This window comes from Giraffa tippelskirchi, chromosome 7 (assembly GCF_054371585.1).
Source record: "Giraffa tippelskirchi isolate mGirTip1 chromosome 7, T2T-mGirTip1v1.2.pri, whole genome shotgun sequence".
Taxonomy (NCBI): Eukaryota; Metazoa; Chordata; class Mammalia; order Artiodactyla; family Giraffidae; genus Giraffa; species Giraffa tippelskirchi.
Genome location: NC_137281.1, coordinates 86,715,498 through 86,857,394, shown reverse-complemented (window position 1 = coordinate 86,857,394; position 141,897 = coordinate 86,715,498). Strand labels below are relative to the sequence as shown.

Here is a 141,897-nt window from a genome sequence, read left to right as displayed (position 1 = left end):
GATCATTGTCTAATGAGAGCATTCTAATGTTTCTTTGGCCATAGGTTCAGCATGTCTAGTGCAGCTCTGCACAGCCATGCTGCATGCTAAGTCGCTTCAGTCATGTCTGACTCTTTGCAACCCATGGACTGTGGCCCGCCAGGCTCCTCTGTCCATGGGATTCTCCAGGCAAGATACTGGAGTGGGTTGTCATTTCCTCCTCCAGGGGATCTTCCCGACCCAGGGATTGAACGTGCATCTCCTGCATTAGCAGGTGGGTTCTTACCACTAGCACCACCTGGGAAGCTCCCCTGCAAAGCCAGGCTAGGCCTTATGGACTATGAACATCATACATTGCAAAGCCCTATTAAAGTTCTGGAAACCTGTAGAAAATATCAAATAGATTAGACTTAACATTTGGACCCTCCTTATTGGCACATGACATTGTGCTGCCTCAGGGACCACCTAGGGTCTTGGATCAGGGATGGAGAGTCCAACTGCCTCTCCCAGGAGCATATCTCTCAAGTGAGGTCTGAGTTAAGGCATCAATAACTCATTTGTCCTGTTCCCCAGTTAGGAGGGTGAAATGCAATGGCATTCTTCTACTAATAATTAAACGATACCCTCTTTTGATTTTAAATGACTTTTTTCCTTTTCCAGGGCCTTCTGCCTGTGATAAAACCACAAGTGCATATGAGATCCAATGTGCGGATTGATCTTGGTGCTGTTGCCTCGAGGAGAGGAAACCAGTCTGTGGGTCTGCCAAAGCATCCCACGATCTTCAGCTGAACCTCTGTGCCCTTGCAGTGCTGTGGGTGGTTTGGCAGAGTCCCTGTCAGCAGCCAGAGCTGTGCTGGCACAGATGGTCCAGCAGCATTTTCTCCAGGTACGTGGGCGGTTGGGGAGGAGTCCTTACAATTACTTGTGGTCATGTCACATCTCTGTAGGCCTGGGATCCCAGTGACATTTTCTCAACTCACATGCACATTTACCTCCTGCACACACATATATACACCTCCTCTAGGGCGAAGTCGATCATTTCTGCCAGGATTGGCAGACTACACACTACTTTGTTCTCATGCTTCTCAGTCACAAGAGGAGTCCAATCTGGAAGATTGCTGGGAATTCCCAGGGCTTACCATCTCAGGGCCGTTTTTGCTCTTGGCTTTGCACTTTCAGTGCCTACCTCTGTCCTCAGCAGGATGGTCTAGGCAAGAAACCCAACCCTCTTCGGGCTCCCCCAAGGAATGTAGTCATACCTGAGCATTAGTAAGAGATGCAGTGTTTACTAAAGAGTTTATAGGGCAAATAAAGGGGCATCTATATCACACACTTCAGGAACATCAGGACCTATCTCCAGAACCCCTACTTGACTGCCCCCACCAGGGCATTCTCTCTTGGGCCCTCCCCACTCCAGACCCAACCTCTATGTCTCCCCTCTTCTCCTCCAGGGTCTGATCACACCCACCCCCAATTGTATCTTTGGCCCTCTGGGTTCCCACTCCCACATTTGACCCAGCAAAATATCTGGTGGATGGGAAGCCTTCCTGGTTCTCATTGCCAATCCTGGAGGATGATACATGGAGATTCAGAAATTCTGTTCTGCCTGATTCTCCTGGTTGTGACCACAGAATCCTTGCACCTCCCTTAGCCACCCTGCCTTAGCACATCCTCTGGGTTATTTCCTGATTCTTCCCAGCTCCAGTTATGCCCCTGGTTCCAGCAATGCCTCCTCCCATAGACTGGGGTAAAGCCCCTTCCCCTAGCTTGTCCCAAGCCCCAAGACCCGTCATCTGTATGCACCCCTGACCTCTAACAGGATGTGTGCCCCGCTCTTCTTTCCTCCTAGTCTTGCCAGGGGGACTCAGAGCACAGAAGTAGGGAGTAACAGATGGAATGGTTTACACTTGAAGAACCAGGAAACTGTGCTAGTGAAGAAGACAGGAGGGATATGGAATTCAAAGAAAATATTTTGTTAGTGGTGTCAAGGAAGAAAGAAGAGCCACTTGAAGATTTCTGGAGTAGATTAAGACTAGGGCCATGGGCACCTGACCTAGGGTGGCAACCTTGAGAATGGACCCAAGGGGATGGTCTAGGAGAGGTATTTTCTGAGCAAAGTGAAAAATTAGTCGTGGAGTTAGCTGTGGAGCTAACTGGGTGTGAACAGTCGAAGTTGAGGGAGAGAGTAGAAAAAGAAATGAAAAAGGAGGGGGTGGGAGAGATTGACAGCAAGATAACAGGAGTTTCAAGGTCCAGGAAAGAGATGAGAAGAAAGAAGGAAGCAGATATCGAGAGAGAGAGAGGAAAATGGAAAGAGAGCTGGAGGCAGAGAACTGCGCAGAAATCGTGGTGGGGCCACCGGGACCTGCCGCAGGATGGGAGCCTGCGCTTGCAAGAACCTGCAGGGGGACCAGCCATGTGCATTGTTCCTCTGTGCCAGAGCCAGGCTGGCGCAGCCCAGGGAGAGTGTCCATCCTGCTGGGTGTCAGAACAGGGATCTGGGGCCTGCGGGAGGGGGACCTGATTTACTCACGGAAGATCAGCAAGTGCAGGGGTTCACTTTGAGTCCAGACCCCAGCCCGGGAACCTGCTTCTTCACCCCATCCTGCCCCAGCCTGACTCTGAGTTCCCTTTCTAGGCAGCACCCTGTGTGAAGGAGCTGCAGCCTGAGCCCTCCCTGAGGAGAGGAGAGACTGCAGGCCCTGGAAGGGAACCAGGCTGTCAGCTTTGGAGAGAGAAGCAGGGCATGAGCGTGTGGGGAAGTGGGAGCGCATAGCCCGCACCCCCACCAGCTCTGGAAGGCCCCAGGGTGATCCCTCTCTTTGCCTGCAGTGGCAAAGCCTGAGTTCTTGGCCCGTCACTCAAGGTCCTGCATGGCTAGGCTGCCTTGGACTGGGGAGTTTCTTGCTCCCCTAGAATGAAGTTTAGGGAAGCTTCTTGCTCCCCTAGAATGAAGGCCCAGCCGGGGCTCCGTACACACGAGGGCATCCCCACCTCCTCATCCATCCTCAGGCATTTCTCCCTGCCTGGGATACTCCCTGTGACTACCTGCCTCTGCTGACCCTCCTCCTTCTCTCATAAGCTGCTCCACGTTGCCTTCTCCAGGCAACTGCCCAGACTCCTTCAGCCTCCCCCACAAGGAAGGAGGGAAGCTGAGGCAAGAACTGTACTGGGGCGGGGCAACATGACATCTGTCAAAATGGTCGGAAGATAGAATATGTATTGAAACTCCTGGGAGAATGGATACATGTATATGTATGGCTGAATCCCTTTGCTGTCCACCTGAAACTGTCACAACATTGTTGATCAGCTATATGCTGAGTCGCTCAATCATGACTGACTCTTTTCAACCCTATAGACTGTAGCCTGCCAGACTCCTCTGTCCATGGGATTCTCCAGGCAAGAATACTGGAGTGGGTTGCCATTTCCTATTCTATAATCAGCTATACCCCAATACAAAATAAAAAAATTAAAACAAAAACTCTCTATTTTGGCCAGTTTCTCATTTACCAGCTCAACCCTAGACCCAAGATACAAGAGGGTGTCATCCCACAGCCTCCAGGGTGGGCTGCAAGAGGTGAGCTGGACACTGACCTCATGGCTCAAGGCCCACGTGACGCACACCTCCCTGCGACCCCAAGCTGGGAAGGTTCCAAGTCTCCCCCAGCCCTCTGCTCACCCGCAGAGTCCCTGACCTCAGCAGCAGAAGCCACACCCTCCCTCCATGAAGAGAATGTCCTTCCTTTAAAGACAGGAAAGGACTGAGGCTATGACCCATCTCAGGGGCCTGTGTGATAAAGCTGATCAGGGCAGGGTTCAGGATGGGGGCTCTTTGGAGCCAAAGTGGGGAGGGCACTTCAGAAACCCCTCACAACACACTGGCAGCATCCCCAAGCAGATCCTGGGGTCCTGCACCTCCCCTCAGGGCAGCCCTCACACCCTCCTCTATTCTAGGTGCCCCCTGGCTTCTACTGCTGGGACCTTCAGTGACTCAGAGACGGATCAGCTCCGAGATGTTTCCTTTTCATTTAACAAGGAAACCAAAGAAAAGAAAAAAGATGTGGAAGAAAGAGTGTTTAAGATGCCCTTGGCTAAGAACCGTAGCCATTCTTTAATGCAAGATGTTAAAAGTCTGGGCACACACAGGGCCTCCAAATAGCTGCTCCCGAGTAGCTGGCTCTGCCAGGGAGGAGGCAGCATGTTAAGAGGGTAGGCCAGGGTGCAAGCTTGCCCTCACTCAGGCTCAGCTGCCCCTTCCCTGACCTCCAGACCCACAGCCCTGGGCTCCCACTTTGGACCCTGTTCTCATTAGCCCAGCTCATTTCTCCACAGCCCGGGGCACTGGAAGGAGCCCTCCGCTGAGGTCAGAAGGGCATCCCTGCTGTGATGGTCTGAGTGGCCATAGGCAAGTCACTCCCCTCCTGATCTCAACCACCTCCCCTGGCAGAGGGGGTTGTGGATATATTGATCACCAGGGACCTGAGGTTGTTAACTGTTTTCTCTCTTTGTCTCCTTCGTGTGCATCTGCACATGCCTCATGGTGCCTGCCCCCTCAGAACCTCTTCTAAGAAAGGCCTCCCTGCTCCAACCCCTGAAGCAGAGACTGTTTTGTTTTGCTCCCCCTGTACCCCCCTCACCTGGCTGCTGCTCATGGGACAGACATAGGCATGTTGTCCAGTGTTCATGAGCCAGTGACCTGTGTTGATAAGCACATACCAGGGGAAACTGTCCTTGTGAGAGAGCTTCCTTGATAAAGTGGCGTTTAAGCCAAGATCTGAATGGAAAGTAGGATTGGCCAGGTGGAGAGGGAGCACAGTGTGTGCGGAGGCCAGGGATGGGGGAGCTTGGAATGGGAGAGTCAGTGAGGCTGGCACTGCAGATTTGGAGGAGGGGGAAGAGGGGTGAGAGAAGGGAGAGGGACAGGCCTACGGGGTCCTATAGAGTCCACATGGTGTTGGCATTGACCCCTGCCTGCTTCCTTCTGTCCTGCCTCCAACTAGCTGTCTGTTCCCTTATGGCTTCTGCTTCTTTGTAATTTCAGCTGCACAGAACCAACCCAGTCTCTCTGGAGGCCTCTGTCTCCTGACGTTACTACATCAACTTTTGCTGCTAACAAGTACCTGCTGTAAGAATCCCTTCCCCAGCAGCTGCATGGCCACCATTTCCTGGGCACAGCCTCACTGCCCTCCACAATGACCCTGACAGTATGGTCTCCATTTCCTAGATGACAAAACCAAACTCAGAGAGGTGAAATCACTTGCCCAAGCCAACATGGCTGGCAAATGTCAAAGGCTGGATTTGGGCCCATATGAGTCTGATACCACCCCTACCCCTGCTGTTGCTCCTGGTGCTATGAGGCTGCAGGCAGGGTTGTGCGGATGTAAGAGGTCCACTGTGGTAGGCTCTAGTGGGAGCCGAGAGGCCCAGGGCTTCTACAGGCTGATCTGGAAGGTCTGAGAGGTAAGCATCTTCCAGTGGTGAGGGTGGGCAGAGGGCAGAGCCTGGACCGCCTGGGAGCACTGGGGCAGGAGCATGGAGTCTATGGGTGTTCAGAAAGCCTGAGACCATGACACGTGCAGCCAGTCTGCCAGCATGGCCTGGGTTCCATCTATACTGAGCCTGGGGCCCACCGTGGAACCAGGAGCCAGGGGCATCTAAACCCTGCAATGGGAGTGGCCCAGCTGAACCAAAAACCCTCATGGATCTAGACAATCATTTATCCATGGAGCACCTCAACACCAGATGCCTGAGACCAGTTTCGTTGAGTGGCAATGGATTTCACTCCTTGATTGTGCTTGATTTGGCTGAGATTAAATTAATTTGTGTTTCCTTCAGCACACGGTAATTAGAATAGCACAGCAATAGGAATAGGAGGACCCTCACAGGTCACTTTGTCCACTTTTCTGAAGCCTCTTCAGCTCCAGCCTCCCTCTGACAAATATAAAAAGCTCACACTTCGGCTTCCCTTGTGGTCCAGTGGTTAGGAATCTGCCTTGCAATCCAGGGGATACCGGTTCAATCCCTGGTCTGGAAAGACCCCACATGCCGCAGGGCAACTGAGCCTGTGTGCCACAACTCCTGAGCCTGCGCACCCTAGAGCCCATGCTCCACATCAAGAGAAGCCACTGCAATGAGATACCCACACACTGCAACTAGAGAGAGTAGCCTCTGCTCGCTGCAACTAGATAAAGCCCACATAACACGGAAGACCCACTGCAGCCAAAAATAAATATAAATAAATAAATATTAAAAATAAAACCTCACACTTGCCTTTAGTGATAGGTGACATTTCTAAATGGATTCGATGCTGTGGTTGTAGCAGGCTGAATAATAGCCCCCAAAGATATCAGGTTCTGATCCCTGGGGCCTGGAAATGTCACCTTATTTGGAAAAGGGGTCTTTGTAGATGTGATGAGGTTAAAAGTTTAGAGATGGGGAGAGTATATTTTGGAGTATCTGGGTGGACTCTGAATGCTATCCCTGGTGTCCTTAGAAGAGGGAGACAAAGGGAGATTTGGAGGGACATGGCCAGAGGCCGATGAAAGCCACAGCTACCAGAATGTGGAAGAGCAAGGAATGGATGCTCCCCTGGAGCCCCTGGAGGGACTGCAGCTCTGCAGAATCTTTGATTTCAGCTCAATGTAAAAGATTTCAGACTTCTGGCCCCCTAGGTGAGGATGAATCTATGTTGTTTTAAGCTACCCAGCTTGTGGTAATTTGTTATGGCAGCCACAGAAAGTTAATGCAATGATTTGCTAATACAATCAGAGTCACAGTGAACTAAATAAGCTGTTTACAAACCTGAAAAATCACCCTTGGAGGTTCTGATGGTCCCCCAGGCTGAGAGTTTGATATTATTTAATGCACCCAATTTACAGAGAAGACTGAGGTCTAGAGAAAGGCAAGGACTTCCCCAAGGTTACAAAAGTAATTATTGGCAGAGATAGAACTGAAACCCAAGAAAATTGACTCTCAATCCTCCCATGGCCCCAAGCTACATCCTCCCACCTTTTATTCCCTGTCTGGGGAGAAGTTTCTAGAAAGTTCCAGTGAATCAGAAAAATGAGATTGGGGCCAGGTTGGGGAAAACCTGGAACAGCACAGCCCGGAGTTGGAAGCTTATCTGATCGATAAAAGGTGCAGATAGTCCAGTATTTTTCTTACTAAAAAGTAGCTTCCAGAGATTGTGAGAAGTGTCAGATCTGATGTATAAGGCCTTAAGGAAAAGACTGCAGTTATAAACCCCATGACAGATGTCAGACCTGGGTACCTGTCAGTCAAGAAAGGCTTCTGGTGGGGAAGCAGTGCAGAAGGGAAGGACAGAGGGGTGGGCTAAGAAGGGAATGAGAGGTAGGGTGAGGGCCAGAGAGAGTAGTGGAGTCCAGCTACAAAATCCTCAAACATCTCAACTTTGCTGAAGACCAGCCTTTGCCATGAGCAGAAAAGTGAAAAAAGTGAAGTGGAAGTGTTAGTCACTCAGTCGTGTCCGAGTCTTTTCGATCTCATGGACTGTAGCCCACCAGGCTCCTCTGTCCATGGAATTCTCTAGGGAAGAATACTGGAGTGGATTGCCATTTCCTTCTCCAGGGGCTCTTCCGAACCCAGGGATCGAACCCCAGTCTCCTGCATTGGAGGTGGGTTCTTTACCATCTCAGTGACCAGGGAAGCCTCCCATGAGCAGAAGATGTGACCAGTGTGATTACTGGTGTATGTATGTACACTACATGCACACATGTGCTCAGAAGCACACATGAGACCCAGCCATGTACACACACACACACACACACACACACACACATACACACACACACACACACACACACACACACGAGGCCTGGAGCCAAGCCTGTAAGTCCAAAAGTCAAGTGGAGCATGTTGCCACAGTTTGTTCTCCTGGCATCCCAGCTCTAGCCTAGATCCGCAGCATGAGATGCAACGTGACCGGAAATCACACTGCTTCCTCTCTGCTGCCGAGCCGCCCAAGGGCCCCTCTCCCTGGGCCTGACCCCCCCTCCCCTCCCTGATGTCCCCCTGCTGGATCCCCAGCACAGTAAGTGGCAGATCCAAATCCCCATGATCCATTACCAGACTCAAATGCTCCAGGATTTAGGAAACACTGTTTTGTAACTATTTTTAAGGGGAGAGACAAGTTTTCAGCTTAGAGGGGAAGAGAGGGCTCAGGAGAGCAGCTGACCTAGGAAAAGAGCCTCAAGCCCAGAAGTACCTGTCACATGGGTCCAGCATCTATCTCAGAAAGACCATTGTCTTGGGGAACAGGAGAAATATACCCGAGAGAACCAGCCCAGCAACCAGCACCAGAACAGAAGTTACAAAGCACACAGCAGAAAGTGAGGGCACAGCTGAACAGTCAGCCCCCTTGGCTTGGAGCAGGCAGCCATTGACATAGCTCAGACACCTGGAGTACAGGGACCAGAGGGTGACCTGCTGGAACCCTGGGCAGAAAGGAACATCTGTTACCATGATTCTGTGCTGAGGTTTTGCTGTGCTGTTGCTATTTTTTCAAGAACCTCCCTAACCAACCTGGAGGCAGGCCTAACACCAGGGGAAGGCCAGGAAATTGTTTGCTCTGCCGAACCCAGGCTGACACATACCTTCAGAGATGGACCAGGCTCCTCCTTGGGGAAGGGACAGGTATAGGCTCCTGGCAAGCAGGCCAGGCTGGTGGACTCTGGCCTCAGGTCTAGTCTTATCCTCCTTCCTTAAAAGTTTGTATGTAGATAGCTTGGGTCATGGAGAAGGAAATGGCAACCCACTCCAGTACTCTTGCCTGGAAAATCCCATGGACGGAGGAGCCTGGTAGGCTGCAGTCCATGGGGTCGCCAAGAGTCGGACACAACTGAAGCGACTTAGCAGCAGCAGCAGCAGCAGCTTGGGTCAGGGCACGGGGGCTTGGCTCCGGCTTCCATGGCTAGGGGTGGTGTGTCTACACATTATGGTCTCCGTTCTGCTGGGTTAGGTGCTCACTGTCCACAGGTCTGTCTCTCCCTGTCAGGCTGAGACAGTTCTTCCCTGACCCCTGCATCGCCCAGGCCAGACTTGGAGCAGAGCATGCCTAGTGGGCCCGCATCTTGGGAGAGATGAAGGAGTGCCCATCAGGGCCTCCTCAGTTCTTTTTTTTTTATTTTTGGTTGCAGCATATGGGACCTTAGTTCCCTGGCCAGGGATCGAACCCATACCACCTGTTCTGGAAGGCAGTCTTAACCACTGGACCACCAGAGAAGTTGCAGTGGTCCCCAAGTTCTGCATGGAGACTTCAACGTTCCACTTTCCTCCAGAGTCTCGGAGACAATATCTGTTCAGGGCCCTCCAGGTGGCAAATGATGGAAACCCAGTCTGAGCCAGTTAGGCACGAAAGAGATGTTACTGGATCACAAAATCAAATGTTGGGGAAGGCCGGGGAGCTGGATGCCTGGGGGAGACTGGACGTGAGGCTCCTACACCACAGGTCCTCTTGGCCTCTGCTCTCTGCTGGTCAAGGATGCTGGCCTCCTTTTCCCATGCTAGACTTGTCTACAGCTGGAATCTTGCCCACAGGCTGCTCTAGGGTTCCCTCTGCAGAGCGCTCCCTGAAGAAAGAAGAAGGAGCTCTCTTTCTTGGGTTCTCAATTTTCAGATGCCAGGAAAGAATGCTGATTGGCCAGACTTTGGTCATGTACCCGGCCCTTTGGGTGGGAAGTGGTGTTAAAAATGGGAGTTCTGTTGTGTGTGGGGGGGGTGGGGGCGGTTCTGTGATGGCTAGCTCCCTGAGAAGCAGGGAGAGGGCTGGACAGACAAAGCAATGAGGATCTTAGACCACCTACATTTCCTGCTCCTCTGAGCTGGCAGGAGTCAGAAGTAGGGGGTGGCATAGGTGGGGAAGAGGACACACAGAGGCTGTCACTTCTCTTAGTTCCCTGTCACCTGTCAGGCCACCTCTCAAACCTCTCTTTGGCATTTAAGTCCCTTAACAGCTCCTCCGCCACACCCCTACCTCCCCAACTCCTCCTGCCCAAACCCTCCCTCCACTCAGGTAACTTCACACACAGCAGAGCGGTTACGAGCATGGTGTCCAGAACTAGACTGTCTGCATTCAAATCCCAACCTTGCCCCTCACTAACTGTGTGACTTTGGACAAATTATTTAACTTCTCTGTGCCTTATTCGCTGTGAAGGTTCAATAGATTCAGCCATGTGAAACCACTTAGAGCAAAGCCTGACACGCAGTAAATTGTCAGGAGGTGTTAGCTGTTATCCTGGCACCTAAATTCACACCATCCCCCACCTAGGATGCCCCTTCCTCTTGTCCAAATCCTCCCCATCCTAAGGCTTCGCTGACCACGGAACCATTATGGACACTCCTCATCTCAGAATCCCTGCAGCACTCAGAGTTGAGCCTCTGTGGGAAAGACTCATCTTCCTGACTGGTCCAGGCTCCCTCTTGCGCTGCACTCTGCCCCCGGAGCACCCTAGCAGATCTAGGCACACTGGGGTGTCAGGAAATGCTTGGACTCCCCTCTGCCACAGAACAGGCCAGCAGTGGGAAGAAGAAGCTGTTAGCAACCCTGGAGATCAGTGTGGATGGAGGCCATCAGAGCTAAGCAAGCATGGCGTCATCTCCCTGGGAGCCAGGAAGTCCCTGTACCTGTGACATCACACCTTCACCCATAAAAATAGCCAGCACATCTTAGCAGACTGGGCACGGCCTGCTCTGGGAGATGACAGGTTGTGAGGACGAGTCAGCACCTGCTGGATGGATGATACCCCCTCCTTTCTGGCCCCAGAGCTGGAGAGATGTACACCATTGGCGAAATTCTCTAAGACAGAGAGACAGGAGAGGCAGGAAGACAGATTTTCCAAATTTAATTCTGGAAACTGGAGCCTGTCTGGATCCCTGCATCTGAATGCGAGGCCTTGCCCTGGCTCTGAAACTAGGTCTCTGCCCCTGCTCCTCCATGAGTCTGCCTCGGCTGCAAGAGTGTCAAGGGCTGTGGGCAGCTGGGCAGGCAGAGAGCAGCATGACAGAGGTTTTAGGAAGACAAACACAGATTAGTCAAGGACCGTCAGACCCAATTACATCTCCAAGAACCCGACAGTGACATTATTTGGTCTCTGGGCCCTTCTGAGCCAGATACACTGGACTCTACCACCTCCCATGGGGCCTCTTCTGTCCAGTCACAGAGAGGACCTGAGTGCCCCACTTCATGCTTTTTGTTTTTATTTATTTATTTTACTTTTGTCTGCTCCGGGTCTTCGTTGCTGCGTTCTCTAGTTGTGGTGAGTTTGGGCTACTCTTCATTGTAGTGCAAGGGCTTCTCATTGCGGAATCTTCCGAGACCAGGGATTGAACCCATGTCCCCTGCATTGCCAGGTGGATTCTTAACCACTAGGCCACCAAGGAAGTCCCCCACCTGACTCTCTGAGTGAGTCAGGATCAGAGTGGGTGCCCTCCGTGTTCCTCTGGGCTCAGTGAATGGCCTGGGGTGGGGAGGGGCATCCGCCTGCCCTCCCACCCTGAGGGGATACAGACAGTGGCAACTAGCAGGCTGGGGTTGCTCTCGGCCTAGAGCCCTCCAATATTCTGTTTGTCAGCATCTAAAATGTTATGAGATGCAGCAGTGGCTTGGAGAAATACCCTGAGCTGTCCTGTGTGTGTGTGTGTGTGTGTGTGTGTGTGTGTGTGAGCGTGAGTAGAAGCAAAGGCTTGTGGCAACAGTCTGTGAGTCTCATGTGCTCTGAGGTGTGTCTGTGCTTGAGCTTGGAGATGAGTGCTCACAGATGAGTGTGAAATAGCTGGTGACAGTGTGTGGGAGAGTGTCTATGTGATGCCTGTGAGGGTGAAAGCTGGGGAGGCTTCCTGGAAGGGGAGACTATGAAGGAGCCTCATTATACATGTATCTGGGCTAATCCCCTTTATCCTCATATCCTATTTCTATCCCTCCTGGTGAAGAGTGGAGCCACATAATTCCAAACGCCAATGCCAAGTCTGTTCAACTTGGGACCTCATTACAGAATTATTTTTTTCCAGCAGAAAATTCGCTGAAGCAAAATGGTGTTTGGCTTCAGCAAATACTCAGCCAGTTTACTTTCCCAGAGCTCACGCTGGAAGGAGGGTGGTGAGGAGCCCTGGGCAGTGGGAGACCCACTGGGGACCTTTCATTAGCAGGGAGAACCCTCAGTAAGCAACCCTCACTCCTGAGAGGACCTCATCCTTCTCTGTCTTTGCCCGTGCTGTGCCCTTTGACTGACCTCTTTTTCTCTGCCCTTGCCCACCTGATAGACAGGAGCTCTCTGGGGATCAGTGTATCTGCTACATCTGGGAAGCCATCTGATCCCCTTGCCTGCAGCGCCCACATCTTGAACTGCACTGGTTCCTCTGAATCATGAGTCTATCGTCTTCCCCATAAAATTGGGGTTTCCTTGCAGAGAGGATTTTGTTCAATTCTCTAACCCCAGCACAGTAGCTACTTTTTATTTTTATTTTACTTTATTTTTTGATTGGAGTATAACTGCCTTACAATGTTGTGTTATTTTCTGCTGTACAACAATGAATCAGCTATATGTATATATATATTACCTCCCTCTTAAGCCTCCCTCCCACCCACCCCCAATCCCACTCCTCTAGGTCATCACAGAGCACTGAGCTGAGCTCCCTATATTATACAGCAGCTTCCTACCAGCTATCTATTTTACACATGGTAGTGTATATATGTCAATGGTACTCGCTCAACTAATTGCACCCTCTCCTCCCCTCACTCCCTGCATCCACAAGTCTGTTCTCTACACCTGCATCTCTATTCCCAGTAGCCACTTTTTAAAAGTTAACATATCGGCCACCTACTATGCTCCAGGCACTTTACAAAGAGCACCTCTTTTATTCCTCAAAAAGCCTATGAGCTCAGTTCTCTTCCCAGCATAACCTTTTATACAGGACATTGAGACCCACACCATCTGGGAGAGGAGGTGGGCCTTGAAACCATGCCTTTCTGACATCAGAGCCCAAGGCCATCACTGTCAGGTGACGCTGCCTCTCTGTAGGCAGAACTTCTAGAGTTGAGGTCCATGCTGGCCACGCCACTTAGCTCTTGTCACCTGAAGCCTTGGCTTCTCGATCCATACAGTGCAGAGGCAGATGCCCCCAGCTTTAAAGGTCTCTGCCAGTAGCAGGAAAGGCAGTTATTGTGTGTTTGGGTCCACATCTCGTTTTAAAGGTTTTTCTCTCTGCTTTGTTTATTTGGTTACAATCTTCCGCCCATGGCCTCTGAAAGCCGGGCTGAGAGACAGGTGTGTTTCCTCCTGGCAGTTTGGAGCAGGGAACAGAGCCCAGAGCTGAAGCCTCAGAAACTGGGTTTCAACTCCCACTCTGTGTGGTCTGCACTACCCAGCCTCTGGTGACCGAGGCCAACACGTACCCACTGAGCCAGATTGGAGCTGTCACTGGGGCTGTGCTGACTGCAGACAGCTCCTCTTTACTCCTATCTCTGAGGGTCTGTCATCCTGAGTGTCCCCAAAACTCAGGCTGAATCCTGTACAGATCCTCCCCAGGCCAGCCGGAGGAGGCAGAAACCCAAGTCCTCCCGCTGGGCAGGCAGGAAGGGGAGGCAGTGCCCAGGACGCTGGCCGTCTGAGCACCCAGCTGTGCCCACACAGCCCCTGGGCACTCCCAGACGAGCCCGCCCACACCACCCAGGTCCAGGACAAAGGAGCCCGGGAAGAATGAATCAATGGGCCCTGAGCCATGGCATCTGAGCGCTTCCCACAGGGCGAGATCTCTCTCCTCCCCTGCCCGCCCTCCTTCTTGTTCTGTCTCTGTTTCCTCTCTCCTCCCTCGCCTCCTCTTTTCTTCTCCCCCCGTCTCTCTCTCCCACACAGCTGCCTCTTAAGATCTCCAGACGACACTTCACAGCCTTGAAGCAGAGGGAAGGCCACAGGGTCGAAGTTGTGCTATTTGTTCTCAATCAGAGAAAATTCTTGCTGGAGACAGTCAACCCAGCTCAGGGTACCTGAACCCTGACCTGTAGGAATGTGACTTTCTCACCAGCCTTTTGCCTCTGATTAAAGTCTCAGACATAGCTGGGAGTTTTTGTTGAATTGTAAAATCACCCACTATACACACACACGTGCGCACACGTGGGCACATACACACGTCCATGCACAAACACACAGATGCACACAATCACACGTGCCTGCCTGGGCCAGAGGCTAAGTTGACGAATAGTTGGATGCTCAGGAGATGGAAAGGTGGCCGCCATCATGGGTGGGCAAACAAGACTGGCTTGGTAAATGAAGGCATGTTGGGAGGGAGACTAGGGGGTGAATGGGAGAACAGAGAGCTGGTGAACAGAAAGATGAAAACAACTGTTTTGCATTATCCCAGCATGGAGGTGCTGATGAGCCCACTGGAGGCTAGGCTGATATCCTTACTAGGTTGTTATGACATGCTCGTGCGTGCATGGGAGCTAAGAGATTACCTAAAAGTTCATGATTGTTCAACTTGGCAGCTCCCGTGATCCAAAAGGTCTCTAAACAATCTCAGGTCAACAGGAGAGTGACAGCAGCTCAGTAAAAAGACAAAGGCCCATAGAAAGGTGAGGGATTGGTCTAGAGCACAGGTCAAAAATTTCTTCTATTAGTGATCACATAATAAATAGTTAGGCTTTGCAGATTACACAGTCTTAGTGACAACTACTCAACTCTGTGGCTATAACACAGAAGTAGCCATTGAATGGCCCGTGTTTCATTAAAATTTCATTTGTGGGTGTTGAAATTTGAATTTCATATGATTTTCACATTTCACGAAATATCATTCGTCTTTTGTTGTTGTTCAGTTGCTCAGTCATGTCCAACTCTTTGCGACCCCAAGGAATGCAACATGCCAGGCTTCCCTGTCCTTCACTATCTCCTGGAGTTTGCTCAAATTCATGTCCATTGAGCTGATGAGACCATCCAACCATCTCATCCTCTGTCACCTCCTTCTCCTCCTGCCTTCAATCTTTCCCAGCATCAGGGTCTTTTCCAATGAGTCAGTTCTTGACATCAGGTGGCCAAATTATTGGAGCTTCAGCTTCAGCATCAGTCCTTCTAATGAATATTCAGGGTTGATTTCCTTTAGGATTGACTGGTTTGATCTCCTTGCAGTCCAAGTGACTCTTAAGAGTCTTCTCCAGCACCACAGTTCAAAAGCATCAATTCTTTGGTGCTCAGCCTTCTTTATGGTCCAAGTCTCACATCTGTACGTGACTACTGGAAAAACCCACAGCTTTGACTAGACAGACATTTGTCGGCAAAGTGATGTCTCTGTCTTTTAATATGCTGTCTAGGTTTGTTAGATCTAGAAATGTAAAATTCATTCTTCGCTCTTGGGACGTAGAAAACAGGTGATGTTTGGCCTGCTGGCCATAGTTTGCTGACCCCTGGGGTAGAAGGTGCCCAAGACAGATCAGGTGCCAGAGTGGGGCAGAAACCTCAAGCTGTTAAATAGCAAATCACACAGCCAACCTCCCAGCTCTCTAATTCAGATTCACCGAGGGGACTTCTGATCACTTTCTAACTTGCTTTCAGAGACAGAAGACAGATCTGGGAGTTCATGAGTACACAGGTCCCTCAAAAATTTGATTTCTCACTGTGAATTACCAACCCAGAATTTTTTATAATAATCTGACTTCTCCCGTTACTTGCCTGCTGGGAGAAACTCTGTTCTGCCAAGGCAAACATCCGCTCCACTTGAGTAGCGTTTCTTATTATAAATTAATAAGTTGGCATCAGGGTGTGGATATAAATATCAGTCCCTGTGAGCTTGGTAAATGTAAGTCTGTCACAGAGAGATGAATCTCCTTAGCATGCAGCTCACCAAAGCAGATTCCTGTGGCTCCAAGGCTTGCAGTTAGGCCCTCAGAAATGCCACTGAAGAAGTCTCCAGGGTGCCACCCAGGTTGCTGGTGAGGAGCTTCTGTGGTACTCACTGTCTGCCTCTCCATTGTGTAGGTAGCTGGCTAGAATGGGTAGCTGGATATAGGCGGATGGGTGGATGGATGGTGGATAAGTCAGTGAGTGGATGGATGAGTAGGATGAGTGAATGATGTATGGGAGAGTGCTGGGTGGGAGGATGGGTGCATGTGTGGATGAAATCTACAGATTTCTGGGTTCAGGTACCCAGAAGAAGTGGTCCTGTTGGTTGTGGAGGGTGACAAGGCAGCCACTTTTGCCACAAGAGGTAAAGGTGGAGCCAAGAGCAAGCATGTGTTAAGGCCTTCCATGTGCCAGCACTGAGAACAAGGCTGGTTCCCTCACCCTTTCTCTACCCCTTTCTGTGTTCTTCTGACCTTGTATTCCTGAGCTTGATCTTAATATGCCTTACTCAGGCCCTTTCTGGCTCATTCACTAATTAAGAGACTCTTCTCTTATGTTACCAGGGACTTCTGGAGCTAGGGGTCTCCTCCCACACCCTCTGAACTCCAGCCCTTGGTTTATTTATAATGGGTGCGAAGTGTTTTTGCCCTAAACCTTACCTGAGGAACAGAGTCCATCTCAAGAGGATTTTGCAATCATTTAAGCTTCCAAAATGGGTCTCCACTCACTCACTCACTCATCTTTTCCCCCACTTCCTTCTTTCAAAGATTGAGGGCAGGAGGAAAAGGATGAGATGGTTGGATGGCATCATCAACTCAATGGACATGAGTTTGAGCAAACACCAGGAGATAGTGAAGGACAGGTAAGCCTGGTGTGCTACAGTCCATGGGGTTGCAAAGAGTCGGACATGACTGAGCGACTGAACAGCAACAACTTCTTCAAAGCAGTGCTGTATCCATCTCTGTCTGGGGCCCATTAAGGGTCAGACTCAGATTTCCCCCTTCCAATTCTCAGATATTCAGGTCCTTTCCTCTAGGAAGCCCTCCCTGATTGCTCCCAGTTGAGCCCCAACACCCATAGGATATTGAAACTCTGAAATTCAAGTCACACTCAGAGATGTACTGGGCTATGGTTTGTGTGTGTGTGTGTGTGTGTGTGTGTTGGAGGGCTCGCCCCTTGGAGCTAAGCTGGGATGAGCCTCTGTAAGTGCTTAGCAGCAACAGCACAGGCTGATTGCTCCATCTTAAATGAGGAATCATTTCATTTTCCCAGCAAAGCTTCCCTCCGTGGATACACTGAGGATGCGCAAAGGGAGCATGCCTGGCTCACTGGAGGAGGGAACCGCCAGGAAATAAACACTGAGCCCGACTATTATTACTTTTTTGTTGTTAATTTATTCTGTGCTTAGCTTCTAATAGGCTCCAAGATGACTAAATAAACCTGGGAATTGACTCCCTGCTCCCCCAAACCCCATCTTCGGCAAGGGATAGCTTGGTCTGTGGCATAAATTAGCAGAAGCCAGAGTGTAAAAATATGATTCTGTGAACAAACAAAAGCCTCCAGTCATGAGACCAGCAGCAGCCGAGCTGTTCCCACTGCCGTCAGCTCTGTTTCCAAGCAATTAAAAGCAGAGGGAGAAGAGACGGCGGTCCCTCAGCGGGGCCAGGAGGGTGGCTGGCGGCAGGGCAGACCCTAGGGCCCCACTGCAGACCCTCAGAGCTGGTGCTGGGGCTGGCCTGGCAGACAGGAGACCTGGTCTGTCTGACCTCAGGCTCTGGGGGACCCTGGGGCATGGTTTTTGCCTACTGGCCTCAGTTTTTTCATCTTTAAAATGAGCATAATTTTTTTTTAAAGAAGAGGGACTTCCTTGGCAGTCCAGTGGTTAAGACTATGTGCTCCTAGTGCAGGGAACACGGGTTTGATCCCTGGTTGAGGAACTGGGATTCCACAGGCTGCTTGGATAAAGAAAATTTTTAATGAGCATGATAACTCCCGGTGGCTTTCTCACAGATGTGTCATGAGAAACAGACAAAATAAAGGGTGAGAAGGAGGTTGAAGAAAGGTAGAGGTGTGTGATGGGTGATTTCCAGGCCTTCTGGCAAGTCAAGGGGCTGCCAGGGAGGGTGCAGCCCATCAGAGACCTCCCTTTCTGTTCACAGTCTCCACTTATACCCAGACTATAGACCTCAAAAGTGAGATTGAATGGGGTTGAGTTTGGCCCAAGGTCACTTTCTGGAAACCAAGCCATGTCTGACAATCAGACAAGCCTCTGCCTCTCTGCTCCACCTCATAGAACCAGAGCATCAAGTCATGTGCATCGACTCAATGGACATGAGTTTGAGCAAACTCCAGGAGACAGTGAAGGACAGGTAAGCCTGGCATGGGGTCCATGGGGTCCATGTGGTCGCATCAGATTGCCCCATCAGAGACTCCAGAAAGGCTAGAGGACAGAGCCAACCTTCCCCGTGCACAGACTCAGGGCTACGTGTTCGTCCTTCTCTCTCAGGCCTGTCCTCCCGCCCAGCTCCATGGTGCCTCTGCTCTGAGCCGGGCACATGGCAGTGAAGAAATAGGAACCCCTGCCCTTCTGGAGCTTTCATTCAAGTGAGGCCAGACAAGCCTTAAACAGAATGAAGTATAGGATGGTGGTAGGCACACTGGAGAAAAATAAAGCGGGGAAGGGGGTTCGGTTTTCAATCAGGTGGTCTGTTTGAATCCTTAAAATAGGATTTGACAGTTGGGGAAACTGAGACTCTGAAAGGGTAAGTCACTTGCTCAAGGTCAGACAGTGAGGAAGGGAAAGAGCTAGGATTCAAACCAGAATGTTCTGATGGGGGAACTTTGCTCTAAACTACTGGGTGACCATGATTCAAAACAACCCCACAGCAGACAGAAGGCAATCTAGATGGAGGCTCCAACAAGGCAGCTAACAGATCAAGGAGTTCCATTTATCCTGTGCAATCTGGAGGGCTTCTCATAGGAGGTGGAAGCACTTGAGGCTGGAAGGGAGAAGACCTTGCTGCTCCCATTGGAGGCTGCAGTGAGCCAGGGGGAGAGTGCTGGTGCAGGCAGGGACAACCTCTGTTTCCCTGCCTGCCAGCTTCCCCTCTGCCTGGATGGCCTGCCAGATTCTCTAGCCAACTCCTGCCTTCCAGAGCCGACTTGACTTAGGAGGCAGGCCGAGATGAGAACCCCTCCTGCGCCAGTCTAGGGCAGGCCGGCAGCCAGTCTGAGGCTGTCTCTCCTCCCAGTTGCCTGCATGAAGCAGAGGAACCGCCAGGCTTGAGCTCTGGGCAGTAGCCTGTCGGCCCAGGAGAAAGCCTGCTGGGGGAAGTTTGGTTGAAAAAAAATGGAAAGTGAGAGAATTGATTTTTTTTTTTTTTTTCGGCTACACAGTCGTAAACACAAACTGGAAGATACATCTTTTCCTTTATGGGAGACAATCAAAAACACAGTACAAGTTTATAGAGGGAATGTGTCTTACACGGGATATTTTCCCCCAAACACTTGGCAACTTGAAACCACTTCATTCTAGAGGTAAGTAATCCAGTGGAAGAGGAGGGGTGGGGGTAGGAAGACAGAACCCAGGGTTTTCTCATAAAAATGAGCCAGAGGCCCTAGGCAGTTAGGAAGGGGTGGCTCTCCCTCTACGTCTCACTCCCCTGGAGGTCCAATGCCATCTGAGCTGAGCCCAGGGGCTCAGAGTCAACCTTTGGCAGGCAAGAGCATCATCTGGGTCATCACCATACTAATTCTTTCAGTGCAGCTTTCCTGGGCAGCTCTGTGCTGGGAGCTGAGGACAGACAGCTCAGACCTGCTCCTCACTCTTGAGAAAGAAGGGTATGTAGGCAACTGAGGCTGACCACAAACAAAATGAATCAAGAGTGTGTAAATGTCTTGTCCTTTCCCTCCTCCTCTGACTTTTCTTCTTCGCTCTCCGCTGCACTCCAGGGCACCCGGCTGGGCACCTGCCAGGAACTGCTCCATAGAACTCACCCTCTGGATCACTGAGCTGGGGTTTCTATGGCAGCAGTAGTGTCAAGAATTTTGTGGTGCTAAAGCCACGCAACCCTCTCCAGTATTGTTGCCTGGAGAATCCCATGGACAGAGGAGCCTGGTGAGCTACAGTCCATAGGGTCACAAAGTCAGATACAACTAAGTGACTTAGCACACACGCAAACTGAACTCACCTAACTCCCTGTAGCAGAAGCCAATTCTGGCTTAACCGGAGGAGGGAACAGTGCTATGCCAGCTCAGTGTCCACCTCAAGGATTTGCTGCCAATCTTTCCACTTTCTTTCTGGTGCCCTAAGAGACTGCTGGGCTCATGAGCAAGTGCAATCCAGGCGGGCAGAGGAGTGAGCACCCTTCTGGGGCACCCCCCAACCCATGGGCAATGGGAGCCGGTAGATGAGTGTCCAGCCTTCCATCACTGGGCAAACAGTTGGGGAGGTCTTAGGGAGCACAGCCCAGTCCCTACCTTGGCTTCTGCTAATGCTCCTATATATCATCTTTCCTGCCTTCCCTCTCTATCACCCCACCCCCTCCCTCCTGCTTCCTGACACTCCTTCCCAAATACACCACAGGCACCCAAGTCCTGGTCTCAAATTTTGCTTTCAAGGGAACTCAAACTAAGAAGGCCTCTCTTAACTCCCACTTCCTTACTCCCCAACATACAATCTCTCTGGCCTGCCAAGCACCTCTAGAATTGCTCAAGACAGGAACTTCCCTGGTGGTTCGGGGGTTAAGAATCCGCCTTCCAATGCAGGGGATGCAGGTTCAATCCCTGATCAGGGAACTAGATTCCACATGCCATGGGGCAACAAAGCCTGGGCACCACAACTAGAGAGGCTGCATGCCACAAAGTCCAGAACCCATGTACTCTGGACCTTGCACACCACAACTAGAGAGTCTGTGCACCACAAGGAAGATCCCGAGTATCGCAACTGAGACCCGACAGCAGCCAAAAACATATAAATAAATATTAAAAAAAAAAAAAAAGAATTGTTCAAAACAGATAGATCCTCATGGCAAAGGAGCAGAGCCCAGTTTCAGCTGTGGGAAAGAGGACAGTGGCCTCTTGTCCAGCAACTTGTCCCTGTGTCCCCTCCAACCTGACCACATAGTGAGGATGGGGGCCCAATGGATGGACGTGGGCTGAGGTTCAGCTCCACCACCACCACCACCACCCACATGACCTTGGATGAGTCACTTAACCTCCCCAGCCCCGTTCTTCCTGTCTGTCAAGTGAGGATAATAACACCACGCTGAAGAGCTGTGAGAACTAAATGAGATCGTGTGGAAGAAAGAGGCACAATCCAGACTGAAGAACATGAACCACTGTTTGTATGAATTTTGTCTCTCTAAACAGACTGCCAATTCCTTGAAGGCGACGGCCTGCTCTATTTCTTCCTGTCTCCCCCGGAGGCTCCCGCTGACAACTCCCTGGTGGGAGTGGGGGTGGGCCCCGGGCCCTGACTACTCTCAGATCAGCAATGCCCGAGGGGCTGCGGGATGGCACTGGCTCTGAGTGTGCCCTAGATGGCACAGGCTGGCCTGGCCCCCTGCCCCAGGCCATCAGGAGAATCCAAGCTGGCAGTGGAGGAGGCACTGGTCAGAACCCTGGAGATGTAGCGCTAGCTGGCACAACCAATGCCAACCCTTGTAAAAAATCCAGGATGTAAAAACTCCAGGATGACGATATTGGGGGCTTCCATCAGCCCTGGACTCTCTTTGAGTAAAGGGAAAAAATTGGCTTCCACTCTGAGCCCAACTGCATTCGACATCTGGCAGCTCAAAGTGAAGTGACTCATGCAATCCTTAGATACAAGGAAGTGGGGGGAGAAGGAGAAGAAAATCACACAGAGCAAGGAGGGAGGGAGGGCAGACGGGTGATGCGATGCTGTCCAGACAAAAGACTCAACAGCCAGGGTGCAGAGCAAAGGCTGGTCCTCTTTCTATGTGCCAACGATGAGTTGTCCAGCCTTTATTCTTCTCAGCTTTGGACCTGGTGTCAGAATCTCTGGCACAAGGCACTGCTGACTTAAAGGGACACAGATGCTGACCAGCCCAGGTGAGATATGGAGTGATGCTACAGGTAGTGAGCAGCCTGTCACTGGAGGCATGTAAGAGAAACTGGGTGAGCCCTGGTAGGGTTGTGTTACAGACTCTGGCCTAATAGCCACATGTGACTGTCTCACCCTGAAATGACCCATGAAGGGCTGGGGAGGGGGCTGGTCTGGGGAGTGAAAGAAGTGGAGGTTAAAGGGCACCTAATCTCATGCCTCGGAGAAGGCGATGGCACCCCATTCCAGTACCCTTGCCTGGAAAATTCCATGGACGGAGGAGCCTGGTGGGCTGCCGTCTATGGGGTCGCACAGAGTTGGACACGACTGAAGCGACTTAGCAGCAGCAGCAGCAGCAATCTCATGCCTAAAGTCTAGTGGTCCCACTGCAGGAGCAGAAGCCATCTCTCTGCCATGCAGGTGACGAGGGCAGGCAGGATGGAGCCGAGGGGCCCTGCTTTGGCTTTTCCTGCAGACCAAGGCTTGATGGCCTTTTCCTTCCCAGCATGACTGCTCTGGAGAGTTAGGGGAGGAGGAAGATCAGCCTGTGATAAACTCATCACCTTGGGGAGTTCAGGGCATAGCAGGGGAGGAGCGCAGGCCTGTGGAAGGACAGAGGAAGAAATCCTTATTTCACACCGTCCCATTCCTTTCAGCAGAAAGCCACTCAAGGAAGTGAGAGGTTGGCAGGTGGTGGCGATCTTGGAAGAATTCTTGGAGAAAGTAGAGCCTGGGGCTGCGTCCAACCACAGATAAAGGTCCAGCCAATCCAAGGGACATTTGGAGAGACAGAAAGGAACAGGGAGGTCATCCCTGGTGCCAGGGCTGCTGAGCCAAGATGACTGAAAAAAAGAGTCTGGCCTGCAAGGGGCCAAAGCAGGCAGTCAGGGGCCAGGAGGTCTGCCTCTGTCCTTTCTAGGCCTTAGTTCCTGCCTTTCTGCCAAGGCTTTATCTTTTCAGGCTTCCTCCTGGATGGTTGGAAACCTCAGACAGTGTTTCCTGCCTTCTGTTCCCCTAGGACAGCCACACACCAGCAGAAGGAGGTAGAGAGGCCTGCGATCTGCCCTTCCCTCCCCCGGCCTCCTGTTTCCCAGGAGCACAAGATGTGTTGAGCCACCTGATCTGGGAAGGCTCTGTTAGCCCAACTCTTCCCAGATTCTCAAGTCTATGGACTCAAGTCAGGCCAAAGCAGAGGTCGATACTCGGCTGGCTTAGTGGCCTGACTGCCGGCATCTCCCTTGGCCTCAGCTAAACCAGTTCAACTTGACCCTAGTATGTGGGTCTTGAGCACCCCTCCCCACCAAGTCAGGCCTTCTCTTCCTCTCTAGGAAGGCCCCAGCAGTCATCCTCACCTGCAGGCCTTAGCTCATGCTGTTCCCCTTCCTGGTAATGCCCTTGCTCTTCATCTCTGAGCAAACTACACACCCTGGAAGGGCCAGTGGCAGATCCACATTGTGTTCTTTCATTCAGCCTTTGAGAGAGAGCAGAGGCTCTGCAGGGCCCCGCCTGGGAACAGGTCACAGGCAGGGGTCTGCTCAGGGTGTGCCCTAGGAGGATCCTCCCTCCCCTAGGGGCCTTTGCTGAGTACCCTGCCGACAGGAACCCTGCCCTGCCTGAGGAGCTCACGTGCTTTCTTCCCCACCTTGCCCTGTTGCTGCCGACCTGCCTCTCAGGAGAGCACAATGTGGGCCTTAGGAGCGTGGGCTCTGCAGTGAGATCCCTGGGCTTGTGTGCAAGCTCCCCGCCCCTAACCGAAGGATCATGGACAAGTCAGGGAACCTCTCTACACCTCAGTGTCTTCATCTGTTACATGGGGATAGGACAAAACCTACCCCATAGAGTTCTCATGAGCATAAATAGGTCATCTACATAAAGTGTCAATATCGCACTTGGCATATAGTACGTAGGGGGTCTCTGTTACTCAGGTGCAGTGCTCAAATGGTACTGTTGTGAGGATCCCAGTCCCTCCCCCAAATTGTCTCTGGGCTCTTCAAGGGCAGGGCTTTGGAGGCGCAGAAAGGGGCAGCATGCATGGTTGAGGACTCCATCGTGAATGTGTACTTGATTGTTTTGTCAAGCCCTTGAGCCCATGGACTCCCAGGAGCCACCTGAAGGGAAGGGACCAGGACAGGTAAGTTTTGACTGTATGGAGGATGGAGCTTGAGGCATCCCAGAGGGGTTCCTAGATAGTTGGGGTGCCTGGTAAGCTCTGGGGGTTAGGGCTACTGCTGAGGTTGAAGCAGCTTTGGCTATATCGGGGCCTCATTCAGGGCCAGGGAGATGGAAGGCATGACATCCGTGGACAGACAGGCCCTGTCGCCCTCCTCAGGCTTCAAAGCCCCAGCATCTGCCTTACTGCAGACCTGAACTGGAGATGGAGAAGTTAGGGGCGCTGCCAGGGAGGAAGCCTGGCCAAGGGGGTCTGGGAGGGAGACTCTAAGGGAGACTATCACCTCTAAGGGAGACTCTAAGGGAGACTGTCACCTGCTCCAAGGACAGGTATTCTGACTTTGGTCTGTTTCTTTCCTGAGATTCCCCCAGCACCCAGAATGGGGCCTGCACATAGTAGCTGCTCAGTAAACTTCTGTTGAATGAATGAGTGAATGAAGGGGAGGAGGAGTTATCGGGCAGAGCTTGCTTGTCAGACCCTCCCCCAATTCTCCAAAAAAGCCTACGCTCCCCAATACTCTCACCCCTCTAGTCCCCGCCCCTATTCCAGCTGCTACCCCTAGCCCAGCTCCTTCCCAGGCCCTAATGCAGCCAGGGTCAGACCCCTTCCTGCCCAGCCTCCACTCTTGCCCGGCAGCCCCACGCAGGCTTCCAGGCAAACCCAGGGAGGGAAGCCAAGTTGCAGCTTTCTGTTGTCGTTAGCTATCAGGTCTCAGGTAATAGCTCCCGTGGAGAACCAACTTCCTTCTCCGAAGAGTTTGCAAATGCAGCCTGGGAGGGGGCAGCAGGCACACATCACAGCCAGCTCCATCTCTGGACTCCCTGCCCCCATCACTGTCTGGGTGGGGTGGGGGGTCTCTCCCACACGCTGAGAGCTCTTCCCTCTCGACAGGCTTTGAGGCCCAGGCAGTCCATCCCCGGCCTCCAACTGGCCTGGAGCTCCTCTGCCCAGCCACACCCCTACCTGGTCCTGGCCACTCCTGGGCAGGGGGGAAGGCAGATGGGGAAACTGAGGCTCAGCCCAGGCACATGCCTTCTTCCTGATAAATGCTGGGCTGTTTGTGAAGCAGCAGATCCAGAGCTCACGTCTGTCTCCTGCTCTGGGTGGATGAAGTGTAGGCAGTGGGTGAAATGCCCAGGATACTAGTGGCACGGACAGCCCCTGTGGGTCACGGTGTTGGCCGCTACAGGTCAAAGGGCCAGGGTGGGAGAAGGGGCGGCCCCTCCCTCCTATAGTTAGGAGGTCCAGCCACCCAGAAGGAGCCACGGGGCAGCTACTCACTCCCCAAAACTAGTGCTGTCAAAGGCACTAATTGTGTTCAACTAGGGTGACCACTCATCATAGTTTGCCTGAGGCTTTCCTTGTTTTAGCACCAAAAATCCCACATTCCAGGAAACCCCTCAGTTTCAGGTAAACCTGAACAACTGCTCAGCCCACTTCCAAGTTGCCCTGCATCCACTCACCCCGCTGAGTACACTTTGGGCTCTAATCTCTAATCAGTCACCTCCACCACCTCTGCAGGGTCTGGGTCTCCCTGGAAATAGCCTTGGTCTCCTATGGAGCCCTTGAAGGCCTTCCACCCCAGAGAGTTCCTGCTTCTGGGTGCTGCTCTAGTGGAGGCCTCTAACTGGCCTGATGGAACCTGCAGCTCTTTCCTGTTAGGACCCTCGACAGCCATAATGAGATACTGATAAAGGGGACTTTTCAGGTAACCCTCCACTGAGGACAGGCCAAAGTGCCTGCCTCTAGCCGCCGAGGAGGCAGTCCAGGGTGCTAGGGTACTACACTGCCACACCATCCTGCCCTCTGGCCCCCTCCTCTACTGACTCAGTGCCCACTACCCAGTGCAGCAGGGGCCGAGCATCTTTAACTGGGTCACCCCCGCCTCCATCCCCACCATCACGCTTTCACCAGTGATAGCATTTCAGCTGCAATTAAGAATTTCAAGTTGCAATTAAAAATTAATTGGAAACCGTGGGTTGTTTATGTCTCTCTGCCTTCCACCTGGCTGGGGGTGGGGTGCAGAGGAGGGAAGGACAGGTGAGAGGAGAAGGGCTTTTAAGAGGGCTCAGATGGTATAAAGAATCTGCCTGCAATGCAGGAGACCCGAGTTTGATCCCTGGCTCGGAAAGATCCCCTGGAGAAGGGAATGGCCTTCTGCTCGGTTCCCTGTGGACACAGAGGTCAAGGTCTCTTTAGCATTGTTTTCTTAGCCTCTGCCTTCAGGTGGCCTCTGTCCCCTCTCCATCTCTCCTTCTCAAGTCTTGCTGCCTGCAGGTGGCCCTTTCAAGCCCAGGGTTCCCTCTTCCTCCAGGAAATCCCTTTTAATTCCTTCAGGACACTGCCTCCTCTGAGTCACAGAGCACCTCCTGGCTCAATGGCCCTAGATTATATCCCCTCTATACTGGTGATGTAGGACTTCCCTAGCGTCTCAGATGGTAAAGAATCAGCAGTGCAGGAGATCTGGGTTCAATCCCTGGGTGGGGAAGATCCCCTGGAGAAGGGAATGGCAACCCACTCCAGTATTCTTGCCCAGATAATTTCATGGATAGAGGAGCCTGGGAAGCTACAGTCCATGGGGTTGAGTGACTCTTTTACTTTCACTTTTGTACTGGTAATAAACCAGGCTGTGTGAGTCTATTTTCCCTCAGGTCTTGGAAAGGGCAGGTCCTGGGTTCTCTTCTATTTCGTGATACAGAAATTTGATCTAACAGCACTAAAAACAAAAAGGCTGTCAATAAAGCAAATTATAGGTGCCAGATCATGGGTTTGTACCCCCAAGGCCCCATGAGCCACAGTGACTAAAACCTGGGGTTGTGGACTGAGGAGATGGTTGAACTCCTTGCTTAGAGTGTTTGTGACTGCTTCTCCCCCACTAAAATTGTATGTGTGTGTATGTACACATATGTGTCCATGCCTTCTTGCAGATATATGTGCTTGTGGAGTGGGGTCCATTTATCACATTTTCAAAGGAATCAGTGCATTAGTTAGGATTTGCATTCAGCTTCTAATAACAGAAACAGAGGCTTAAGCAAATTAGAGGTTCAGTCTGTTAAGTGAGAAGTCTGAATTAAAGCAGTCCAAGGTGTTATTGTAGGTCCATGATGATTAAGGATCTGTGTTCCTTCTATCTTTTGACCCACTATCCTTAGCAGACAGCATTCATCCTCAAGGGCCCAAAATGGCTACTTGAGCTCCAACCATCACTTCTACATCCCAGGGAAGGAGCAGAAATCAGGAAGATAGTGTAAAGGAGCACATGTCATCTGTCTATCTTCCCCTCAAGGAATATTCCCAAACATCTACACTACTGCTTATATGTCATTGGTGACTTCTAGGTGTAAGGAAGCCTGGGAAATGTAGTCTTTCAGCTGGATATATTGCTACTGGAATAAAACTGAGGTTCTGTTACTAAGAAAAAATGGAGAGAACAGGTATTGGAATGCAATAAGTGGGCCATGTCACATTCAGCAACCCAAACACGCCAAAGAAGTCCCAAGACCTTGAGGCTAGTGTGGGCCAAGATGTTATGTCTTTCTGAAAGTAAAGAGACTCCACATAGTCCCAGGGCCACCCCTGAGTCACCACCTTCCTGTCCGCAGAGAGTAGGAAGCCAAAGTTTCCTTTTGCTGGGCAGAGCTTCCTCTTAGCTGAGTTTATAGCCATGCAGGAGAGAGTGGGAGGAAGATTGGCCAGGTGAGGCCTGGGCCATGACATAGGGAGACAGATCAGGGACTTAATTATTTTATTCTTGAATTTGCTGTTTCATTTTGCATCTAAATTGCAGGCCTCCAAATTACTCTTCTAGGAGGTAGTGGGCACCACGACTGCCCCCCTTCCTCAATTATTTTCCAATGAAACACCTTTGCCTGCCTCTAGCTCCTGCCAGGAGAGGTGAAGGATACTGCCCAGAGCCTGCAATCACCCTGCTGTTTTAATTAGGAAAGAAGTATCTTCTGAGGATGTCCATAGTGAGGCTGGTAATTAGCGAGCAAACTAACTGCCTGCTTTTTCCAAACGGACTTGGATACCTTGCAGGGACTGCCTTGACTGGGGCTGTTTGGAGCCTTATTAACAAACTTGTTTTGAGCACCTAAAATGCGTTAAGCAGGGGCTAGGTGATGGGGAAGACGGACTCTCCCCACCCCATCCCCCATGACAGAAGTAATTATAAATGTGATATAGGGATTTTGAAGGAGAGTGCAGGATGGGTAGGGACCAGTTGTAACTTGATAGGTAGAACATGGGAGAAATGGAGGAGCAGGAGCCCTAAGCCCCTCTTCTGGAGGTCTAGGCCAAGGAGAGACAGGGCTCAGCCTCATGGGACAGTAATAGAGACACATTAATTCAACCAGTGTTAGTGAGCATCTGCTGTGTTGCAGGCTCAGTTCTAGGCCTGGGCAGACCTCAGTGTATAAAGCAAAAACCTGCCCTTGTGGAGCATACACTCTAGCTTGCAAAGAAAGCAAACAATTGAGCAATTCAATACAAGTGCTATAGAGAACGGAGAAGGCAATGGCACCCCACTCCAGTACTCTTGCCTGGAAAATCCCATGGACGGAGGAGCCTGGTAGGCCACAGTCCATGGGGTCGCTAAGAGTCGGACACGACTGAGCGACTTCACTTTCACTTTTCCCTTTCATGCACTGGAGAAGGAAATGGCAACCCACTCCAGTATTCTTGCCTGGAGAATCCCAGGGACGGCGGAGCCTGGTGGGCTGCCGTCTATGGGGTCGCACAGAGTCGGACACGACTGAAGCGACTTAGCAGTAGCAGCAGCAGCAGCTATAGAGAAATAAAGCAGAATAAGGAAGTATGGAAGAATGCGGGAGGGAGCAGGGCAGTTGGTTGGGAGCTGTGCCATTTTCGATGAGATGGAAAAGCAGTCACAGAGTAAGTCTTCAGAGTCATCTAAGCCTAAAGGCTATTAAGCAGGAGAAACCACAAGTGCAAAGGCCCAGAGATGGGGATGTGTATGCCCAGCATTTGCTGAGAAGCAGCAAAGAGGTCAGTGTGGCTGTAACAGAATGAGAGAAGAGGAAAGGAACAGGAGGGGAGGTCAGGTTGGTAAGGGAAAGCAGGTCATCGAGGGCCTTAAAGGCCACAGTGAGGACACGGGGTGTTGAGCCTGCTGCAGTGTGGAGAGTAGGCTGGAGAGGGCAAGGGGAGGAGCAGGGAGATCAGTTGGGAAACTATTACAACAATCACAGGAGGTAGTAAGTGTTTTGGTCAAAACTGTCAGGATATATTTGCGGTGGAGGGCACCGTTTTCTCAATGGTTCCAGCAAGAGTCCCAGAGCAGGATCTCGTTGGCCTAGGATGGATCAAGTGACTACCATTGTGACTCTAATTGGCTCGGCCTGAGTGACGTGCTCATTCTTATAAGGACAGGGATGAGGCAGACCCTACCCACATCTCAGACTGAAATGAAAAGAAGAGATGTTTAACAAAAGGAAAAGATGGTTATGATTTCCAGAAGAAGAGGGAAACTGATGGTAAGAGAGCAGAAACAACAGGTTTACTCTACATGGTATATACAGAACAGCCAGGCTGGGTGCACAGCAGCTATTAGAGGAAAGAAAGGGAAGGAAAGAGGAGAGGGAGGGAGGGAGGGAGGATGATTCAAACCCAGAGGACTTGTTCCAGGGGGTGATTAAGGAGAAAAGGGGTATCAGTGAGGGTGTCTTGGAAGAGTAGAACTGATTCACAGGCAGGAGAAGCCCTTGCATTTGGGCACGAAAGGGCCAGACTGATCCACTGCAGGGGCAGGCAGAGAGCCTGGCAGGCTAACTGCAGCAAGAAGACACAGTAGCAAGGGTGAGCCTGCCTGTGTCTACCCCATGCCCTTGGAATATGTCCCACCAACAGCCTCCCTGGCCACCTTTCTATTTGTGGAGCAGTCATCACGCCCCATGTTAGACAGGGCTGCTGTTCCAAATGGATTATTGCGAATGATTTAATCACCCACATTAGCACTCCCTGGCTCCCACGTGGGGGCCCCGGAGCATCTCTCACATCAGCCCTGGCAGAAGCTTTTCTGAAGGGGCTCCTGCTCAGATCACTGCAATTGACACAGGCTGCTAGTACATGAAGTGGTCTCCAAAGTAATTTCCTGCCCCTGGTAGGGGCACAAAAGGATTCACCAGGGTGTGGGAAGAAGGTTACAGAACCTCTATTTTTGTTTGATTTTTTTTATCTGATCCTGTAAAAATTACTATTTTATATCCATTTTATAACAAATAGAATACATGAGCCCAGAAATACATGCATATAATTTACAAATGAATTAATATCTATATATACTGGTGACATCCTTCAATTTTTTTTTTTCCTGATAGGAGTGAGCTGTCAGAAATGTCTGGGGTCTACTAGTACGGAAAATGGGCTTCCCAGATGGCACTAGAGGTAAAGAACCTGCCTGCCAATAAAGGAGATAAAAGAGATATGGGTTTGATGGAATGGCAACCCATTCTAGTATTCTTGCCTGGAGAATCCCATGGACAGAGGAACCTGGTAGGCTACAGTCCATAGGGTCTCAAAGAGTCAGACATGACTGAAGAGACTGCACACACATGCAGTGCAGATAATAATAGCTAATAATTATGAGAAACTTGCCGTGTTCTAGGTCCTGTGCCCAATGTCATGTACTCTTTCCAGCAGCCCATTTTTACAAATAAGGAAACTGGTGCACAGAGAGGTTAAGTAACTTGCTCAAGGCTACTCAGCCTGGAAGATGCAGGACTGGGATTGTCCCCAGTGGTCTTGCTGGGAATCCATGATGAGTTTCAAATTAGACTGGGATCCTGGGACAGGAAGAGGCAATCTGGGATTATCGAGTATATCTCTTGTTTCTGACAAGATCGTCCCTAAGCCATCCAAAATCAGTGACTCCGGTCCCAGAGGAGACCCCCAGGCCCAGCCCATTCCTGCTTTTCATAGCCCTCTCTTGCCAACCCACCTGTGCCATTCTCATCACCCGCATTGGATTTCAACCCTTTTCTCCTCTTGGAAAATGGAGAGCTCATATTAGTTTTGTTGGCTGGAGCAGGGAGGGCTGGCTGGTGACTGGAGTTCTGTCCTCTTAGAAAACGTCCAAATGGAGGAGAGGGGATGAAAGAAGAAGCCATAAAGTATGAATGAATCATGGAATCATGTGATGGAGGGACTGAGAAGTGAGCCAGGGGGCTGCTGGAAAAGCGAGAAAGAGGATTGTGGAGCCCAGGCTACAAGTGGAAGAGGACATGGGGGAGGGAACCCAGCTAACTGCCATCCAGTAGCCTGGGGTCCTCAGCTCAGATGTGGCAACTGAAGGGGTCAGGGCTGCAGGGCTGATCGTCCCCCCAGAGAGCACAGGGCCACAGCCCAGCAGAGTTCCCGAAGCCTCAGAGAAAAATCGAGGTCAACAAAGGAGTGAGACTCCTGCCCTGAAAACTTCCCTACCCCAAGCCTGCCTCTCACTAGTTAAGATCCCCAGGACTTAGTGGCTCTCTTGACAAGGGCTGAGCAGTCAGTCTGGTCCTTTGACTCTCTGACCCTATTCTGAATCAGGAGGGCAGTGCTAGGGCCAGCCATAAAGTGGTGAACCCAGGAGCCTCCTGTACAATGATGTGGACATATATGTCCAGACACGTGTATCACAGAGGCTAACATTTCCTGACACAGTGTGCCAGGCTCAGCAGCTAAATTATATGCAAGGAAAGGACTATGAAGTCCTTCTCATTTACAGGTGAGCAACTCAAGGTTTAGAAGCCAGGACGTTGTCCAAGTGAAAGTTGGCAAGTGGTGAACTAGGATTTAGACCCAGCCTATCTGATCCACAGCACCCTCTCTTAAGGATGACCTTACATTGCTCCCAGCAGGCAGTCCCAGACCCCCCTCCCCCACCCCACTGGAACCTTGCTCTAAGGAAGTTAAGTCCTAGAAACATTAGCTTCTGATAGCAGCCCCAGGCTGAACTCTGAACATGTTCACACAATGAACCATGGTCACACTGCACCCCACACCTGGTCACCTTCTGAGCCCCAGTGGATGTCCACATTCAGAATAGCAGCCAACACCATCATTTTCCGAGCAGATCATTGCCAGTGGACTTGTGAGATTCCAACCTTGTGAGTGGACTTGCGACAGTCACAACCTTCTCAGGAAGAAGTTAGGATGTTCATGCCCTGTGAGATGCTGATGGGATGTTGGGAGTTTGGCTGGGGACTCAGGATTCAGATGGGGTTCTTCTTGCCATCAGGTTCTGAATCTTGGAAGTCAGGCCCTGGGAGACACACCAGACAGGCGGCTGGCAGGAAGGATAACCAGGCTGGAGGCTTCCGGGATGGCAGTGACTGGCACAGTGGGGACATGGGGGGGGAGAGGGACTGTGTCTGTCCAACTGAGTCCAGCCAACTGGGAGCCTAGCCTATTGATCAGAGAGAGAAGGGTCCCAAGGGCCCCTCCCCAGGAACACTGGGCAGCCCGAGCAGAGAGAGGTGGCCTCCTGTGCTCCCCACAGGGAATGGCCTTCACCCCTCCCGGATAAAAAGAGTGCATTTTCAGGCTTCGGGCTTGCCTGAACCTTCCAAACAGAATCTTAATCACTCTCCAGCATACCCTTCAATACTCTTAGATCCTCCCAGTGGAAGGCGGGAGCAGAGCAAGGATGCCACTTTTTGTTGTCCAGATGAGGCATCTTGGGTCCGGAGAGGGCAAATAGCCCATTCAAGGTCCCACCCTACTTCTCCAGGAAGCCTTTTTGATATCTCTGATCTTCCTCCTTCTTACAGGTCAAGAAACAACAGTTAGAACTGGACATGAAACAAAGACTGGTTCCAAATTGGGAAAGGAGTATGTCAAGGCTGTATACTGTCACCCTGCTTATTTAACTTATATGCAGAGTACATCATGCGAAATGCCGGGCTGGATAAAGCACAAGCTGGAATCAAGATTGCCAGGAGAAATATCAATAACCTCAGATATGCAGATGACACCACCATTATGGCAGAAAGTGAAGAAGAACTAAAGAGCCTCTTGATGAAAGTGAAAGAGGAGAGTGAAAAAGTTGGCTTAAAATTCAACATTCAAAAAATGAAGATCATGGCATCCGGTTCCATCACTTTATGCAAATAGATGGGGAAACAATGGAAACAATGAGAGACTTTATCTTTTTGTACTCCAAAATCACTGCAGATGGTGACTGCAGCCATGAAATTAAAAGATGCTTGCTCCTTGGAAGAAAAGCTATGACCAACCTAGACAGCATATTAAAAAGCAGAGACATTACTTTGCCAACAAAGGTCAGTCTAGTCAAAGCTATGGTTTTTCCAATAGTCATGTATGGATGAGAGCTGGACTGTGAAGAAAGCTGAACACTGAAGAATTGATGCTTTTGAACTGTGATGTTAGAAAAGACTCTTGAGAGTCCCTTGGACTGCAAGGAGATCCAACCAGTCAATCCTAAAGGAAATCAGTCCTGAATATTCATTGGAATGACTGATGCTGAAGCTGAAACTCCAATATTTTGGCCTCCTGATGCAAAGAACTGACTCCTTGGAAAAGACCTTGATGCTGGGAAAGATTGAAGGCGGGAGGAGAAGGGGATGACAGAGGATGAGATGGTTGGATGGCATCACCGACTTGATGGACATGAGTTCGAGCAAGCTCTGCGAGTTGGTAATGGACAGGGAAGCTTGGCGTGCTGCAGTTCATGGGGTCGCAAAGAGTTGTACATGACTGGGTGACTGAACTGAACTGACCTTCCTCCAGCTCTCCATCCTCCTCCCACAAGCACCAAGAGCTCAGGGCTTCTCCTTTCACAAGGTCATGTTCTATCTTTACAACTTCGCAGACCTCAATGTTGGAGTAAGTGATGGAATGAATGAATAAATTTATGTGTTCATTCCTGGTGGCTGGCTTACTGTGTGGATACGATCTGTGTCAACATCACAGATCATCCAAAAGCCTTCTGCATCCCTCACGCTCCACAGGGGTCTGGCCTCTGTTCCCCTCTGCCCCTTTATTACAGAGATCAACTTATCCCCAGCTGTTGGTGGATGGGGTCATCAAACTTTTGTGTGACCCTGGACAAATCACTTGCCTCTCTGTATAGTTCCATCATAGCAAATTAGGATTCCAGTAGTGCCCATCTTACAGATTTGCTGCAAGGGTTACATCTGGCAGTGCATGTAGAGCAGCTTATAATGAGTGAGATCCAGGAAAGCACCTGGTACTTGCCTGGTCTTAGCTGATGGTCGGTTCAGCCAAGTCTCAGTTCCTGCCCTCTGCCTACCACCTTCTCTATACCCTGGCTGATAGGAGGTGGGGTAGGGTGTCCTTGTCTGGCCAAGGGATCCTGAAACCCCAAAACCCTATTCCCACTGAATTCTTAGACCACCCTGCCTGCTAATTCATTCCAGCCATTTTTTCACTTTGTTTGTCCCCACCTTCTGCCTTTGCTCTTGCAGTTGTTGGTTTAATGTGTGCAATGCTGCTGCTGCTGCTAAGTCGCTTCAGTCGTGTCCGACTCTGTGCGACCCCATAGACGGCAGCCCACCAGGCTCCGCCGTCCCTGGGATTCTCCAGGCAAGAATACTGGAGTGGGTTGCCATTTCCTTCTCCAGTGCATGAAAGGGAAAAGTGAAAGTGAAGTCGCTCAGTCGTCCGACTCTTAGCGACCCCATGGACTGTAGCCTACCAGGCTCCTCCGTCCATGGGATTTTCCAGGCAAGAGTACTGGAGTGGGGTGCCATTGCCTTCTCCAATGTGTGCAATACAATTAGGCAAAATGACTTTTCCATCAAACTCCCAACAAATTCCCTACCCCCATCCCACCCCAGCATCACCAGACCCCATTCCCTCCCTCCCTTGGGAACCATGGAGTCTAATTTAAGGAAATCATTCCCTGAATAACTCTCTTCTATGGAGACCCACACACACACACACCCCCAGAGAACCCTTAGAAGCCAAGATGGGATTTTGTTGGAAAGGAAGCCCCAGGAAACAGGGTCAGAGCCCAGTGAGAGAGGGAGTCCACAGGCAAGATGTGTCTACTATGTGGCTCACTGTCTGGAGAAGGGCTTTCTCCAAAATAGAATCTAAAACCAGAACTTGGAGAGCCAACGGGAAAGAGGGACAGGCGACATGAGGAGCATCCTCAAGGTCTCCATGATGGAGAGAAGCCGCCATTCTGCCTCCACCCCTGAGAAGTGCACAGACTGTCCCCAGAACTGTCTGCCTGAAAGGCAGGGCTCTGGAGCAGCTACACATTGGCTCCAATCCCCCCTAGGCTGAGGGCTTTCAGGGGAGGTTAGGCTCCCCTGCACTTTTCAGCCTGTGTTTGTTCACAGGCCAGGCAGGCTTTTCCCTGGCATTGCACAAGGCCCTGAGGCAGAAAGCGAACCTCTCCAGAGTATGCTGTAGTGGGGACAGTGCTGGCAGGGAGCGAGCCAGAGCTCACCCAAAGCATGTGCTGCAGCTGTGGCTGAAATCGGAAATGAGCAGAGAAGATGGCACTGGGCACGGAGAGATCTGCTATGCTGGGCAATGCCTTCCTGCTTCCTTTTGTTGGAGACCCTACAAGAGTGAAGATGACAGCCCTCCTCAACTGGAACCATCCGGCAAGCTCACTCATTCATTCTACAAACATTTCTGGAGGCATGCTGCATGCCTGACCCTGTGCAGGATACTGGAGTCATGGAGATGAATTGGCTATGGATCCTTCCCTTGAGGACATCTCAGGCCAGGGGAGGAGGCAGAGCTAAACTTAAGTGATGCCACAGAGGTTTGAGAAAGTGGGAGCACAGAGGAGGGAGTTAGCTAGGAGGAGTCAGGGAGGGCTTCAGTGAGGAGGTGGTGTTTGAATTGGGCTTTGAAGGAGAAGTAAGAGTTCAGCAAGCTGAGAAGGAGACAAGGATTGTTTAGGTCTAGGGCTGCCCACAGCACACACCATAAACAGTCAGCAGATCACCTTTCTAAAATCCACAACGATCCCCTTAAGAGTTCCAGCCTAGCTCTGTCTGCTCTCCTATCCCAGCATGAACTGGTCTGGGTTCTGATTCAGCACTGGGGGAGGCTCCTCCTGGACCTGAGACATCATCTCTGGTCCATCCTAGGGCCTGGATCTCGGACTGTGCCAACCCTCACATCCATCACCTACCAGACCTCCTTGATGCCACCTTGTGGCTCACAGCCCTGTGAACCCCATAGGGAGGCAAAAGGCCTTGGCGCTAGAATCCTGGGGTACAGATACCTGGATTTGGATCCTGGCACCAGAATTGCCAGAGTGTCTCAGGTGGCTCAGTGGTAAAGCATCTGCCTTCCAATGCAGGAGATGCAAGAAATGAGGATTCAACCCCTGAGTCGGAAGATTCCCTGGAGAAGGAAATGGCAACCCACTTCAGTATTCTTGCCTGGGAGATCCTATGGACAGAGGAGCCTGGTGGGCCACAGTCCATGGGGTCGCAAAGAGTGGGACACGACTGAGTAACTAAGCGTGCACGCACACCCCCAGTTGCCAGATCTGCGGCAAAGTGCCACTTTCTGTGAGCCGATGTCCTTGAGCTGCAGGTGAGGGTTACAGGTGACAACTAGAGGAGGAGGGGGAGGTGGGAAGCACCTCGGGCCCAGGAAGACAAAGTGAAGGCAGGGGTTATCCTTGAATGAATTGTTATTTATTTGCCTGGGGAGATTGGGAAGGGGCACTGTCCCGCTCCTGGGCCCTGAGCTGTAGGACCTACCCAGCTGCCAGGGGACTGGATACTAGGGAACCAGTCTGGAAAGGACCCTAGAGCCCCTGGCCCTGTGCCCAGGGCCCAGGTGTGCGGTGGGTTTCTACTGTGGGCATTTTCCCCTTCAAGCTATTTCCAAACTCTCACATTAGCATGAGAATGGGCGCCGGCTGGGATCTGAGGGTTCAAAGGTATTTGCATTCCAGAGCGTTCCCTCTGTTCCCTCAAAACATCACTATCTGAGTTGGGAAGCTGGGCTGGGATCCAGAGGCCACAGCAGGGCGGGCGAAGGGGGAGAGGCGCCGAAGGGAGAGAGGCGCCCGTCAGAGGGGAGCCGCCCTGGGCTCCAGGCTTTCTGCCACCTTCCCTTCCAAAGCCCTTGCGGGCCCTCTCTCAGCTTGGCCTGAGGGTCTCACAAATGTAGCCTGGGCTGTTCTTACTTCCCCCACCCCCAAAGTGAGCCTGGGTTGTGTGTGTGTGTGTGTGTGTGTGTGTAGCATGGAGGTGATTTTTAGTTTGTAAAAGCATATTTCATATAATGAGTGCTTTGATTTGTTTTTGGCTTCAATCTTTTATTTCTTTGACGTTTTCCATCCTGTACCATCAACAAGAAGGGTTTGAGGTTGCGTGCTTATCATAGGGAAGCCTGGGATTTTTTAAAGTTGAGAAACACTGCCAGTAGGATTAATAATAACAATCATAATAATAGCTAACAGTTGTGAGCATTTGCCCCTTGCCAGGCATTATGCTAAGCCAGTTCACATACATTATCTTTTTTAATCCTCATAACGACTCCATGTGATACTGTTACAATCCCCATTTTATTGATGAGGTTACTAGAGCTCAAGAGTAGAAGTGACTTGCCCAGGACCATCAAACCAGTCAATGGCAGAACCCTGCACCCAAGCAGCCCCCAGCCCCCACTCCTCCAACTGCCTCTCTGGGATGGAGCAGCACCAAGGGCTGGGGGCAGACACTGTTCCAGGCAGAAGTTCTCCCTCAGGCCCCTCTCCACCCACCCTCTTCTGGAGGGGCCCACTGCCAGGAGGACCAGCCGGCCTCAGGCTCATCAACACCCTCCCAACCTTGTGTGCAGCACTGGAGCTCAGGGTCCAGTTAGGTCTCTACTTTGGGCTGAGCTTGGTGGCATGTCCAGGGGGATGGCAGAAGAGTGGCCCCAGCTTAAGGTACGGCATCCTGTGCCACTCACAAGAAAGAATCCAGGATGCTGAGTCTGCCCTGCAAGGATGCTCTCTACTCATAAGCCCAACTCCCTCCCCCTGTCTTCTTGTCATTCTTGTCCAGACGCCCTTGGCACTTTCTGTTCCCCCCTCCTTCACCTCCTCCTTGCCCACTGCAAGCCAAGTGCACAATGAGTGCTGGGGCCACTGGACAGCAGAAAGCTGCAGTCCCCACTGAAGGCATGCCCATGACCCACCCAGACTCCCCCCTGAGAAACCTGTTTCTTGCTTCTTGTTCCAGGATTTAATCATATGAACCAGAAGCCCTCATGTCTGGCTTTGTCACTTCCTCATCCAAAGGGTCCAGGACCTAGGAGATCCTGGCCACTCCTACCATATTGGGTAGGGCACTTGTTGTGACCCCACAGGAAATGCTGATGGGGGATTCCAGGCACCAGGTAGTCCCCATGACCTGGGCATCCCACAAGGACCATGGCTTCCCAGATCCTACTGCAGACTGGGGTACAAGGTCATCACTTGTGTCCAAAGAAGCTGAAGGTGGGGGTGGGGACAGGCTGGGGGCTGAGGCAGGATGGGGGAGGGACTAGGGAGGTACAGCCTTGCCAGGCTTTTCGTCTGCTCATTATCCTCTGCCTGAGAAGGTAATTAAGTCTTCCTCCCATCAAAGGCTGAGGGCTGGCTTCACCCCAAGGCTAGCTTGTATGGAAGGGAGATAATGAGCACTCTCACCAGGGCTGGGGAGGGGGCAGGAGCCCAGCACAGTCCCTGCTCCCACCCCATCTCCCACACACACACATCCAGGAGGCGGGTTTGCTGTCCAGGGCTGGGGAGGAAAGCCCACTCCCAGGGTGTTCTGATGACCAAAGGAGCCCAGCTACATTGTCCTTGGCCTTGGAGTTCAGGACAAGGCGGTGAAGGGAACCAGGAGGTGAGGGAGATGCCCCCAAGTCACTCTTCTAACTCAGCGGAGCACAAGACAGGGGCCAAGGATGCTCTGGGAGCTGGAGAGGAGGAACCAGATTCCCAACCGTAGAACGATGGATGAAGGGGCTGATGCTGCTCCCTCTGCTTGGGCCGGGCATGGTGCTGGGCCCTGAGGAGGCGGGATCTCATTTGATGAAAGCCGCACCACACCCTTTCTGAAGCGGATTTCTGTCATTCCCTCATTTTTTCCCTGAAGGTACAGTCTGGAGCTTGGAGAGGTAAATAACTTGCCCCAATCACAGAGGAATTCTTCCTGGTGAAGGGGCCTTTGAAGGATGGGAAGATGACGAGTAGGCCAAGATGAGCTTGGAGGGGAGGGCGTCAGCACAGGCGCTGAGATGGTGGAGGGGCTGGTCAGGCTGAGCCTAGTGACATGGGGAGGGTGAGCGGAGGGAAGGGTGACAGGGAACCACCAAATGTTTAGGAGCAGAAAATTATCAATAACAGCAATAGGCCTTAGCAACAGTGTCAGGTAGAGAGAACAGGCCAATATGTAGCAGTGCCAAGAGCATAGTCTGACTCCTGACCTCAAAAACCGGCATTCCTGGGCTTTCCCAGGAATTCCCGCATTCCTGTTGGCTCTCCTCCAACAAGGGAGGTGGTTCCCGGGAGCCCAACACAGGGGTCTCTGACCAGCGATAAGGTGGGGAGGGAGTTGCTGTGCCGTGACCTCGGGGAGCCAGCTGCCCTGACACTTGACCTGGTACGATAGGAATCAACCACACCTCTCTGAGCCTCAGTCTCCTTACCTGTGGGATGAGATAATGATGATATTCACCTCAGGAGGCTGGAGAGAATTAAGTGACATAACGTTTGTGTCATCACAGACCTGGTTGGGGTTACCACAGGTTTTTTCCAGACAGAGGAGGGCCTGGATATGCTCACTACCTTGTGAGGGATTTTCAAACCTTGGGGATGTGCACATTTAATGGGAGGGTTTCAGGCCAACCTCCAATTTTCGAGTAGTAAGTGCCTTGCCCAGAATAGCTACTCAGTTACCCTTAATCTTGATGATGAGAAGCTGGGCCATTGCAAGCCCCAAACAAGTCACCAGACAAGTCCCCAAGCCCTGTCCACCAGTCACTCAATCCCCCTCCCCGACCAAGTCTCCTCTTTACAATCCCCAGGTGACTGGCTGCCCATGTGGACTGCTCAGGACAGCTTTTCTCTCCTGCCCAAAACCGCCTCCTTGTGCCAGCGGGTCAGACTGCCAGGCTGGAAGAGAAAATGCTTTGGGCCACAGAGACCTGGTTTGAAACTCCACCATTAGCGCTTGGCTCTGGGCCTAGAAGGCCCTTCTCAACCTGTCAATCCCCTTCGGGCACCCTTATTAGTCACGAACAGCTGCCTCTAGGAGTGATTTTATTAGATCCCTTCTAACCAGGAGATCTCTAGGTAGGAGCAGGTTTTGATGGTGGGAGAGCAGAGCAGAGGGTGTCCGCCTCCGGAGGCTGGAGAGGAAGCCAAGAAGGCTCTGAGCCTGATAACCAGCTGGGCTGGGAACTCATCTCAAAGGCGGAACACAAGAGGTCCTGCTTCACACAGGTTGAAACTATGTTATTACAGGAGCCCCAGGAGGAAGTTCCTTAGGTGCGTGATAACACACACAGCAACTTCTATGCTGAGTGAGACCCCTTTGGCCATCAGAAAAGAGAAAGCAAATGGAAGGCTGAGGCTGGTAACTCAGGCAAGGTCTCACTTGGCTATGGACTCACTTTTTATTTCTGGAAAATGGGGAGATTTTCTGACTTCATGTGAGCAGCCTGTGTCCCCCATCCCCTTGTCCAGACCTGATGAAGGCACCACACAGCACTGAGCTCTGGGACCCATAGCTCCAGATGGAAGGACTGAGCTCCAGTGGCTCCCCTGGAGAAGACGGTTCATTTTATCATGGATGAGATGTTCTGAAAGAGGTGAGACAGGCCTGGGCATGGAGGATAAGAATGATGGGAGGAAAATATGTTTTGTTTTGTTTTTTTTCAATCAGTTACTCTGGTTTCAAGAAGATGCTGCCACAAGGTGTCACTAAAGGCCCAGAGAGGTTGCCCGACATCCCCAAGGCCACACAGGCCTTTGGATGCCCAGTCCTGGGCCTTTCTTGCCAGACCCAGTGTAAATCTCTGCTCTCCCTCTGAGGTTGGGTGATGGAGCCATGCAGAGAACCTGGAGGACCTGGCTGTGCTATCACACTGGAAGTAGCCTCCTGGGCTCAGGGCTCTGAGGGTAAGGATGTGTCAGATCACTGGTGGAAAGAAGAACTCTTGGGTAGGGAAGTGGCCTGGGCCCTCTGACACTGTGGGGGGCTGACATTGCTGAGAGAGCAGTGACCCACTCCTCTTGCCACAACCCCGCTGCTGGTCTGCACACCTTCTCCAACCTCCAACGGAAGCTACTTCACAATTGGTCAGGTGAAGTGGGGTTTTGGACCTGGTGGTATACAGTAGGACCTTATTGTTTACCCTAACCTTTTCATCTTTTCTTCTGCCTGAAAGGTGGACAGAGGTCTGGCACTGCTACAGCCATCTTGCTATTTTGAGGCAAAATCTCTAAGACAAAGGCTTTCACACTAAGGATGGGTGGAGGGGATGATGGAAGGAGCCTGCGGCCTGGACAGCCTAGTGGAGCTTTCACACTGGCCCTGGACTGTCCACCCCTGAACTACGAGTTATATGGAAAAAATACCCTCCTGCCTGCCTTATGTGTTAGGACACTATTAGGTTTTCTTTTCGGAGAAGGCAATGGCACCCCACTCCAGTACTCTTGCCTGAAGAATCCCAGGGACGGCAGAGCCTGGTGGGCTGCCGTCTATGGGGTCACACAGAGTTGGACACGACTGAAGCGACTTAGCAGCAGCAGCAGCAGGTTTTCTTTTACTTCCAGCCATCCTTAATTGTTGGCTTCCCAGGTGGCGCTTGTAGTAAAGAATCCTCCTGCCAAAGCAGGAGATGCAAGAGACATAGGTTCGATCCCTGAGTTGGGAAGATCCCCTGGAAAAGGAAATGGCAATCTACTCCAATATTCTTGCCTGGAGAATCCCATGGACAGAGGAGCCTGGCAGGCTACAGTCCAGGGGGTTGCAAAGAGTTGGATGCAACTGAGCACATCCTTAATTGCTATCCTACCCTCCAATTGAGAAATGCTGAGTCCAGGTAGAAAGGGATCTCTTTCCTCTGAGCTTAGTATTTGCTGAGGAGGTCAGGACCCTGCACTCCCAATGCACTGTGAGTCCAGGACTCTCCTGGAGCAGGAACTGACCTGGAAATAAGACTGAGTGTTGAGTGTCAGTAACTCCACGAATGGACTGAGATCAGGGACCACGTGATCTCTTACTCCCCTGTATAATTGCACGTGCATTTTCTACTCCCTGTACTCTGTCCCAGCTCTGTCAACCTCCTGATAGCTCCTATTTATCTTTCTAAACCCAACCCTTGCTCCCTCTTCCAATTCCTGCCCCCCCTCCCCCCCGCCCACCGCATCTTTACTGCATCCCCAGTTGGATTAGACATTTCCCTTTGTGCCCTCGCAATACCCTGATCCACCCTCAGCACTGCATGTATCACTCAAAGATGTGATGCTACTTGTGTATGTTGGCCTCCCTCACCAGACCAGGTGTCTTTTTACCCTTATATGCGGAGAACATATAGTAGGGGTTCCAGTCATCCAGGGAGCCATGGTTCTTTTGCTCATTCCTCTGTTCAGGGTTTACTGAGCTCTCTTTATGATCTTGATGCCACGTGGAGCAGTTCTGTTGTGCCAAGCTGTCACAGGGCCTAGAACATCCTTGCACAGGGGATCCCTGGGAACAGTCCCCAGAGGGCTGGACTCAGGGATGGGTACTTCCAGCAATAAGCCCAGCTGCTTACAGCTTCACAGAGCAGGGAAGGGATGGAAGCCTGGAGCCAAGAGAGCAAAGTCTGTTATTCTGAGCATTCTGCCCCACCCCCATTCAGCCCTGCTGTTCAGTGGGGAAGGAGAGGGGAGGACAAAGTGTCAAGGGCTGCATGTTGCAGGCCCCCACCTTGCCTAGGTTCTGGAGCTGGAGGGGTGGTCATGGGGTATCTTGCAGGGCCTGTAATTATAATCACTCCTCTAGGATTCAGATTTAGAAGTTAGGGATCAGGGAGGAGGCAGAGGAGGGGTTTGTGATTGTAACCATCTGGCCTTGAAAGCTTGGACAGGGAAGGCCTTAAAACTCACCTCTCACTCTTCTGGACCAAAAACCTTCTGCACCCCTCCCCTATCTCCTTGTTCCTTTTCCCTCTCCCTATATGCATTACCTGAGTACCTGAGCACCATCAGGCACTCAGCATTTCCAAACCAGAGCTGCTGGGCCCATGGATGTGGAGGTCCTGGGGGCTCTGCTTCCCATGGCTCCCTGGGGTGGGGGTGGGGGGTCCGAGGCCTTGGACAGCCCCTCCAGCCTCAAGTGCCAGTCTCTCAGAGCCTTCCTGCCCTCATTCAAGTCTCTCTGGCATTTTAGAAGATTTCAGGTCCCACATCCAATGGGGAGGCACTGGCCCCCATCCTGGTCCTCTTAGGCTCTGATGGAGGGAGTGGTGGACAACAGGATGCCCAAGTGCAACAGGAAACCTAATGTGTTCCAGGCCTAGGTGGGCATGTTGCTCAGTTACTATACACAGGGAGTAAGTAACTCAGTCAATATGCCCAATAATCCTGCCCGATAGGAATTGTTATTATCTTCTTAAGGAGAAGGAAATTTATTAAAACTAATACGAGAAGAAATAGAAAATAGAAATGCTTCTAAAATTCTTAAAGACACTGAATTTGTCTTCAAAAACTCTTCTTACAGAGAAAACTCTAAGCCCAGATGATTTTCCTGGTAATTCTACCTAATATTTAAGTAAAACAAATAAACCTCATTATACAAAATCTTCTGAATAATAGGAAAAGACAGAATTCTTTCCAAGTTCATCGTACAAGGCCAGCCTAACCTTGATACCTCAATTCCCACATCTGTAAATTATGCCTATTTCAGAGGTAGAGAGCAGGCTTAGGATTAAAGGAGCTGTATGTACAGCCCCTGGCATGGTCCAGGACACCCAGCACATGTTCAGTGTATGATAGTTGTTTCTACATGGCCAAACCAGGATTCAGATTAAGGCCTGGGTCTTCTTTGTGCCATGCTGAGACCAGAACAGCATCCCTTTGACAAAGAAAGAGAGAAGAGAGTTGGGGAACCACCATGAAGAGAACCTGTCAGGTGACAGCCACTTAGCAAACTTGATCTCATTCAACCCACAAAAACTTTTCCAAAAAAAAAAAAACTCTTCCAGATAGGTATATCAATCCCATTTTACAGATAGGAAAGCTGAGGCTCAGAGACTCTAGGACGGACTGTGTAAAGTCTAAACCAGGTCTGTCTGAAGACAAAGCTCATGATTCTCTGAGTCTTTCTAACCAACCAACTCATAGCCATGGAGCTCTCTGAACTTGGGCTGACTCTGAACTTCAGGGTTCTGTCTATAAATGGGGGGTAGGGCCACTCTCCGATTTGTTGAAAGACAGATGAAGCACAGGGAGTCCCCTGCGCAGCCATATCTGTTTGAAAAGTTCCAATGAACTAACCCATCTGGGCTGTCAGGCTCACGCCTACTAACCATGGCCTCCCCCGCAGGTCACCCCCTGCCCCAGTCCTCACACCACACCACTCCTGGCATGAGGAGATGGGTCACCAGAGCAGGAGTGTTCCTCCTGTGTACCATGTTTTCACTGTACAAGCAATACACAGAGACACTGTAATAGAAACTGAACCAATTCAGAAATACATTGGATGATGAAGGAACAGGCCCCTGTGCCCCATTCCCCTCCCCCACCCAGGGATGAACACGGTTCAAACAGCAGCAGACATCTCCTCTCAAGCCACTTCTGTGCATTTCCTCTCATATACATGTATACACATCAGCATATGTCATTCCGAGGCTGTTTTGCACACAGCTGCAATCATCCTGTGTGTATGGTTCTGCAACTTGCTGTTTTCACTCCCCAATCCCACGTGCTATTTATATCTTCTCTGCTTCCCAAAGGATTTGAGGAGGTTCACCGGAGTTCCTGAGGGCGGAGTGCAGAGCAGCGAGAGAGCCCGGGCCCTGGAGCGACGCTGACCTGAATTGATGCCCCAGCTCTGCCACCCGCACCTGGGCACCTTGGGCCAGGCCCAGAATTCTCTGGGCCGCAGTATCCTTCTCTGTGAAATGGAGAGAGTGATAGTACTTACCTCCCAGGTCAGTGTGACTTTGCTCCGGGACAACAAATTAGGCTTCTCGGCTCCCCAGCCTCCCTGGGGCTTAAAGAAAAGGACCTAAGGGGTCTGGAGGCCAGAAGTGGACCAGAGAGTCCTTAGAACTCAGCTTCTAGACCTCCAGTCCTCCTGTTTCCCCACAGAGAAAAGACAGAAGTGTGGGGTGAGCAGCAGAGGGGGAAGGTTGGGACTGATTTTGCTGCCCCGTGGCTGCGGGTCCCTGGGGTCCCTCCAGTCATGCTGGATGTTCTGAGGGGAAGGGTGGGGCTCCTGCTCTCCTGGAGCCCACAGGAGTGGCCTCTGTGACATCAGCCTGGCCCTGCTTTCCCTAAGCAAGAGGAGAAACAAGCTGTGCTTATTCAATAACAGCCCATGTCCTTTTAAAAAAAGTATTTGTTTACTTACCTATTCTAGGCTGTGTCGGGTCTTAGTTGCGTCATGTAGGATCCTCTGTTGCAGTTCATGGGTTTCTCTCTAGTTGCAATGCTTGAGGCTCCAGAACACGTGGGTTCAGCAGTTGCGACGTGCTGGCTTAGCTGCCCCATGGCATGTAGGGTCTCAGTTCCCTGACCAGGAATTGAACCCGAGCCCCCTGCATTGGAAGGTGGATTCTTAACCATTGGACCACCAGGGAGGTCCCTATTGATGTCCATTGAATGATTCCATGACCCTTTCTTTTGCTTCTGAGACCTGGTGGCAACTTTGTTCTCCTTTTTTGGAAAACGACGAAAGTAAGGACAGGGAAAACCAGAGCTGTTGGGTCTCTGAACATTACCTAGCCCAGCCTCTTCATCTGACACCAGGAAACAGACCCTGAAAGGAAAAAAGTAACTGGCCCGTGGATTGTTCTGGAATCTAGTTAGTACAATCAATGTTCACTAGATTGGGGCCAGATGCTTTCTTTAATTCTCGTCCAGCACAATGAGGTAGGTGTTGCAGTTTCCCATTTTAGGGGCCAGAGAGCTTAGGTCGCTTTCTCAAAGGGAGGCTACTAATAGGAGTTACAGTCAGAGCTCCATGTGTGAGTCTCACCAACCCACTGGCCAGGGGTGCCCATCTGCACAGAATGTCCTCTCTGCTTCCTGCCAGCACCTCCCCCGTCCGGCCTCATCTTCCTGGCATCACCATGAGCTACAGCTCCCAAAGGAAGCCAAACCAACGGAAGGAAGCCAAGCCAAAGGAAGCTCTCCTCTCTGCCCATCTTCCTGTGCCCCACCTCTCCAACCTGACACTCAGGACCCCTGAGCTCAATGACTTGATGCTGAATCTGCCTTCTCCCCCAAGACCGTGAGCCCTCAAGGAGAAGGGTCTGGTTCTGATTCATCTCAGCACAAGGCCCGGCACAGAGTGAGCAAATGTGGATCTTTGTGGAAGGAAAGGAGGGAGGGGGAGGGGCAAAATTCCAAAGCCCACACTCTTTCCTCTGACCCACAACTTCTTTTGAGAGGGTCAAGGTCAGGAGACAAGTCCCCCAGGTTTTACACCAAATTTGATCTCTTTCCCTGCTCTCAGCATCACTGCCCCTTGGCCTCTCTTCCATACGCTGGTGCTCCCCACTGCCAAGGGCAGCAGCTCCTCCCTGCCACTCTTGCCACACTGCCCACAGCTCTCAGGAACCATCCTGCCACCCCACTCCCATGAGGGCCCAGGTCTCAGTAAGTGGTCTTCCTACCAGGCCACTCGCCTTGAACAGATGATAAAGCCTTGACCACAGACCAGTAGGAGAAGGGCTTGGATGCTTGGTCTTGCCTTGACGTTGAAAGCAACTGAGAAAGTAGCACCTCCTCTGTCAATGGCATCCTCCTGCTCGGTGGGAGCCCTTGTGGTCCACGCTTTTCCTCCAAGGTGGGTGGGGGGCTGGGGAGACTCCCAGTGTTTATCAGCCAGAGTGCTAGAGTGGGGAGGACTGCGTTTCCATGGATACAAGCCATGGGAGCTGCTGGGAGATGGGGCCATGGTGTACACAGACACAGATCCACACGGACCTGCAAGAAAAATAGCAACAGATTTGCTGAGTCATTGGCCCCACATATTTATAGTCTCTGGCAAAGGCAGACCTGCCTATCAGAGGCTAATAATACTGCTGCAGCGTGTTAATTGCAGAGACGGAGTCTTCAAGCCTCCATTCAGACACCCGAAACTGCTCCTTGAATAAAGAGTGGGGCCCTCACAATGAGTGTGAGGGTGTGTTTTCAGGAGTGCGTATGTGTGCAGGTATGTGGAACCAGGCGCTAGCAGATTGAGAAAGTGCAAGTGTCATGACAACTGGTCTCAAACTACCCCACAGCAGTGTCTGTTAAAAAGCACTCTGCAATCCCCTAAGGGAGTCTAGGACTCAGCCCAAGTGGAGGGGTGGACAGGAAGAGGAGAGGAGGCTATTGACTATCTCCCTGGGATGGGGATGGGGGACAGGATGCTGATGTGCAGACCTGAGTCCTTCATCCCACAGCCTGTAGGGATAGCCCTGCTCCCCCCGCTCTGGGCAGTTGGTCAGTTAGAAGAAAGGGAGAAAAAGCCCTTTCAGCCCCAGGGGGCCACTTGACACACTTGAGATCACACAGGGGCTCAAATATGGGAAGCAGAGTCAGGGATGATGGGTGCCCAGGAGCCTGTGCACCGTCTTGAATAAACACCCAAGGGCCAAACTCAACTCGGGAGGAACGTCTTTGCACCATCACCTCTGGGAAATCAACCCACCTAGCTTTGATTCAGACAAATCAAGCCCTTGCCTCCTACAACTTCCATCTGGACCTAATGTTTCTGCCCCTGAAGCCTTACGGTGGTGTGAGTTGTGTTCCCGTCCATCACCTCTGCCTCACTGGCAGCTTCATAGAGACCGGGCCACACGTTCCCAGTGCCTGGCGGAGAAGGGCCTTGCTAAAGATTGTGGGTGAGAAACCAAATCCCTCCTGTTCTTTGAAGGCAGTTCTCAGATCCCCGAGTCTTCTGAACTCCAAGCCAAATAGTCCCCTGGCAAGGGTTCAGGTCTCCTCTCTGGCTCTGTTCCTCTCTGGATGTGCTACTCCTTACACTGCATGCCCCCCCACTGAACAAAGAGGGCAGAGGGTGGGGCCACAAGGGGTCACAGCCTACAGACCCCATACACTCACTCCTGCCCTCAGGACAAGGGGGTCAAGGATTGCGGAGCCCAGCGTTGGTTTGGCTCCAGCTGGGATATAGCCCCCAGCCTCTGTCCTCTGTTTCAGCCTAGGAGGATGGGTGCCATCCATACTCAGGGGTCCGACAGCACGGGGCGTGGGGAGCCTCCAGGGACCCACAGAGGAAAAGCAGAGCAACGCTGTGCAGGGAGGAAGGGTAACTGAGTTCGATATGGGCCCTGATTCCTCCTACTTTAACCCCCCAAACAACTCATTCATTCGTGACGGCATCTGCAGCTTTCTGAGGGAGGGAGGAGGGGAGGAAAGAGAAGGGCCATCCTTTCAGTTCTCAAGTCTCTTCAAGAGAAGGTTGACTCAAGAGCTATTATTAATAGTAAATTAAATAGTGTGATTATTCTGAATAATAAAGAGCTCTCCTGTTCCAAGTTGCCACTGTCCTCTCTCCAGGGAAATACCTGCTGTGGCCTGAGATGTGGTATCTAGTGATGGGCATCTGTAGGTCAGTGCTGAGGCTCTGACTGAACCCAGTCACAGGCAGCCAAGTCGGCCAGGAATGCCTCCGCCAGCCCAGCTTCAGCTGTAGGGGAAGACATTCCAGGTACTCTCGATGAGTCCACCATGGAGCCCAAAGTCTCCTCGTCTATGACACCCCTGCTGGCAGAAAGTTAGCCTTCATGCTTGCTAGCTGGTGACCTTGGGCAAGTCATGAACTGTCAGCTCCCTCATCTATGAAATGGGGATAATAATAGTACTACCTCATGTTGGTTGGAAAAATTAAAGTTAATAATAATATTGCTATCAAATATATAAAGTTAATAGACATAAAGTGCTCATAATTCTGTCGGGCACTCAGTAAGCACAATGTAAATAAATTTGTTTATTTTTTTATATAATTAAGAGCCTGCCAGGATGTTCATGTGGGCTTCTCAGTGGCTCAGATGGTAAAGAATCTGCCTGCAATGCGGGAGACGTGGGTTCAAGCCCTGGGTTGGGAAGATCCCCTGGAGGAGGGCAAGGCCGCCCACTCCAGTATTCTTGACTGGAGAGTCCCACAGACAGAGGAACCTGGCAGGCTACAGTCCTTAGGGTCGCAAAGAGTCGGACACGACTGAGCGACTAAGCTCAGCACACGATATTCATAGCATCGAGGCTGAGACCCAAGACTGCAGGCATCAAGGTCTTTGTGATTGAAATTATTACTCCTTGCAGCGAGTGTGGGTGCTCAGTTGCTCAGTTGTGTCCAGTTCTTTGTAACCCCGTGGACTGCAGTCCACCAGGCTCCTCTTTCCATGGGATTTCCCAGGCAAGAATACTGGACTGGGTTGTCATTTCGTCCTCCAGGGGAGATCTTCCCAACCAGACATTGAACCTGCATCTTCTGAATTGGCAAGGTGAATTCTTTCCCACTGAGCCACCTGGGAAGCCCAATATTCCTTGCAGAGAGCTCCTCAATAGATACAAGTCCAGGCTGAGGAGGGGCTTCAGCAACCTAACATCTTATGCCTCTCTGGGACCTAGTTTCTCTATGCACCAGTGAGTGAGGTCTCAGCTTATTAGGTCACAGCTACACCCAGCCTGCTCTGACCTGTAATGTATTGAGTTGGCCAAAAACTTTCATTCGGGAATTCCCAGATCATCTTACAAAAACCTGAACAGACTTTTTGGCCAACTCAATATAACATCAGCTAACATTAATGGAGCAGGTACCATGTGTCAGACACTGTGCATGAGTGCTTTCCAGTCAGTCGTTTTCATTTCATTTAATCTACACCATAGCCCTGTAGGTGGGTACTCTGTGCCTCAGATGAAGAAACTGAGGCTCAGAGAGATTAAGCAACATGCCCAAGATCACACAGCTAGCAAAGGGTGGAGCTGGAATTGGAACCCCGTCTGCCACCACCGGACCTGACATCCTTTAAGCCATGTCACCTGACTTCTCATTAGATTCTTGTCTAGGACTCTGTTGTGTAACTCAGGACTACTGGGGAGAGGGGTTGGAGGAAGTTGGGTGCAAGAGAGGAGTCAGGTCTGGGCTGTCCCCACCCCACCTGGGGCTTAGTGGCCAATCAGTTCTCCACTTGATATCAGTTTGTCCCAAGGGGTAAAAACTCCAGCTGGCCACCTGGTGGCTGAGGGAAGGAGGAGGGTTGAAAATGGATCCTCTAGAGCAGCGGGCCTCAACCTTTTTGGCACCAGGGACTGGTTTCATGGAAGACAATTTTTTCGTGGACCAGGGTGAAGGATGGTTTCCAGATGATCCCAGAGCATTACATTTATTGTGCATTTTCTTTCTATTATTATTACATCAGCTCCACCTCAGATCATCCAGCATTAGATACTGGAGGCTAGGGACCCCTGCTCTGCAGAATGGGCAGAAGAGACCCCAGGAGGACAAGCCTGAGGCCCAGTGGAGAGAGAGAGGCAGCACTTTTGCAGAGGCCCAGATTATGTGCCAGCATCTAGGCTGCGAGGAAACCCAGGGGAGCACAGCCCATCAAAGGCCCTCCCTCCCATCTATCCCCAGTCATCTGGTCCCTCCTGGGCCCACTTGGCTTCCCCCGCCTGCATCTCCAATGGCAGCAGCTTTGGGTGGGGGCACTCTCCCCTGGGGCCCTGACGCTCCACTAAAAGTGGTTGTTTATGAGGAGGAAACAAGGCTGACTGCATTTTCTAAAGAGGCTCCAGGGAGCTGCTGCCGCCTGTGAGGCTGGCGACCAGGGCCTCTCAATGTTCACCGCTGTTGGAGCTGGGATAGCGAGCCCCAGGACTCACAGGTGGGGTGGGGGGCTCAAGTGGTGTGCATTCCCGAGTGTGAGCATATTGAGTGTGTTCCCAGGTGTGCTCACTCTAGGGCTGATGGAGTAACACGTAGTGGGGCTCGGGTCTGAGAAGTGGGACCCTGGGTGGAGCAGTGGGACCCTTTGGATTCCTGGAGCTGCTGGAGAAAATACCTTCTACCTAGTGAGCACCAAAGAGCCAGTGAGCTTGGGACTGTGGCACTGGGGGTGGGGCTCCTAACCCAGCCCTCTGGGGCAGGGTGGCTCCCTGGAGGAACTGGATGGGTCTGGCCTAGGGAAGGAGGGTGGGAAGGGCACTTCAGGCAAGGGAACAACATGTGAGAAGGCCCAGAGGCCCAGAAAGGCACACGCATTTGCCACCTGCCAGGATTTCTGTGTGATTAGCGGGGAGAAGGTGGGGTTATGGAGGGGTGGTGGGAGAGGAACAGAGGCTAATTGGAAGAGGCCTGAGCAATGTACCTAGAGACCTTGGTTTTCAGCTGAAGGCAACGATGAGCCGCTGAAAGGAGTCATCTGGTCTGACTGATAACCGGTGTGGGGGACCAAAGCCTGAGCAGGCTCATAGCCATGGGGTTCAGTGCATGCATGCTCAGTCGCTTCAGTCATGTCCGACTCTTTGTGACCCCATGGAGTGTCGCCCGCCAGGCTCCTCTGTCCATGGTATTCTCCAGGCAAGAAGACTGGAGTGGGTTGCCATGCCCTCCTCCAAGGGATCGTCCTGAGCCAGGGATCGAACTGGCATCTGCGTCTCTTGCACTGTAGGAGGATTCACAACACCGATCTGCTATTCAACCAGATTTCTCTCAGGCAGTGGATCTCCTCCTCATTCTACAGATGGCTAAGTTAGAAATACAAGGGGGCAAAGATGATTACATATCAGAAAATCAGTCCACATAATTAATCATGTCAATTACCAGAAGGGGATAAGTTATGTGACAATGTTAATAGACACCAAAAATGCATTTGATAAAACTGAGCATCCGTTCTGATGAAAAGCCTTAGGATAATAAAAATAAAAGAACATCTCCTTGACATAATAAAAAATATTCATCTGCAACCAACAGTCAACATGATTCTTAGCAATAAAATACCAGCAAGAGGTATTCATATTTAAGTCAGAGTGGGACAAGAATGCCTGTTATTACCACAATTAGTTTATATTGTTCTGGAAGTTCTAGCCAATGGAATAGTACTTAAAAAATAAAAAGCATAACGTTTAGGAAAGAGGAGAAATTGCTATCATTATTTGTTCATGATATGATTGTTTATCCAGAAAACTCAAGAGAATAAATTGGAAAACTAATAAGAGACTATGAGAGGTCAGTAAGATGGCCAGAATCAAAATAAATACAGCTAGCAAAATCCACGGAGAAGGCAATGGCACCCCACTCCAGTACTCTTGCCTAGAAAATCCCATGGATGGAGGAGCCTGGTAGGCTACAGTCCATGGGGTCGCTACGAGTCGGACACGACTGAGCAACTTCACTTTCACTTTTCCCTTTCATGCACTGGAGAAGGAAATGGCAACCCACTCCAGTATTCTTGCCTGGAGAATCCTAGGGACGGCGGAGCCTGGTGAGCTGCCGTCCATGGGGTCGCACAGAGTCGGACACGACTGAAGTGACTTAGCAGCAGCAGCAGCAGCAAAATCCAGTTAGAAAATGTAAAATAAAACAGAAGTCCTGAACACGAGTTCTTTTGTGACTTCCCATGTCCTGAGAAAATGGAGTGAGGAAGCAGCCCAAGGGCACTCAAAGGGCCCTGGTGGGGTGGAAGGGAAGGTGGCATACAGGGTAGAGCTGGAGAGGTTGGGGAAAGGAGGAGGAGGGAAAGCAACAATTAGGCTTGAGCTGAGAGCTGCCCAGCCCTTGGGCCTGGTTTCCAGCAGCCCTGGGACAATAAGACCTGGCAGTTCCCAATGGATCAGTGAGCCTGGACTCTCTGGGGCGCAGGACCTGCCCACTGGTGGCTCCAGGCTGCACTGGATACAGATGAGGAAGGTGCAGTCCCTGATGGAGAATTTTCATCTACTACAGGGTACAGACTCCCAGCAAGTGAGATTCTAGCTGAAAGAGTGTTTCTGAACATTTGATGGGCTGATTGCAAATTGCTCCTCTGAATTCATTAAAGCAGATTTCTCAGGAAAACCTGTCTGTGGCAAAGAGAGAGACCCAGCCAATGTCCAAGCTCCACTCCAGTGTTGGGGATTCACTCCCAGCTCTCTGCCTCCAGACTCCCAGCCTCATGGCACTGTCTCGGCTGGGGTGGCATGATTGACCTGGAGGCAGCCACCAACCAGGACTGTTGGTGCGAGGGGACTGGCTACTTTGCTCCCAGGGGCCATCTTCAGAAGGTAAAACTTGTTGATTTCTCCTCCTTTTCTATGGTATGAGTATGCCATGATACGCATATGTGGCTTCTCTCAGACGCTGAATAATCTCTGGGTTTTGCATCACTCACCATGAGGGAAACCCTTCAGCCAATGGCATGACAGCTGGCCAGCATTTCAGTGTAACAAACTCTTTTGTCCCCACCCCCTTACTTTTCTGCTTTCACTCCCTTTCTCTTCTGTCCTCACTCGTAGGCTCTACCTGCACTAAAAAATAATCACTGCTCCCACCTCCCAGAACTACCGCCCTCGCCCAGAGATGGGACAGTTATATCCCCAGTGAGATGTTACTATGTAAAAAGAGGTTTGGTGCAAAGCAGTGGTGCTTCCGTGGTAGGATTTTAGGCACTGGGATAATGCACAGTGGCCTTTAAGCCACTAAGGATGTGAGGATAAAATTATTCAGTGCCTGAAAGCAGGAAACTGATGAGGGGCAGTGTGGTGCTTCAAATCCCTTCAGGAAGCTGTGGTGGCCCCGTGGTGTGGGGGAGGGAAGGGCAGAAGTGAGGAAATAAACACTTTTCGAGCACCTACTACAGGCTTTACCCATGAAAGTGAACGCGAAAGTGTTAATTGTTCAGTCATGTCTGACTCTTTGCGACCCCATGGACTGTAGCCTGTCCCTAGAATTCTCTAGGCAAGAATACTTGAGTGGGTAGCCATTCCCTTCTCTAGGATATCTCCCCAACCCAGGGATGAAACCTGGGTCTCCTGCATTGCAGGTAGATTCTTTACCGTCTGAGTCACAGGGGAAGCCCACATGTTTTACCCATGTGTCCCGTGAAATCTACAACCATAGGGCACAGGTGTTATTTACACCTGGATTGAAACCCTGGTCACATGGATTCCACAGCCCATGTTCTCAGGCGCTGGACCCTGGCTGATCCTTAGAACACCAAGCTTTACATGGCAGATAAGCCCCTGATTCCTCACCAGATGATAATCTCCTTCTTCTTGCAATCTCACCCCTCTGCTCTATTGCCCACCTACCTCCGTCTCCTCATCTGCCTTGGTGCCTAGGGTTAGGAGTTTCCTACCCTTAGGATCAGAACATCTCCCTCTGGGTGCTCTGTGACCATTTAGGTCTCCCCGTGAGGGGCCACACTCAGCACCAAGCCCTCCAGTGAAGGGAGCTTTTCAGGCAGGACAAGGGTTGGGGCACAGAAAGGAAAGAGGAGCACAGATTTCTTTTTCAGGCTCCAAAAAGAGCCTGAAAATGAGTCTTCATGCCCCTTTATTTTCTTGGACTCCAAAATAACTGTGGACAGTGACTGCAGCCATGAAATTAAAAGATGCTTGCTCCTTAGAAGAAAAGCAATGACAAACCTAGACAGCATATCAAAAAGCAGAGACATTACTTTGCCTACAAAGGTTCATCTAGTCAAAGCTATGGTTTTTCCAGTAGTCATGTATAGATGTGAGAGCTGGACAATAAAAAAGGCTGAGGACCAAAGAATTGATGCTTTTGAACTGTGGGGCTGGAGAAAACTCCTCAAAGTCCCTTGGACAGCAAGGAGATCAAACCAGTCAATCCTGAAGGAAATCAACCCTAAATATTCATTGGAAGGACTGATGGTGAAGCTCCAATACTTTGGCCACCTGATGGCAAGAGCCAACACATTGGAAAAGACCCTGATGCTGGGAGAGATTGAAGGTGGGAGGAGAAGGGGATGACAGAGGATGAGATGGTTGGATGGCATCACTGACTTAATAGACATGAGTTTGAGCAAGTCCTGGGAAATGGCAGGGAAACCTGGTATGGACAGGGAAACCTGGCATGCTGCAATCCATGGGGTTGCAAAGAGTTGGACATGATTGAGCTACTGAAGAACTGCATGCCCCCAACCCCATCCTTCCCACTTCTGTAAACTCATGGATTATATCCAGCCCCCTCCCCTCTAAGTCCCGAAGATGACTTGGGGGTGGGTTCGTTTGTCGTAATTCACCAAGTCCCCCTGGTTCCTTGGTCTTGTCACCATGGAAACCTTGTGAGGTCACCAGCATCATTAAATAGGGAGAAAAAAATCTCTCTCCTTCTCCCAAAGTGAGTGCCCACTGGGTTCCAGTGGCTTTTGTGCAGTAGTGAGGAAGATGGCAGGGAGTAGGAGGGGAGACCTAGCCCCATCCTCAGGGATAGATTAACCCCTGAGGCCCAGGGTGCTGGCTGCTCAGACATAAGTCTTCTGCCTCCCTGCAGTTTTTCACTTTTTCCCTTACCAGGGAAGAGAGAATCCAGCAGCCTTGAGCACATGCCCAGCGGGCTTCGTGCTACACCCGGAGAAGTGGGAAAGGGCTCTTCGCAGGCAGTGCTACAGAGTAAATGTTCATCTAGCAGACTTGAGGAACTGCTGTTGGGGAATAGAGAGGGAGTCAGAGTTCTGGACCACTGTTCTGGGCCCTTCTCTCCATCAAGGTGAGAGCAGGATTGCCAGTTGGGGCTGACACAGGACCAGAGCGGGTCGGGGTCCGTGGGTTCTGAGGTTGGATCACGCGCCACGCACCCTTCGCACCATCTTCCTCCATGCTCCCCCTGGCCCTCAGATGACTGCTGGCACTGGGGAGAGCCCACTCTGCCTGCTGCTCGCCTTTGAGGCCAGGAGGGGGGCCGACCCCTCAGCTCCTCACACTCGCCTCTGCAGGCACATTCTGTCCTGCCTGTTACTCAGCTGCTGCTCGTCCTCCTCTCAGGATTCAAAAAATCTCTCTGGGCTGCTGTCCTGGAGTCCACAGTCCTCCTGCCACTTTCAAGACCCTTGGCAGCACCCACCATCGCTGATTTGCTCTCTGGCCCTGCAGTGGGCCTCCCTGCCCTTCTAGGCACTAGATTCATGCTGCTTCCTCTATTCACATTTTCTCTCATCCTGAAGACAGTCTGTCTCTCTCTTCATACCCATTTAATCCTATATTACATTCCTCATCATCACTTACACCATTTTCACCTTCATATTTCCATAGCGCCCAGTACTATCATCAAAAACTTGTCCAATACTCCACCATCACTTCCCTCACCACCACCAGTGCCATGGGGCTCACTTCACCACCAACACCCACTCTCAGCACCACCAGACTACCACCACTGCCCCTTCTATCATCCACGCTGCCTCTTACTGCCATGATCACGCCTCATCGCCACCAGCACCGTCCCACTGGCATTGCCACCATCACCATCACCTTCATCAATGCTGTACTCACCAGCATTGCCATTCTCAGCATCATCATAAATCATCACCACCACCAGCTGTTACCACTGCCCCCTGCCATCTCACTGCCAACGCCACCACCCCCATGTCCATCATCACCATGGTACTCACCATCATCACCACTGTTATCTGTCACCACCCTGTCCTCGCCACATGACCACCCATCATTGTCATCACTACCACTGCCCTCATCACCATCACCATCATTTGAAGGGAAATGATGTCTCTCTTCAAAAAAACATCAGTCAATCAATGTCAAATCCTTCAATGGAGGCCTTGGAAGAATCCATATAGGGAGGGGCGGTTGGATCCCATAACCCCATTCTTGCTCCCTGGGAGAGTCTTTATCCTTTGAGGAACCTCTCACCCATTGCCATTGTTGCCACCAAAGCATTCATAGGGGCCCTTTCTTTAATACTTCAGGGCATAACTGAAACAAACTATTTCATTTATAGTAAGTAGGACAATAATACAAGCTGCTGATGAGAGTATAAATTGGCACAAACTTTCTGAAAAGTAGTTAACAATATGAAAAAGCCTTTGGAAAATGCATTTTCAGAAATTTTACTTCTAAGAATCTATCCTAAGAAAATAAGTAGATAAATGTGCATGGATGATGTGTGGGTGTTATAATAGCAAAAATTGGAAACAGCCTAAATGCAAAGCAGAAAAAGAGATGGTTTAAAGAAACCATATAGACTAATATGCAGCCATTAAAACAGAAAATGTAGATATATCCGTTGACATAAAAGTATGCTGACTCTATATCATTAATGAACACAAGCAGGTTTCACATCAGCATTTGTAGAATAACCCTCATTCCTAAAAATATAAATGTGTTCATGAAACAAGGTGAAAATATTTTATCTTAAAAGCTGGCACCAAAATTATTCTTAGATAGGAAACTGTTTGGAAAAAAATACTGGGGGCAACTGTTCTGACAAATGATGACAGCAACCTGCTCAGTGTGAGACAAGGAGAGGAATTCCTTTTGCTCCTGAGGAAGATGACAGAGAGGTGCCTTGATTCGGGAGGAAGGGAGAGAAACAGGGAAGCCAGCCTGAAGGGGAGAAGCCAAGATGGTGGACTCGTGCCAGGAAACTCCCTGTGATGTGGGGGAGTGGAGGAAGGCTTTAAGAGCTAGATCCCTGCCCTTTGCCTTTGGTCTGCAGTATGGGCCATTTCTTCTTCTCCCCAACACCGAATATTTAGTCAAGTCTCCTAAGTGCTCAGAGTTTCTGAATGGACTTGGAGAAGGGGCCGAGTTTGGAGAAGGGTAGATCAAATCTGATAGCATGTTTAAAAGCAGAGACATTACTTTGCCAACAAAAGTCCATCTAGTCAAGGCTGTGGTTTTTCCAGTGGTCATGTATAGATGTGAGAGTTGGACGGTGAAGAAAGCTGAGCGCCGCAGAATTGATGCTTTTGAACTGTGGTGTTGGAGAAGACTCTTGAGAGTCCCTTGGACTGCAAGGAGATCCAATCAATCCATCCTAAAGGAGATCAATCCTGGGTGTTCATTGGAAGGACTGATGTTGAAGCTGAAGCTCCAATACTTGGGCCATCTCAGGCGAAGGGTTGACTCATTGGAAAAGACCCTGATGCTGGGTAGGATTGGGGGCGGGAGGAGAAGGGGACGACAGAGGATGAGATGGTTGGATGGCATCACTGACTCGATGAACATGGGTTTGGGTAGACTCTGGGAGTTGGTGATGGACAGAGAGGCCTGGCGTGCTGCAATTCATGGGGTCGCAGAGAGTCGGACACGACTGAGCGACTGAACTGACTGAACTGAACTGAGATCAAATCTGATCTACCCCAGAGTGATTATAGTGATGATGGTGGTGGCGATGTAGCACCCTGCTAGTGAGTGTATGCATCTTTTGTATGGGTAATTCACTTTACCCAAAGTAAATTATGAGTGGTATATGTAGTTTTTGGTTTTATTTGCATTTTCTGCTTTTCTACAATTAAAAAAAAAAGTAAGTTTCAGAAACCACCCATTGGGAATACACTACAGAATCAGATGGAACTAGCTAAACCAGGTTAAAAAGCATAGCCTATGCCCGCCCACCAGAGACCCCAAGTTTCCTTCACACTGTGGGCATGGTCTTGAGACCCCCCAACTTGGGAGCACCCATCTAGATGTCTCTGCACCTTGAATCTTGGTCCCAAGATTCTCTCCCTGGGGAGACACAGGGAAGCCCCACTCTAATGCCTAAGACCCGTGTTCTCATTCTGGGCTCTGCTTAGAGGAACTTCATTTCCTGCAGGGTTAACAATAGGAATGATCTCTGCTTTGGGGGGATGTCCTGACATTCACAAGGACTTAGACATATGAACTTTCACAAGATAATGTCTTAAGATAGTGTTAGTCGCTCAGTTGTGTCCAGCTCTTTGCGACCCCATGAACAGTAGCCTGTCAGGCTCCTCTGTCCATGGGATTTTCCAGGCAAGAATCCTGAAGTGGGTTGCCATTCCCTTCTCCAGGGAATCTTCCTGACCCAAGGAACAAACCCAGGTTTGCTGCATTGCAAGCAGATTCTTTATCATCTGAGCCACCAGGGAACCCCAGTATCTTAATATCTTAAGATAACACCACAGCAGTTCTAACAATCATACAAAAGATGCACACACACACTAGTAGGGTGGTACACCACCACCACCACCATCATCATCACCTTCACCACCATCACCATGATAACCTCCAGCCTCCTTTCTATCCAAACAGTTTACATTCATCCAGTTCCACCTACATTGAGGGTTAGCTTGAGGTGGACCTGTGAGCACACAAGGAAGAAAGTGGGGAGAGGCCGTTTTGTCTTCATCTCCTGACACATCCCTGATCCTTACAAAATGCTGTGCAGTTTATTCAATGGAATAATGTAGCTGGTAATGAATTTGTTTTGCATTCAGTTGGATAACACTGTTAGTTATGAATTTATAATTTGCACAGGGATAAGGCTTTTTTTTTTTCTTTGAGGCGTCAGAGAAGCTGTTGCTTACAAACTTGTAATTCGCCACTGCAAATCCATCTGTAAATGACACTATTGCAAACTGAAAATCTCCCAGGAACAAGGAATACAGCCTTAGAATTAAATTGTGTGTTTGACAAGAAGCTGCTGTTCTGTCCCGCCCCAGCCTAGTTGGCCCCTCCCTTCCTCCTGGGTTCAGCCTCAGCTTTGCCCCCACAGCCCTCATACCCCAGCAGCCTGGCACCAAGCCCCTGCTCCTCTCCTTGCACATCCAGAACAGGATTAGCGGCCAAGCCAAGTTGCCTGGCTCTCTGGGGGAAATCGCAGAGTGGCTCAGCCAGCACGGTCATCATTTGGGTCTGGGGCATGAACACGGGACCCCACGGTCCACTTCTCCTAACTCTCTCTGGGTCTTTGTTTCCTGTTGTTGTTGGGATCCCAATTCCCTTAGAAGTGTTTTCCCGGATTTATCAGCCTGAGTGTGGATACGCAGTCTGAGTCTGCTCAGGAAAGCAACCTCTTAACCAGGATTGAGTCCAGACCAGGGAGGGGATGTGGGTGGGTGAAGAATTGACCCAAGGCCCCAAAGGGAGAATTGTGGGGGGGCCAGTGATCTGGGATAGCTCAGTCCACAGACTCTATGGGGCCAAACCTCTGCCTCAACTATTTCCAGGCTCTTGTATTTTATACTTTTTGTCTTATTTATTTTTGTGCTTCCCTCAATTATTGGCTCATTTATTCTTTTTTTTTTTTTTTGAGTAAAATTTCTTTTAAACTTTTATTCTTCTTTAATTTAGGATGACAATAAAAAGGAGGCTCAATCCATAGCTGAGCTAAAGAGTGAGACTGGTGCTTGGCAGAAAGGCAGAGCTAGAAAAGAATCTGAGGACCTCATCAACAGAGAGTCAAACCAACAAGGGTACACAGTACTCCAACCCAGCCAAATGTCAGATGCTGACAGAGAAGGCAGGAATATAGGAACACATAAGACAGCATGGCCTCTGCTTCAGAGGCTTAGCAGGGAGAGGGGCCATTGCCCAAACAGCTAGGATAATGTGTCATCTACTGCTTTGATAAAAGGAGTGTGTGTGTATGTGTGTATGTGTGTGTGTGTGTGTGTGTGTGTGTGTGTGTGTTGGGTCCCCTGGCAGAAGCACCAAAACTAGTCTAAAAAGGTTTAAGATGAGACCTGCTACTGATAAGCTGTGTGACCTTAAGCAAGTTGCTTAGCCACCCTGAACTTCCTCAGTTGTCAGTATTTGCTGAGCACTTATATTGTAGTCAATAATAGGGATTTACACTCTAGTAGGGAATGCAGGTATGACATAATTAAAAAAAACAGGGGGCATGGGCTAGTTTGAGGGGAGGTTCTGGGAAGGGCCTTAAGGGTGAGCAGGAGTTAGCTGGGTGAAGAAGGGCTAATACCTCTGGGGCACAGGGAACATAACAGCACGTGTGCAAGTCCAGAGGCACTGAAAGGAGGTCTGTATAACTGAAGGGCAGAGGAGAGGTGAGGAGAGAGGGCAGCTGAGAAATATAGGGCATACCACCCAGGGACTTGCCAATGTGGGGAGAATTTGGACTTTGGGGCAATGTGAAATATGTGAGGGATTTTAAGCAGTAGAATGATATGCCAGACTCAAAGTTTTTAAAAATCCTTTCAGCTGCTGTGCAGTGAATACTTTAGAGAGGACCAGAGGGCAGCACATGGTAGAAGGTAGATTTCATTGTCTGATGGACAGATGATGGTGCTTCAGACAAAGAGGATAGCAGCAGAGAATATCCAGATAGAAAATATTCAAGAGGCAGAATAAGCAAAGGTGGGCTCAACATGGAGAGGGAGGAGAAAATATGAAGGAATATTCCCAGAGTTCCTGTAAGAGCAGCTGAGACAGTGGACACACAGGGAAGAACTGTTTAGGAAATATCCTGAGCTCGGTTTTGAATTTGATGACCAACTAATGGCCCAGGAGTCAGGAGGATCTGCAAGTCTGGAACTTAGAGAGAATTGGGCTGGAGATGCTTATTCAGAATGAGAGCCTTACAGGTGGTAACTGCAACTACAGAGGGGCATACAACAGCAGGAAGAGAGGGGTGAGAATGAAAAGGACATAGAACTGAGCCCTGAGCAACTCCAGCATTCAAAGATGGGCAGAGTGGAAAGCAGTTAAAGCAAGCTGAGGACAGTGGAGAAAATGCAGCCAGCAGAGATCCAGGAAGGCACAGTGTCCCTGCAGCCCAGGGAACAGAGGTGGTTGACAAGAGGTTGTGACTGAACCAAATGCAGTGGGAGGGCAAGTGAGATCAGGATTGTGGATTGAGCATCTTGGAGGTCACTGGTGACCTCAGCATTTAAAGTTTTGTTAGGGGAACAGTGGAGGCGGACCCCTGACTGCAAAGGGAGGAAGAATGAGTGAGAGCTGCAGGAGGACAGGCAGGGAATGGGAATGATTCTTGGGGCCACTCTGCTTGTAGAAAGCAGAAAGATGAGACAGCACTTGGAGAAGGAAGCAGGATTTTACTTTTAAGATTTTTGAGTTTGGAGAGCAGGTTCAAATATTAATGTAAAGGAAGCAGGAGAGAGAGGAAGAGAGAGGGGGAGGGAGGGAAGGAAGGAGGGAGGCAGGGAAAGAGAGTGACCTGACCAGAGAGTGGATAGTAAAGGATAAAGGCCATCATAAGAACCCCCACCTGATGTGAAGAGCCAACTCATTGGCAAAGAGCCTGATGCTGTGAAAGACTGAGGGCAGGAAGAGAAGGGAGTGACAGAGGATGAGGTGGTTGGATAGTATCATTGACTCAGTGGACATGATCTTGAGCAAACTCCTGGAGATAGTGAAGGACAGGGAAGCTTGGATTGCAGTCCATGGGGTCGCAAAGAGTCGGACACGATTGAGCGAGTGAACAGCAACGGCAACAAGAACTCTCAGAAGGCAGGAGGGCTGCTAACGCCACCATTCTCCCATGCTGTTGGCAGACTGATTGAGGATTCTTCGTGTGAAACTACTCTGCAAAATATCATCTTCCTGGAATACTCCAACATCCCATTTTTAGAAGAGGAAGCAGAGGCACAGAGAGGGTATGTGATTGGTCTAAGTCACACATCGGGGTCTTTCTTGAGGAGAGCAGGATTGAGTGTTAGAGGTTCATCGGAGGGGAGTGAAGGCTCAGGTTGTGTGTTGGGGGCGACTCTTGAACTATGTGCCATAGCCCTTCTCTCTAGATTTTCCCATCTCAGGTCACCTTAAAATATTAATATTTTGTTTAATAAAAATATAAAACAACTAAGTACTTTCGAGATTTAAATTAAAAAAACATACCTTGAGAACTGACTATAGCAGACTCTGCTGGACTTTGAGGGCATGAAGCTGCTGCTCTCCAGCAGCTCGTGGTCTGATGGGAGAGAGTCAGGCTCACATGACAACATGAAAATATGACGTGGCAGGTGCTAAGCTTGCACTTGAATGGGGGCTCTATGGTGGCGAAGATGAGGGACCTCACACACTAGAGAATATTTCAGGAGGGTCTGGCAGTTGGCCTGGAGGAGAAAGGTGAGAAGGGGAGCATTCCATACAAAGAGGAATGTAGAAGGAAGGTAGTAAGGCAGAAGCTGCAAGTCGCTCAGCCTGGCAAAGACATCAGGAGCAAGAGGTGAGAGAGAGGAGCTTGGAGAGACAGACGAGGGCAAGCTCATGAAAAGATGTGAATGCAATACTAAGGGGACCGGACTTGCCTTGCAGGGATGGGGGAGCCATGGAGGGTCATGAACAGGTGGATCTGAAAGCCGATACCATCAACAGTGAAGTCTGCAGGGTAAGTCTAAGGATTGGCAGATCCATTAGTTGACCGTGGGTGCCAGAAAGGGCCTGGTCATCAGTAGAGAGACAAAGAAACCTGTATACATGAGGTCAAGAGGGTAGAATCTACAGCATTTAGTGGGAGAATCAGAGTCTAAGGTGATCTCAACTCTCTGGCTTGCATGGAGGGTTGTGTCATTCTCTGAGATGGGGAAGATAAAAGGGGACACATTTGGGGGGAGAAACAACAGGTTCTGATATAAGCACATTGAGTTTGAGGTGCAGGCAGGACCGCCTCATGGAGATGTCCAGTAGGCAGTTGGCAACATGGACATGGTCTGAAGGTTTGGAAAGGTCTCGTTTGAAAATAGCAAACTGAAAGGCAGGAACTGTTGAGGAGTGTGAAAGAGCTCTCTTGGGGAAGGTGCATGGAGTGAGAAGAGAGCCCGAGGAGCCCACGGATCACCCACACTTAAGGGACCAGAGGGAGGAGACACTGAGCCACATAAAAAGCAAGCCTCAGAGAGGCAGGAAGAGAATCAGGAGAAATGAGACATGATGCCACAGAGGAGAGGGTGCCAGGAAGTAGGATGAGCCTCAGCAGGGCTGAGTACCACAAAGCCATCACCTTAGCAAGGGGATGCTAGTCTTAGCAAGATCAGAGTCTTGCTTTGTGAGGGTGATTTCAGCCATGCAGTGCCGACTCAAACAGGTTACAAGGTTTGAGGATGATGAGGAGTGAGGAAGCGGAAGTAGCCAGTATAGAAAACTCTTTTGAGAACCTTGCCTGATCTGAGGAGATTACAGTGGGCAGGACCAAGACAGAAATCCCCAGACATCGCTTCCCCAACGTGAGACCCACCACCGTCCACTCACAGAAGGACATAGGACACCTAGTTGAAATGGCCTTTCCTGGGAGACTCAGATACAGACTCTCCTTGACTTGGGGACATTCTACATGAAAAGTTTGTCTATAGAGTTAGCCACTCAAAAAATTTGTGTTCAAAAAATTTCCCGAAGCCGTAAGTATTCATAATAATAGCTTGGGACTTCCCTGGAGTTCTAGTGGTTAAGACTTCTCCTTCCAACGCAGAGGGTGCAGGTTTGATCCCCGGTAGGGGAACTAAATCCCACATGCCTCATGCCCAAAGAAACGAAAACAGTAAAAAATATATATTGTAACAAATTCAATAAAGACTTATAAAAAATGGTCTACATCATTGAACACTATTAAGCCCTATGCTAAATATGATACATGGACTCCTTTATTTAGTCCTCAGGATGACTCTCAGGAAGGGATTTACAGAGAAGGGAAACTGAGGCTTGGAAAATTTAGTGAATCACATGGATAGTGGAAAAGCTAGATGATGAGCCAGATCCTTCCAACTCCACAGCCTAAGTGCTGGCTGCTCCATTCTCCCTCCCTCTCTCTCACTGTCTGAACGCACTCACTCTGGCCCTGTCACAGCCTCCCTGGTGCCAGGACTCACTCCTTCTGAGAATCCAGTTTGCAGATTGAATCTTCATTCCCTCCTGATCTGCATGCCAGTCTCACGCATGCATGCTCAGTTGCTCAGTGAAATCCGACTGTTTGTGACCCCATGGGCTGTAGCCCGCCAGGCTTCTCTGTCCATGGGATTTCCCAGGCAAGAATACTGGAGTGGATTGCCATTTCCTACTCCAGGGGATCATCCTGCACAATCCACCACAATGGATTGCAGGCTAACAAAAACAGCTACTGGTTTTCTAGGTCCTGTCTCCCCTGCCCTCACTTTGGGCACTAAGTTTGGTGCTTCTTGTTCCTTTTATCATTCCATCCTCAAGGCAATCCTGTGCAGTCACTATCATTTTGTCTACTTCACAGATAAGGAACTTCAAGTCCAGAGAGGGCAAGTAACTTGCTTAAGATCACATAGCTGGTGAATGGCAAAGCTGGGACATGAATCTAAGCCTACCTGATTCTGTGTCCTTCCAAACACCCTCCCTCCCTTCCATAGCCACAGGGCAGCAGTTCTCAACCTTCTAGCTTCAGGAACTTTGGACATCCCGTCCCATCTGGGAATATAGTCATTTAGTCAATCATCTATCCGTTTAGTATTCCCTGACTTTGTCAGGTTCCTATTGGTTTCATGAGACTAGAACTCAACAAAATGAGCTGGAACAATAAAGGAGCACATTGACTCTTTTAGATGGAGAGAATGTTGTTGTAGCTCCCAGGTCTAAAAGAAGGACTGCAAGAACCAAGGCCATGAGAGCCCAAGTTTGGACCCTCAGCAATTCTACTAGCATGCTCTCTAAATTCCCCTTCCCTTTGTTGCATTGCTATCCTACATTTAGTGGGAATGATGACTTGTTCACAGCCTTGGGACTATAGCATCCAACCTTGTGCCTCAGGAGAAAGAAAGCTTCCTCCTCCTGGCATCCACATATCAATCCCAGGGAAAGGGTCTGATTGGCCCTGCTTGGGAATGTGTCCACTCCTTGAACCAATTACTGGTGCTGGAAAATAGGCTTCTATGATTGGTGGAGTCTGGATCACACACCTTTCTGCTGGCAATGGGGTAGGGATGGGTGGGAATAGTGGGCACTTTAACAGACATCTCACCAGGACTATGTGGCAACAGGGAGGAATTTCCCAAAGAAAAGGGATGCCTGAAGTAGGATGATGGAAAACAGGCCAAAGTAAAAGTCACTAGCTGTCAACTCCACTCCACTCCACTGGTCCATGTGAAAGCTAAGGGCAGACAGAGTCTGTGAGTTCACAGCCTCACAAGGAAAGGGGCTTATGGACACAAAGCCATTAATAAGAGCTGATAGCAGCTACAATCTATACAGTACCTACTAGGTCCCAGGCATTGGGCCAAGTGCTTCCATGTGTTCACAATGACCATGAAAAGTAGGTACTATTATCATCTCTATTTTTCTGAGTCAAAGAGACAGTAGAAAATGACCCTCCCCACCCCACTTTTGGCAAGATAGACAAAACAGGAAAAAAAATAAAAATGTTTATGGGCTCCTTATCCCTGTTCAGAGAGGTTAAGTGACTCTCCAAAGGTCACACAGCTAGCACATTAAGTGAATACCCTGGGAAACATTTGGTAAAGGGCCAAAAGAGTACTTCTGCTTCTCCCTATTGACTGAAGGACTAGGGAAGGCTGTCTGGAGGTGGGGGTGTGGGTGGATCTAAGCAGAGATCTGAAGGATGGGATATCTGGGCAGATGGCCAGGGAGGCTGAGGGGAAGAGAGAATGGGTCAGTCTCCAAATACTATGGAAGGTGAGCCTGAGCATCACCTCTTCCTGTGGCAGCCCTATGAAGATTTACATCCAGAGACCGCTGCTCCTGAGACTCCTCCAGCCTTCCCTGACCAGTCTAACTTTTCCTCACAGGACATACACACAAGTCCTTCCCCCTCCCCACACATACATTTTCCATCCTGGTTGCCCTCCTGTGGACATACCCAGTGAATCCAGGTCCTAGACATAGTTAACCCACACAGCGGACAAGAAATGTCACCTTCCTTCTTCCAAACACCACACTTCTACTAATGTGCGTGCATGGTGCTCAGTTGCTTCAGTCGTGTCCGACTCTTTGCGACCCAATGGACTGTAGCCCACCAGACTCCTCTTTCCATGGGATTCTCCAGCCTAGAATACTGGAGGGGGTTGCCATGCCCCCCTCCAGGCTATTAATGTGACCCAACATCAGTTAGATATTAAGTAGTTGCATCCTATCCTTTTATACTGAGTTCACTGTCTCCTAACACACCCAAGTTCAAGTACATCTCCCCCATCCAGGATGTGGGCAGATGGTTCCATGGACCCAAGATAAGAAACTCACTTTATTTTCTCACGCTTAGTCCAGTTTTTACTTTGGCTATCCCTTTGCATCATAGCTTTCATGAAAGGGACTGGTGGGGCTGTACAATTTCACTTACATGAGGTATCTAAAGTAGTCAAACTCAAAGAGACAAAGAGCAGAATAGTAGTAGGTGCCAGGGGCTGGCGGGAGTTGGGTGGAGAGTTAGTTAATGGGTACAGAATTTTGGTTTTGGTTTTGTGAGATGAAGAGAGCTCTGGAGATGGATGGTGGTGATGACTGGATAACAATGTGAATGCACTTAATGCCACTAAACTGTACACTTAAGGATTAAGATGGTACATTTTATGTTATGTGTATTTTACCACGATTTTTAAACAAAAGTAATTTGTGAGCCCTCTAGACCCACCTTCCCAGGAGAACATTTCCCCCATCCCAGGCAGCTGGATTCACACTTCCACAGCTTCTGGAGGACCCAGTGCCTCCAAAGGACCCCTCTGAACACACCTCTGAGAGAACTAGGAGAACAAGTGAAACTGTTAGAACTCACAACACATCACTGTCCCTGGAATTCAAGTCTCCTGTGGGCCAGCCTCAGACCACCACCCAGCTCTACATCCTTGACCCCTCATCTGCCTCTAGTTCAAGACCTCTACTTCCTTGTCATCTGGACTTTTGACAATGTCACCTATATTTACTATCTCCTATTTCTCACCACCCACTCAGCCTTCAGTGCCCGACAATCTGCTTCCTCCCACCTTTTCCCCACCAAACAACAACAACAACAACAAACAGGACTTCCCTGGTTGTCCAGTGGTTGCAAGTCCACCTGCCAATGCAGGGGATATGGGTTCAACCCCTGGTCCGGGAAGATCCCACGTGCTGTGGGGCAACTAAACCCATGCACCACATCTACTGAGCCTGTGCCCTAGAGCCTGTGCTTCACGGTAAGAGAAGCAACTGCAATGAGAACCGCAAGCAGAGGAAGCCCGCGGCCAGCAACAAAGACCCAGCACAGCCAAAAATAAATAAATAGAAATCAGTTTTTTAAAAAAAACCCGTCCCTGCCACACCACCACTGGCTTCCTAAATACCAAGACCCATAGACACTTCTATTCCTTCTCTCATAGTTATGTTCTGCTGTCTGACGCTGTTGAACACTTGCTTCCTCCAAATGCTCTCCTCCTAAGCCCGTATGACACCCACTTTCCTTGTCCTTCTACTTCCCTGACCACTCCAGCTTCATCTTTCTTGGGGACTCTTTTCCAAGGCTCCAGCCTGGACCTACCGCTTTTGTTACTGGTCTACATAGTCTTCCTCATTAATTCTCTCTGATGATTTAAAAGAAATACTCTTGGACTTCCCTGTAGGTCCAGTGGCTAAGACTCTGCACTCTCAGTGCAAGAGGCCTGGATTCGATCCCTGGTCAGGGAACTAGATTCCCACATGCCAAAACCAAGAGTTCGCATGCTGCAACTAAAGATCCCACATGCCACAACAACGATCAAGGATCCCGAGTGCTGCAACTAAGACCTGGGGCAGTCAAAAAAAAACAACAACAAACCCCTCTCAAGCTCAGGCATAGATCATATACTCAACTGTCTTCAGGGTGTCTCCACCTGTCCCAAATCAGACTCCTCATCTTTATCCCAGATCTGTTCTTATAACTCAGTGGGTAGCACAACCATCTACCTAGTCTCTCAAGCTATAAGCAGAGGTATCCTTGACCACCACTCCTTTTCCAAGTTCAACCATCTTCCAAGTCCTCCCATATTTTCCTGAATGATTTCTCAAAGCATTGCCTCCTCTCCATCCCTACTGCCATGTAGACCCCCTCCTCTCTCAGCCTCCTAACTGGTTTCCTGTCAGGGGCCTAGCTTTCAGATCCACTATCCACAACGGCCTGGAGGGATCTCCTGAGAGGTGAAAAGGACCAGGTTCCTCACTAAGACCACAGCCTCCCACTTTGTTCTTGTCACATCTGACTCTTTGCGACCCCATGGACTGCAGCACGCCAGGCCTACCTGTCCCTCACCATCTCCCAAAGTTTGCCCAAGTTCATGTCCATTGCATTGGTGATGCCATCCAACCATCTCATCCTCCGACATCCTCTTCTCCTTCTGCCCTCAATCTTTCCCAGCATCAGGGACTTTTCCAATGAGTCTTCCCTCTACCTCAGTATAAAATCCAAGCTTCAAACCATGGCCTCCGACTGAGTCTCTCAGGATCTGGGTCTTCCTCTAATCCGCTTTCCACAGAGCTGTCAAAATGATATCTCTAAAAGGCCACAGTTGGTTCAAACTCCTCCTCCCCTCACTTCTGCTTTTGAGCCTCTGCTCTCACCCTCCTCCCTGCCTGGAAGGCTCACCCCAACCTCCTCCACACTATCACCTGGGTAACTCCTACTTCTCCTTTGAGATTCAGCTCAGGGGTTGCCTCAGGGACAGCCTGCCAGCCGCTGGCCTGGGTTGCTCCCACCCCCATTATCATTGCTTCTAGAACTTGCCTTTGCTCTGCATTTACCACCTGTGAGTTTACTCAGGAATGTCCCCACAAGCTTTGAGCTTCCTGAAATGCTGCTTTACCTTCCTGGACCCGAGTCTAGCGTGGGGTCTGGTACAGAGAAGGTGCTGAATAAATGTTGAGTAAATGGATAAGGAACTGAACAAAATGACTTGTGTCTAATGTATCTCTTTCATCCATCTGCGGAATCTCCAACTCCAGCCTCATGCAGCACAGATAGAACCTCGCATACAGTAGGTGCTCAGCAAATGTCGTTGGTATTCCATTTTCTTAATTAATCTGATCTAAGGCCATGTCTGGGAGTAGTTTGAGGTATGACAGGGGGAAGGAGGAAGGTCTGATGCGGGAAATTTAGCCGAAAGGGAAGCCCAGAGCGCACCGCAGTGGGGGCAGGGGTAATGGGGGCTTACGGAAAGGTAGGAACTGAATAAGCCCCTATCCCGCTGCCCCTCCGCACTCCGAGGTCAATAGGAGTGCGCTCGGGAGAGTCCGCCTCCAGCCCCGTCAGCGCTGGACGCTTTCTCGTCCCCCGGGTGGCGAGACCCCCCGGCTCGCGCTCTCGCTGCTCGGCGCTGGGAGGCGTGTGTGTCGCTTTAAAAGCTCCCTCCCGGCGCGCCGGGCCGGCCCCTTCCCTTACAGCGCCGAGGCGAGCGGAGCCGAGCCAGCCCGGCGGCCTTTGAGGGAGCCAGCGCCCGCCCGGGCGGCCAGTCCGGCGGGGGGCGGCGGGGCGCGCCGGGGGCGGCTGGGGCGCGAGCGGCGCGGCGCTCTGGGAGCGGGCCCAGGCCCGCGGAGCCCGGCGGGGCAGGGCGGGGCGAGGCGGCCGAGGGAGGCCCAGCCAGACCCGGCGCCCGGTGGCCCCACCGGCAAACCCGGCGCCCGGGGGCTGGCCAGGAGGCGAGCCGAGAGCCAGCGGGCGGGAGGCGGCGGAGCGGAGGCTGCAAGCCCCGTGCGCCCCCTCCCCTCTGCTCCCTTCGCCTCGCTTTCTCCTCTCGCTCTTCTCGCCTCCTCCCCTCCGCCCGGCGCCCCTCCCGCCCGCGCCCGGGCCGCCAGACCCAGCCCGGCCGGGTTCCCTGCCCCGCGCGCTCTCGGCCCGGCCCGGAGGGGACCGGGTCCCCGCGGCCAACACCGCCCCTCCCCCCGGGGCCCGGCGATTCCGGACCGTTCCGACCGTGGACTGAGCCCCGGGAGGGCCGCGGGGCTGGGCTGAGCGGACCCTCGCAGCCGCTCCGGACGCCGCAGGTGCCGGAGCGCGGTCGTTCTGGGTCCGGACTGAGCGTGTCCCGGGCGCCCACGGGTGCCAGCTCACTCCGGGCAGGGCAGAGACCACGGTGGAGCCCGGAGCCGGCCGATCTGGACTGGACAGAGCGGATCCCGGACGGTGCCGAGCCCGGGGAATACCGGGCGTGGGCTGAGGAGATCCCGGAGCCCTGCGATCCCTCCGACTTTGGCTCGCGCGCTGGGACCGGCCCGGCGTCGCCTCGGTCTCCCTGTGCCCGAGTCACCTGTGGCCTCGGAGCCCCGGACCCGCCGGAACCTTGCTCACTGCCCCCCCACCGGAGCCCGGCGGGGGTTGACGGAGATTTTTCCTGCCCCCTTCCTTGGAGCGTGGAGGCCCCGCCCCCTCCCACCGCCCAGATGTCTCCGGTGGCGGCTCTGAGGACCTCCTTGAGGCCAGGGGCCGAAGGGTCCAGAGAGAGAAGCCCGCCCTAGGGAGCCTTGGGGGCCCCCAACCTCGTCTTGGGACTTGGCCCCCGACGCTGCTCGGAAGAAAGGTCGGTGCCCCCACCCTTGGTGAGTCCGAGAGCGGAGTGGGGGTTCTGGTGGAAGGCGGGGCTGGGGAAGGGAAGGTCCAGCTGGGAACAAGAGCACCCCCGGGGGACTAGGAGCGAGGGCGAAAGACTGGAGGGGCCCTCCAGTGAACCAGCGGGGCCAGGCCTGGGTGGGGGTGGCGGGAGCCAGGGCAGGGTGCCCCATGGCAGGCTGAGGACTTCTGCTTCTAAAGCAGGGGCTCCCTCTTTCCCCTCTAGAGGAGGGGCTGTGCTCTAGAGTATCTGCCTCCACCATCCCTTCCCACAAAGGAAAAAACAAACAAAAAAACTCCAATCCCCAGCGAGGAAGGGTGCAGGCTGGGGTGAGGAGGGAGGCAGCGGCATTGCCGGCTGGTGCTGCAGCCTGGGAAGGCTGACGCCAGGCTCGCTCTCTCTGCAGGGGGCTGCCCTCCTCCAATCCGGCTCCCTTCCCAGTGCCACCCACATCTGGAGCCCCCTTCACATCTGGAAGGCCCTGGCCACCATCCCTCTGCAGGTGTCTGTTGCATCTCGACACCTCTGCCTTTGCAATTGCCTAGGAGTTGTGAGGGGATTACTGCTGCCTTCTGTCCATCCCAAGGGCACCTCTTACCCTTAGTCCCTGCAGAGTCATCCCCCTGCCTCTGTGTCCAGCTCAGCATACCCACAGGCACTTCAAGTCCTGGAAACCGCTCTGAGACCCAAGGCCCCTCCCCCTGCCCTCCTGTGTCCTCACCTTGACCCCCTCTGTCAGACTGTCTTTCTCTGGGTGTCCCATTCTCCACCCAGAGGTAGAGGAGCGGGGGTGGTGGCAGGGGGCTGGGGCTGGGTGAGGGCCACCCAGGGCCAGGGTGGGCTGGGGGGCCGTTAAGATGTGGAGCTCTGCCCGGCTGAGGGGGGCTCCGTGGAGGCAGACGCAGCGTGTGCTTGGCTGGGGGGAGCATGGGCAGGCCTGCGGCCACGTGGTGAAGGATGAACATTCGGGGCACCCCGAACCTCGGGCAGCCCAGTGACGACCCCAGCAGTGGTGGTGAGCGGGAGAGGATTCGACAGCGCATGAAGATGGTCATCGGGCAGCTGGAGGACATCCTGCGAGAGCTCAAAGAGGTGGCCAAGGAGCTAAGGGAGGTGAGTCAGGGGCTGGGCAGCCCCTAGGCCAGGTATCCTGGGCCTGGCACCAAAACATATTCACGTGTGTGTGTGTGTGTGTGTGTGTGTGTGTGTGTGTGTGCATGCGCGCGCGTGCTCACGCACGCATACACACATGCACGAGCAAAGCTGTATGCACCTGTTTCACTCTGCTTGGCACTTCCTTCTTGTTCTCCTTTCCCCATATTTGCTTTGCTAAAGATGTCACTGTACCCCAGGGCTGGAGGGGCCTCCTTGATCCAGGGACTGCTTAGGCAGCATGTCGTGGGCCCATGGCTCAGAACTGCCATGGTGGCCAATAAAAGAGGGAATACCACCACAGTCTCTCAGTAGAAGACAGTCTTCTGGGACCCAAGCTGACCTTTGACCCCACCATCTGCCTCCCAGACTCTGACTGGCTTACAGAGGGCACTGGGAGAGCTTGGGCGGCTTTACTGAGACAGTCCCTACCACTCAAGTCCCAGCTCTGAGCATTCCCTGGAGATCACACAGATACTTAGAACCCTGATCCTGGAAAAATGAAAGCCGGCTTTGCCTTCTGTGCCCCGAAGTGGGTCTAGGGGCTGCTAGTGGATATCATCATTCCTGTGTATGTTGGCAGGGGCAGGGAGCTCCTCTGAAGGACGCATCCCTGTCCCACGGTTCCGAATGGTTTTTTTTTTTTTTTTTTGCGCCAAGGCTGAAAAGTCACCGAGAGATCCTGGTATGTGTGTCCCTCTCTGCCTCTCTAAGCGGAGCTGGTTTAATTACCGCTTCCCACATCGCCAGGGTAATGAGATACACATGTCCTCAGCCATGCCCCCTGGGCTGTGTTCGAGCCCGAAATGCATGACCAGCGTTCTGAGCCGCTGGCCTGAATTTGCCCACTGGGTGCCATTACGCCAGCCAGGTGGGCTTTAGGCAAATTTCAACTCCTTGTAACCAGGGTCCCTGCAGAGACAGCAGGGAGAGTGACTGAATTGGAGTTATGGGCTTGAGCTCTCCCGAGCCAGCTGTGTGGGGAAGATGGGGCTGCTCAGAGGGTTTGGAAGAGGGGGTGATGGTGGCGGATCCACTCCCGACTAGCAAAGTGGCATTCCAGCCTAGCCTGAGAGCTGAAGAGCAGAGGATGTTTGAAGGAAGTCATGTTCAGAGCAGAGGGGATTGTAGAGATGCTGGGACAGAAGCAGAGGTTGGGCAGGGCAGTCCGTCTACCCAAGGTCAGCCTAATGGAACATCTTTTCTCAGGAGGTAGGAATGGCTATTGCTGCAGACAGACAGAAGTGGTGGTGCTTCTTCCCATGGACTGGGCTGGCCGCAGCCTAAGCCAAACATCTTTGAGGAATAAGTCTGGAGGTCAAAGACCAGGTGCCCCTGAGCAACCCCTGCTCTCCCAACCTCAGTGGTCCAGAGGACTGCGGTGCCCACTTTAACTTGCCCCCCCACCAACTTTCAGATGCTCTGTGGTCACATCAGGGTCATGGGAACTATCCAAAGTCTCAGTCCTGGGCAGGAGCCTGGGACCTATGCCCCAGCAAGCCTGCTGAGAAAGAGCCAGGATTGACTCTAAGCTGGGAGGCAGCTTTGATAAGCGTAGAGCCTCCTCCCGACTGAGCATCTTCCAGGCACCTACCTTCATCTTCCCCTGCTGTGTAGCCATCCACAGTTTGAAGACATCTCACAGGTCATCCAGACTAGCCCTGTTTGTTTGCTGTTGAAGAAACTGAGGCCAGAGAGGGACAGGGGCTGGTGTAAGGTCACATAGCCTACCAGTGGCAGGACTAAGCCTAGAACTCAAGTGTCTGATGCCTGTTCTGGGGCTTCAGCAGGTGGGCTAATGATTGTCTTTGCATTTTGACAGGGGCCTTCTAGAGGGGGCACCTTATGCTCATGCTGTGATGCTCTGAGGTGTACCCTTTAGGGATGAGGCAGGGAGCTTAGAAGTGTGACAGTTCATTTGCGGATCTTTTTAGGTGTTCCTTACCAGCACACACACTCACCTGCTCCCATGTCTCAAACAGCAGAGCTCCAGATTCCCAGGCTTTGCAGCCCAGAGGCCTGAGCTAGGATGGGAAGAGATGAGTCCCCGCCCCCCATACACCCTGTAGGCCATGTGCCTCCACCCAAGACTTTGGCAGGTTGCTATGGCAACCAGAGTCTACCCCGTATGCCACTGCCTGCCCGCTGCCAATGGCACCCAGCTGGGAGAGGGGCCAAGCCTCAGAGCTCTCCCATCCCCCAGGCAGGGTCTGGACATGGGGTGATGGGCAGAGGAAGTGGAAGGCAGGGGAGACTCTGAGAGGCCCGGACAGAGGAAGAGATGCCATAACCGACTTCCTGTAGGATGGGATTTGTTGGGAATGGGGTTACTGGGTTGTGGCAGGGAGTGCCATGCTCTGGTTTGGAGTAAAGTGTTGCAGTCCCCCTGCTCCCTGGAACCCATGGTCTGTCAGCCTCTCCTTGGTAGCTTGGTGTGGCATTTTCCCTTGGGGGTGTGGGTGGGCCCAAGGTCAAGACAGTGGCAGACACTGGCTTCCTCACCTTATCACACCCTGCTCCCCAGGCAGTACCAGCTCAGAGCTCACCAATGGGGTTCTCATGTCAGAGGGGGAAAGCACTTAGATGTGAAGACAAGATTCACAAGCAAGACTGCTGGGAGTAGCAGGAGATGCTGGACGAAGGAGCAAGGCCAGCAGACAGAAAGGGCTCAGTTGTATTACCCTCTGTCATCCTCTCTCTACTGCTCTCTTCCCCAGCCCCGGACACCACCCTTCAAGGCATACTCTCCTCCCCATCTTGCGCATACAGCCTGAAGTTCATCGAAAGACGAGGAACACTAAAGCCCTCCCTCCCCAGACCCCTGAGCCTCAGTTTGCTCATCTCTGAGATGCGGATGATGATCATTTGCACCTCAGTGTTATCTTAGCACTTCATCGGGGTTTGGCATGTGGTAAGGGCGCCAACGTGCTTCCCAGATGGCTCTAGTGGTAAAGAACCCACTTGCCAATGCAGGTAGACATTGAGACGTGGGTTCAATCCCTGGGTCGGGAAGATCCCCTGGAGGAAGGCATGGCAACCCACTCCAGTATTCTTGCCTGGAGAATCCCAAGGACAGAGGAGCCTGGTGGGCTCAGGTCCCTAGAGTCACAGAGAGTCAGACATGATTGAAGTGACTTAGCACGCACACATGAAAGGCGGCCAACACCTACTCATTTCCCTAAAGGGTTTGGAGTTTCCCATACTACACCTCCCGTACCCTGCCAAACCCCTTCTGCAGCTCTGCCATTGGCCTCCCAGGTGATGAGGAACAAGTTCTGTCCCATGAATGGGAAGAGTAGTTTAATGGACTGAGTGAGGTGAGGAATGTAAATGCTTTGAAAGCTAAAATTGTGCTGCAGAGAGATGTGATAGTCAATCATTAATTAGCCCTCAGCTCCCCTAGGTTCCCCAAAACTCCAGAGTGCCAGGCCAGTCCCAGCGGGCTCTCTAAGCTCCTCAAAATTCTATGGATCTTACTTTAGAGATAGAGCACAGCCTCAGGGCCAAGATCATGGGCTCTGCAGCCACATGTCTCTGGTTCAGATCCAACTCTGCCCCCTACCCAGCTGTGTAAACTTGGGAGAGTTACTTTACCTTGTTGTGCTTCCACTTTCCATGTAAATGAGGACAATGAAATTTACACTCTCCATCCCACTTCTCAGCCTCAGGGTTGTGATGAGAATTAAATGTGTATTATATATAAAGTACTTAGCAGAACGATGGACACAAAACTTACTCGGTATTTGTTAGATATTACTAATGAAATATTCAAGCACTGGCTTGCTCCTTATTCCATGTATGGCTTTTAGAATCACATCCGCTTCTTAGCTATCATCAGAGAGGTCAAAGTCAGGACCCTGACCTCCTGGCTGGCACCTTTATTACCTCCGACAGTGGGCAGTACCACCCTTGTGCAGCAGGGAAAGGGGATAGAGAGTGACAGTGATGAGGATGGGAAGGGGGTTTCCAATAATATGTCTTTTGAATTGAGAACCAAAGGAAGTGAGGGTGGTATCTAGGGGATGAGCTTTCCAGGCAGTGGGAACATCCTGTGCAAAGGTCCTGGGGAAGAAATGTGCTTGGTGTTTTCAGGATTAGCAAGGAAGGCAGTGCAGCTGAAGTGGAGTGAACTAGGAGGAGAAAAGCAGAAAGAAAGGTCAAAGAGGGAGCAGGGAGTCAGGTTACACAGAGCCTTGCAGGCCATGGTATGGAATATGGATTTTGTTCTCAGGGAGAATCCCGCCTGCTCTCCAGAATCTCCTGGTTGTATTTCTGGGAGGGAGTCTGCCTCCCCATTGCTCTCCCTGTGCTGTGCTTAGTCACTCAGTTGTGTCCAACTCTGCGACCCCATGGACTGTAGCCCACCAGGCTCCTCTGTCCATGGGACTCTCCAGGCCAGACTACTGGAATGGGTTGCCATGCCCTCCTCCAGGGGATCTTCCCAACCCAGGGATCAAACCCAGGTCTCCAGCTTTGCAGGTGGATTCTTTACCAGCTGAGCCACCAGGGAAGCCCCTGCTCTCCCTGATCCCTGCCAACTGGGAACCCCGAAGGCCAGGGGTAAGGGCCTTGCCTTTGGCCTCCTGGGTGCTGAGCTTACCTTGAACAGGTACCTGGCCTCCTCCTCCTCCTTGGTGCTCCCCCCCGCCCCAGATGTCACTCAGCATATAGGGGTTCAAGGGTACTTGTTGTGTTGATCACTAGTGTCTCTCACATCATCACTGATTCTTGGGTAGGACGTAACTTAAGGGCACAGTTGCCCACCTTGGCCCAAATACCTCAGGAGGATGGAGGGGTGGGCACAAACCCTTCACAGCCAGGGGTGGTGGTAGAGGATCCCCCATCCAGTTTTCAAGGGGAACAGGCCCAGTGGTGATTGTGCAGTCCCCTGGGCAAGGCGCTGCATATGAGGTGGCAGGGAAGCCAAGCGCTGTGCAGGCATGAGATAAATGTGGCCCAGCCAGGAGGCAGCTGGAGCAGGAGAGGCTGGGGACCACAGAGCTGTGCCAAAGTGGGTCAGTTCCATCACCCGCAGCTCAGCAAGAATTGTGTGGATTTTTTCTTATTATTTTTTTTGTCTCACCTTCCTTTCCTCCCTTTTCCCTTCGAGCTCTCCTCCTCCGGACAGATTCATGAAGCTCCTTGGCCAATTAGGCCAAACTGCAGGTTAAGAATCATGTATCATGGTCAACTTGCTCCCCACCCCTTTTCCCCAACTCCACAGCCCCCCAGGAAGACAATAAGTAACATAATCAAGAATTAAAAAATAATCAGTGATCATAAATAATGCAGAATCCCCAGTTATGTAACCAGCTGCCCAGGGAGCTGGGAGGGTGGGAAGGAGTAGCAGCTTGTCAAGAATTGAAGGGACCAGAGGTGAGCGGAGAGGGGATAAACAGGTTCCAGGGCTCCCTGGGTCCTCACCCTGGGGCCTTAAGGAACACATTTATGCTTTCCTTGGAGACGGGTCTCAATCAGGGGTGGTGGCGGGCTAGGGCAGGCAATGTTGGGGTGTCTAAGACTGTGGAACTTTTTCTCATACAAGAAGCCCCAAGTGGTTTTTATTAAGTCCTCTCTCTGAACTCATGCACTTAGTCAAAAGCTGTGTCTGTAAAGAATGTGCCAATCCCTGTACCAAACTGGGGCTTCAGTGGTGGGCAAAACGGATCTAGTCCTGCCTTTCGTGGGGCTTCTTGTCTAGTGAGGTCACAGACGTCAATCACATGTGCACATGAAATGGTAGCAGTGAGAACTTTTGGAAAATCAGGAGAGGTGAGGGGTGCTTTGAGATGCTTTCGCAGAGAACCTGTCTTCAACTGGGGGTCAGGGAAGGCTTCCTTATGGAAGCGAGAGGGAATGAGTAGGAAAGAAAGGAGACATGCCAGGTGAGGCACAGAGGCACAAGTGAGCTCTGTGGAGTGAGTCAGGCTGGTGGGCCTGGCAGGGTGGAGGCTGCTTGCTGGAGAAAACAGGACCTGTGTTCAGATTTGGTGTTGGATTGTGTTTGGGAGGCTCAGGAGTTTGGGGATCCAGGAAGAGCTGGAAGCAGATGGGTGACGTAGTCCTGCTGGCTGACTAGGAAGGTCCTTGGATGGAAAGGGAGCTGGACTGAAAGTTGCTGTCAGTGGGGAGACTGGATGGGTGCAGTGTTCAGGGGGGTAGGTGAGGCTATGATCAGGACATGGGTTGTGGACACCCTTAGGGACAGGGTTTGGGACCCAGCAGGTTTTGTTGTGCCCTTAACCCTGCCCTTCCTATCTAGTGTTTACTCTTGCCCCCCATAGAGCAGGTGATTCCTCTTCTGAACCCCCCACTTCCAGTCTCAGCTCAACTCCTGGTCTCTGGGTCTGTTTCTCGTCAGCAAGCACAATGAGAAAGGTGGTCTCAATGGTGGCTCCAGGCCCTCTTGGCTTCAAGGGTCTGTGGTTCTGTGATTTCTATTTCTCTCTCCATTCTCTCTCTTCCCCTTTCTTTCCTTCTGTGTATATAATTATTTCCCTGCACTCCAAGACAATCCCAAATTACATGTAGGCAAAATGATTATTAAATCTCAGAGAGAAATCATAGATTTCAAGACAGCCAAAGCAGAGAGGCAGGTAGCCTGGGACCGGCCCCATTCCTGCCTTCCACACTGGCCCCATGAAATGAGGCGCCAGGGATGGGCAGCAGGGGTTGTGGACTGACCCGGGCCCTGCATACCATCTGGGTCCCCATGGCATGTCACTCCCTTCTGACCCTCACTTATGTCATTCATCTGGTGAGTGTGACATGTCTCACCCAGTGGAGCAGACCAAGATTTGCTTGTGAGGCTCAACTATTTGACTTGTAGTATCGCTTCTCCTATACTGTCTGTAGACAGCTTTACTTTAGGGAACATAGGTGCCACCCGTGTGCTGCAGTTTGAAAGGTCTAATGATGTCCCATTATTCTGCCACAGACCCTAGAAATGTCCCTGTTACAGTGTCATTCCTTTGGTAAAGAGCTGACTCCCATTTGCTCTTGGGGCCTGTCCACATGTTAGCACCCATAGGTGCACAGTGGATATCGGGGGTCTATGTTGTTCTATGTGCTCTCTGTGCATCAAGTCATTAAATCCTTACCAGAGCCTTATCAAGTAGGTACTACTAGAACTCTCCTTGGATGAAGAAATTTACACCCAGAGAAGTTGAGTAACTGAGCTAAGGTCACACAGCCTATAAGTGGTGAGGTTGGACCCTACATCTGGATATAGAGCCCAGGTTCTTAAGTGCTTGTCTGTGCAGACTCTGCAGTTTAAAGCACATTCCTATTTATTGAATCTCTAATATCTGGCGAATAGAGGCGTGTCATCCTATTTTACAGGGGAGGAATCGGGATATGGAGAGGGAAATCACTTGCTGCTCAAACCCCTTAGCCAAGATGGGGCAGACTTGGGACCTGAGCCCAGACCTCCTTCCCTTCCTTCTCTCCACTCTTCCAGAATGGAAGCAGAGAAGGGTGGTCTGACAGAGAAGGGGAAGGGCCCCAATCTGAAGGCCTCCCAAGCAGGGGGCTGGCAAGGGCTTCTTGGGCAGGGAGAGGGTCCTGATCTGAAGGTTCTAGGGCTCTTGCTCTGTGGACCCTGCATCTTCCTCAAAGGGGACTAGGAACCCAGCTTCGGGGCCCGGCTTGGCCTCAGCCAACACTGTGAGCTCACAGCCGAGTCATTTGACTCCAGATTCCTACCGTCATCCTTGCACCCTCAGGTAGCAGCAGACTCTCAGCAGCAGTGCTTGATCAGGGGAATCTAATTAGAGGGTGTGGCTGTCCCAGAGACACAGGGCCTTTCCTGAGGTTGGCAGTGCCTGGGCTGCTATTTTTTACCAGCTTAAACCTCCAGTGTTGGCCTAGGCCTAGGCCTATTGCATGCATGTTCAGTTGTATCCGACTCTTTGGGACCCCATGGACTGTAGCCCACCAGGCTCCTCTGTCCATAGGATTCTCCAGGCTAGAATGCTAGAGTGAGTTGCCATTTCCTACTCCAGGGCATCTTTCTAACCCAGGGATCAAACCAGCTGTCTCCTGCCCTCCTGCATTGGCAAGTGGGTTCTTTACCACTGTGCCACCTGGGAAGTCCAGTCCACCAGGCCAGTAGTCCTCCAAGTCTGTTCCTGCACCAACAGCAGCAGGAGAACCATCTCGAGGCTTGTCAGATATGCACCTCGAGCCCCACCAGAACCTCCTGAATAGAACATTGGGAGTTGGCTGATGTACATCTGGGTTTTTTTGTCTGTTTTTATTAGAGTATAATTGCCTTACAAGGTTGTGTCATTTTCTGCTATATGACAAAATGAATCAGTTATGTGTATATATACATCCCCTACTTCTGTACATTTGGGTTTGAGAGCCCCTACTCGAGGCCAGGGCTCCCACTAGCTCTCAGGTGGGGCTTGGTTTATGCAAAGGTTTCAGGGGGATGCAAGCTTCTCTGAGGTACAGGAGTCATTCTGGGCAGTGGAGGGCATAAGAAGGGGTGACCAGATTGGAGGATGGTGTTTATACTCATTGGCTGCCCAGGCCCAGAAATCATGGCAGCACTTCAGCCGTGTGCAGTGTTGCAGGGCTGGTGGGGGTAGGAATCTCAGGTTCCCAGTGACTGGTCGCTTGGGCCCGTCATCTATAAATCCAGGCAATGATGATCTTGTGGGTGGAAAGCCTGACACGTAGTAGGTGCTCAGAGCTGGGAGATGATGTCACTTTTATCACCAGTGCCCCCAGAGAGCCCCGCGGCATTGGGAGCAGTGGCTTCTCACTGCTCCCCAGGAAGCTCTAGTGAGGTTGGCAGGGCCGGGATTTTCATACCCCTTTGGTGTGCATGAAGCTGAAATCCAAAGAGGTTATGTGAGTTACTCAAAGACACATAGAGCACTTGATGTCCAAGTCAAATCAAGAACTCAGGTGTCTTTATGCCCCCAGCTCTTCCATAGGCCTCCGCCAAGAGTTCCTTCCACCCCTAGTCTGGCACTGTGGGAAGTGGGCATCCCTAGGCACTGACTCCCCCAAAGAGTGTCTCAAATCCTCTAAGCACAGAGTCCTAGAATCTTAAAGATGGAAGGAAACTTGGAGATAGATAAGCCACCCAACTCCCCGTTCACAGATTGAGAAACTGAGACCTAGAGAGGGAAAACGGCTGAGCAGGTCACCAGCATCAGAGCCCCTGACTCCTGATGAGGTGGACGCCCCACTGAGCCGGGCTCCTGGCCGGTCATCTTCACCCTGGCTTTCCTCTTGTACTTTGGAGCACTCACCAACCCCACTCCTTGCCAAACCCCTAGCACATCCCTGGACAGCTGTTGTCTTCAGTAAAGGTTTGTTGAATTAGGGACTTCCTTAGTTAATGAACTGACTGACCGTGCCGACCCCAGGGAGAGAGCGCTGAGAGGGCTGGGAGCTGTCTCCGGGGCCTGATGACTCACTGCATCTGTCTTTGTCCCTGGGTCTCTGGTCCTTTCGCTTTGCTTTTGTGTTGTTTTGCTGGTTTGGATTCTGGCCTGCATCTCCCCTCCTCCCCTTGCTCTGTCCTCTCCCTATGTCTCTGACTGGGTCTCCCTCCCTCACTGTCTTCATCGCTGGTGTTTGTGCTGACTGTGGCCTAGGCAAGGGACAGTCTGAGGCAGGGCCACCTGTACGGAACAGGGGCAGGCGGATGCACTGGCCTCTACAGCCCAAGTGCATTTAACAAGCAGCTCTGGGCCCTGGATGGATGGTTTTCTTATTGCTTACCAAATAATGCTTGCTTAATTCCTTCCCCCACAAGCCAGGATTGATCTCTCATCAAGCAGTGGGGAAGGGGAGGAGAGTGGAGGCTCTGGGGCTATCTATGTAGGGGTGGGGTGGTGGAGACCCACGGGGGCCAGTTTCTGACCTGCTGCAGAGGCCGGTCCAGGATGTTTCAGAAAGCCTGGGCAGAGTCTTTTTGCAGTTCTCACATCTAATTTCCTCTCTGAGGGTGGGTGGGCTGCTCATCCTGCCACTGAGTGGGCTTGCTGGAGTCTCTCAGCCCTGTTTCAAATGGTCCCCAATCAAAGGAAGATCCAACTCTGAGAATTAGAGGTGCCCCCCCAGAACAGCAGCTGGCTTTGGGGCAGAGGGGGTGTGTGAATGGATGGGGTGCGGGGCTGGAAGGCACCCTCCCTCTCCCAGAGGCACTGAGGAGTGGAAAACAGGGGGATGGCCTGAACCAGCTGTGTTCACCCTGGTCCAGCTCTGGCCCTCAACAGGGCGAACAAACCTGTGAACTCAAGTCCACCTGTGTCCTGTAGGGTCATTAGCCAAGGCTGGGACAGGGCACACTCACACCTTGGTGATGCTGGCCCCTCACTCCTCTCCCCTTGCCCGGCCAGGTGGTGAGCCAGATCGATAAACTAACCTCGGACTTCGACTTTGAACTGGAGCCAGATGACTGGACCACAGCCACTGTGAGCAGCACCTCCAGCAGCGACAAGGCAGGCGTGGGCGGCCCCTTTGACCTGGGCCACCTGGACTTTATGACGGCCGACATCCTCTCAGACAGCTGGGAGTTCTGTTCCTTCCTGGACATCCCCACCCCCTCAGACTCTGTGGACGGCCCCGAGTCGACCCGGCCGGGGGCCGGCCCGGACTACCGGCTCATGAACGGTGGCCTGCCCATCCCCAATGGGCCCCGGGTGGAGACCCCGGACTCCTCCAGTGAGGAGGCCTTCAGCGCCGGCCCTGTGAAGGGCCAGCTGCCCCAGCGGACCCCGGGGACGCGGGAAAGGGTGCGATTCAGTGACAAAGTGCTCTACCATGCTCTGTGCTGTGACGACGAGGAGGGGGACGCGGAGGAGGAGGCCGCAGAGGAGGAGGTGGGCCTGTCCCCGGAGCCTCCCCACACAGAGGCCCCTGCTGGCCCCCTCAAGCCCTCCCCGGCTCCCTACAAGCCCAGGCGCTCTCCACTGACTGGACGCCGCTCAGGCCCCACCTCGGTCCCTGAGCAGACCCGCAGGGTCACGAGGAATAGCAGTACCCAAACGGTGTCGGACAAGAGCACGCAGACGGTGCTGCCCTACACGGCCACCAGACAGAAAGCCAAGGGGAAAAACTAGGGCTGGGGAGGGGCTGGGGGCGGTGGACACATAGAGCTATAAATATATATATATATTTAAACAAACGCAGTCCTAATAAAATTTTAAAATGCTAAGGATCCAGCCCCACAGGCCCCAAGGCTTTCACAGAGCTCATCTTAGACATGAGATGCCTGTTCACCCCTTAGTTCCCAGGAAGCGTGGCCAGAAGCACCCTCCCTTCCTTCTCACGGCAGGACCCCTGAAGGGGGTGTCCAAACGCATAGAAATGAGGAAGGGGAAGACTGACCTGGGGCCCCCACCCCCACCCCTGCAGACCTTGAGCACGGTGGTGGAAGCTGGCTGCCGGTCTGGGCCTTGCCCTGAAGGGGATCTGTGAGCAAGAGGTGAGCTCCCAAGCAGCAGGTCCGAGGCCAGGGCTCATGGTCGGTGATTCGGAAGAGACTGCAGGACCGAGGGTCTGGGGGTGGCATCACTCCAGCTGGGCCCGGTCACTCACACACCTGTGCCTTTTATGCCTTTTACTCCGAGGTTGACTTTTGCTTCTCTTTCCCAAAGGCAAACTTACCTAAGTACATGCAATCCCACCCCCTCTCCCATCTCGGGGTTGCCCAGCACACAGAGAAGGAAAAAGACACTAGCATGATCAGGCCTCCATGCTCAGAAACCTGCAGACCCTGGAGGGCCAGGCTGGGCTGGGCAGAGGTCTGTTTCAAGAACCTGGACCACTCCCAATCCTTTCAGCTCCCATACACAGCCTTGACCTTTAGAGATGAAAGACTCAAGGAGAGCCTCAGCCAGTCCCTGCTTGGCCCTGAGCAGACCTGAGGTCCACGTGAGAAAGCAGGCAGCCACCGCCGTGGGGCTGTGAACCAGAGCCAGAGCCAGACTCCTGGCCCCCTTCCCCAGGCAGGCAGCTTGGAGAGGAGTCCTGCAGCCCTCCTCTGTCCCTGCTTCTCCACACCGGGACCCTGAGCCCAGCTTAGCAGGTCCTGTATGACACCAACAGAGACAAGGTAGGAGCCTGGAGGTAACAGGGCTTTACCTGGGGTGTGACCTACACAGGGACAGCATCTGCGTACCCTTGGGATAATAATCACAATCACTGCTCACATTTATGGAGCAGGCTCCCGGGCCGCGACTATAGTGAGATCATTTTACAGCATTATTTCATTTAATCTTTACAGTAATCTGACAAGGTAGGAACAATCACTATCCCCATTTTTCACATGAGAAGACTGAGGTTCAGAGAGGTTAAGTAACTGGCCCAAAGTCACAGAGCCTGTGCCACCCTCCCCACCATGAGCGTGTAGGTGATACCTGGCTCTGTCATCTAGCAGCAGTGTGACCTTGAGCAAATCCATTTGCCTCTCTGAGCCTATCTACCTCATCTATAAAATAGGTCTGATAGTCCTCACCTACCTTTGGGGCTTTGACAAGATCGGGGATGTGAAAGCAGTTGGTAAATACCAGGGTACAGGACATGCACTGTGGTCAGTGCAACCTCCACCCAGATTCCAGTGGTTTCCAGGTGGGGAGCCCTGAGTGGAGTGAGCAGAGAAGCCACTCCCATCAACTGGCAGCTGTCCCCGGGTCACTGCTTCACTTTGTTCCCCACAGTAGCTCGATTCACTGCCCCTTGTTCAGAGCACTCCTTGGGGTAACCACTCCTTGGGGACCTCCCTCCTGCACATGTTAATTAAGACAGATTCACAACCCACCTGTCGGGAGGGGTCTCTGCTCCTCTCGAGGGGCCAGAAGGGCCTGACTAGCAACCTAGCAGTGCCTACTGTGCTTGTACAGTCCCAGCAATGGGGGAGATGGAGATTGTGCAGGCCAATGTGGAACAGGTGCTGAGGATGCTATCAGGATGAGATGGGCCAGGCCTAGGCTACCTGCTTTGCAGTATGGGAACCTCACCTCAGGCCCAGGGTTAACGTCAGAGCCCTAAGGATCTAGCCAAGGTGCAGCCTCCAGGGTGGCAATCCGGGCAGGGGGTATTGGAGGGGGGTGGGTGGTAGCTAGCTCTTCCTGGCTCAGGCCTGAGAACCTGGGGTCTAAACTCATTTATCAGACCCAGGAAATGCTCAGGCAGTTGGGGCTGATAAATGGTGGAACCCTGGTTCAGAGGATGAATGCCAAGTGCCCAGGGCCAGCTGAGCTCTGCCCTGACCGTGAGGAGGGGGAAATCCAGAGAAGCCCCACCTCACCCCAGGTATGGGCACACCCAGGGTGTGAAGAAAGACAGAAAGACATGAAGAAAGACATCCGGTGCTACCTCCAACACTTGATTTTCCTCTCCAATGGCAAGATTGGTTTCAGACTTACAGTCTCTCATTTTTACAACAGTCAAGGAAAAGAAACCTACACAATAGTACCTATTTCTCCAAGGAAGAAACAGACCCAGAGCCAGGGGTCTCTGAGAGAGTCCCAGGTAAGGCGTTGACCTTCCCTGGGAGCCCCTTCCCCACCCTCACTCTGGCTTTCTGTGATTGCATGTGGTCCCTGTTAACAGCCCTTAGTTAGCCAGACCCGTTCCTTGGTCCACCACGGTTACTTGCCTCAAATAGGGCAGAGGTATGAGGGTGCCCTAGAAAACGAGGAGGGGGATAGGTATTTGTTCTGGAAGACCCCCCAAATCACTTAACTTCCTTTATAACTATGCCACATCCAGTCTGAACCTTGCTGCCAGTGGAGTGGGATCCCATGACTTTCTTATGACTTGAAATGGAGAACGTGGCCACCTAGGGAATGAGTTATAACAGTCAGAGTTGTTGAGCCACAGAACTTGCTGCTTCTGAGTAGTAAGCTCCCCGTACTTGAGCTGTTACAGCACCCCTAAGACCTCCCCCTCAACCCTTGTGCTCCTCCGGGCACAGTCCCTCCCTGTTCTTCCCCACCTCCAAGCTTTTGCTGGTTTCTTTTTTTTATTTTATATTTTATTTTATTATTTTATTTGTCTGCGCCAAGTCTGTTGCGACATGTGTGTGCTCAGTTGATTCTGACTCTTTGTGACCCCACGGACTACAGCCTACCAGGCTCCTCTGTCCATGGGTTTCTCCAGACAAGAGTACTGGTTGCCATTTCCCCCTCCAGGGGATCCTACCGACCCAGGGATGGAACCAGCCACCTCCTGTGTCTCCTGCATTGTAGGCGGATTCTTCACCGCTGAGCCACCAGGAAAGCCCACATGGGATCTTTAGTTGCAGCATGTGGGATCTAGTTCCCTGACCAGGGATTGAACCTTGGCTTCCTGTATTGTGAGTGGGGAGTCTTAGCCACTGGACAGCCAGGGAAGTCCCTTTGTGAGTTTCTGGGTTTCCTTACCCAGAATGTCCCATCAGATCTCCCTGTTAGCAAGAGATCTGATCCCACTGACCACCTCCTGTGTGCTTGGACTTGTGCTGACCCATGCTGTGGAGGAGGCAGAGAGGGGCAGACACTTGCGACACGGTGTAGAGTCATGATAATAGTTCATGTTCATCGAGCATGCATTGTGCACTGAGTGTTGCTCTAAGTATTGTTTGTTTCGTTAATTCCTCATGAATATGAGATAAGCATTTTTACTTATGCCTGTTTGCCAGATGAGGAAACTGAGGCTCTGAGAAGTTAAATAATTTGCCTAAGGGCCCAGCATGAGTTATGGCACCAGGATTCGGCCCCAAAGTCAGTGACTCGGCACTCAAACATCTACTGCAGTCAAAATCCATGGTGGAGCCAGCACTCTGGTCTCTGGGAGTGAGGGAGGGGCCTGGGGCTCTCAGAGCCGGGTGGGTCTGTGTGAGTCAGAGCATTGGGAGCAGGAAGCTTGGGAATGCCATTCAGTCTTTGGAGAACTTGGCTACTGTTAACCTGAATGTCACAGCCCTCGACACAGAGCCTGGCACCCAATGGATTATGGGTTCAATAAATGGTTGTTGAATGAATGAATGAGCCCCATTAGCAGAGGGGATTTGCTGTGCATTCATTCAATCAGCTTTTATTTCAGACTTCCTCCACGCCAGGTCTCATGTTACTGGTGCTCACACACACATACAACTCTCTGTGAGGGTCTGGTCTGATGAGGGCTGGGCAAAGTCAAAATGGAAAGGTGTAGGGTTTCATTGCTGAGAAGCCCATAGGCAGTGGGTCCAGCCTGCGATCCCTGGGAAAGGAGCCTGGAGCAAGAGGCAGGAGACCAGCTTAGTGAAGAGACAGCTCTGTCCTTGTGGGGGCAGGGGTCCTCTAGCTGATGCCACTCTCACGCGGCGGGCACATTGCGGTACCCCCATGTCTGAGAATCAGACACTGTTTTCCAGGCAAGGGACAGATGATCTGGTCTACAGAAGTGGTCTGATGAAACCAAGAGACGGAAAGTGGGGCAAACTATTCAGAGACCCAGCACCATCCCCCACCCTTAGAGACAAAGTGAGGCCCTGTCAACTGAAGAAAGAAAGGGCAAGGAAGAAGCTAGGGGTTCAGGGTAGGCGTAGTCTTCCACCTGTGCCCCTCCTGAGTTTCCCTTCTCCGTTTCAATCTCCCCTCTCCCCCCCAACACACCTATGTCCCATCCTCCAGCTGCAGCTTGTGGAAGAAAACTGACATTTACCGACCACGTAGTATATGCTGGGTATTGTGCTGCAAGTCTTAACGCATACTAAATGACAGATTTAGTTGTGCCTGGCATATAAAAAGTTACTTGATAATTATTTATTAAATAAATGGAGGACCATAATCCTTATTTTACAGGTGAGGGAGCTGATGAACAAACAAGGAATTTGTTCCAAGATGCACAGTAGGAAGTTGGTGGAGCTGGGGATTTACCATTGCTGTTATTATTTACACTGTGTAAGAGCTACTATTTATGGAGTACCTATTATTTGATGCATTAGTCACTTTACATAAATTACCTACTTTACAGCAACCCTCCAAGTAACTGAGACAATTGGCATTTTACAAATGAGAAAACTGAGACCCAGAGAGGTGTAATATTCATTCCCAAACAGCCAGCTCCTAAATGCAGAAATAGGGTCTGGATCTAGACTTCCCCATGCTCCCCATACTCCCAGCTTCAGGATAACTGGAACCTCTGCAAATAGAACTGTTGTCAAAGTATGGATTTCCCTGGGCAAAACTAACCAGTACTCACCAAGGATCAGGTCCTACTTTCTTCAACTCAGTCATTAAGCCCCTGGGAGCAAGACTTCCAGAACATACTCTTAGTTCCCTGTGGGTCTGGGGCCTGGACTAAGGACCAACAGAAAACAGCCCCAGGTCCAAAGGGTCCTCTTCTCCTTCTCATGTCTCCAGCAGAGTCAGGAAGACTAGGCTGCCCTCAGCCCAGGAAATGTCCAGCCCCTTTCTGGTATGGGCTGAACTGGCATTAGTTAGGGGCCAGAATATCTAGGAAAGGCTTCTGGGCGGAGGAGGACTTGAAATGGAATTCATTTGCAATGGAGTAGAACTTGAACATTTGGAAGTGGGAATGAGAGACATCTGGGGCAGGTTCAGTTCAGTTCAGTTGCTCAGTCGTGTCTGACTCTTTGCGACTCCATGGACTGCAGCACACCAGGCTTCCCTGTCCATCACCACTTCCCGGAGCTTACTTAAACTCATGTCCATCATGTCGGTGATGCCATCCAACCATCTCACCCTCTGTCATCCCCTTCTCCTCCCGCCTTCAATCTTTCCTAGCATCACGGTTTTTCCAATGAGTCAGTTCTTCCCATCAGGTGGCCAAAGTATTGGAGTTTCAGCTTCAGCATCAGTCCTTCCAATGAATATTCAGGACTCATTTCCTTTAGGATTGACTGGTTGAATCCCCTTGCAGTCCAAGGGACTCTCAAGAGTCTTCTCCAACACCTCAGTTCAGAAGCATCAATTCTTCGGTGCTCAGCTTTCTTTATAGTCCAACTCTCATATCCATACCTGACTACTGGAAAAACCATAGCTTTGACTAGACCGACCTTTGTTGGCAAAGTAATGTCTCTGCTTTTTAATATGCTGTCTAGGTTGGTCATAACTTTTCTTCCAAGGAGCAAGCATCTTTTAATTTCATGGCTACAGTCACCATCTGCAGTGATTTTGGAGCCCAAAAACGTAAAGTCTCTCACTGTTTCCATTGTTTCCCCATCTATTTGCTGTGAAGTGATGGGACTGGATGCCATGATCTTAGTTTTCTGAATGTTGAGTTTTAAGTCAACTTCTTCACTCTCCTCTCACTTTCATCAAGAGGCTCTTTAGTTCTTCTTCGCTTTCTACCATAAGGGTGGTGTCATCTATATCTGAGGTTATTGATATTTCTCCCAGCAATCTTGATTCCAGCTTGTGCATTATCCAGACTGGCATTTCTCACGATGTACTCTGCATATAAGTTAAATAAGTAGGGTGACAATATACAGCCTTGACGTACTCCTTTCCCGATTTGGAACCAGTCTGTTGTTCCACGTCCAGTTCTAACTGTTGCTTCTTGACCTGCATACAGATTTCTCAGGAGGCAGGTCAGGTGGTCTGGTGAAACTTTACAAAGATGAGTGGGGTGGTCATCAGGGGACAGCAGAGAAAGGCCTTGATGAAGCAGAGTGTGCACGTGCACACTGGCTCACAATAGAAAAGATGAGAACACCTGCAGCAAGGGACTTGAGAGTCCCACGACCCCCTCAGAGCCACTCCATACTCTTGACTGCACAAGGGAGGCATCAGGATGTCCTGCCTAGTCTGAGACTGGGAGAAGAGAAGTCAGGGAGCGAGATAATGTGATATCCAGGAGAGACTATCATGATAGAGACCCACTGTAATGAATTGGTGAGAACATCACATGATTAGCACAACGGTAAGTAAAATAGTAAAAAAGCTGACTTAAAATTCAATGTTCAAAAAACTAAGATCATGGCATCTGGTCCCATCACTTCATGGCAAATAGAGGGGGAAAAAGTGGAAACAGTGACAGATTTTATTTTCTTGGGCTCCAAAATTACTGTGGATGGTGGCTGCAGCCATGAAATTAAAAGATGCTTCTTGGAAGGAAAGCTATGACAAATCTAGACATAGTATTAAAAAGCACATATATCACTTTGCCAACAAAGGTCCATATAGTCAAAGCTATGGTTTTTCCAGTAGTCATGTACAGATGTGAGAGTTGGACCATAAAGAAGTCTGAGTGCCAAAGAATTTATGCTTTCAAATTGTGCTGAAGAAGATTCTTGAGGGTCCCTTGGGCAGCAAAGAGATCAAACCAGTCAATCCTAAAGGAAATCAACTCTGAATATTCACTGGAATGACTGATGCTGAAGCTGAAGCTCCAATACTTTGGCCACCTGATGGAAAGAGTTGACTCATCTTCTCCTGATGCTGGGAAAGATTGAGGGCAGGAGAAGAAGGGGGCGACGGAGGATGAGATTGTTGGACGGCATCACCAACTCAATGGACAGGAGTTTGAGCAAACTCTGAGAGATAGTGAAGGACAGGGAAGCCTGGCGTGCTGCAGTCCATGGGGTCTCAAAGAGTTGGACATGACTTAGTGACTGAAAAACAACAACAACAAAGTAAAACAGATATGCTAAATTCCCATTGTATCTTACAAGTAGGTTAAATACCCCTCCTGAACACATTCTCACTGAACCTTTCTTTCCTCTCTGGGGTGGGGGTCGGGACGCTAGGACCTCATTGGCCCCATTACAGATGAGTTAGCCAAGATTCCGAAGAGACCTGACTCTGCCCATCTGCCTGCCCTGAACACTGACTCCAGAAGTTGGCAAAGTTGCCATCATCACCCAGCTCTCCGACTCTGCTGTCTCCAGTCATGTCAGCCAAGGAGACCAAGGTGGGTGACCTCAGGCCCATTGCTGTCCACACCCAGGCACTGTGCCTGATCAGATCTGACTCCCTGCCAGGAACGCTCAAGCTCACACACCTGCCTGTGGCTCTCAGTTCCCCGCTCAAGCTGCTCCCTCCCCATCCCTGCAGAAGGTGGGAGCTTCCTACAGTGGACAACAATATGGCGGTGCAGACCCAGCAGGGTGTCCTTCCCTTGCCACTGCTGCTGCCGCTGCCACCATCTTAAAATGACCACAGACGCCAGCTCACCTGCCCTTCACTCTACCTGACCCAGCCTCTACCCCCAGGAAAGTAGGACAGGGCGACGGTCGCTCCAAGTCACAGCCTGTAGAGGAAGTGTGGCAAGAGGCCTGGAGGCCCTGACTTTTGCATTGTTTCAACGTGGCCAGTGGTAGGGCCTTTCCAGGAGATCTTTGTAGGGTTGGAGAATTTTCCATGAGCCAAGTAGTAGACTGTGGAGGGTTTCCCGAAGGAGGTAGTGACAGTTACATCCACTTTGGAGAGGTGGGGAAGGAAAAGAGTTCACTGGAGACCCCGGAGAACAGAGAGGGGGCAGAACCCTTTGCCTCCAAGACTGACCACTCCCTCCCGGGACAGTGTTGGGGGTGGCACATTTGCCCAGAGACCCAGGGCAAGTGCGGAGAGTTAAACTCAAGAAAATCAACAAGAGAAGATAAGTCCCGGAAGTGATGAGTCCAGAGTTTGGGGTGAGGATGGTTGAGGGCAGCCTGTCATCTCAGAGGTACCAAAGGGAAAGGGCAGAAGGTCCCTAGGAGAGAAGCCAGGCACATGAGGGAAGAGATCAGCCCGACAAGGCCCAGGCTGCTCAGTCTAACACCGCTTTTATGGGCGGGGCACTTTGCAGTGTCCCTGATGCCTGAGAATGAGGTGCCGCCCTCTCAGGATGGATTTCACTCCAGGCCTGGCGTAGGCAAGAGGAAGGGCCATTCAGGTAGCTCCTAGATGTGGAGTCTAGTCTTGCCCACTCAGCATCTGGGTCTCCCTTGGGGTCCTGTGTCCCTCAAAGAAAGGCCCCATGCAGGCCCTTGCCTCTGGCTTTCCCGTGCTCAGTTCAGAGGCTGAGAGCATGTCTAGAAAGCTGCAGGTGTTTCTCTTTCTGACTTCACTCTGTCTCCAGGTCCCCAGTGAGTATATGTTGAATGAACATGCCCCTTGCTCAGACTCTCAGTAGCTCTCCTTTACCCTCAGGGCATAAACTCCTCTCCAGATTCACAGCGGGGGGGCCACAGTTCCAAAGTCTTCCTAGGAGGGAGTGTCATTCTGGGTCTTAGAGGAACAAAAGGGCAAGCAGGGCACCTTGCCTGACCCTGCTCTTCTTCAAGGTGCCGACCTGCTTAAAGCACCGACACATCCACTCAGTTTTGTTTTGCTTTCTTTGTTTTTTAATTTAGAGGCATCATTGCAAGACCAAGGGATGAATTCATTCTTTTTAATAAAGAAATCTTCAGATCAAATAGCCCTTCTAGCTATTCCATCAACAGCCCACTGGAGTGCCAGTCACAGAGACCACTCATTTACCAGGTAATTGCTGTCATTCAAGTGTCAGATGGGATGTTGTAAGATAGCAGTTAAGTGAATTTTTGCTTAGTCAAGTGCCTTTTCCCCATCAGGTTTGTACATTCCGAATGCGCAGTGGATATCAGTGAGGGATGGACTTGGCTAGCCTTGCTTTCCAGGTCTCTTTATTCCTCTCCTAAGACCCTGCTGGGATGTGGCTGGGCGAGGGCCTGGAGTCAGAGCTCTCTCCTGGAGGCCCAGAAGAGCACACCCCAGCTCCAGGTTATTATTACGTGCTCCACCACCCACATCTGGTTGCCAGGAAGCTCCAGGTTTGTAATGAGAGTGCTCTTCGTTATGGAAAGGAGAGCTTAATGTTCTAGGATGACTTCCTCTCCTCCCTGCCCTCTACCCCCCCTGGTTCTCCTCTGTTCACAGGTGCAAGGCAAGCGTTGTCCAGTCATCCTTCACGAGGAAGCTGACACTCGTCTGCTTTTTAAAGATGTGAGCTCTGGGCTGTGGACTCAGTGATAGAGAACGGCTGTGATGAGTGAATCATTCTTTCACCTGATTGCCCCTGTGATCAGTGGCCTTCCTAGGATGGCTGGACGAGATAAGGGTTCAGTGGCTGGATAGGCTCAGTCTACATTAAAAATTAGGGCTCAGGGAGGAGCAAGGGAGGGGCTCTGTGTGTGACTAGGTTTGGGGCTCAGTTTACGCCCCGACTCGGCTCCCTGATGTCTAGTGTGAACTGTCCTTCACATATAAAATGCAAAACAACTTGTCACTCTCCTGCCTTAAAACCTCCTATGAAATAAAGAAAGCAAGAAAGAAAACTTCAGGGGTTCCCTAATGGCCTTTAGGATCACAAAGGGCATTTAAGGGAATTCCCTGGCAGTCCAATGGTTAAGACTCCCCATTTCCACTGGAGGGGGCACTGGTTCCATCCCTGGTTGGGAAACTAAGGTCTCACATGCCTCATGAACCCCGCCCCCACTCCTGCCAAAGGAAAAAAAAAACCACCACCAACAAAACAAAGCAGGACATTTAAGACCTTCCTAGCTTGGCGTCTGTTGGTCCCTGTCCTCCTTGCCACTCCCTCCATGCAGCTTGTGTTCAAGGCAGATAAGCTGCTCAAAGTCTCTGAAGTACCTGTTTCCCTCTTGTCTCTGAGTTCCCAAGGCAGTTTCCCATGGTGGGACTGACCTTGCTTCCCCTTGGTATTGTGTAAGGCCTAGAAGCTCCAGCTCTAGAATTGAGCAAAGCTGGGTTGGATCCCTGCTTTATCACTTGCTGACTATGGGAGGAGGGGCAAATAGCCTCATCGGAGCACAGAGGACGGATATGGCACCCATGCAAGGGCCGGGGTGTCTTTCAGGGTGTGCCCACCGATAGATTTTCAAGCATATGACCCATTTTTATTTATATATTTCTTTGCTGCATGGCGCAGCATGCGGGATCTTAGTTCCCCAAACTGGGATTAAATCTGCTCCCCGCTCTGCATTGGAAGCACTGAGTCTTAACCACCAGACTGACAGGGAAGTCCTGCGCGTGACTCATTTTGAAATTGAAAGTGAAAGTCACTCAGTCCTGTCTGATACTGGAGTGGGTAGCCTTTCCCTTCTCCAGGGGATCTTCCCAACCCACGGATTGAACCCAGGTATCCCGCATTGCAGGCAGATTCTTTACCAGCTGAGCCACAAGGGACTCATTCATTATTCCCTGTTGTGTTTGTGTCTGGTTAACATTTGGCCTTCCTAGTGGTCTTGTTAGACTACTGTGATTGGAAAACTGAAAAGGATGCCTCCTTGGCCCCCCTTACAGTAGAAGCTGTGTGTGAGCACTGGGGTACAGCAATTAGAGGCACCTTGGCGGATCTGGAGGTTCTCTATGGCTGCTTTGGACTGTCTGGGGCCGACAAGCCTGGTTATGGAAATGCAGCACTCAGGGTATGGGGAGGCAGCGGCACCATCCTGGCTCCCTGGCCTGGCTACGGCAGCAAGGTCCTGAGCCCAGTGCTCCCAGTGATTCCTCCCCTACACCCATGTTCTTTTTGCTGCCATAACCAAGTGCCACGGACTAAGAGACATTAAACGACACAGCTTTGTTCTCTTAATGCTGGAAGTCAGAAGTCCAAAAACACACTGGACAAAAAAATCAAGGTCAGCAGGCCTGTGTCCCACCTGATGCTCTAGTGGAGAATCCATTTCCTTGCCTTTTCCAGTTTCTATAGGGTACTTGCATTCCTTAGGTCACGGCCCCTTCCTCCACACGCAAGCCAGCTCGTACTTCTGTCATCCCATTTCTTTCCCTTTCTTTCTTTCTTTTTTTTCTGACTCTGCTCTCCTGCCTCCCTCTTATATTAATATAACCTCCCTAGTGGTTATGTTGGGACCACCTGGATAATTAAGGATAATCTCCCCATCTCAAGATTTTTTTTTTTAAGTGAAGTATAGTTGATTTATGGGCTTCTCTGATAGCTCAGTTGGTAAAGAATCTGCCTGCAATGCAGGAGACCCCAGTTTGATCCTTGGGTTGAGAGGATCCCCTGGAGAAGGGAAATAGTTGATTTATAATATTGTTAGCTTCAGGTGTACAGCACAGTGATTCAGGGTTTTTTTCCAGATTGTTTTCAATTATAGGGTATTACAAGATAGTGAATATAATTCCCTATGCTGTACAATGAATCTTTGTTGCTTATCTACTTCTTGCATAGTTGTTTGTCTTTATTAATCCCATACTCCTAATCTGCCCCTCCCTTCTTCCCTGTCCCCTTTGGTAACCATAAATTTGTTTCCTATGTCTGTGAGTCTGTTTCTGTTTTGTATATAGATTCACTTTCACTTATATTATTTTTAGATTTCACATATCAATGATATATCATTTGTCTTTCTCTGATTTACTTCACTAAGTATGATATTCTCTAGGCCCATCCATGTTACTGCAAATTGCAATATTTTATTCTTTTTATGGCTTATATTTAGGTCTTTAAACCATTTTGAGTTTATTTTGGTATATGGTGTGAGGGAGTGTTCTACCTTCATTGATTTACATGAAGCTGTCCAGCTTTCCCATCACCACTTGTTGAAGACACTGTCTTTTCTCCATTGTATATTCTTGCCTCCTTTCATAGATTAATTGACCATGGATGCATGTGTTTATTTCTGGGCTCTCTATTCTGTTCCACTGAACTATATGTCTAATTTTGTGCCGGAACCATGCTCTTTTAATTACTGTTGCTTTGTAGTATAGTCTGAAGTCTTGAAGGGTTATTCCTCTAACTTTGTTCTTTTTTCTTCAGGACTGCTTTGGCAATTCTTGGCCTTTTGTGATTTCCAGTATATATTTTAGGGATATTTGTTCTAGTTCTCTAAAAAAATGTCATGGGTATTTTGATAGGGATTGCATTAAAATTGCTTTGGGCAGTATGGCCATTTTAACAAATACTAATTTTTCAAATCCAAGAAATAATGGATATATTTCCATTTCTTTGAGTCATCTTCAGTTTCTTTTATCAATGTTTAATAGTTTTCAACATATAAGGCTTTCATCTCCTTGTTTAAGTTTATTCCTAGGTATTTTTAATGCAATTTTAAATGAAACTGTTTCCTTTCTTTCTCTTTCTAGTATTTCGTTATTAGTGTAAAGAAATGCAAAAGATTTCTGTATATCAACTTTATATCCTGCTGCCTTGCTGAATTCATTTATTCTAATAGTTTTGTGTGCAGACTTGTTTTCTATATAGAGTATTATGTCATCTGCAAATAGTGACAGTTTTACCTCTTCCTTCTGACTTGGATACCTTTTATTTTTTTATCTTGTCTGATTGCTCTGGCTAGGACTTTCAATACTATGTAGAATAGAAGTGGTGAGGGTGGGCATCCTTGTCTTGTTCCTGAATTTAACAGGAAGGCTTTCAGGTTTTCACTATTGAGTATCATGTTGATTGTGGGTTTGTTGTAAATGGCTTTTATTATGTTTAGATATGTTCCCTCTATACCCACTTTGATGAGATCTGCAAAGTCTCCTTTACCATTATAAGGCAGTATTCAAAGGTTCTAGAAATTAGTATGAGGATACTGAGGGGAGCAGGGGGCATTATTCAGCCTACCATAATGCCTTTCTAAAGTGGGCAAGGTAGCAGGCTCCTGGCTGGTCAGCTCTATAGTATTCTGAGAAGTAATTCCTGGAGATCTAGCCTTAAGCCTCTTCCTTCAGCTCTTCCAATGATTTGGAAACACCCAGTAAGTACCCCGGAGAAGGCAATGGCACCCCACTCCAGTGCTCTTGCCTGGAAAATCCCATGGACGGAGGAGCCTGGTATGCTTCAGTCCATGGGCTCGCGAAGAGTCAGACACGACTGAGCAACTTCACTTTCACTTTTCACTTAAATGTATTGGAGAAGGAAATGGCAACCCACTCCAGTGTTCTTGCCTGGAGAATCCCAGGGACGGAGGAGCCCGGTAGGCTGCCATCTCTGGGGTCGCACAGAGTCAGACACGACTGAAGCTACTTAGCAGCAGCAGCAGCAGCAGTAAGTACCCCGTGTTCAATCCTTTTCTGCTTAAAATACAGTAGCTTCTCTTTCCTTCACCCAACTATGACTAAAATACCAATTATCCTTCAAGTCTCTGTTTATCTTTGGGAAGACTTCCCCAATTTCTCCAAAGTTCCTTCTCCCTACTCTAGACGCCGCAAGTCCTCCTAGATCAAATCTCCCTAATGGACCATGACCCCTCCATGGGATCAAATGAAAAGGAAGTCTGCAAATGAACCAAAGGCCATAAGCTGAGAGCAATTTCATAAATATAAGGCCTTGGGTGAGGCAGGCATGACCTGAGAAGGACTGGGATTAGTCAGGGTGGAGCCATGCTATCTGGGCAGCTAGCAACACAAGGAGGGAAGCCTGGGATAGGAACGCTGTCTCAACCTTACAAAACTCCTGGGACTCAAAAAAAAAAAAAAAAGAAGGATATTTTCGGATACAGAAGCAAGTCAGCATCTGGATACACATGAAACAGTACATTCTTCAGGTCCAGGGCTGCTGTCCAGTCTGGGGCTTCATGGGCCTTAATCCAGAAATGCAGAAACAATGGCACATGACAGAAAGGACAGGCCCTGATCCATAGGAAAATGTGGAGGGTCAAATCTAGAAAATAACCAATGAGCAGAAGCTGCATTTCCCTTGACAAGGCAGAAAAGGGAACAGGCCAGATGATGTCCTGGTTCTACAGGGCCCTGCCCCTAGCTTACCTGGGACAGGACCAGCAGTCTGGCCCCAGTACCTAGAAGGGCATGCTCATGCCTGGGTATCAGTGGAGCAAGGAAACAAGTGTCAGATGCATGCAACACATCAAAGAGGACTCTGCATGCCACCTTAGATGACATGCATATGAAGATGGGACAATAGGGAAAGACAGCCCGGCAGAAGGCCACTTCTACCGGCAGGCAAGAACTAAAAAGCCCAAACTAGAAAATGCAGAGGTTCCATTCTGTCTGTGGCTATCGTGTGCTGTGGCATCACACAGACCCCATGCCCTCCCCAGGCATCTTTCCTGTCTTTATCGGGGGAACAGTAGACTCTATGGAAGGGTTCAGGGAAATAAGGAAAACAAGGAAGCTCTGTGCAAAGTAGGGGCTTAGGGAAGACAGAGGAGTGGGAGACGCAGATCCTACACCATGGCAGGAAAGAGGCTCCAGCTGAGGAGGAGGCCTGGGAGGCCTGGGGTGTCACTAATGAGGTCCCAGCAGACAGGGCTGGGCATGAGTGAACTGAAGGAACCAGCCCTCCTCCACCCCGATGCTCGGCACACTTCAAGTTAATAATTAAAATGCTTCCTGTCAGATTCCAGCCTGACACGTAATTAGAGCAGCTCCAGGCTTTAGGCAATGGTGATGAAAACAGTTCTTGTTAGAAAGAGACTTTTCTGGGGATCAGCTGGATGAGGATAGAATCCTCCTCCCCGAATTTTGCCATCAGGGCCTCCCTCCATCTGCATTCCAGATAGATATAGACAGGGGTTTTCCTTGTAGCCTGGGGAGGGGCAGGGGCGTGGAAAGGAGCATCCATTTCCCCTCTGCCTGCTCCAGGAGGAGGCTGGACAAAGTGCCATCCTAGCTGACATGAGAGGGCAGAGCAGGGGTCTGTGCAGGAAGGAGGGAAGGTGGGGATTCCTTGGACTTTCAAAGTCCAGACAGATAAATCTGGGTCCTGCTGCAGATTCTGAATGCCACTCCATCCTGTGCACACAAGATATTGTTATCATAGCCTTTCTTCCCAGCGCTGCTGGGTAGTTGCTGAGCTCAGTCACCAACTCTTCAGGGTCGAGGCATCTCAGGCCCCTTCCCGCCTATCCCTGGAATTCACCACCTCCTTCTAGAGCAAAGACTTTCCTATCAACAAAGTGGGGCATGGACCCTGGAGTTCTAGCTCCCAGCCCCTGGGTTTCCTCAGCCTCCCAGGAGCAAAGCTTGGAGGTGCTGTCCATGGTTCCACAGAAACTTCCAGTTTCAGGCTCTTCTAGCAGTTCTCCCAGAGCCTCAGCCAGTCAACCCCTTCCTCCGGAGTCCAGTCCCTGAGCTCTGTCAAACCATCCTACCTGCTCGCCTGCCCCCCGGCCTGGCCCCCTCAAGAGTGTGAAGGGACCACCACTGCTAAGCTCATTTAGGAGAGTCCCAAGTGCCTCTCCGGGGGCTTCACCCTGATGGCTCTGCCCTTAGCAGCTTGGCAATCAGCACTCATGCCAAAGCTACCTATTAGAAGAAGAAAATCATTTTAAAGTAATGTTGTGTTGCTTCATTGAAGTTGCCTTCATAAATATTTCAAAGGTGTTTATTAGGAAAACTGCAGGAACAGAGAAGAGGCTGTGAAGACTGAGAGAAGAGATGCTTCGTGAGGTCTCAGCTGCCTCTGCCGCCACCATCAATGAAACATCAACTCCCTTGGAGGGCCTGGCCCTGTGGGGGCTGCAAAGAGGAGAAGCCCACTTTGTTGGGTTACCCTCGCCCGCCTTGGGGAGGCAGCTGCTCCGAAGCCATGTACCTGTCCTCAGATTGAACCAACCCCAGGAGGTGATATAACAGAGTCCTGTGGACCCAGCGCTGAGCTGGTGCAGGGGCCTCCTAGGTCCTCCTTCGAGTGCTGTTCCCAGTTGTTGGACAATTGTTCCCCTCCTCTGACTCAGGCTTCCCTTGTGGCTCAGTTGGTAAGGAATGCACCTGTAATGTGGGAGACCTGGGTTTGATTCCTGGGTTGGGAAGATCCCCTGGAGAAGGGAAAGGCTACCGATTTCAGTATTCTGGCCTGGAGAATTGCCTGGGTCACAAAGAGTCGAACAAGACTGAGCGATTTCCTCTTTCACTTTCTGACTCAGTGGTGCAGGGGAAAGAGGTGGAGGTCCCTTCCTGGGTAGGCTGATGTACCCAGATTTGTAGCTACTGTCCTTCACTCTCCACTCTCTGCTCCTTCATTTACTCCCCTCTCCCCAAGCACATATCCGTCCAGGACCACATCAGACTAGGAGCAGCAGAGCCAGAGCAGGTGCACAGGGCCAAACAACCAACCCCAGGAGCCCCTCAGCCCAGGCATCTCAGCCTTGTCTTGCCCCGCTCCACTGGGCAGGGAGAGCCCAGCCCAGGATCCTGAAGAGGTGGTAAGAATGGTGTCTTCTTTCCTTTCTTCTCTCTGTGGGGGTGGGGCAGGGCTGGAGACACCATGACTGCCTCTGATACAGCTCCTCCCCTTGGGAAAGAGCCTCTTTCTCTTTCCCAAGCCAAAGCCAACTAGTCAATTAAACCCCAAGAAAGCAGATTCGATCTGCAGGCCAAGGGATTGCGTTGATCTGCAATGCTGGTACCCTGGGGACCATGGCTGCCTCACCTCGAGCCTGGAGCTCCTCTTCTGCCATCTTCAACTGAGACATGAGCAATCCTCCTCACCCCCATCTCCATCCTCCCACATCCCTCCACCGCTGCCACACCCTGTCTGATGGCCTATCCCCTCTCTGTTGGTCTCAGATCAAATCTCTCTTGTTTGTGCAGGCTGAGACTGAAGCCATCTGTTCAGACCTATCCATTCATTCAGCTTAAGTGCAGCTGAGGTGCCCCTTGAAGCCTCAGTCCTTTGGGCAATCTCTCTTCATCTCAGTCAACCAGAGAAGGGGGGGCTGTTCTTGACCCCATTTTGCAGAAGTGACCTGCAAGGACACAGAGTACCCAGCACCCCGAGGGTTAGGAGGTAGCGTTCCCCCACATAGAATGTGGGGGTGGGTGAACGGAGCTCAGGGAACCTTCCATGGTAAATAAAAAGAAGAAAGACTTGCAATTACCATATCAATTGTTTCTGGGTAAATAGGGGCTTCTAAGAGATTTTTTAAATAGATTATTCCTTTAAATAGGTTAGGCACCCTTTGACAGCCTCATTTACATTATTCCTTTGCTGGGAAATCCTTTTTTTTTTTCTGGGGATAGTGCAGAATTCAACTTCAGCCTCAGTGTGAATTCCATTCAGAGACTGGATGAATGTTGTTTGGGTACTTAGTGGAGGACAGGGGCTGCTCTGTGCCCCAGGCTGGGCGGGGCAAATCCAGAACTACTCTGGGGAGGAGATGAGCTCTCTGAGAGCAGCAAAGGAGCCAGGGCTTTATTATGGCTGTGAAACACTTGAGGTGCAGTCAGGCATCCAGGGGATTCACAGCAAGGAGTGCGTAGGATTTACACAGGCAGAGAAAAGAGGGGGCAGATTCAGTGAGGGAAGAGCTTGAGCAAAGGCTTATAAACAGGATTGAATATGGCCCATCCAACTCCTCCCACCCCGCCAGTCATCTCTGGCCCCTTCTCCCTCATCACCCATCCTCCAGACAGAGCAAAATGGACTCCTCTCCCAGCACTACCAAGCCCAGTCCACAAATGTCCCAGGTGTGGAGTCCCTGGCCGCCAGTACATTCTCTTGCGGTGGTGGTGGTGTTGAGTCATTAAGTCGTGTCTAACTCTTTTTGACCCCATGGACTGGAGCCCACCAGGCTCCTTCTGTTCATGAGATTTCCCAGGCAAGAATACTGGAGTGGGTTGCCTTTTCCTTCTCCAGGGGATCTTCCTGATCCAGGAATTGAACCCAAGTCTCCTGCAATGGCGGGTGGACTCTTTTACTACTGAGACACCACGGAAGCCCACATTCTTTTGCAGGGCTGACCCCTATCCTCCCGGCTGCATTAGGTGGGTGGACACTCAGAAGGGCAGCCTGGATGGAGAGACCAAGGAAATCAGCACCCTGGCCATGCTTCCCACGTCACAAGCCCTTGGCGTGGTCAAGCATGGAGGCTAAGCTCCCTCTGCAACTTGGCCAGCTTCGGGTTCTCAGAATGTTTACTGATGTGCCCACCAGTGAGCATATAGACTTCAAGCCATTATGAAAGCTATAGAAACAAGAAGTAGTGTGTTCATTCATTAGCAACAAATTACCTTAGCAAATAAGGCTAAATGTCAGTTCAGTGGCCGGCAGAGATACATGTTGGTCCTTTCCCCCAGTGCCCTAAGAGTGAGGGTCACATTCTGCAGGCACTGTTTAGGAGAGGATATTGAAACACAAGTGGGCTTCCCAGGTTGCGAATAGAACCCTAAGTTCCCACTCTTGGTCAGACCGGGCACCCAGGCTGGTAGAGAAATCACCTGCCAGTGCAGGAGCCTTAGGAGACATGGGTTCGATCCCTGGGTTGGGAAGATCCCCTGGAGGAGGGCACAACAACCCACTCCATTATTCTTGCCTGGAGAATCCCATGGACAGAGGAGCTTGGCAGGTTACAGTCCATGGGGTTGCAAAGAGTTCGGACACGACTGAAAGATTGAGCATGTACATTGAAACACAAGAGGCAGGAAGGGAATGAGATAGGGTGCAGACTAGCACCCCAGGAGCCTGATAGCCTGAATTATGGGACTAGACAGGTAGACTCTAGATAGCTAAGCTTAGAGACTGAGGGAAGACTAGAGGCTGGAGACCACTCAGGAGGGTGGTGGAAGGCAGTGGTAGAGGAAAGACGCTATCCTCTGGCCTCTTTGGCTGTAGCAGGTCTGCAGAACAGTAGAGGCCACAGAATATCCTGGGACAGAAGCAAGTTTGAGGCAGGGAGGAAAGGAAGCAGAAAGAGCGTGCAGGCTGCTTTCTTGAGCCTGGCACACGCACACAGCCCGCTGGGCTGCAGTGAGCAGGACAGATGGTCCTTCTCTTCATGGTGCTGGAGGGAGGGAGGGAGCCAGGACCAGCCGCGTGACTGTGCACATCTGGAGGCCTGGGGGCAACAAGAGAGAGGGAGAAGGGCAGGCAGTTGGAGGAAAAGGAGGGAGCCCCCTGCCTCCTGTCCTCAGGCTGAAGGGGGCTGCACCGTCATCCCTGGCGCCCCCTCTTTTCTCACTTCCCCAGTGCCTGGGTGCCCAGTCTGACCAAGAGTGGGAACTTAGGGTTCCTGCTCTCCTCTGGGCCCCACAACACAAGAAACAAGCCCTCCTCTTCTCCACACTAAACAAGATCCCTCCCTTTAACCTTTCTTGCACCTGTATTTTCTGTTCTTCCTTTGGTGAGAAAACAAACACCCTTTGGTCTGATTCAGTCTCATTGAGAACAGCTGGCTTGTCTCTTGCCCCTGGTCTCAGAAGCCTCTGCTCTGGGCTGTCTCTCTGAATCCTGTTTTGCATTAACTTGTAAGGTAGGCTCGAGCCCCTGGGGTACGCACATCAGCTATTTAGCAGTGATCTCATCTAGCTGCATCACAACTTCTAGGGATGGGGCCAGAGAACTGCTATTATTAAAACTTCCTTAAGTGACTCTAAGGTGCAGCCAGGGTTAAGAACCAGTGGACTGATGTGAAGTGGAGCAGGAGCGTGGTGCCCAGGATTATCTATTAGGGGCTGAAACATTTTGATCCATGGGTGAGGAAATCATGTCAGCTGAGGGAGGTTGAGGGGAGGGGGCGATTTTACTGCTCAGGTGCTGAGGAAAGGCTGGCGACAAAGGTCACAGACCCTCTGCATCTGAGGGCTGGGATGCGTGTGCCCCGTGAGGCCCAGCGTTCCCTGTGCTCTAACAGGCATCACCTCATTAGTGCTGAGATAGTGTCACCGTAATTACCTGGAGCTGGTGGAGCCAAATGGCAGGTCATGAACACCCTCAGAAACAAGTGCAGAAAATGGAATGTGCCCTGAGGCATCTGCATCTAAGTGAGATGCTGATGAATGTGGCCCCATCCATTGTGGTCAAATGTGGTGCATGCAGGATGCACCTTTCAGCCCAAGGCCCACTCCATCCAGCAAGAGGCAGACATGCTCACCTCTAAGACTGGGGTCCTAGAACCATGAAGACCCCTAGCTCCTGGGGAATTGAGGCGGGGCCACAGCAAGTTAGGTGTTGAAGGGCAAGGCAGTGCAGGGTGGGTGGAGGAGGAAGAGAGGTCCACAGGCCTCATCCGTTCCTGGGTCAGGCTCCACTGTGTGTCCGAGTGCCTGGCTGGGGTGGCAATTCCTGGCACCCTTGCTGCTCTGTCTAGAATTGTTTTGCCAGTGGCCCTAAGTGCTCTTCACTAGCACATTCTTCCTGCCAAGAGGACTGGCCAAACAAGCAGCAACTCTACCAACATTTAATATCTACAGGCCTATGGGCCAATGATTAGTATGAGGCTCCATACTGTAGCAACTGGAGCACAAGGCTGCAGTATTTGTCTCCAAACTGTAGAAGCTGCCAAAGTCTATTCTAAAACAGCAGTGCTAGGAGATACTATATAGCCATTTAGAAAGAACGAAGGAGGTCTCTGCAAAAAGCTAGATACAAAATAGTATATACGGTAGGATCCATTTATATGAAGTTCAAAAACAAGCAAAATGAATCCATGGTGAAAACAGCCGGAGTAGTCTCTCTGGGCAGAGAAGGCGATGGCACCCCACTCCAGTACTCTTGCCTGGAAAATCCCATGGATGGAGGAGCCTGGTAGGCTGCAGTCCAGGGGGTCGCTAAGAGTCGGACACGGCTGAGCGACTTCACTCACTTTCACTTTTCATTGTCATGCATTGGAGGAGGAAATGGCAACCCATTCAAGTGTTCTTGCCTGGAGAATCCCAGGGACGAGGGAGCCTGATGGGCTGCCTTCTATGGGGTCGCACAGAGTTGGACACGACTGACGTGACTTAGCAGCAGTAGCAGCAGCAGCAGCCGTCTCTCTGGGTGGGGCCATTGACTAAGCAGGGTCAGGAGGGAACTTTCTGGATCCTGAAAGTGTTCTATATCTTGATCTGGGTGATATTTACATGGTGATGTAAACATTTCTTTAAAAATTCACAGAGCCATACACTGAGGTCTAGCATCTTTTTTACACACTAGGTGTATGAGACACCTCAACAGAAAAAGTAAAGAGAACTGACTCGAGAAAATGGTCAAGAAAACAGGGGAAAAAAAGCTGTAGAACAGAATTTGTGATTTCACTTTTATAAATGAGTAAGCCTGGGGAAAAGTCTGGAAAGATAGCAAACTGTTAGTAGTACTTTCCCCTGAGTGAGGGGATTGAAGGTGAAGACAACCAGTTTCTACATATCTGTATTATTTGCATTTGTGGTGTTTGAACCCTCTGTTCCCTCATACCTCCTCCATGTTCCAGCCACTCACTTCATGGCGGCTCCTCTCTGGGTCATCTGAGTGTCCTGCACTTGGAGGCCTGGGTTCAGGGCTATTCAGGGCTATCTTTGGCTTCATGTTTCAGTTTAAGACTTGGGTTTTGCATTAAGATCTCTGGCCATTGCCCCACTCAGAATTTGCAGGATCTGGGACTTCCCTGACGGTCCAGTAATTAAGACTCTGTGCTTCCACTGCAGGGGGTGCAGGTTCAAGTCCTAGTCAGGGAACTAAGATCCCACATGCCTTGTGGCCGAAAAACTTTTTTTACTACTAATAAAAATTAATCTGCCAGGGTCTCTGCTCATTGGGAAGATTCCCTGGAGAGGGAAATGGCAACCCACTCCAGTATTCCTGCCTGGGAAATTCCATGGACATAGCAGCCTGGTGGGCTAGAGTCCATGCAGTGGCCAAGAGTCAGATATGACTTAGTGACTAAACAACAACTGTTCCTTGGCCTACACGTACCAGCATCCCACTAGGCAACCACCTCCCAGGATGAGCCAGGTCAAGTACCTCTCCCTGAACAGACACCATGGAAGGCGCTGTCCATGCTTGTGAGAGAGCGCTGTGAAAAGGAAGAGAGCAGGGAGAGAAAGGCAGGGTGACTCAGGCCCGCCAGCCATGCTGTTTGTACCCCAACACCCAGTCTCCTCCCCCTGAACGGTCAGAGCCACTAATTGGTCTTCACGGCCTTGGTTACAAATGGTCCTGGAGGTGAATTCCGGTCACACCTCAAGCCAGGAAAATGAACCCTGCTCTGTCCCCTCTTTAATATGGATGTGACACCTGCAGGCTACAGCTTGTCGCACTGTGAGAATTATTTCTCCATTAAAATGCAGGAGTTGGAGCTTTGCCCAGGAAGAGCAGCTAAAAATACTGCTGTCTAGGGGCACCAGTCACTAGGGGGGACTGAATGGCCACCTTCCTCACCCTGCAGCCCCTAGGGAAGTCCCACACCTGCCGGGTCCCTCCCTCAAGCATCTGATACAGCATCGTGTTTGAGCCATCTCCCAGTCCTGTCCGAAAGAAAAAGCACCAGTTTCTGGGCCTGTTTTACTGATGGGCAAACTGAGGTTTAGACAACTTGCCCTGGGTCACTGTGTTCCACTACAAAATCGCCAAGGGGGCAAATGTGTGCAACCCGACTGCAGGGAGGGAAAGATAAGCCATCACATGTGCCCAGCACTTTATAGTTTGTAGTATCTTCTTCCTATGTTATCCAACCCTCATAACAATCCTACGAAACAAGAACTACTATTGTCCCTACTGTACTGATGTGGTTGATGCCTGGTGAGGTAAGGTCACGCTCAAGGGTGGAAGAGGAGACAAGGGGCAAAAGACAGAGCCTCGGCGAAAGGTTTTTGAATCTAAAACCTACCCACAGCACCAGTGGGGGGACCTTCTAGTAAAGTGACTGGACTCACTTCTAGGGCCACCGACTTTAGAAGAAGCATCCCAGTTTGGAAAGAATTCCACATACCTTTCCAAAGGGCACTCATCACCCCTTCTTTTTAAAAATATTTTGCTGTTTTTAAAACTTTTATTTATTTGGCCACGTGGCATGTGGGATTTTAGTTCCTTGACCAGGGTTTGAACCCATGACCCCTGTGTTCAAAGCACAGCATCTTAACCACTGGACCACCAGGGAAGTCCCTTCACCTCTTCTTAACAGATAAGGAAATGAAGGTTCAGAGGGATGAAGGACTTGGTCACAAGTCAGTAGCAAAGCCAGGAACAAAAGTCAAAAAGGAAAACAAGAAAAAAAATTAAAAACAAAACAAAAGTCAAGTGTCCTGAACCCCAGCCCGAGCTCTTCCTGCTGCCCTAGGGCCTGCAGAGTCTGGGGACTAACTGGTGGGCCAGTTCTGAGACCCTGGCCCCCAAGGGTAAAGGAGCCCAACGCATTCTGCAGGCTCCCACATCCTTGAACCTGGTTCTCTGGAAATGGTTTGCTTGCTGTGTTCACCTCCTCTTCTTCGTCTTAGAAACTGGAAGGTGGTGAAAAATCTCAGGCCCATTTTTCATATAAGAAAACTAAGGCCCTGGGACTTCCCTGGTGATCTAATGGTTGACTCCAAATGCAGGGGGCAAAGGTTCAATCCCTAATCAAGAAATTAAGATCCTGTATGCTGCACAGTGTGGCCAAAAAAATAAAAAATCTAAAGCCAGAGAAGTTAAATGCCCAGCTCAGGATCACAGGGCAGGGCTAAATGAGGCCTTAGACCTGGACCTCTGACTCAGGTCTGGTGCCCATTCCACTGTGTCAGCCAAAAAGAGCACGCAGAGTTCCTTTTCTATGTTAGCTTCTTCCTGGGTCTCAGTTTCCCCATCCGTGAAATGGGGGTATTAGGCCTTAAACAAGCCTGGAGTCTGAATCTTCTGAGATAAAGATATTAGGTGACATTTCTAGGAGTGGGTGGAGCCCCATACAGTGACCAAAGAGGCTGGCTTTCTGGACAGCCAGCATCCTTACCAAGTGGGTAACTGAAGTTAGAAAAAGGGCCATGGAAACCCGGCGACTTAAGGACAACAGTGAGAGTAAGGAGATCCAGGCACACCTACTCTGGGCCTCAAACGTCCAGGAGGGAATTCTTCCAGTTGAGCCCTGCTGCCACACAATTTACAGAGAAAAAGCTTTCTACAAAGGCATTTATTTTTCCCAAAATGCACCCCCAGTTAACAAAATTTCTCAGAGTCCCACATTTAAATTAGAAACCCCCACATCTTTCATTCCTGGTGAAGGGAGGGATGTCAACAGGAGGACATCAGGTCCTCAGAAGTTTACTCCACTCGAGGACTGGCCAGAGACGAACCAGAAATTGTCTGCCCAGCTCCGGAATAGCACCATGGTGGGGGAGGGGCTGTCCCTGCCCTCAGGCTTCCCCTGTGCTGCAGCTCTCAGCTCCCCAGGGTCTGTCGGGTCTGGGCTGCCTGTTCCCGCTGTGCATGCCTGGAAAGACACTTTGGAAACCATCAGATGCTCCAGTTGTGGCGAAAGGCTCTGTCTCTCTTTCCAGGTTTCTGGGCAAGGATTTGGGATGGGATGGGAGTGAGGTATCCAGGGAACTGTGGTACAGAAGAGGGGTTCAGCAGGAAGCAAGGCAGGAGCCCCTCACGAGTCCCTCTTTCCTCACGGGTTTCTCGGCTGAAGGGCGAGCTCCTTACGGAGGGGCTTGTCTTCTCGTGCAGGGTCCCCAGTACCTAACACAGTGCAGACGCCCAGAGATGCTCAGTGAACGTTACTTGAATGGATCAATGAAAGGAAAAGCAGAGGGACAGCAGCAGATCCCAGGGGGGCCCACGCAGTTGCCCAGAGACCCGGTGTGACCAGCACATACTTCCCGTGGGGAGGGCAGGTGGAGGGTGGGGTGCACAGGGCACAGCCCAGGGCGCCCCGGAAGAGGCAGGGTCCGGGGAAGTCCTCACGTGTTCCAGCACGTGCACCTGCTTGTCTGCATGCCTGGGGGAGGGGCCCTGTATTCACTTCACAGAGGAGGGAAGAGGCTGACTTTGGGGCCAGAGCAGGAGGCGACGCCTCTAGTCTGGAGGAAATACTAAGGCTGCAGTGGCCTCGGCAGAGGAGACAGAGTTAAGGGTGGATGGGGGAGAAGGCTGAGAACTGATAACTAATGTCTCTGGACCATCGGAGACAAGGCGAGGGGAGACTGTGTACCACATCTTTGGAGAAAAATGGCAGCCAGATGGTCCGTGTAGCATATCCGTTGGGGAAATACGGTGGCAGGGAGGTCTGTGCATTGCGTCCATAAGGAATAAAGCAGCAAGATGATTTAGGTATCGTGTCACTGGAGAAATAAGGCAGCAGGATGACTTGGGAATCGTGTCCATCAGAAAAATAAGGCTGCAGGGTGGTCTGTGTATCGTGTCCTTTGCAGAATGAGTAGATCCGCCAGAGTGGACGCCATCTGTTGGAGGCAGGGAAGCCCCCAGCCCAGAGCTCACACTGAGGCTCCAGTGCAGCCAGAGGTGGGAGCTCCAGGGCAGGGGCAGCAGCTCCCTGAGCCTCACGGTCAGACTATTTCTGGTCCATCATCTGCATTTCATGATGGGAAGGAAAACAGAGAGGGGAGCATTAAATGCGGGAGGGCTAGTCTCGGGAGTGTGCCAAAACTCCAGGGATGTGGTCACATACTCGGGGGGTTGGGGGAGTATGTGTGAGGGGGCTGGCAGTCTGACTGGCAACCCCCACACCAAGCACTGCCCTCAAGGCTCAGATACACACACAGCAGCTGGGCGTCAGACTGACGATGAGGGTGCCTGGAGGAGACTGCCCAGTCCTCGCTGGCTTCTCTCAGTCCCCCTGGGTCCAGCCACCTCGCACCCTTCCCTTCCCTTGGTCTGGCACACTCTTCCCTTCTCCATGCTGCCCCCCACCCTGTCTGTCCCGATTCATCTTCTCCACTCCATACGTTCACACCCATGGCCTCACTCTCCGCCATGATCTGAATGGAGAGTTTATTTCCTAACAGGAACAAGGCAACCTGAAAGTTACTTAAGGCTCCATAACCTTTGGCCAAAAATTAAGGCCCCAACACTTTTGACCTTCTAAGTGGAAGCCACTCATATTTAGTGATAAGTCTGCATCAAGAAATAGCTTGTTCAAAATATACACAGAGATATACATATATTTATAAACAAACAGACACACACAGAGGTGTAGCTCCTGGTCACTTTTAATAAAGAAGAATCTCAAACTAAAACTAACCTCCAACCAACCACTTCCTAATGTAACTGCTGATGTTATGATAATCTGACTAATAACCATCACTAACAATTATTAACCACTGACGATGTACCAGGAACGTGCCTGTCCAGCTGAAAACCCCATTTCCTAGCCTCACTTGAGTTGCAGTCACGTGACTAGGTTCTGACAAATGGATATAAACAGGAGTGACAGGAGCTATTTCTAGTCAAGCCCTAGAAAAAAATGTCCCCTCCCTCTCCTCTTTCCCTCTTCGTTCTGGAGGGGGTGTGGGAGCTGGAGCTCCCTGGACCTGGCAATGGAAGCTTTGAGTAGAAGGCAGAAGCCAGGTAGGAGGAAGCTGGTTGCAGGGTACAAGTGGCCTTAAGACAATCTCGACTCCTGTCCCGGTTAAGCCTCTATCATATTTGCATCCTGTTAAGAGCACTGGGGACCTTGATTTCTCCGCCTGCTGCCATTTCAACAGGGAGGAGTCGAGGCTGTTCTTCTGGGGGAGGGAGCCTCGGGGCAGCAGCAACCCCGTCACCAATGACCACCCCCTAGCCTCCTACACACAAGGGCACATGCACGCACAGATGCACAAACACCACATGTCTTTACCTTCTTTGTTTTCAGAGTGTTTCAGGGGCCGCAGGGCTGCAAAAAAGGAAGGAGTACACAGTGAAGGGGAAGCTGCGGAAAGTGGTGGTAAGGAAGAAATAAAGTCTAGAAGAAGGACTGGGAGGAGGAGGCAGCAGGGAGAAGTTGAGAGGGTGAGGGAAACATCACAGCACTGGAAAAAGGGTTTCAGCTGCTTCCCCAAGTTCCAGTTCTGCTCTATGACTTGTCACTCTTCCCCCAGGCCTCAGTTTTCTGCATCTCTATAATGGGAACAACGCCCCAGCCCTCCTGTGAGTGAGGGATGTGAGAGTACCCTGAGCCTGCTCTACAAATAAGGTTATGTGAGGTGCTAAAGGAGGCTGCAGGTGTCACCAGCTAGGCCTGGGATCTTGCAGAACTGAGACTAAGCATGTCGCTAAGCCCCCCTCTTCTCCCTACTCCCTCCCTTCTACCAACTGCAGCTGCCTCTGAACAAGAAAAATGAGGCCTGATCCCAGGCTGTGTCTACACCTGCCACACCCGGGCACCAAAGGCAGAGAATGAATTGGCACAGTTTACAACAGTCCCCAGAGGTCAATCTTCTGCCCCTCCTTCTTCAGGGACTGGGGGGTAACCCGTGTCAACCGGCACCATCACAGAGGGCTCAGCAAGAACCTGCTCCCCCAGTACATGGGCCCTGGGCAGGGAAGGCAGTGAGGCCTCCAGTGGCCACAGGGCACCAGGGCCTTGGCCCCTCCTCTCCAGGCTCCAGGCTTGTGTCCCCACAGTGCCAGGCCCGTCTCAAAGTCACTCGAGAGACGTTCAAAACGGCCCTCTGGTGCCATCAGGGAAGGCCAGGAGGCCATTTTACATACGGGAAACTGAAGCCGAGAGGAGCAAAGCACTGACCAAAGTTATTCAGCCTCTTACCAGAGTGGAACTGTGTCAGGCTAAAAACAGTCCTAATAACAGGACTGAAAACTACAGAGCCCTTGCAGGTCCCCGGCACGATATTCGGCCCTTAATATACATGATCTCATTTAATTTAACTCACACAACCTATGAAAGGAGCAGTTAGGAGGAAACTGAGGCCCAGAGAGACAAAGTGACTTGCTCAAGGCCACGTAGCTTATATGATCTGGGGCTGGAACTAAAACCCAGCCTGCCCTGCTTCCTGAGCCAGGTCCTTCAGGGTGGAGTGGCCCTGGTGGGTGGGTAAAGGTAGGCAGGAGAAACAAAGCAGCACCTGGGAGACCTGCCTCCAGGTCTACTGCTGAGCAAAGACCAGACTCACCTAGGCTGGGAGGCCTCAGTCCACGGGACACATTTCATTCAAACCTTCAAGTAAATGGGGACCCTCCAGACCTTGGGGTCCCCGCCCCTGTCCCTGCATCCATCCTCAGCCAACAGAGTCCCTCTGAGTTCAGACTTACCCGTCTTGGATCCTTCTCCATCCCCATCATGGTCCTCGGCTCCTGGAAGAGGGAACAGAAACTTCCTCAGCCCTACCCACCTTCATCACTGACCTTCTGCTCCTGGGAATGCAGGAGGCAGGGAAATGGGGCTGAGCAGGCCTGGCCTGTGGCAGGATGAGAGGGACCCCAGGCAGGAGCCCACCACTCACCTGGCCAAGGACTATCCACTCACTCACCCACCCACCACTCACCAGAGTCAACTTCCCTACCAAGGTCAAACCACCTACCTATCAGTGTCAACTTACCACCTACCAATCACCACGTCAATCCACACTGACCCCAGCAAACAGCAGCTGCTTCAGACACTGTCCACTCTAAGGATGACACATCCTCTCATGGTGACACACAAGCCCACAAAGCATTCACACCTGCGTGGCTCGATTTCCACATGCTCTCACTCACAGACACGCTCATGTGACTTACGCTCTCACAGTCACATACAGACACATTCATCCCTTTGTTACACATCCACTACTCGCTCCTAGTCACACTCACATCCACCCTGCATTTCTGCACTCTCACCCTGCATGTCTGCACACTCACGGGCAGGCCCACACTTGTTTAAACACACGAGATCTGTTCAGCCTCCAGATCACACACATACACACACAATGTAGCTGCATTTGCACACACATTCATTCTGTCACTGGAAAGTGACACTCCTGTTGATGTCATGGACACACCAACATACCCAGAGACACATGCACAGCCCCCTCTCACTTACCTGCATTCTCCTCCTCGCAGCTCTGTTTGATCTTTCTCCAGCACACGAAGGCCAGGGCCACCAGCAGGGCGACGAGGCAGACGGAGAGCCCCACGGTCACCCACAGGGCCTCGGGGGGGAATGTCATGGGCTGCCCTGGGAGGGGAGGTGGGGAGAATGGGGAGAGACTGTCATGCCTGACCCCCAGTGGCCCTGAGGACAACCCCTCTGACTCCAAAGTGTGACGAGGGGGCTCCTACCCTCATGGGGCCCCCACACCATGAAGAGAGCTTACATAAGCTCTCGTGCCCCTTCCCCCCACATCCACAAACCCTCCAAAGCCTGAGACAGCTGGGATTGCCATGGGCAGGCCTCAACCTGTGGTCCACGATGCTCAAGAACCTTCTATGTCTCCCTACTGACATGAAAATAGTGCGTCAAGCTTCTTTGTAATTCCATTCTCTGTAGAGATGACTGACTGCTCCCAGCCCCTGCACCACTGCTGTCGGTCTCCTCTACCTGAAAAGTGCTCCCTCACCCTCCACCTGACTTATGATTCCTCCTCAGGAAGCCCCCCTTTCTCCCCCAGCCCCACCTGGTAATATTCTCCATCTTACAGATCAGGAGTTGGCAAACCACAGTCCAGGGGCCAAATCTGGCCTGTGGCCTGTTTTTGTACAACCCACGAGCTAATAATAGTTTTACATTTGTAAAGGGTTACCAAAAAAAGGAAAGACAGCAGCAGCAGCAACAGAGATGGTATGTGGCCCACAAAACCTAAAATACATATACCTCCAGGCTTTGACAGAAAATGTGTGCAGATTCCTGCATAAAGATGAGGGCAGACACAGAGGGCACCAGAGAACAGGTTTACCCCTGAGAAGGAGACTTGCCAGGGGAATAGTTCTGTGAAATGCTGAGGGCCTTCCTGTTGGCTGTCTCAGGGCAGAGGGAAGGCGCTGAGCTGCCCTCGGCTGGGTAAGGACCCGCAGCTGTTCCAAGTGCACTATCCTCCAGCCCAGCCCCAGGATCCACATGGGGTCCTGGGCAGAGGCCTTGGGGACAACAAATCTAACAAAAGCTTCTGCAGAAGATGCTATCAGAGCAGAGAGCAGTGCCATCAACCCTCGGGCAGTGAAGGCCTTAACACGGATATGGGGATTTGCAGCCAGTGTCACTTCCAACCGGCATGGCCGGTTACACTGCTGCTCAGGATATCAGCAGCAAAGGGACCCATCACCCTGGGGAACAGGAACAGGAGAGAAAGACAGCAGCTGACACAAGAGGACAGGCCGGCCAGTCTATGAAGCACATGGAAGGGACCCCTGGGAATCCAAAGGCAGGGAGGCTCCTGCAGGAAAGCATGGAGCAGACCACAGAAACACTCAGCAGGTGGAGCTCCTGCCCCGTCCATCCCTGGGCTGGTGTTGGTACCTGGAGCACAGGTCTGATTTGCCTTCATCCCACCAGCCAAGGACAGAGCGGGGCTCAGACCTGCATCTTCAGACTCCACATCCAGGGCTTGCTCCACAAAGCCCCCTCCACATATAGCACATGCAACTAACCTCCAGCAGGTGCACAGGGACTAGGCTGGCAGACTTAAAGTCTGAATCTCACAACGTTTTCCAAGGCATAAAGCTGCCCGAAGCGAAATACAGGCCAAGGGCTCCAAAGTAGGGCAGACCTGCTCTCACAAAAACAGGAGGCTGGGTGGTAGGGAGGAGAGGAAATTAGGCTGAGAGGCTAAAAGTTGGATTCTGGTTCATCTGCTCACTGCAGGATGCTGGAGCCAAGGTCCACAGACCCCAATGGATGACTGCAGTGGGGCCACAAACCCTCAAAACTTAAATGCAAATGACTGCATTTATCATGTATCCAGTTTTCAGAGAGGTGGCTAATCCCCAAAGAGTCAGAGCCACTGTGCTAGGCTGTGGCCTTGGGAAAGTTCTCTCTTCTCTCTGGCCTTCAGCTTCCTCATCTGTGAAATGAACATGCTTTAAATGCCAGGTACTACAATTTTTAATATTTTTCTCTCAGGTGGGGAAATGTCCCCACTGAGCAGCAGCAGGAAAGGAGGATAGTATCAGGAAGCACATGGAAGAAACCCCTGGGGATTCCAGGGTGGGGCTCCTGCAGAAAAGCATGGAGCAGAGCCACAGAAATACCCAGGTGGAGGGGCTCCCACTATGTCCACCCCTAGGCTGGTGTTAGTGCCTGCAGCACAGGTCAGGCTTGTCCTCATTCTGCCAGTCAAGGACAGAATGGGGTTTCAGACCTGCATCTTCAGGTATACGAGTATAATCACATACTCACAAGCCCTTTCTATAAAGGGTGGCAAACAGCCAATTCAGCACAGTGTGCAAATTATCACGAAGATCACCAATCCTTCAAAGTCCCCTCAACTCTCACCTGTCCCTAGAGGCTTCTCCTGAAACTGCAGCCCATTCTGATCACACCCCACTTCTCTGAAAACTTCACATTCCCTGTCAATCCTGCTGTATCTAATATTTCTGATTCTCTCCTGTGGCTACATCAGACCATATGCTGATGTATCTAAAAGGCCAAGGATACCCCATGGGACATCCAACAGCCCAGAGCAGTAACTCCCCCACAGAATGTATAGGCCTAGGAGTCTCCAGAAAGAGGGTGAAGTCAATTTTGGGTGGGGGGTGGGCAAAGGGAACAAAGCCTTGCCAGAAGGAAAACCGTGAAAGAGAAGGAGGAGAAATGAGCCTGAATTCCTAGAAGGCAAATGTGATGGACACTTGCAGAAGTGAAGGCCACACAAGGTCCATGCAAATGGGGCGCAGGAAGACAGGAGTGAGTCAGTGAAGCCTGAGGCTTGCGCACAAACTGGTTATCAGGGGGATCAGGTCTTCCGTGGGCCACAGGATAGATGGAAGTCATGGGAAAGAAATAGGAGAACCAGATGGACAAAACCTGCTGTCCTGATCCCAGAGAATGCAGGGAGGTCCCTAGGAAAGGTTAGCTGTCCCAAGGGGAGGTACAGAGGAGCCAGAATGAGATCCAAATAAGGATGAAGACTGCCTCCCCCTGGCCTGAGTGTAGGTCTGAGCCCTCTTCACACCTCCAGGCACAAAGGGTACCCACTGAGGTGGGCACTAAAGGAAGGGAAGTCTGGGCTAGGAGCCCAAAATTGTAGAGATGGAAGGAATTGCTAAAGGGGCAGCGTTGATCTGGTGTTTGACCACATGGGGGCAGCAGAGAGAGCCCAGCCATTCCAAAGGCTGCCAGTGCTGTGTGCCCTGGTTAGTTGCGACCCCAGGGACTGTAGCCTGCCAGGCGCCTCTGTCCATGGGGATTCTCCAGGAGGGAATAATGGAGTGGGTTGCCGTGCCCTCCTCCAAGGAATCTTCTCAACCCAGGTTTCCTGCATTGCAGGTGATTCTTTACCAGTTGAGCTACCAGGGAAGTCCAAAGGCTGGCTGGGTCCAGTTTAATTCCATTAGAAGAACTGACATGGATGGGGTGAGGGGTTTGACCACCTGGAGAGGCCCAGCTGTCTCTCAGGGGCTCACAGTCAGATGGTGCCCAGCAACAGATGGCAACATAGCAACACCTTCCCAGCACTTGGAGAGGTTCCCATAGGAAAGCACTCCAGACAGAGCCATGCCTTGTGGCTGCTCCAGAACTCCCGCCTGGAACTCCTCCAGATTCCAGGCAGGTATTCATTCAGTCCCCAAGTACCAACTAAGGCACTCTTAGGAGGGCAAACACTACAAATTATTCTTATTGCGCAATATAGCAAGTCCCTTAAGGACTCCTTGGAGGAGAATTTGAGACACCTGAAGTGTTAAGAAAAAAAAAATTTTTTTTAAGTTTTCTGACCACCCAAGCCAAGCTTATCTGAATTCTGGCTCAGAGTCTAGATAAAAAGCGATAGTTCCTTCTATCCTTCCCCAGCTGTTCGTCCGCCCCTACCTGTGATGGTGACCGAGCCGTGAGCGTCTTGCTGCAGCACGGGGTTGCGCACCAGGCAGCTGTAGGTACCATTAGCGCCCAGCACCACCCGCAGGACACTATGCACGTCGAACAAGCCCTGTTCGTTGGCCATCTGCGACGTGGTCACGTTGCCGGTCAAGGGCGCACCCTGCCCATCCTGCCACAACACTTCGGCCTCGGGGTAGCCCCGGTAGCTGGAGCACGTGATGGTCACCGTGTCCCCCGGCCTCAGGTCCTTGTTGGGCTCCAGGGTCATGCTGGGTTTTGAGTAGGGGGCTGGAGAGGAGCAGAGGGCAGAAGGCAGAGGTCAAGGTAAGGCAAGGGCAGTGGAACACAGTGGAGGGAAAGAGCGCCCGGGGCTGTGAAGACTCGGGTCAGCACTGGGGCAGTGGGTAAAGGGCTGCGGGAAGTATGAGGGATGTGCCAAGGGGAGGGCGCCCCCTTTCGCGGCTCTCACCTGCCACCTGCAGGCTGACCGCGGCGCTGCCGAAGTCCCGGATGCTCACGAAGCAGGTGAAGCTGCCCTCATCAGCCACGCGCACGCGCTGTAGCCTCAGGGACGCGTTGCCCTGAGCCAGCAGGTCTGGGAAGAGCGCTGTGCGGTTGGCATAGGCGCTGCCCTGGTCGCGGCCCTCGGCGAAGCTGTGCACCAGCTGTTTGGTGTCTGTCAGCTGCCAGATGAGGTTGAGCTGTGCCAGGCTGAAGCCAGGCTCGGTCGAGAAGGAGCAGCGCAGGGTGGCATCAGTGCCCACGAGGGCCACCACGGGGTCTTCGGGAACCTGGACTTCCACTGCACCTGAGGGCGAGGTTGGAGCGGCAGGCAGTGAGGAGGGGTAGGGACACTCGGCGACCACCGCACTGCCTCCCATATCTCCTCCATCGACCCCTGGGACCCATGCCATCTTCCCGTTTTCTCCCCAGACCTAAAAACAGATTGAGTCTCAACACTTCCAGACGTCTCCTTAATCTTCTGACAAGAATCACAGCAGCTTGGCCTTGGCCTAACAAGTTCCATCTCCCTGGGGGACCTGGCCTGGGGCAGCCTGCAGCCCTAGAAAAACTCCCCTCTCCGCCAGGACCCATTTCTCTCTCCTATCCTCCGACTCTCTTCTGAGATCTGAATGCTTCTCCACTCTTTCCACAGGTTTCCAGAACCCTGGAGTCAGGAGACCCAGAGAGCTGAGAGGACCTGTGATCATCACCCTCACCTACTCCTGCCACGGTAAGCTTTCCCACTATGCAACCTGTTTATCTTTTCTGTTATTACTATTAGGGGTCTCACTCTTCCGGGAGACTGAAGGTAAGGAGCTAGATTCAGATACCATGACCACTGGAGAATGGACCAACTCCCCGACCCTGTCCCCTACCCCAAGGGACATTTAAGAAAAAACAAAAACCTGTGGGGTTTCTATGGGGCGTGATGGTGACCGAGCCGTGAGTGTCTTGCTGCAGCACGGGGTTGCGCACCAGGCAGCTGTAGGTACCATTAGCGCCCAGCACCACCCGCAGGACACTGTGCACGTCGAACAAGCCCTGTTCGTTGGCCATCTGCGACGTGGTCACGTTGCCGGTCAAGGGCGCACCCTGCCCATCCTGCCACAACACTTCGGCCTCGGGGTAGCCCCGGTAGCTGGAGCACGTGATGGTCACCGTGTCCCCCGGCCTCAGGTCCTTGTTGGGCTCCAGGGTCATGCTGGGTTTTGAGTAGGGGGCTGGAGAGGAGCAGAGGGCAGAAGGCAGAGGTCAAGGTAAGGCAAGGGCAGTGGAACACAGTGGAGGGAAAGAGCGCCCGGGGCTGTGAAGACTCGGGTCAGCACTGGGGCAGTGGGTAAAGGGCTGCGGGAAGTATGAGGGATGTGCCAAGGGGAGGGCGCCCCCTTTCGCGGCTCTCACCTGCCACCTGCAGGCTGACCGCGGCGCTGCCGAAGTCCCGGATGCTCACGAAGCAGGTGAAGCTGCCCTCATCAGCCACGCGCACGCGCTGTAGCCTCAGGGACGCGTTGCCCTGAGCCAGCAGGTCTGGGAAGAGCGCTGTGCGGTTGGCATAGGCGCTGCCCTGGTCGCGGCCCTCGGCGAAGCTGTGCACCAGCTGTTTGGTGTCTGTCAGCTGCCAGGTGAGGTTGAGCTGTGCCAGGCTGAAGCCAGGCTCGGTCGAGAAGGAGCAGCGCAGGGTGGCATCGGTGCCCACGAGGGCCACCACGGGGTCTTCGGGAACCTGGACTTCCACTGCGGCCCCTGAGGGTGGGGTTGGTGAGGTGGGACGGTGAGAAGAGGGTGAGACACTCAGGACCTCTCTAGTTCCCCTCCCCTTCTGAGTTATCTTCAGGCCCTGTCCACTCCTTTTTTAAGGGCTGAGGAGAGTTTATTACTTGCGGTTCTAGTTCAACCAACATGAATATAGTAAGTACATACTATGCCAAGGGTAAGCGTTAGGAATGCCACAGAGAACACCACCAAGGTCACACCTCTGAAGAGCTTAAATTTTAGTGGGAGAGAGAGACAAACTAGCACACAAATTCTTGGTAGCATGTGATTAGGAGTATGAAGGAAGAAAGAAGCCAATGGATAGAAAGTAAAGAGGTAGTTTTTAAAAAATCTGGCAGGTGCATCACACCTGTCTGTGCTGACTGCATTTCCCAAGTACACACTATCTTTATAAATTGTGAAAAGAAAATCTAAACAATAATATGCACCAAAATGTTATTCGTGGTTTTCTCTGGATGAGAAAGAATCACAAGTGCTTTTTCTTTTCCTCAACAAACATGATTAGTTTTTATGCAAGAAGGAAAGATTACCCATGCATTTAAATATGGTGGTGAACCACATTCTCTGTAAAGAGATAGTAAGCTGAGATTGAGAGGGAATGAAAAAAAGAGTCTGACATAGTCAGAGAAAAGCCCCCTAGGGCAGGTTGCCCTGTTCCCACCCCTACCCTCTCTCCTGCGGGTTTACTCTGCAGCCTCCCACCCAGTCACCTCTGCCTCCAGTCCACCTCTTCTTTTAGAGCCCTGGGAAGTTAGGTAGGGGTTCCTGACAGTTTTTCTTTTGGTGATATGTGCCCCCTAGCCTGGCACTGCCATTCTTGGGCAATGGTTATGTTAAGTGTGTGCTCTGGGCACCAGCAAAGCAGGCACATTCAGAAAGTGTGAAGACCAGTCTTGAAACAAATCTAGCTAAATACAGCATTCATTGTTTCTCACATTTTGAAAAATAGCATTTTATAGCTAGTATTTTCATTGTGAATTACATACAGGGAGGTGGTATCATTGTCTTTGGGCCTCCCTGGTGGCTCAGACAGTAAAGAATCTGCCTGCAATGCAGGAGACCCAGGTTTGATCCCTGGGTCGGGAAGATCTCCTGGAGGAGGAAATGGCAACCTACTCCAGTATTCTTGCCTGGAGAATTCCATGGACAGAGGCGCCTGGCAGGCTACAGTCCATGGGGTCACAGAGAGTCGGACACAGCTGAGCAAGTAACACACACACGTACACACAAACACAACCATCATCACCATCTTTGCAGTGTGTGATGATCTCTAAAGCCACACACACACACACACACACCCATACACACACACACCCATCATCATCATCATCTTTGCAGTGTGTGGTGATCTCTAAAGGCCTTAAGCTGTCACTGGATCTCCTGCCAGGCTGCCAGGCGCCACAGGCCAGCTCTCCAGTTGGAGACCAACAGGGTGCCCCTTGTATGGGGGCACTTGGGGGATGAAACCTGAGGAGTCACCCAAAGCCCTTTCTCTAGAGAAATCAACGGACTGCTGGGTAAAGCAGTGCTTCCTCCTTTTGACCACCAGATGGCACCAGACACTCAGCTTTGTCTTCCCACTTGGCAGAGGATGTCTCCCTCTGAGCAGATTAGGATTTGAAATATGATGGTGTTGTCATTAAAGTAGGTGCCATTATTGAAAGCCAACTCTGTGCCAAGAACTGTGTGGGAAGACTTATATCCTTTATTCAACATGGTTATTGAGCACCTGCTATGTGGCTGGCATTAATCCTGGCCCCGGGGATACATTCTGCTCTTTGAGCAGAGCAGGCAATAAGCAAGTAAACATATAATATGTCAGGTGGAGATTAGTGTTGGGAGGAAGTATCAAGTAAGGCCAGGGAAAGGGAGGGAAGAGGTGTTATTCTATACACATTAGCTAGGAAAGCCTGGGCAAGGTGACATTTGAGCAATGGCTTGAATGAAATATAGGACTGAGTCATGCAGACGTGTGGGGGCAGAAAGTTTTAGGCAGATGGAACAGTATGTGCAAAGGCTCTCGGGAGGAAGCACATGTGTGTTTGAGAAACAGCCTTATCACATCTAGTGCTCACGTTACCATTTTACAGAAGAGAAAACAGAGGCTAAGAAATGTAAAGTAAGGTGGATCCCAAGGTAGGAATGAGGTGGACAGGACACAGAGGAGATTTGGAAGCAGTTAGCCAAAGCCTTCCCAGCCCTGCCAGACAGAGAGGCCTGGTGGGCACCTCAAGGCCCCAAACTGCTCCCCTCACCTGTGAGGCAGAACCACAGCACTCCCAGGGCGGGGGCCACACTCACACCCGTGCTGCCCGGTCCACACAGCATCTTCTCGTGAGGCAGCTGACAGCTGGGCTCTCCGTGATGGAAGGCTGCCCCTGCCTGTGAGGAAGAGGAAGTGAAGCTTTTGTCTCAAAAGGTCCTTACCAAGCCCCCTCTCTCACCTCATCTCCCTTGGACCAGCCTGGTGGAAGGCTGCAACAGCCCACTGGGAGGTCCTCCTTCCCATACCCTACAGGGCTCCTGGCTGAGGGATATTTTGAGAGAGGCGGGCAGGAGGGAATTGAATCACTGGGGACGCTGAATCAGGGGAGGCAGGACAGCAGGCAGTTAGGATCCACCCCTTCTAAGATATTGATATGCAAACAAAAGAAAGGAGAGGCAAGGCCACGAATAGTCAAGCCTGGCCCCCTCAGGGCAACGCAAGTTTGTACACAGATCAGTTTTGCTCAGCTGGTAGGGGAGAATAAGACTTCGAGATTGGCTAAGACATTATTTTGCTGACAAAGGTCTGTCTAGTCAAAGCTATGGTTTTTCTAGTAGTCATGTATGGATGTGAGAGTTGGACCATAAAGAAGGCTGAGCACCGAAGTATTGATGCTTTTGAATTATGGTTCTGGAGAAGACTTTTGAGAGTCCCTTGGACTGCAAGGAGATCAAACCAGTCAATCCTAAAGGAAATTAGTCCTGAATATTCATTGGAAAGACTGATGCTAAAGCTCCAATACTTTGGCCACCTGATGTGAAGAGCCAACTCATTGGAAAGGACCCTGATTCTGGGAAAGCTTGAGGGCAGGAGGACAAGGGTGCAACAGAGGATGAGATGGTTGGATTACATCACTGACTCAATAGACATGAGTTTGAGCGAACTCCAGGAGATAGTGAAAGACAAGAAAGCCTGGCATGCTACAGTCCATGGGGTCGCACAAGAGTTGGACACAACTTAGCAATGAACAACAATAACAAGAGGTCAGAAGCTTATCCTGAAGGCAGCTGGGAGCCACTGAAGGTTCTCGAATAAAAGAAAGGATATGGTCAGAGCTGTGTTTCATAAAGATTACGCTGACAGCATCTGCAGGATAAATGACAAGAGTTGGACAGAAGAGACAAAGCAGGTCTGGGGGAAACTGACAGCATGGAGGACAGGGGAGAGAGGGAGGGAGCAGTCAGGGTGGTCATGGTTTGAGCCTAGAGACCAGGTAGAGCATTCATGGAGACAGAGAACAGGGACGGGTTTAGTGCAGGGTGTGTGCAGTGAAAGGTGTTTGTGCGGGAACTTCCAGGGGAAACTTCTGAAGGCGGCCTGGTGAATGAGTGTGGGGCTTAAAGGAAAGGACATGGGCTAGTTTAACATGAGTATACAGAGTGCCCAAGACCGAAGAGAAGCGGAAGTGACATGGGCTGGGGCTGGGGCTGACCGCCCCCCTCGGCCCCCCTCCGCCCCTCTCCGCCCCCAGACTGGAATCAGGATTGAGTGAGGTATTTCTGTGACCTTCCAGGCCCAGCCCTGCTCCCAGTCCCTGGCTTCCTCCCCCGCCCCCACCCCACCCCTAATGCTGTCTGCCTTTTCCCCAGGTCTCACAGCTGCTGCCTAATTGTCACATCCTGACCAAGCCATGTGTCACCAGGGTCGATTTATGCTATTCAATACAATTTGACAAAAATAGAAAAGGTTTCACATTCCTCAGACCACCCAGGGAGCCAGGCTGCAGACTTGGTCCCATTTTGCAAGAGGAAAAAAAAATTAAAGCCCAGATAAGTAAGGGGACTTCGTATTTTGCACAAAGTTGAGAACGGTTTGCATTCCCCACCTCCTGCCAGAACGGTTTGCGTTCCCCACCTCCTGCCACACGGCTCTGCCCTTCTAGGGAGCGAATGGCACCAATAGTCATGAGAATCAGTTTCAGTGGCAGCACCCAGTCTCAACCCTCCCAATTCCAGCCAAGCACCTCCCGCCTCTCCCCTCTCCCCCACACCCAGCAGCAGAGCTGAGGGAGTCCCTCAGCCATGACGGGTGCATCCTGCCCAACCACCACCTCCCAGCTGTCCACAGTGGGGAAGCCCTGAGCAGCCACTTCCTTCCCAGACAGTTCCGGCCCAAACCTGGTGGCCTCAAAGCCTTGCCGCCTGCTGAGTCAGCAGCCTTTGAGGTCCATTCATAAAGGCACCCTTGGCAGGCTCCACATCATGCCTACAAGGGCCACCACAGACCAAAGGGAAATGCTGGCAGGCAGTGGCTGGCCATGCCTGCCTGTCTGCTGAAGGAATCACAGAGACTAAGGATTAAGGAGCTCTCATTTACCCCAAGACAGAACCAAGGCCTGTCCTTCCTGGGTCTCCCTCACTCTTCCCACTGCTGCCCATGCCTACCATCTCCCACCCTGACCTGGGCTGCCAGCACTCCTGTGATCCTCCCGTGACCCTCCACTCCGCCCCTGTCTACCCCACACTCTGCGTGTCTCCTCTTAGGATCTGACGCAGGAATCTGCTCACATCCTTTCTCTACAAGGCCCTCACATGGTTCCCCATTTACCACCAGAATAAACGCATATCACTCTGCCTGGCTCTCAAGCCTTTTCTCCTCCATCCATCAAGCTAATTCCTGCTGCTGCTACTGGGTTTACTTGCCAGGGTTGCTTGGGACTGGCTGCCACCTCCATGAATATGGGGAGGTCTCCCGATCTAATCAGGTTCCCCAAGGGCAGAGCTGTCCTTCCCTCCTGAGGAAAGGTGAAGATTCCCGGTGGGTAGGGGTGGAGTGGTCAGTCAGTTCAGTCTCTCAGTCATGTCTGACTCTTTGTGACCCCGTGGACTGCAGCACACCAGGCTTCCCTGTCTCATCGAGTCGGTGATGCCATCCAACCATCTCATCCTCTGTTGTTCCCTTCTCCTCCTGCCTTCAATATTTCCAGGGGCTGGATTTACTCCCTTCAACTCCCTTCCTAGACTCTGGACATGCGTTCCCTGCGGAGAAGCCTTGATAGCCCAGAACCGAGGACAGGGAGAGGCTCCCTCCCCAATAGCTGGGCTCCTAGAGCTGAGGGCAGGAGGGGGGAACACATCTCAGAGAGAGTATTGCTAGGCAACAGAAGCATGACCTGTGACCACTGGGGCAGACCGGCTGCCCAGCACACAGAGTGTCATGGAGACGCAGAGACCTCAGGCTGCATTCACACCGCCCTGCCCACCTTTTCTACAAAGGGGAATTCTCACCCCCAGGCAGTATGGCCCTGGAGTCACCCTGTGCCACCCCTCCTGGTGAGTCACCAGCTGGTCTTCCCTCCTCCACTTCCTCCATTCTCATCCAGCCAAATGCGGGAATTCCAAGGAGCCCTGGCAGGAAAGACCACAGGGGGCCTTGGCTTTCACAGAGAAGTAGGAGGGAGGGGCCCATGCCACCCGAGGCCTGAGGTACAGTAAGTGCATCCAACCCTGGCAGAGGTGGAGCCACAAGGAAGCTCCCCAGAGATGACCTCCATAAAGCCAAAACCAAAAACCAAGGGCTGAGGTGGGCTCTATACCACGACGCCCTGGAGCTGGGGACGTCTGAGGGGAACTCCTTGCCCCTACCATGACCACCAGCAGCACCCCATTTTCTCTTAACCCTCCTGCCTCTTCCCAATCCTTGCAGGGGCTGCTTGGACAACACTTCCCCCAGAAGGCAAGAAGGATCAAGTCACAGAATTAGTGTCGATCTTTGCTAACCAGCACTGGATAGAAGCACAGCTTCTGACAACAGCAGTTAAGTGCCTGGATCCAGCTATGCCTGAAGCAAGCTGCATACCTAGACTGTCCAGATACTTGAGCCAATCTTTTTTTTCCTCAAGCTAGTTTGAGCTAAATTTCTCTTACCCGCAATTGAAGGTTGTTCTTGTCATTGTTTAGTCACTAAGCCGTGTCCAACTCTTTGTGACCCTACATACTATAGCCTGCCAGGCTCCTCTGTCCATAGGATTTTCCAGGCAAGAATACTAGAGTGGGTGGCCATTTCCTTCTCCAGGGGATCTTCCCAACCCAGGGATTGAACCCATATCTTCTGCTTGGCAGGCAGATTCTTTACCACTGAGCCACCTGGGAAGCCCACCTTGAATATATATTCCTGTATTTAGTTATTCACTAAACTATTCACTGAGTGCCTGGTAGGCAGGCACTGGGGACAGAGAGAGGACTAAGCTGTGTCTGTCCTCAAGGAGCCTGAGTTCCAATGCAGAGAAATCACTGCAGTTCAGTACAGAGTACTATTTAAGATAATTGAGAGCTATTTGGAGGCACATGATAACCCTAAGGGTGAGTCCTGACAAATGATGAGCAGCTCCCCAGGTAATTCAGTCGCTCAGTCATGTCCAGCTGTTTGAGACCCCATGGACTTCAGCACACCAGGCCTCCCTGTCCATCACCAACTCCTGGAGTTTACTCAAACTCATGTCCACTGAGTCAGTGATGTCATCCAGCCATCTCATCAATCCCTTTTCCTCCCACCTTCAATCTTTCCCAGCATCAGGGTCTTTTCAAATGAGTCAGCTCTTCCCATTAGGGGCCAAAGTATTGGAGTTTCAGCTTCAACATCAGTCCTTCAAATGAATATTCAGGACTGAGTTCCTTTAGGATGGACTGGTTGGATCTCCTTGCAGTCCAAGGGACTCTCAAGAGTCTTCTCCAACACCTCAGTTCAAAAGCATCAATTCTTCGGCGCTCAGCTTTCTTTACAGTCTAACTCTCACATCTATACATGACTACTGGAAAAACCATAGCTTTGACTAGACCAACCTTTGTTGGCAAAGTAATGTCTCTGCTTTTTAATATGCTGTCTAGGTTGGTCATAACTTTTCTTTCAAGGAGAAGCGTGTCTTAATTTCATGGCTGCAGTCACCATCTGCAGTGATTTGGGAGCCCCAGAAAATAAAGTCTGACACTGTTTCCACTGTTTCTCCATCTATTTCCCATGAAGTGATGGGACCGGATGCCATGATCTTTGTTTTCTGAATGTTGAGCTTTCAGCCAACTTTTTCACTCTCCTCTTTCACTTTCATCAAGAGGCTCTTTAGTTCTTTTTCACTTTCTGCCATAAGGGTGGTATCATCTGCAGATCTGAGGTTATTGATATTTCTCCCGGCAATCTTGATTCCAGCTTGTGCTTCCTCCATCCCAGCATTTCTCATGATGTACTCTGCATATAAGTTAAATAAGCAGGGTGACAATATACAGACTTGATGTACGCCTTTTTCTATTTGGAACCAGTCTGTTGTTCCATGTCCAGTTCTAACTGTTGCTTCCTAACCTACATACAGGTTTCTCAAGAGGCAGGTCAGGTGGTCTGGTATTCCCATCTCTTGAAGAATTTTCCAGAGTTTGTGATCCACACAGTTAAAGGCTTTGGCATAGTCAATAAAACAGAAGTAGATGTTTTTCTGGAACTTTCTTGCTTTTTCAATGATCCAACAGATGTTGGCAATTTGATCTCTGGTTCCTCTGCCTTTTCTAAATCCAGCTTGAACATCTGGAAGTTCACAGTTCACGAATTGTTGAAGCCTGGCTTGGAGAATTTTGAGCATTACTTTACTAGTGTGCAAGTGTGCAGTAGTTTGAGCATTCTTTGGCATTGTCTTTCTTAAGGATTGGAATGAAAACTGACCTTTTCCAGTCCTGTGGCCACTGATGAGTTTTCCAAATGTGTTGGCATATTGAGTGCAGCACTTTCACAGCGTCATCTTTTAGAATTTGAAATAGCTCAACTGGAATTCCATCACCTCCACTACCTTTGTTCATAGGGATGCTTCCTAAGGCCCACTTGACTGCATTCCAGGATGTCTGGCTCTAGGTGAGTGATCACACCATCGTGGTTATCTGGGTCATGAAGATCTTTTTTGTATAGTTCTTCTGTGTATTCTTGCCACCCCTTCTTAATATCTTCTGCTTCTGTTAGGTTCATACCATTTCTGTCCTTTATTGAGCCCATCTTTGCATGACATGTTCCTTTGGTATCTCTAATTTTCTTGAGGAGATCTCTAGTCTTTCCCATTCTATTGTTTTCCTCTGTCTCTTTGTACTGATCACTGAGGAAGGCTTTCTTATCTTTCCTTGCTATCCTTTAGAACTCTGCATTCAAATGGGTATGTCTTTCCTTTTCTCCTTTGCTTTTTGCTTCTCTTCTTTTCACAGCTATTTTTAAGGCCTCCTCAGACAGCCATTTTACTTTTTTGCATTTCTTTTTCTTGGGGATGGTCTTACTCCCTGTCTCCTGTACAGTGTCATGAACCTCTGTCCATGGTTCATCAGGCACTCTGTCTATCAAATCTAGTCCCTTAAATCTATTTCTCACTTTTACTGCATAATCATTAGGGATTTGATTTAGGTCATACCTGAATGGTCTAGTGGTTTTCCCTACTTTCTTCAGTTTAAGTCTGAATTTGGCCTGTCCTAGCCTGTCCCCAGGTAGACAGGCTAGGAAAGGTGGTCTCTCCCTAGCTCCAAGAGTCCTGGCCTCATGGCAATGCTTTTCTGACTCTCAGCCAGATCTCTTTGAAATAGTAAATAGTGAGCCCGAAGTTTGATTCTAGTCCCAGTCCTGCCACTTTGCTGGGCAATCTTTATAGGTGACTTCCCCTCTCTGAGATCAGTGTTGCCATCTATGAAAGAAGGGCTTTTAAAAAAAATGAAGGTCACTCAGTCATGTCCAACTCTTTGGGACCCCATGGACTGTGGCCCACCAGGTTCCTCTGTCCATGGAATTCTCCAGGCAAGAACAGTAGAGTGGGTTGCCATTCCCTTCTCCAGGGGAATCTTCCTGACCCAGGGATCAAACCTGGGTATCCTGCATTGCAGACAGTTTCTTTACAGTCTGAGCCACCAGGGAAGCCTGAAAGAAGAGCTTTACTGGATGCTGATGGAACTTCATTGGTATGTTAAGCCTTCATGTACTATATCCTTAAGGTCTAGCCAGTTAGCTGCCATATAGGTCACATTGAAATGTATAAAATGACTGTGGCAGAAACCACTAGTGTTCCCCTTACATCTAGTTTCCTCCTCTTCTGTAGAATATTTATATTTTGTTGGGCACAGGGCCACTTAGCTAAAGACTACAGATCCCAGCCTGCCTTGCAGCAGGGAATAGCCATGTGACCATTTTCTGGCTCATAAGATGTAGGAGGAACTGGTGTATACAACTTCTGGGTCATGCCTTTAAAGAGGAGCATGCCCTCTCTCTTCTCCTCCCCTTCCCACTGTCTAGAACACATATGTGGTAAGCCACCGAGGACCATGCTGCCAAAGGCAACACCTTGGGGACCGCAGAGCAGCAAGACAGAAGGCCCCTGTGGGGCTGCAGCATCAGCCCTGGACATACCTGGACTGTCCCATGGGTGAGAATAAGCATCTCTTCTAGCATCACCGTTATTTCGGGTCATTCTTACAGCATCCAAAGTGACTAATTTAGGGACCCATCCCTTCCTTCCTCTCCTGCCTTCTCTTCTCCCTCTTCCCATCCCATGAAAATTGCTACTGCTCAGAACAGCAAAAGGAAACCACATCTAAAATAGATGTTTCAAAATGTGAACTGAACACTATCTCATTAGATTCACTTAATGATACCTGGACCCAGCTTAGGAGATATTTCAAGGGTAGTCATGACTTGTTTTGGGGATTGTATGTATGGTAGGGGTTGAAAGACCCAAGGATGTACTGAAGGTTTCAACCAATGAGTGTGTGTGTCACACACAGCAGATGGAGAGACCCGGAAATGACGGGGGAGAAGAATTCCAACTGGGCTTGAGCCGTGGATGGATCATCGATGACAAAATGTGTGATAAGATTTTTAGACACAGAGCTGGAGCTCAGAACAGGATGAGGGAGCTACTCTTGGAAGCCCAAGTTGGGATCACTGAGTAGCTAATGGAATGAGAAGAGGCCCCCCGAACAAATTCTGAAGAAGCTGCAGAAGTTAAGAACAGAACAGGGAAGCTTTATGTGGCCACTCCCACAACTTCACCCCGGAGATGGGTAACTACTACTTCCCAAAGAAGTTCACCACCTTGTGGGCAGCTCTCATTGATGTAAAGCTCTACCTTTTACTGAGATAAAATCTGTCAGCCCATACAATTCCTCGTTTGACCCCTTGGACCACAGAGAACATGTCTGCCCCCTCCCTTATAACAGTCCTGCAAGTCTTGGGTCTTCCTCTCCCTGGTAGAGGTCATACTGGGCAGCCAGCCACTTTTTTTTTCACTAAAATAACACAAAATAATAGACTGTCAAATCTGTGGCCAATGACCAGAGTCATTTGCTTGCACTGCTGTGGGTCCATGTCTCTGCTATCCTCCTCTGAAAGATTTAGAGAAGGGGTGGAGATTTATAGGATGTTTCATTTGTTACTATTACATTTCATCCAGTTAAGCTAAGTCTATCACTCCAACTGCCATGATCTTTTTTTTTTATTTATGGCAAAATACACATAACATGAAGTTTACCATTTTGCCATTTTTTTTTTGCCACACCCTTCAACTCATAGGATTAGTTCCCTGGCCAGGGATTGAACCTGGGACCTTAGCTGTAAAAGCACATAGTTCTAACCATTGGACCTACAGAGAATTCCCATTTTAATAATTTTTAAGTGTACAATTTGGTGGCATTAAGTGCAGACACAGTGTTTTGTAACCATGCCATGATCTTTTGAATTACTGTTTTGACAGTACCTGGTGCTTAGGGGTGCTCAATAATTTTTTGGTGGATGAAGAAAAGAACAAATGAATGTTACCTAAAAAGGCTACCCTCTTCTCCTTACTTTATTTCTTGTGTCATCAAGGTCCTCTGGGAGAGGACAGAATCAGGAGAGCCCTATAGCACTAGGGTCTGCCCCTGAATGTCTGTCCACTATTCAGGGTTTTGGGGTCCCAAGTCTTCCTACTTGTGCTGCCACTCACCCAGCTGCCCATTTATCTCACCCCCAAAGTACCACTGCTTCTGGTGGGGGACCAATCACAGGGAGAAAAATCAGAAAAAAAAAAAAAGGCTCAATTGAAGAAGGTGGACTCTTCCTTAAGTGCTCAATTGATTATTAGTTCCAGGGTTTTGTCAAGACGAAGTCACCAATCTGTTCTTCCTGTAATCTACTTTATTCTCCATAAAACTGGTTATTTGCCCATCTTAGGTCTTTGAGCAGTCATTTATCCATTTATACAACAAACAGATGCAGGTTTATAGCAGGTATTACGGAAATGGAAGGTCAAGCAGTTCACAGAGGAATGGGGAGGCTTAGTCGAGACCTCATAAAGGAGGAAACATTTCAGCTATCTGGGGGAGGGGGCAGCACCAGCAAAGTCATGGAAGAGCAGGCACCCCCAGTAGACTCTGGGAAGATGGGACTCTGAGGAGAGGCTGTCAAGAGATGAGGCAAGGGAGGTGGCTAGGGGTCAGTTGTTGTTCAGTCATGGACTGGAGCACTCCAGGCTTCCCTGCCCTTCACTATGTTCCAGAGTTTGCTCAAACTCATGTGCATTGAATCGATGATGCCATTCAACCATCTCATCCTCTGTCGCCCTCTTCTTCTCCTGCCCTCAATCTTTGAAGGAAGGAAGAGGGGGAAAAGACCAGTGAGTGGGCTAGGGACCCATTTTGGAAGCTTAAATGATTGCAAAATCCAACCATCTCATCCTCTGTCATCCCCTTCTCCTCCTGCCCTCCATCTTTCTCAGCATCAGGGTCTTCTAATGAGTCAGCTCCTCACATCAGGTGGCTAAAGTATTGGAGCTTCAGCTTTAGCATCAGTCCTTCCAATGAATATTCAGGCTTGATTTTCTTTAGGATGGACTGGCTTGATCTCCTTGCAGTCCAAGGGACTCTCAAGAGTCTTCTCCAACACCACAGTTCAAAAACATCAATTCTTCGGCGCTCAGCCTTCTTTATGGTCGGTTAGGGGTCCTGGATTGATTCTGTACACAGTGGGAAACTGTGAAATGCTGCGACCCACACCTTCCCTACCCCCATGCAATCCCTGCTGTCTTTCCCAGTTATCCTGAAATATCCCTGATAGCTTCTCTGAGATCTCATCTCCAGGTTCACTCAGCACCAGGACAGGCAATCTCAGGAGCCAGAAGACAAACCCATTAAAGCAGATTATCACCTCCCCTCCTGGCCTGAACTCTGGCTCCTTCCTAGCAGCTTCTCTTTCTTTCCTTGATACAGAAGCAAAATAGATGCTGGGCAGACCTTCTCTGCCTTCACTAGACATTTTGCTCCACATCCTTTATTCTAGAGTGCGCCTCTCTCATTCTAGGCTGGATCTTTCTGATAACAGAGCTCGAATTTCCTGCGGGGAACCCACTCCACATGGTGCTGGTAGAGCTGACTCCCAGCCTCTGGCCTCAGCTGGGGACCAGATCTGGCTCCTTGGAGAACCCTTGCCCTGCCCCTACTCAGTGACAGGCTTGGAAATGAGCCTGTGAGCCAGGCCACACCCAATCAAAGAATTCCCAGGGCTTTGCTGCTGGCACTCTCAGAAAGCACTCTTTCTTGCTGAGGTTGCTAAGGAGGATGTGGTCTGGGGCTGTTGGCAATGAATCTATCAACTAGCAATAATCTAAAGAATTGATCCAAACAAATACACAGAGGCAAAGGTGAACACAGGAGGGATACAGAGCCCTGAACACAACATTTAAGTCCCTATGCCTGAAGCAAGCTGCACACCTACACTGCCCAGATACATGAGCAATCTTTTTTTCCCCTTAAGCCAGTTTGAGCTATGTTTCCATTGTCTATAACTGAAGGAGTCCTTGACTATACATTTGTTTGTGTATTTAGTTATTCACTGAACTATTCATTGAGTGCCTGGTAGGTAGGCACTGGGGGCAGAGAGAGGACTAAGTTATGTCTGTCTCAAGGAGCCTGAGTTCCAGTAGGGAAATGCATAGAAATCACTGAAGTTCAGTACAGGGTACTGTTTTAAGACACAGTGAGGACCACCTGGTGGTACCTTAGAGACATGATAACCCACTAAAGTGAACCCTGAACACTGACCTGAAGCTCCCCAGGTGGTCAGGGCTAGAACAGGAGGTCATGTTTGGATTTTGTTTGTAGGTGATGAGAAAGGGTTTTGAGTAGAGAAGTAACATTGTTGCCGTTGGTAGGCCAACCTTTGATTAATTGATCCATATGTAATGTTAACCTTGCTGAGGATGTTTGAATTTTAAAGGATGACATTTTAAAAGGGCAATGATTTACTCAAAATAAGAGCTAATGGTGGAATTTCGGGCATCAGAGAGTTTTTTTTCTAGATTGTGTCCTCCTGGAGATGCTCAAAATACCCTGCTCCGCCTGTGTGTGGACCTACTGCTGGTTCTGGATGTAGAATCGAGTCAGGCAGGGGTCAGAAAATTTCTTCTGTGAAGGTCCAAATAGTGAATGTTTTAGGCTTTGCAGGCCTTCCCATATCTGTCACAATGGCTCAGCTCTGCCTTTAGCACAAGAAAGCAGCCAGGAACACAGCAGAGCAGTGTTCCAATAGAACTTTATTTATGGACACTCAGAATTGAATTGAATATAATTTTCAGGAGTCATACGATTTTTTTGGCCAATCATTCTTAGCTTCTAAACAATACAAAAACAAGCAGCAGAAGATTTGGCCCAGGGGCTAGTCAGTAAGGAGTGGTTTACAGAAACACTAGCTCCATTCTCAAACACACAAGCAGCAAAAATGGAAAACAATTTGGAAATGGGTATATTAATTATGGTGCATCTGTATAATGGAATAGCATACAGCCTTTCAAAAGAACCTGTACTAACATGGAAATAAGTCCATGTGGGTCACTGAATAAAGTATATTATATATTGTGAGTTATGTGACCTAATTTCTGTATTAATGCATGGTCCCATGGTCCCAGATCTAGTCACCTACCTCTCTCTCCATCGCCTATATTTCAGTGCAGGTCCTTCCTTCTCTGGCAGTGAACCCCTGGGGGCTTGCTCCCAGACCCTCTCCTTAATTCTATTTTTTTTTCCTAGATGATTTCATCCACTCCTGTGGCTTTAAATATCATTTATATGCTGATAACTCCCAAATTTACTTCTCCAAGTCCACACCTCTCATCTGAGCTCCAAACTTAAGCCCAACTGTCTCCTAAACATCTCTGTTCCAATGACTCACAGGCACCTCTCTCTTAACATGTCCCTCTTCAACCTCTTGATTCCTCCCCCAAACCTGTTCCTCCCCAGCCCTTCCCACTTTGTAAAGGCATCATCCTCCACCACCTCTAATCAAGTCAGAACCCTGATTTCTCTCACCCTTATAGTTCATCACCAAGAACAGCCATCCCAAACACCCAAACATATCTCAGGGATCTGCAGACTACAGCCTCAGCCCCAAATTCAGCTCACCACCTGCTTTTGTTCAGTTCACCAGTTAAGACAGGGTTTACCTTTTTACATGGTTAGAAAATTAAAAGAAGAATTCTTCATAACACATGGAAATCATATGAAATTCAAATTTCAGTGTCTGTAAATCAAGTTTCATCAGCACACAGCCACCCTCCATTCATTTACACATTATCTGTGACTGCTTTTCCATCACAGCAGTAGAACTGAGTAGTTGTAATAATCACAAAGCCTGAACAATTTACTTTCTGATCCTTTAGAGAAAAAGCTTGTCAACCCAATGTATTTTTACTCTCTCTATTCCCCTCTACCTCGGCTTCTCTCTCTGGTCTGCCAAGCTGCCATCATCTCTTGCCTGCCTGACTACAAAAGGCTCCTCACCAGTCTCTCCACTTTCTCTTTTGTCCCCCCAACCCAGCTCTATACTCCCATCTAGACTTCTACACAGCAACCAGAAAAACAGCTATAAAAACAAAAGTGCATCACATCATCACTTTCAATATCTAATCAGCCTACAGGGTCTTGCCTGGTTCAGCCCTGCCCACCTCCCCAGCCTCACCTCCTCCCATTCATCCCTCATCAGAGGTCTTACAACGAGACACTGTTCCCTATCTCACAGGGTCTCTGCAAGCACAGTTCCTTCTTCCTGGATGACATCTTGAGGTTCACCTTTGCAGAAAAGCTGGGTTGGGGGTCTGCCACTCTATGGATGTCCCTGTTATTCATTGCTGTTTATCTTGTGTCACACTGAGACCTCCCTGAGCAGGAACCGTGTCTGCTTTATTTATTAGATCCTTTATACTACTGAATCCTTAATTCTAACTAAGGTTTGGCACATAATGAGTATTCCAAGCACCGCTCAATGAATGAATGAATGCCTATGTGTTTAGATAGATAGAGAGATGGATGGATGAATGTTTGTATAGAAAAAGGGTCTGGAAGCATGATAGTGAACCCAACCCTGGAGCATGGGGATGAAGGTAAGCATCTACTTCCACCTTCTAGTTACTCTGATACACTTCTGCTGCTTTGACAACAAGCATCTAATTCTTTTGTTCATTAATGAAAAAGGAAAACAGCAACATCGAAGATTTATGTTTATGTGGGCTTTAGACCAGGCTCTGTCACTCACTTGCTCTGCCCCACTGCCTCTCAGGGTCTTCATCTCCCTAACCCTCAAAGGAAGGTCCTGGTCCCCTTCCTGTGCTATAACCACCATCACATGCTGTACTGGTGTAGCACAAGAAGCATCATGGACAGAGTGAGCCCTGGCATTTTAGAAGATGTCTCTGGAGTTGGAGACACAGCTTCAAATCCAGACTCTGCCACTTCCTAGACATGTGACTTTGGGAAAACATCCTCTCTGAGCCTCAGCTGGCTCATGTGTGAAATAGGAATCTAAACTCTGCCTTCACAGCATGATTATAGGACTCTACTGAGAAAAATTATCTAAAAAAAGCTGACCTAATATTAATAGTATAGGTGTTCCACAACTGGGTGGGAGCCTGGGGAAAGAGTTGAGGGGATCTCCAGAGTTGCCTAGGAACCCTGACGGCCTTTCTTTTTCCTGATAATGAGTTAGTGTGGGCCTTTTGTGTTCAAGGCTGTCCGCTGGGCACTGCTCCCCAGCCCCGTGATCCTACCCAAGAGAAGAAATCAATTCTTCCTCTCAAAGTGATTTCTGTGTGAGTCAAAACAGCAGTGTGTCATCAGCGCCAGCCCAGCAGAGTGGGGCCAAGGTTTTCTTGGCATCTGCGGTCTGCTTCCCTTATGGATTTAGGAAGAACAAGGAAAAGGCAAAACAGGACACAGTGGAACCCCCAGCTTCCCCAAGCCAGACCATCCCCATGAGGCACCCTCTCCACACTGAAGTCAAGGCATGAGACCCAGAGGAGGCGAAGCCAGAGAGAAGGAAGACGGCTCAGTGGGTTCAAGAATATGGTGACTTTTGTCACAACAGCTGGCCTGCTTCTCACACCCTCTTCTGGCTAAGGAGCCACCACAAAATGAGTTTGCGTCTTCCAGGGTTCAACAGCCACTTGACAAGGCAGCGTGACACCAACTCAGAACTGGAAGTGTGCGCAGAGGCTACACACACACACCATCAGAAACACGGAACCTTGAAAAAAAGTGACAGCTGCACTTAGCTCAGAAGAGGTCTGGCCAGGAGGAAGGAGTTGAAGGAAGAGAGTGGAGAGAGGACGGGAAGGCATGAGAGAACATAAGACCAAGTCGGAGGGTGGCTCCCAGGTCATGTCCTGGCAGGCCCGTGCCACACACATCTGCATTCACTCAACCTCTGCTGAGTCCTGCTGAGTGCCCACCCAGATGTGTCTGGAAATTTCATCCCTCCCAGAAACCTTTCTAGACTTCACTTGTGGAAGGGCCCACTTACTCCAGATGTGCTCTATCTAAACACTCCCTGCCCTGACATTCTTCAGGTTTCTACCCCGAAAGAGGTTTGCCCTGCCAGAACAATGCTGCAGACCCCTCTCCACCTAAGCACCAGCCCCTCTGGATCTCCAGGGGTTCCTCCTCAGGAGTGTAGCAGGCTCCAGCTAGCCTCAGAGCTGGAAGGCCTCTTGGAGCTCACCTGTCCAGTGCCCACTTCCATGCCCACCATACAGAGGGGAGTCTGAGCCTAGGGAACAGGGTGCAGACTGCCGAGGGGCCCATGCTCAGTCATCAGTCACATCAGAAGTGACTAAGAGCCAGCTTACAGGTGCCCCTGGGCCTCAATTCCTCACCTGTTAAACATCATCGGGCTCTCTTGCCTGCCTCACCATACAGCTTAGGCTCAGGTACAGCAGGCAAGCCTAGGTTCAAACTCTGACTCCGAAGGCTGGCTAGACACATGATAAAGTATAAATGACTTAACCTCTTTAACATTTGATTGCATATCGTTAAAAAGGGGGAAGCAATGCCTACCCCACAGAGCTGCTGTAAGGATAAAATAAGAGGACATACAGAAAGGATTTAAAGCACCCAAACAGTGGTAAGGATCGTGACTACTTCTGTTATTATTGCCATGGGCATGGGGAGAAAGGCTCCTGGATCCTCTGCACTGAGCCTCCTGTCAGGCTATATGTACAGATCCCTGGGAACATTATTCTTTCTCTGACACCCTTTGCACCTAGGACTCCACCAGCACCCCAGCTCCAAAGCAGCAAATCACAATTCGGCTCCATCTCTATGTCTGGCTCATCTTTGTTGGTCCTCTCCCCCTTCCTCCTCCAGGACACAGCCCCCATGCTGCTACATACCCCCTGTACAAGGCCTCCCCCATAAGCACACATTTCAGTATCTCTCCCATGGGAGGTCCAGTTCCGGGGAGCCTACATTGACTTCAGGCTACCTGGAAGTCCTGCCTCCCAGAGGTAGTATCTCTCCCTGCTCCAAGGCTCCCCCTAAAAATGTTTCTGAATCCGCACTCCCAGCAGTTCCCTCCAACATGCCCTCCCTAAGTCTTGAGAAGACCAAAGGCCCAAAGGCATTAGGGGTGTGGAGGAAGCATCCATTCTTGGGACCACAAAGAGAATGAGGGAGAATGCAGGCAGCTGGCTGGAAGCACTGGTCAGAACTGAGAGGGACTCCTGGAAGGCACTAGTGTGCTGAGGACCAGGCCTCTGGAACAGTAAGAACTCTTAACAGTGGTTCCAACTGGGCTGCAAGGACACTAGTCTGGGACACCCAGGTCAGGTCTGCCCTCTCCCCAGTTCCCCTGATGAATCCTCTCTGCCTTGCACACCTTACTAGGGACGCTTAGCACATCTTACCAGGTTCCAGCTGAGTCTGCCTCCAGAGTGGCAGAAAGAGCCAGCTCCTGGAGAAGACAGCAACCCAGCCTCAGCATTTGCCAGCTGCATGTTTTGGGGCATGTGATTTCCCTTTTCTGGGCCTCAGTTTACCCATATGTATAATGGAGCTAATGACTCCCTACTTCATAGGACAGCTATGATGATGAAACGAGACGATTTCTATTAAGTGTCCAGCACAGCCCCACCCCCCAAAACCTGAAAACTCACTGCTCCTATCTGGAACCTCATCCCGCAGGGGTGGCAGAACTGGGGGTGGCAGGCAAGGGTTACATAAAAAGGGGGAAGCAATGCCTACCCCACAGAGCTGCTGTAAGGATAAAATAAGAGGACATACAGAAAGGATTTAACGCACCCAAACAGTGGTAAGGATCGTGACTACTTCTGTTATTATTGCCATGGGCATGGGGAGAAAGGCTCCTGGATCCTCTGCACTGAGCCTCCTGTCAGGCTATATGTACAGATGTGTGATCCATTCTGACCAACGAGACCAAAGGAAATTTCTCCAAGATCACCAGTTCCCACCCTCTTGCCCTCCTTTAGGCCCTGAGTTTGCCTTCCCTCTTTTGCCGGTGGACCTCCCTGTCATTCCTGCCCTAGGAGTGTGGGAAATGGACAGCAATGGAAGTGGCCACCCACTCAGAGGATAAGCTCATGGGCAGTGACATCATCCTGCCTGCCCTTCTTCCTCCTCCCCTGACCCCATGACTCAGGCCCACCGCTCAGGCCCTGTGTGTTCATCTCAGAGGCTGCTTGGACTTGGGTCATTTTTCCTCACATAGCACAAACCCAACCAAGAAGTGGCAAGCAACAGGCCAGACACTTGTTCTACAATACACTCTGAGTGCTGTGGCATCCCAACTTCGGGCTCTATGATCATGCTCAGTCTCTGATCCTGAACAGTATTGCTCAGCTCAGCATCAAACCCAAATCCTACACCAAAGAATGAAGACTGATGACTCCAGAGCAGGTTAAAGTTTAAGGATAGAGGAATTCCCACAGGACAGTTCAAAAATCAACTTCAACAGAGTAAGGACACAGCCTCCACAGAAGGGACAACACTTCTATAACTGTCCTTTCCACAGACATTCAAGCTCCTGACCCAGCTATCAGGTACCTGAGTATCTAAGTCAGCCAGTTAACCTGCTTCTATCAGGTGCCTGGGCAGAGGTGCAGAGGGCCAAGGACAGGAAGGAAAATTGGTCCTCAATTCCCAAAACCCCTTCTCATCCTCAGTCCTGTTTTAATGTAGGCTTGCCATCTCTTGGGCTTTCCTGGTAGCTCAGTTGGTAAAGAATCTGCCTGTAGTGCAGGAGACCCAGGTTCGATCTCTGGGTCAGGAAGATTCCCTGGAGAAGGAAATGGCAAACCATTCTAGTATCCTTGCCTGGAAAATCCCATGGACAGAGGAGCCTGGTGGGCTGCAGTCCATGGGGTTGCATAGAGTCGGGCACAACTGAGCAACTAACACTCCCATCTCTAACAAGCTGGACGGTCCAATTTCTTGCAACACAGGAGTCTGGAATACGTTGGAAAGCTCACTGAAAGCAGGCAGGAGAAACCACCAGTGATGTCACTGAAGAGAGAAAAGAACTCCAAGATCAGTCATGGGACCAATACAAGCATCTCTGAAGCCACTTAATGCAAATCTCACTCTCCTGAGAGTCCCCTTAGTACAAAAATGTTCACAGCGCTGATCTGAAGTTATGAAGGAAAATGTCACTGACATCAGGAGGTCAGACTGTGATGTGCATAATACAGGGGAGAAAGATTCCCATGATCAATGATTAACATAAGTATTCACTTTTAATCTCAGGAACTCTAGATATCAGAAAAATACACTCACCCAAATTATTCCCGTTTCCAAAAGAGCTGGAAATATAAGCCACCACTCATACCCACAGCCTCAGTGCTCTGCCACTCAGATCAGACCAACCAACTGGACACGTTTAGAGCTCAATTTCAAGTTTAGACTTCAGTTTCCCTCAGTCTCCAAAAGTACCCACCTGTGTGCAGACCCCCAAATTACAGGAAGGCTTGCACAGCCTCAGATTTCCTAGGAACTTCTGGGAGGCAAGAGGGAGTCAGAGAAGAGGCTGAACTAAATAAAGAACTCTCTTAAAAACAGAACAGCTTCATTACTTTCTAATATAGAAGCAAATTGCTAAAGACAGGCATGTAAGAAAAAGACCTAGGGCCTTCATTTAATGATGAAATCAGACTCATTTATAATTATCTACATCCAATTTGAACCTAAGTAGTTTTTCTCAATTAAGTCAAACAAACCCTCTCAACTCTCCAATGGGTTTTGCTTTCCTATTTGCTTAATGTTTTCCTCAATGATAGATCCCATATCTGAGTCATCCATCACGCATTTCTCATTAGGCTAGGTTTGGCTTAGAAATAAATCCCCTTTTCTGGCAGTTCACTGCCTTAGGCCCCCGAACCTGCCAATTCACTAGCTAAGCAGCAGCAGAGAACTTGGGCCTCCACCCTGGGTCCCCACCTTCCCTCCACCACATCTTCCACCTCCTCTCCATCCCACCCCACCCATCATCTCTCTGAGATTTCCCAAGCCCCCAAATGCCCCATCCCTGCTCCATATGTTCTGCCCCCTACCCACACACCTATTCATCCCTTCACCCAGGCCAGCCGTCCCTGTCTGTCCTCTGAATCTGTCTCCCTCATGCCCACTGCTACCCATGGAAGTCTCCAGTCGCCCACTCCATTTCTCTGGGCCAAGCAGAATGGGGCCCCCCTCCCCTATCCAACCCTCGGCCCTCCTCTTCCTGGCAGCTCCCCCTCCTCAGTGCTGGTGGTCAGGTCACGGTGTTTTCCTCTGCAGGGCCCCAGGGAGACTCCGCTTCACTCCTAGCTCCAGATAGCGGCTTTCCAGATAGTGAAGCTTTCCAGAATCATCAACACAATGACAGATCTTCCTCTGTTTCCCTGCACACCCAGGGCCTCCGCGGTCACAACCACCCGCCCAGCCTCCTCCTAGAGCGGATTCCCCGGGTGAGGGCAGGTCCCACAGTGCTCAGGCCCTGCCGGCCAGGGAAGGGGAGGCAGGGTTGAGGGCGGGATTGGATTCTGGCAGCCCCAGCCGCCTCCGGGCCCCAGATCCGGGGTCCAACGTGCTCCCGGCGCCGCGGCCAGCCCCGGCCCGGGGAAGAGGGCTGGGGCGGGGGCGCCCTGCGGGGGAGGGGGCTCACCGCCCGCTCCAGCCGTCCTGCCGCAGGCCCGCTGCCCGGCGGCCCGGGGCCGGGCTCGGCCGCAGACAAAGGCCGCCCGGACCAGCGCCGGGCCCGCCACGCAAGCACTCACCGCGCCGCGCCGACTCCCGGGACTCGGGGACGCGGCAGAGCGCTGCCGAGTCGCCGCCGCCGCCGCCGCGAGGCCGGGCCCGAATGGGGGCCGGGGGCGGCCTCGGGAGTCCGAGGGGCGGGGCGGGCTGGAGGAAGCCGCGGGCCCGGAAAGGCGGCCCGGGTGCGCCCCAGAGGCCGGATTGGCCCCGCGGCGGCGGTTTAGGGCCGAGGCCGGAGCCCGCCCGCTGGGCAGGGCACCGGCCGGGACACGCCCCTGCCCCGGGTCCAGGCCCACGCGGGCGCGCTGGTAAAGGGGCGCTGGTCTGATCCCCGCCCATCCCCCACCGTGACCCACCCTCCCAAGATCCGGAGTTTATTTTCTGCTAGGGGGATAGCTGGAAGGTCATTGACCACCCTGGGTCCTGCTCCAGGCCGCTGGCAGCAGAGCCAGAGCTCGGATCCGGCTGTCTGACTCCCCAGTCCAGTGTTCTCCTGGAAAGGGTTAATTCGACTGTGAGCCATTAAGAGCTGCAGGGAGCTCTCTATAAATACAGTGTGTCGTGGGCGCCTGAGCCAACCACAGGGTAATTTCCACTG

At 51.0% G+C, this 141,897-nt stretch overlaps 2 protein-coding genes and 1 long non-coding RNA gene across 5 annotated transcripts; 1 reads left to right on the top strand and 2 right to left on the bottom strand.

Moving 5' to 3' along the window:
• Positions 1 to 44,714: 44,714 nt before the first annotated feature.
• LOC145512286 (uncharacterized) lies at positions 44,715 to 48,261 on the bottom strand. Its single transcript, XR_014058453.1, has 4 exons — positions 47,911 to 48,261; positions 46,886 to 47,198; positions 45,619 to 45,805; positions 44,715 to 45,159 (listed from the first exon to the last, which is right to left on the bottom strand). It is a non-coding gene; the product is annotated as an uncharacterized LOC145512286 (long non-coding RNA).
• Positions 48,262 to 70,511: 22,250 nt separating this feature from the next.
• On the top strand, positions 70,512 to 83,963 carry INSYN1 (inhibitory synaptic factor 1). Of its 2 annotated transcripts, XM_081507641.1 has the most exons (4): positions 70,512 to 70,574; positions 70,884 to 71,605; positions 72,042 to 72,748; positions 83,149 to 83,963. In XM_081507641.1, the coding sequence occupies exons 3-4, from the start codon at positions 72,593 to 72,595 to the stop codon at positions 83,869 to 83,871; spliced, it is 879 nt and encodes a 292-aa protein (XP_081363767.1). In that variant the 5' UTR covers positions 70,512 to 70,574; positions 70,884 to 71,605; positions 72,042 to 72,592; the 3' UTR covers positions 83,872 to 83,963. The 2 variants fall into 2 exon arrangements, with proteins under 2 accessions (XP_081363767.1, XP_081363768.1); XM_081507642.1 differs by lacking the exon at positions 70,512 to 70,574 and having other exon boundaries at positions 70,765 to 71,624.
• Positions 83,964 to 108,470: 24,507 nt separating this feature from the next.
• CD276 (CD276 molecule) lies at positions 108,471 to 141,576 on the bottom strand. Of its 2 annotated transcripts, none has more exons than XM_081506368.1 (10): positions 141,320 to 141,576; positions 121,796 to 121,922; positions 119,169 to 119,510; positions 118,673 to 118,987; positions 117,733 to 118,071; positions 117,255 to 117,551; positions 113,334 to 113,468; positions 112,568 to 112,609; positions 111,156 to 111,191; positions 108,471 to 109,886 (listed from the first exon to the last, which is right to left on the bottom strand). In XM_081506368.1, the coding sequence occupies exons 2-10, from the start codon at positions 121,866 to 121,868 to the stop codon at positions 109,864 to 109,866; spliced, it is 1,602 nt and encodes a 533-aa protein (XP_081362494.1). In that variant the 5' UTR covers positions 121,869 to 121,922; positions 141,320 to 141,576; the 3' UTR covers positions 108,471 to 109,863. The 2 variants fall into 2 exon arrangements, with proteins under 2 accessions (XP_081362494.1, XP_081362495.1); XM_081506369.1 differs by having other exon boundaries at positions 141,208 to 141,344.
• Between the last annotated feature and the right edge of the window lie 321 nt (positions 141,577 to 141,897).

Coding starts and splice junctions, on each gene's coding strand:
- INSYN1 (XM_081507641.1), top strand. CDS start 72,593: ATGAACATTCGGGGCACCCCGAACCTCGGGCAGCCCAGTGACGACCCC. Junction 72,749..83,148: donor TGGCCAAGGAGCTAAGGGAG/GTGAGTCAGGGG, acceptor TTGCCCGGCCAG/GTGGTGAGCCAGATCGATAA.
- CD276 (XM_081506368.1), bottom strand. CDS start 121,868: ATGCTGTGTGGACCGGGCAGCACGGGTGTGAGTGTGGCCCCCGCCCTG. Junction 118,988..119,168: donor GGTCAGCCTGCAGGTGGCAG/GTGAGAGCCGCG, acceptor GCTCCTCTCCAG/CCCCCTACTCAAAACCCAGC. Junction 118,072..118,672: donor GCCCCATAGAAACCCCACAG/GTTTTTGTTTTT, acceptor CCTCGCCCTCAG/GTGCAGTGGAAGTCCAGGTT.